The sequence below is a fragment of the Protopterus annectens genome, chromosome 4.part0 (assembly GCF_019279795.1).
Source record: "Protopterus annectens isolate FY-2018-M chromosome 4.part0, PAN1.0, whole genome shotgun sequence".
Classification (NCBI taxonomy): domain Eukaryota; kingdom Metazoa; phylum Chordata; order Ceratodontiformes; family Protopteridae; genus Protopterus; species Protopterus annectens.
The window spans coordinates 1,565,173,088-1,565,317,266 of record NC_056733.1 but is presented as its reverse complement, the minus strand read 5'-3'; positions in this window follow the sequence as shown (position 1 = coordinate 1,565,317,266).

The following is a 144,179-nucleotide window of genomic DNA, read 5'->3' as shown; positions in this document are numbered from 1 at the left end:
TTGGCCATTTTGGAATTGTATCATCTTCAGTAAACCTGCATTGTCATGCTCCAGTTTGTATTCATTCCTATATATTAGCTATTATTGCATTTATAGGTACTGCTGTCATGGCTTAGTGGTTCAGTACCTTGACTATGGTGTATAGTATCCTGGGTTCAAACCTGGCCACTACTTTTTATGACTGTCTAGACAAGCTGAGGGGTGTGTCTGTGTAAAGGCAGTTTTGATACGGCTTGCTCAACGTTGCCCATCAGTTAACTTGTTTGCGTGGTGCGCAGCTCCGTGCAAACGGGGTACGCTGGTTTAAGCCTCATTTGGCTATCAGCACGCATATTATGCTCAGCTCATTTATGGGCACATAGATTTAGCGTGTTAAACCACTGCTCATCTACGGGCACTCATTTTGCACCAGTTAAACCACTGCTCACCTACGGGCAGATGCACTCACCCTGTTAAACTGTAGCTCAGCTATGGGCACATCTGGCATTTTTTATTGTTTTGTTACCTCACATTTCTTCAGTATAAATGGGCTATTTCATTGCATTTTACATAAAATGTGATTTTATGTGTACATATTTGTCAGGGACTTGTTTCGTGCTTATTTTGCTAAAAATAAAAATTGGTGTTGTGGGGGCTCGAACCATGAATGCCTGCTCTTCAGCCAACATCTCTACCGCTATGCTATTGCTTCTTGGCTTACTTTGCATATTTAGTTCTTATATTCTTTCCCACTGACTGCTAACTGTAGCTGCGCTACGGGCACGCCCGCGCAAACGAGCGCACTCACGGTTAAACATCTTTACAATTTAAAAAAAAATATGAGATGTTCATTTGTACATTTTATGTTCGTAGTCTGTGGGGACATGTGTTGTGTTGTGTTGTGTTTATTCACATTTCCATGGACTCTGTCGTGGGTGTTTACTTTGGGCACTTTTACTCTTCTGGGGGCGTGTCCGCTTACAGGGCTCGGCCTACGGACATGCCCCCTACTGTCTTTCACGGACCATGTTAGCCTTAGGTGTGATTCAGCATGCTCTCATGAATATGCAGAGCATGCTGACATCACTCCGTTTAACTGCAGCCTCCGTGTATGAGTTATAACTCTTACACGGAGGCTTCGTGAATCCTGCCCTATATGCCTGTACAAAAGTATGTTTCCATAGTAGAACTTGAAACATACAGAGTTAACTTGCAAACTCTGAGAAAATAAGTGAATAGTTTTATGATTGTGTTTATCTCACCTAGGAGATGGGATGTCTACAGCTAGAAGTTATTTCTATTGTCTAGAAACAGAAATAATTACAGGTTTCAAATGTAAAAGTGTTTACCTGTTTATGACTTCCAGTTCTAGGCAAACTTCTGAGAGATAAGTATTGTTGACACAGAGGTGCTAAATTTAAATTTCTAGTAGCCTAAGAACTGAAGGCAGATGAAAAAATTGATGTCATCCAGCTGACACAGCAGTGGAATTTTGATACTAATTTAAGAACTCTCTCTCAGAGAAAGTCTATGCATTTTGTAGTTGTCTTTGGACCTGAAAACATCCTCTCATCAGCACTTCTGCCTTGCTAATAGTAAGTACTAGATTACAGTAATCTCTCTTAGAGATAGATAGTAATATAATACGATTAGTTTAAATGTTTACTGCATTTATGTGAGATTGTCCTGCAATGTAGTTTTAAAATATTTCTTGTGATTCTGAACTCTGTTGTCACTGTGTTGTGTTATTGAGTATTGCCGTGTGCTTTTTTATTTATTATTAAATATATTTATACCTTGTAATTGTGGCTGGTTTGTTTAGAGATATTTAAGCTCTTAGGGTACTTGCATATGTATTTGGTGACACTGTATAGGCCATGCCAATAGCCTTGCTGTTGATCACACTTACCATTTGGATAACAGTAACATACACAGTAAGACTGGGCACCCTTTGCTAAGGGCCTTTATAGTAGCTGATAAGTAGTGGTTGGTGGCAGTGATAACTACCTTATAGTCTGGGCAGAACGGGACATAGGCAGTAAACCTGTGTCAGCCTTCCCCAGGAGTGTCTGTGTGTTAGTATATTCATTTATTTTATTTTACATTTGTTGATCGGGAGTAGTTCGACTGAGCTAAAATAGCCCTTTTTCAATGGAGGCTCAGGAGAAAAGCCCCCCAAAACAAAAATTATTACACAATACAATATAAAGAATAACAGAAGCATATTACAAAAAGGATGACAGAGTCAGTTATTAAACAAGTGTTGACAACATTAATAACAAGTAAGCAAATATATTACAAGTCATCATTAAAATATAAATCAAATCTTAAAGTGTGTGTGTGTGTGTGTGTGTGTGTGTGTGTGTGTGTGTGTGTGTGTGTGTGTGTGTGTGTGTGTGTGTGTGTGTGTGTGTGTTTGTGTGCGCTAGATACTTGGACAGGGACACAAAACACTGATTAGGCAGAGAGGGTGGTGGAAGTCTTGTGTTGACCACTCTGCGGAGATCTTAACCCTATAGCTTTGCCAGTGGGGAGATTTATTGGGGATCTGGTGAGAGAGGGACAAACCAACCCCAAACTGACTGTGATCTCTGTGTGCTTATAAAGGAAATTGTACTTTACTGTGTGTGTACTTGTCATCCTTCCAATGTGCACATCACTCACTGGTGCTAGTGGTGAGGATTGAAGCTCCTTGATTACTGGGCCAATGCAGGGACATCACAGGTTATTTGGTCAGATTTAACATCCACATGAGATAACTGATACCCAGTCCAATAGTATGCGTTCCTTAATATTCACTAGGCATCATGGTTGGAATATTCACAACATCTGGCAAGGGAGATGTTAAACAGTGGGCACACATGATATTTGGACTACTGTCTACCCAAGCTGATCATGTGCTGTTGTTCCCCCACCCCAAACATAGCAGTGTACCCATATTACCACTTTAACAAAAAATCAGCTATGGTATATCAGTGGACCAGGCAATCTCAGGGCAGTAACATAGAAAGCACTCACACATTGTATATCTCTCTTCACACAGGATAACAATGTGCATATGTATGCTGTTGATTTTGTGATGAAAGACCTCTCTCTCTAGTGACCTGTGTGGCTGAGTAGACTAGGGAAGCTAGCATGGGTGATGGTGTTGATGGTTCTAATCTGGAATTACTCACATCTTTTGCATGTGAGGTAGCAGTATGTTGGTGTTTTCACAGAATATCATACCCCCCCCCCCAACCTATTAGTGCAAGACATCTGGATAAAGCCAGAAAGATTGGGTAGAGAACGGCCCAAACATAGTGACAGATTTTAAATACCGGTCACATAAACCTAGACAGTTGCTGGAATTAAAGGTGTTGCAGTGGTACATATTTTCTGATTGATATAAAGTCTGACGCACAATTGTTTGTCTGTAGTTAGTAGAATGTATTGATGTCGACATTCAATAAAGCACCAGAAGACCACAAATGTGTGAGGAACAGACAAAACATATGAGATAAACCTCTGGACATTCTGTGAAAATCAGGACAGTTGAGATGTATGCAGACTGTCAGGCTGCTGGCGGTGTAACATTACCAACCTCAGTTACATGTTAAGTACTGCAGACAGCTGAAGATAGTTGTGGATAATTTGAGTGAACTGCAGTACTGCAGAAACAGGAGGGGATGTTAATGCCTGTAACATACAAAATCCCTGATTGGAATACAGGTAGATGTGGCCTGGAGTCACATTATAAGTACTGACAGTGCCACTACGCATGACTGTACACTTACTAAAAATGAGCCCACTTCTGTTGGCTCTTCATTGAAATTACCTGTTAGGTCTAAATGTCTATACATACCGACAAATACGTATACATATCCGTCTTTCAGTATTTCTCTCCCACATGCATAGTATATCTTTTGCTATGTAGTGTCATATAGATATATACTGATATATATATATATATATATATATATATATATATATATATATATATATATATATATATATATATATATATATATATAGCTATATATATTAAAATGGTACATAGACTCACCCCATGTATCTACATAATAGACTCCTTGATATATCTACATAACACATATACATATCATACACACACACGGCTACATTTATATATACATCCCTGTTATATAGAAATATGTGTGTGGATGTCTACATTGTCCAACGTACCCTAATAATGGTGAGTAAACTGCACTATCACACAGCCATAATGTTGCTCAAAGGATCCAAACTAAGGGTGCAACAGTACATAATCCACTTACCTACAGACCTGCTGGATGTCACCACATAGAAAGACACAGGTGACCAGGTGGTGTAATGTATAATGGTGTCAACACACGTATGGACAGTGCACATTTTCCCTGCCCAAAGTGTTGCCTATCTAAGTGCAAGCAGCCACATATGGCGATACAGGTAACTGTACACACATAACTAGGATAACAACAGTTATCTCACTGATTGGACACTAGATGCAGATAACAGTATGAACCAATATCACTCTGCAGGCCACAGATGCTGTTCAACACAAGCCTAGTTTGTGTAATGCACAAGTACTGCACCTGCAATCACATAAACAACAGATGTAACCTGTGGTGCTTGCAATAAGTACTGTGATCTATAGTGTATAAACTTAGATAGGTAAAGCCTGTAATCTAATCTAACAAGTAAAATAGTAAAATAGAGGTCACTGGAACCACAAGCAGGTGGAAATTAAGAGGTTTATTAGACTCAAACAACTTTTACAACTGCTAGTAAAAAGTTTCGCCTTAAACAAGGCTTCTTCGGGTATATCAAACAGAAAATACCATCTACTATTTATATAATATCAAAGTGGGTCACATGATAACAATTAGGCTCATTTGTGTTTCTTTCTCAACAAAGGCTTTAAAGATACATAGCCATTCCAACCAGGTAAAATATGTGACCATAAGCGTAAAATCCAATTAAATTCTTCCTTTTCAGAAAAATCATTAATATTACCTCCATGTATACTATTGTCAACTACTTTTAAAATTGAAAAGTTAAAACTATGTCCAGAATCAGTCCCCAGGATTCTGCAATCCTTGCATGGCATGTAGGATTTGTGCAGGAGCTCCAGCAGGCAAAATATCTGCCGTGCGATCCAGGAATAACTTGTAGGGGTATGCACGAGTGCTCCTGCACTAGTCTTGCATGGACTCAGCCCCTGTATGCAAACTACCCCATTTGTAGGGAAAATCCATGCAAATGAGGTGAATTTGCAATCCAGGAAGCTAGAAACCGGCTGTGCAGGACTAGTGTAATCTGCAAAAATGTACTCCACTAGTAACGGAGTACATTTCTGTAAATTACTAAACGGAGCCATGACAGCTCCAAATAAAGGGTGGATATCATGTAGAAAGCATACCAATGGCCAGGTATAAGGCCACTGGCATGGAGAACACTTGAAAAAAAAAAAAAACTTTTATTTTTTTTTAGTCGATCTCGGCTGTTTAAGCATAGGGCAGCAGCACGCAAATGGGATCGGGGAAAATAAACCTACAATAAGCATTCTAACTAAAATCACTATTCTGCCATTATACCCAATGGCAGGCAGAAGACAACATGGCCAGTGAATAGTGGTTCCTAAGAGGGGAGGCTCAGTGTGGGATATGTAACTATGCATTAGCAGGCAATCCTATGCAAATGAGGGGAATGATAGTGAATCCCAGATTTCCCCTGCATACTAGTCAGCTCCCAACGGTGTAAGAGCAGGAATAGCTTGGTGCAAGCCTAGGAGTTAGCTGACATCATAGGGATGTGTGTTAGGCATTCTGTAAGTGGACTGGAGCCCTGTGGCTCAGGTTTGCTCCTAGCTTAGCACAACTAAGCAAGGGGGTGTGTCTGAGGCTGCCTAGCACTCTTTATATTGCCTGAGTGGGTATGCATGCTGTGCATTGGGTTTTAAAGAAAAAAGAGTAAACCAGGAAATAGCAGCTCCATGCACATTTGAGCACTCTGTTTGCACGGCGCATCCCCAGGTTTACACAGGAAGGCAATGGGAAGGGTAACCAGCAGTTGGAAGGTAATCTAGGAGAACTAGCATAGCTGGCAGGTGAAATGTATCAGAATCAGCCAAGTACACAGGCAACAGACCAGCCCAGCCCAGAACACTTCTATAAACTAGGCAAACACCTTCCCCTCTGGTTTTTCCCATACCCTACACTACCGGTGTATACAAGCGGGGAACTTTTAACAAACAAAACAACAAAATGATAGGGGCTGCAGCAGGCATCATACAACAACATGTGGAAGTGGCTGAGGGTGGTCAGGATGTGAATGCTGTCGACCAACCCACAGTGAGGAGACGGAAAAGAGTGTACAGTCCCAGGGTAACCTACCAGGGGCTACATGAGCTGGAGATAGTGGAGCGCTATAGGGTGGAGAGAGACCTCCTACAGCAAATTGTTGAGTTGTGCTGGCCACACCTGACACACCGAAATAACAGAGGGGAACCCATCCCAGTGGATACCATGGTACATGTAGGCCTAGTAATACTAGCCACAGGTACCTCCCAAAGCTCAACTGTGGATATCAGGGGATCTCACAGGCATCAGCATCCAGACTATTCCACCAGTTCCTGGATGTCATGTCAACACATGCCAGTGAGCACGTATATCTCCTCAACACCTGTGAGGTGTTGGCCAGCAATAGGCGTCTCTTCCACCAAATAGCAGAATACCCTCTGGTACTGGGGGATATAGACTGCACGCATATATGCATCAAAGCACCATCCAGTGATCAGAGTGGGTCTACATCAACTGCAAGGACTTCCCCTCCATCAACTGCCAGGTCGTGTGTGAGCATTACAATGAATGTGTGTGCTGGCTGCCCTGGAAGCTGTCATGATTCCCACATCTGGCATCTGACACAGCTGTACCAGAGAGTTACCAATGGGGACATCCGTTATGGCCACCTAGTGGGGGATGCTGGTTATGCACTGGAGCTGTGGCTGATGACACCCATCAGAAATGCACACACACCCAAACAAGAATGCCATAATGAGGCACACGCACAGACCAGACTTATAATAGAGCATGTGTTTGGGATGCTCAAGTCACAGTTATGGTGCTAGGACACATCCAGTAGAGCCTTGCAGTACTCACCAGCTATATGTACTCAAATTGTTATGGTATGTGTCACGCTACACAATATGATCCTGCAGAAACAGCTGCAGCAGGAACAGCATGGGGCTGGGCCATACAGCCCCCCACCAATACCAAGGCCTGCACAGGCACAGTGTGACTCAGAGGAGGAACAACCTGAGACAGCCCCAGTAGGCAGATGGAGGCGTGCCCAGTATGCCATGGCCTTAGCAAAGAGGCAACGCGTAGCACATACACTGACACAGTAGGGACCCCGGGAATGACACCTCTCTCTGACTCCCACATACAGTAAAAGGGATGCCAAACATGACACTACATGTGCTCAACCATATATAGGGAGTGTACTATGTGCATCCGACATAGGCAGCCCTCCAGCACCATCCTCAATACTGGCACACCCACAAGGTAAGTCAATCAACCTACCAATTGCCGAATGGAGTAGAATGTGTCATTACCTGTATATATGATATGGATGTGAGCATGCAAGGGAATCAAGTGGTTGAATGGTATGCCAGCAGATAGTAGACACCCATAGTGGAACCATGAGATCTGTAACATATACTGGAGTCACCATAGTAGCCAGTACTACACAGGGCGACAAAACCCACTGCAGAAAATGTGCTGAGCAACATATGTGTCCATATGACTCACACATGCCAGTCTGGGAGGTTCACATGCCTAGCAACAGTCTCAGCCAGCAAGACAGGTGTAGACAAACTCAAACAGAGGCTGTGCTATGGCCTCTGAATGATGCCTATGGGTAACCCCCCCAAGCTTACACAGACAGACTACAGCAGGTCAGGCAGTGGGATGTTAGTTCTGAAGGGTAAGAAGTCAGACACTAATATACAGGTTAACCAAAGCTAAGACCTGTAGTACACTGATATGCCTCTAGTCAGCATGATAGGTTAGAATACAGAATGAAATGGATTACCTGCCATACCAGTACAGTCATAGCAAATGGGTACAAGTGCCAAGTGTACCCCCTAAATGTAGAAACAGTCAGATGTGCCCCCCAATCCTTTGTTGAAATATAGAAACAGTCAGATGTGCCCCCCACTCCTATGTAGATATGTAGAAGCAGTCAGGTGTGCCCCTTTCCACCAATCCAGTGTACAAATGTAGTAACAGTCAGGTGTGCCCCCCCCAATCCTGTGTAGAAATGTAGAAACAGTCAGGTGTCCCTCCACAATCCTCTGTAGAAATGTAGTAACAGTCAGGTGTGCCCCCCAATCCTATGTAGACATGTAGAAACTGTCAGGTGTGCCCCTTTTCACCAATCCAGTGTACAAATGTAGTAACAGTCAGGTGTGCCCCCCCACAATCCTGTGTAGAAATGTAGAAACAGTCAGGTGTGTCCCTCACAATCCTTTGTAGAAATGTAGTAGCAGTCAGGTGTGCCCCCCATTCCTATGTAGACATGTAGAAACAGTCATGTGTGCCCCTTCCCCCAATCCAGCATACAAATGTAGTAACAGTCAGGTGTGCCCTCTCCCAACCACTGTGTAGAAATGTAGAAACAGACAGGTGTCCCCCAATCCTGCGTAGACATGTAGTAACAGTCAGGTGTGCCCCCCTCCCCCAATCCTGTATAGGAATGCACACACAGTCAGGTGTGCCCCCCAAACCTATTTAAAAATGTAGTAATGATCTGGTGTGCCCCCCCAATCCGATGTACACAGGTCGTAACAGTCATGTTTGCCCCCCCACAAGCCTATATAGAAATATAGTAACATGTATGTGTAGGTATAATACCAGTGGAGCACAGATGCCCAGAGATGGCCAAGGTAGCAGGATAGGTTGTAGCATTTGCACAATATGCAGGTCAGTGTGTGTTAGGTTGGTGTGTGTTTCATATTGTGTGAGAGTGGTCAGTATGTATGCATGTTGAGGTAAGACCTGGTGGCCATTGCCCACTACTGCTGATGATAGGGACAAGCCCTCACAACTGCAGTGCCAAAGACAATTCCCACCAGTATAACACATGCTAGCAGTAAGCTATTATAAATGTATGGTGGTAATATGTGTCACCATCTGAAAGACTGACATGGCATGGTTGTTGAGCTAGATATACAAGCAGTACACAGGGGAAAGTACCGCAGACCTACAGTATATATTGTGCCACTGTGAAACGGAGACACCCTTGGAATTATGCATACAGGTATGCATCACATTAACTGGTCTTGTAGTAGGGGATACCAGTGATGTCTGCCCGAACACTTGCAGATCACAAAGGAGGTAGGAATGATGTATTGAGAAACAGCTAATGTACCTGCACATGCCAGCATAACTGGAATGCCCCATGCATATCTATGTGTCAGATGGAAGTAGTGTCCATAGTACACATGCACCCAGTTCACACAAACACCACGCATAGGTACATCTCTGGTCATATCCTTGCTGTGGGGAATGGGTACTATATGACTCCACCTGTATATGACAATAGCGGAAGAAAGCAGCATGCAGTGCAGGTGTCCCATGCTGGTGTGTCCCTAGCTGTAGGTAGCACCCTGACAGCATCCACACCACTTGATCAAGACTGATAGAAGGTATTGGCATGAACACCTATCACACTTACCCTGTCACCCGAGGGGAATATACTGTATGGTGGTTGTAGACTGTAGGACTGACAGAATTCAATGGTCTACCACATCTGGTCCTCAGCAACACATAATGGCCCACAGGCCCCTGCCAATGGTCTATGTCTCACACCTACTGCCAATGCATGTTATGTCATGGACACCCAAATAACAACATAACACACTCCACACAATCCATATGCATGGCCATGTGGACAAACCACAGTAACATGTCCACCATATACCACTGCATGAACTGTGGACCAATGCAAACACACACCTGTGATGGGATGATACCCTTAGGGAAAGTATTAGAGAATGTATGCACAATGTATGGAAGAGGTTAGAATAACAGATGGGGGTGTGGGAGCATCGGCAGCATAGAATGTGCAGTGTCTGACACCAAGCTGTGTGCACACACTATCCCTGGCTGTAAACACATAAATGGCTGGCTACACACCTGCCCATATACCACAATAGGGGTAATGTCCTGAACCATGGCCCCTGGCTCTGGGTAACCTGTGCAAATTTGCACAGCTATGAGGCATTTCCACAGCAGGATAAGGCCATACTGTCATGTCAATGGATGTACAAATATGGGATCCTCTGCCAGCACTGTACCAAGGCAGTGGGATGCTGTACATATGTATGTCAATAACTAGTGGGTGGTATGTGGCTATGGCATCTCTGTACCAGTGGTTATTATGTGTCAGGACAGAAAGGGGTGTATGAATGCATAACCTATGGAGGCAAATGTATACCAGTAGTTATGTGTTATACCCATCTACATGGCTGTTAACATCCACATTGTCAGGCTTGGCCCACATGTCTTGAACTAATGGGTTCTGTGTATACCTCTGGACTGTCCAGAGTGTGTCAGACTGTCCACATATTTTGGTCATATCTCTGCTGTAGTCAACAGGAATATTATTGAGCTAGCAGTGGTACTGTACTGTGATGTCCTTAGGATGTCTGTCAGTAGCCAGTAGTGCACATGTTAAAAGCAGATGTGACCTCCTACACACACCATGTCTGTGAAGACAATCCAGATTACAGTAGCAATAGTCTACAAATATGCTTGCAATACATACCTGACATCCCTTTGCACTATGAAGTTGGGACAATAGGGGCTGAGGTAGTGCTCCACTCAATGTTCAGGACATATGGTGAACATATATGTATATATAATTATCCAGATATCTATATAAATATATACACATATACATATCGACATACATAGATGGATTTGTATATGTACTTAGATATACATATAAACACTCAGATATATACATATACAGAGCAATATATGTCTACACATATACAGATAGAGATACATATGCACATATATGTATGAATATCTACATATATATTGACAGTAGGTATATCAGAATAGATATGTATGCACATATAGTTATTGATATCTACATATATACCAACATAACTAGGCATATCTGTACACATAGGATGTGCATACACATATAGCTATATATACATATATCTATATATACATATATGTATATATATATATATATATATATATATATATATATATATATATATATATATATGTATATATATATATATATATATATATATATATATATATATATATATATATATATATATATATATATATATATATATATGGATTTACTTTATAGCCTTGAAATACTGAAATGTCAAAATTCAGTATTTCAAAGCTATAAAGTCGAAAATTTAAAACCATGAAAACTCAGAAACGCAAAATTCAAAATCTCGCACAACAGAGATTTTGAATTTTGCGCTTCTACTCCACATACACATACCTTCCTCCACACACACAAACACAAGCTCTCTACTACATAAAAGGAGGGGGGGGCTAGCCCCCTGCAACCCCCTACTTAAATATTCTCACTCCGAGGTCGCACTACATACAAACACACACAAAACACCACCACACAAGCTACATTCTCCTCACACACACACACACATCACAGCAACAAAACACACTGACACACACCACAGCTGCTACCCAAAACCTTTAACAGACACACACACTTACCTGAATCCATAACCACAGTGAAACTTCAGAAGTGCAAAATTCAAAACCTCCAGTATACAAGGTTTTGAATTTCGCACTTCTGAGCTTTTGCTCTTCTCAGAATTCCACTTTATGGGCTCAAAATGCTGAATTTCAACATTTCAGTATATTGAGCTTCTAAAGTGAATCCATATATACATATATCTATATATACATAAATGTATATATGTATTATATATATATATATATATATATATATATATATATATATATATATATATATATATAGATTTACACACACATACAAAGAGATGTACACATGGCCATATATATGTTGCACTATACAGATGTGTATACAGACATATGTATGGGTATACATGTGTATGTACATGTAGACATATATTAACCTATTATATGTATATAACCATATTCTTGTCATGTGTAAACCTCACAGTTGTGTATACCCTCCCAAATGTATCTCACCGTATGTATCTGATATGTTTACATTATGATAAAACAACATAGGTTCATAGGTTCATACTAGGATATCTGCCCTGAGGCATTTATAAGCCTAGCCCAATTGTGTTTGGCTTATGCCACCCCTTGATTTGAGTATACTGTGCCCTTTTTAAAGTTTAGTTTACTGTGCCACTGTCTAATAGTGACACGGAAGTAATCCCCGTGACAAACCTATGATCCCCCATCCACTCATCAAGATTCTTCTTGAAGAGAGTCAGTGAGGTGCTCTGCCTAACATGAATTGAAATTCTATTCCAGAGCGAAGGGAGCCTCTGGGTTATGAATCTGTCCCTCCAGCATGTTCTATTTATTTCTGTGCTGAGGTTCAAGTCCTTCGAGCGCGTGGCTCTAAGCGATTTAGATTTACTGAGGTGGAGCATGTCCATTAATTCTGGGTTGAACATAGCTTTATATGTCAGGCATAGATCGCCTCAAAGTAGGCGGTATGCAACTGAGTAGAGCTGGAGTTTTTTTAACCGAGCAGCATATGGCATCTGTTTGAGTCCCTTGATCCTCCTGGTGAGGTACTTTTGGGGTCTTTCTAATTGCTGCAGGTGTCGGGTAAGGTACATCCCAAAGGGGGCATTATATTCTATGATGGGCCTGATGAGGGATGAATAAAGGGGCACGATTACCTCTCTTGATCTAGATGTGAATCCTTTCATGATGAGGTGGGCTATGTAGAAGGTCTTTCTAACCACTTTGGCAATGTGGCTGTCAAAGGAGAGATTGCTGTCAACTTAGGTCCCCAGATCCCTAATTACTTTCTCTGTACTTAATGGGTTACCACCTATGTGGTAATTTGTGGGCACATTGTTTTTTCCAAAGGGTATGACTATACACTTTTTGGCATTTAGCTTTAGACCATGGCTCTGGCACCAGTTATCCGTCTCTGCGAGACCTTTTTGAAGGATGTTTGTGTCAGCTGGAGAGTCGATTATGGCGCCCAGTTTGCAGTCATCTGCGAACTTGGTGAGCCATAGTCCTCCCATGTTGGCCTGCACCTCAGAAAAGTAAATACCGAACAAGAGAGGTCCCAGGATAGAACCTTGTGGGACGACACTTGTGACTGGTTTCGAGTCTGACATGGTTCCAGGAACTCTGACTCTGTGGGTTCTGTCTTTGAGCCAGTTTGCAACCCATCTTGTGACATAGGGGTTTATATTTAGGCTGGATAGCTTATCTATGATGCCAGAGTGGGGTATTGTGTCAAATGCCTTTGTGAGGTCCAGATAGGCTGTATGGACTACCTTCCCTTCATCTATGGCCTTGGTGACTGTTTCGAAGAAGTCAACCAGGTTCAAAAAGCAGGATCTTCCCCTGACAAAGCCATATTGGGTAGGATCTAGTGTCTGTAGGTCCCCAATGTCTTTGTTTATGAGTTCCATGATGATCCTCTCCATAGCCTTGCAGACTAGGCTAGTCAGCCTTATGGGACGATAGTTGCCAGGGTCCACAGAGGCACCACCTTTGTGGAGTGGGACCACTGTTGCTGTACACCATTCTTTGGGCACATATCCTGTAGTGAGGCTGAGATTGTACAGCAGTTTTACTTGAGGGATTAGTTCTTCTTGGAGTTCGTGTAGGACGCAACCTGGGATGCCATCTGGTCCCATGGAAGCAGTGTTTTTTGCTTTGGAGAGGGCGGCCTTCACCTGAGCATCAGAGATGTTTGGGAGGCTGCACTCTGCCGGGATAGATACTTGCTCTGTTGGGGGGGGGGGAGTTTGCACTGAACCTGTCTGCCAGGATATTGGCAACGTCTTTGGGTTCAGTGCATTTTTTGTCATTTAGAATCAACTCAGAACAAGTCTGGGAGTTGCATCCCAGGTTCCTAACATAACTGAAAAACTGAAATGTGATGCAACAGTCATATTAATAACAAGGATTACACAATTTATGAAGTAAAGGCAATTGTTCAATACTACTCAATATGTGTATTGACAGATATATTGGTTAAACAATAGCTGTCTTCACAGTGGTCATGGTGTAGTGGTTAAGTGTTGTGATTTTAGTGTACAGGGTCCTGGGTTCAAGGGCTGTTCATTTTTTTGCTGGGCAGAACAAGCGCTGTCGGATACAGAGTGGTTAAGGCAGTTTTGAGAAGCTTAAGTGGGTTTGCATGGGTTTGCACAAAACTAAGCGATGCTAAGCTATGTGTAAACGTGCAGGCACTTACTCTGTGTAGGCTTCACTTACTAGTGTGCAAATCAGCTCAGCTGTTATAGTGCAGCAATGCTGATACTTGCTAAGCATGGCTTAGCCCTGGTAAACAGGTCACATCACCCAGTCTGATAACATAGCAGGGTACTAACATCTTTAATATGGGTATGCAATGCCATGTACAATACATGTGGCTATGTGCTATCATTACATTAGCAAGCGGTGTTAGTGTCGTGTGTGGGACATAGATGTATATGAGGCCATTACAGCACTGTTATCCATGTGATTGTGTTACATACAGGGGTATTAGGCCAGGGTACATGCTGTCACACTGGCATGTAGCGTATCATGTCAGAACTACTGTTGACAGTGTTTACCTAGGCAAGAGCAGAGAGCTAAATGCACTGACAACAGGTGCATCTGCAGGCATAGCAGGACATTGAGGCCTCCCTGTTGTATCCCTGGTGTGTGAGCAGTGTCACAGTATATACCCCTTACTGGGTAATAATCCAACATGTGGAATGTAACTGTAAACTACCGTCTGTACAGCACATGTTAGTGAGGGCTTCTGACATGTAGTTATGGCATACATATTGTTGTCAGATGTCTTTCAACACACTCATCCTACTGCATAGCTACTTGCCAAGCTGATGATTATCAGTCCCTGAACAGATGTGCAGATGGCAGGTATCCAGCTGGGATATGTACAGGCAACCTAAGCTTGATTGACACTGACATGTCTGCCCAGCTTTGTAAGAACTTGCACATATAGGTGATGTCACCCTGTATGCACCACATTGCCACGGGTACCTCCACTACACTACCATAGTCAGCAGAACATGCTTGGGTACAGGTCTCCATCACAGACAATAACCATGTGTTGTAATGCATGTTGCATACATGTCAACTTAACCACCTCAGTGGCCATGTGCAGGAGGCATATGGAGGATTGGCTAATGCATGTCATTCTCACCCTGTGAGTCACCACAGTAGTGTCTGTCGATAGATTGCCTTCTGCCACCTGGCAGGTGGCAAGATACCACTGTACACACAACCCTTACACAACCCATCTTTCCTTGGACAATAGCTAGGTACGCAGCTATGACCACCTGCAGCGATGCACCAATGTACTGACACTTGTGTACATGTGCATGACTGAGTATAGCAGTGTCTGTGTGTTAGTACACCTGTACTTGGGAATTCCATGAGGGCCTTCACAACCAATGCAACACCCATTGCCATAGTCAGTTGTGGCTGCTGCAGTATGGGACATTGCATGTACCCTGTTAAGCTCCTCCCCATACCGGCTACACAAGCCTTGCAGTAGCAGCTAAATAGTGGTTTACAAATAGGTTGATAGGCATGCGATACCCATTGTGTTCTGGCATGCGTGTGTAGTTGTGCATGTCCATATATATGTAGGGTACAGCATTCCGAGGCTACATACTCCTATTACAATACCCATTGTCACACAGTAGTACAAATAGTGCTGTTGCTGCCATAGTTGAGGCATGACAATGCAACAACCTACTACGCATGTGGCATGTGCATTAGATGCATATCCCTGTGGTACCACTGTTGGGGTATACTATGCATTGTATTGCAGTCGCAGCCAATGTGTGATGGTGGGTATGGCAGAGTGTCATCATGGGTTTCAGGGAGTACAATATCCACAGGGGAATGTGGGTGCTGTGTACACTGTCATTACACCAAGGTACGCCCAGTATATGTCCCATGTACCATGTTATAAACCTCCAAAGTGAACAATGTAGCCACTAATAACAAAAAACAGAACCACTGTATGCTAGCACTCCTCTGTGTCTTGGGAATTCCACACAATACTTCAAAACCACAATCCCTCCTGTAGAGTCATGCAGCATAAAAACGTTGTGTCACAAACTGAAATTTCGGATAAAAATAAAGCTATCCAGTATATTTATCCAATAATGATTTATTATTTGTGACCATTGATGTTATTGATTTATTTACATGCATTAATAAGGAAGAAGGATTAGATGCATTTGCATGTAGCATCAGAAAACATGCAGATATACAGTGAGACACTACCTGTCTCCTTACTGACATGATGTCGCTGGTCCTCGATTACAACTATATATTTTTTGAGGGAGAATTTTTCAGACAAATCAAGGGCGTAGCTATGGGAGCAGCTTGCGCTCCCATATACGCCAACTTGGTTATGCTGGAATGGGAGGAGAGCAAAATATTTGATAGTCATTATATGAAACACATCAAATATTATTCTAGGTATTTGGATGACATCTATTTAATATGGGATGGAGGAGACCAGTTGTTGGAACAATTTTTGCAATATATTAACAATTGCAATAGTTTTTTTAAATTTACGTCTTCCAAAAGCAACAAGGGCTTGGCATATTTAGATACTTTAGTTTCTAGAGCAGACAATCAGTTTAGTTCTAGGATATATAGGAAAAGCACATTTTCAAACAACTATCTAGAATACTCTAGTAATCACCTGAAGAAGCAATTTATGAACATCTATAAAGGACAACTTATTAGAGCAGTCAGGATGACATCGTTATATACGGACATGTTGGATGAAGTTACATACATTACCTCATTATTTAAGGACAGAGGATATGATGTTAAAGCCATGTCTAATGTTAGGAAATATGTAACTAATGAGTGGGGGAAAAATATACACCCCTATTGGGAGAAAGGTATAACATTAGTAAAGCAAAGGTGGCACAAAATTTAGTTGTTAAGAAGACAGATGATATAAGTTTTGATAGGACATGTATTTTGGAAGATGGAGTACATACAGGCAAGGTAAAAAAAATTCTGACCGATAATTGGCGTATTATTTCTGTAGACTAAGATATTGCCCCTATTTTGGGTCACAGCCCTAGGTTTGTTAATAAAATTGGCAATAATATCAAATTCATACTAGAGAGGGGTTCCTTTACTAAGATACCCACACACAGAAGTACAACCAAATGTGGGGCTTGCAAACAATGTTACACTATATTTCAGGGTGACAGTGTGACATTGGACAATTACAACCACAATTGTATTAGTTTTCGTGGTGGCAATTGCCTAACAAAAATGGTTGTATATCTTGCTGTATGTAAGACCTGCCCCGGGTTTTACATAGGCAAGACACAAAGGAGTCTTAACAAACGCATTTATTCTCATTTGTACAGTATTAAAAGAAAAGATGATAAAAATGCGTTGTATAGACATATTAAGGAATATGGTGAAAACCATTATTTTAATTTTGGTATAGTAGATACAGTGCAGGTTAATCAAAGAGGGGGCAATTTTAATGGTTTACTTTTATATAAGGAATTATGGTGGCAAATTTACACTGATGCCTCTGTTACACCAGGTTTAAATGACACAATATCCATTAAACCATTATTGGCTATTAAATGATGCCTACATTTATTAGTTGTATATTTTCATTTTTGGCACGTGGGTAGTTAATGCACTTGATAGTCTAATGAATTTTCTTTTATATATATTTTTTATTAATTTTCATTATTTTATAAGGTATATATATTTTATATTAAGACCTGTTTTATATACACTATTGACATATTTTTTAAAGTCATGTATTACACTATGATGATTTGAAGGGATTTTAACAAGTTGTTGTACTCATGTTTGCAACAATATATGCAATATTAGTATGCTGGTATCTCTTTAAATTACTGAGACTGATTTTAAAGGAATTGGCGCCAAAAAAGCTATTTAATGATCTGGTAACTTTGTATTGGTGTTCTGAAAAAGCTTGTATCCACACAAGTGAAAGCGCTTAACATTCTTTGGAGATTTGGATTTAATAAATGGTTTATTTTTATCAGAAATTTCAGTTTGTGACACAACGTTTTTATGCTGCATGACTCTACAGGTGGGATTGTGGTTTTGAAGTATTGTGTGGAATTCCCAAGACACAGAGGAGTGCTAGCGTACAGTGGTTCTGTTTTTTGTTATTAATGTACCATGTTATGGTTACCAGTGTCACCATCAACCATACAGGTAACTGATGCCGCAATCCAGGCCAGTTATTCATGTGCTGTGTGCAGCCTACATGTAACACATTGGACACACAGTCAAGTTAGTTAGCAGTGTTAGGCTCTGGTATCTCAGATGTGTGTCTGCCTGTTAATGTGTATATAAAGGTATGTCACTCTACATATTGCCCACTTACACCCATTACATCCCCATTAGCATACTGTATATGTTCTGGGGATGTTCTGCATGTAACATAACCTGGGACACACCTCACCCTAAACACTGTGTGGTGTGTGCGATGTAAGCCACACACTTCAGTATCAATACATAGCTAGGTATGGGTCTAGTCCCAGTGTTGCCAAGTAACAGTGTGCATGTATGTGGATGGGTCTACATAAGGTTGCAGGGTATACATGCCTCAACGGGTCACCTGTCCATGTGGCACAGGCAATAACCATTTTAGTAATCTGTGACATGTGTACAACTGTACCCCAGATATGTCACAGCCATGGTGTCACCACAGTGCCATACCCAATTGTGGAATATGACTGCAGACCATCCTTGTGCTGACACATGTGCACCTACAGCACAAATGGATAACATTATGAAGATTACAACCAACCAGTGTTACTAACAGCTATAATGCATCATTGCTGGATGGCTATACTACCTGCCATATATTCATTACACTTTATTCCTTACACCCTGTTACACTGCAGTACTGCGGTGCACTGTAGTACAGTCACCATGTGCATCAGACCCATATTAGCCTGTCCCTGCATTGATGGTATGGATGACAGGGATGTGACAGAGGTATCATCATATGCTCAGAGCATCCTTGTGCTGATGCATGTACACCTACAGCACAAATAGATAACATTATAGAGACCACAGCCAACCAGTGTTACTAACAGCTATAATGCATCATTGCTGGATGGCTACACTACCTGCCATATATGCATTACACTTTACTCCTTACAACATGTTACACTGCAGTACTGTGGTACACTGTAGTACAGTCACAGTGTGCATCAGAACCATATTAGCCTCTCCATGCATTGATGGTATGGATGACAGGGATGTGGCACAGGTATCATCATATGCACCAGGTGTGATGTTGGTTTGCCAGAGGCCGAGGGTGGGACATACATTTGACACCATGTTTGTGGGTGAGGGGTGTACTGCATTGAGGTGGGCATGGTTCTGTGGTGTGTGTAGGTATGGGGTTGCCCTAGGTGTGTTTGTATAATGTGTGGGTATGCATGCACACCGTTTTGTCATGTGGCTGCCCTACACAGGTGTTTATGGACAGCTGCATACCATACCTGGCATGGTGTGCAGTTCACTGCCTTCAGCCATGGACACGCAGACTGTGCCTGCTAGGGGTTCCATAGACACATCCAGTTACAGGCCTCAATGTGCTACTCTCACCTGCTGATGGCAAATGTTTGCTGGTACCAGGACACTCATGGGTCTGGCCAGGACCACATGCATGTGGCCTGCTGTGGTGTGGTGTGGACAGCACCCCCCCACACTGCTGGGGCTGGTACTGCAACTACGGGAGCCCCTTGGTGTCCTAGCATGTCCACATTAACTGCCAGCTGTTGGTGGCCTACATTCACGCAGCCATCGCCGCACTCCCACCACACGTTCAAGCACAGACAGACCACAGTCGATGAGGGCCATCATCTCACCTAACTGTCTATCCATGAACTCAGTTAACGCACAGATGGCACCTGCCAGTTCGCGGGAGTTGTCACTTGCAGATGTGAGACCAGCCCTCTGCAGCCTCAGGCCATGTCTGGTGTAATGTTCTGTACATGCCTGCACCTCCATGACAGCCTGAAGCATGCACCTGCTGGTACCAGTTATGTTGCCTCTGCCAGGGGCATGATGTCCAGTGACCCTACCACGAGCACCCTGGGGCATCTATGCCTATGTGGTGGCCTGCCAGATATCTGGCTATGCCAGCTGCAACCAGACACAGTAGGAATGGTTACCACTCTTCCCTGTGCACAGCCACCAAACGCCAGCTGTCCCTCCACTATGGCCACTGGTGATGGGGTATGTATAGGCACTGAAACTGTGTGCGGATGCAGAGTGGTTAAAACGGGGATTTCAAATGATGGTGCTGTTTCAGCCCCTGACAACCCCACCTGTGCCTCAACAGTACTATCATCATCTTTGGTGTCAGTGTGGCTACCAACATCAGATTGCATGCAGGAGGGACCCTGACCCACCTAGCCACATGTGGGGGAAAACAGTAAACACACTTTAAAACCTGTACAGCACTGCCTAACAGTACACACACACACACACACACACACACACACACACACACACACACACACACACACACACACACACCACCGTAATACCTTCCTGCCCATGACTTTACAGACAGTCCCACATATATTTCCATGTGTTCCCCATCCTGCATCACATTTGGTAACATACACACTTTGATACCACTCATTAACATATCAGACCTCTAAATGCCTAGTCAAGTGAGCACAACACAAGACCTGTTATTACATTACCTGCCTGACCTGTGTGTAGTGGTGTTAGATGGCCTCACTGCTGTCATTCAGTGTTCACCCTGCATATGTCCGGACATCTTGAGCATGGTCCCTGTATGTGTGGGCTACTATGTTCACTCCATAATATCACACACTGGTGTGTCTTATGTATGTATTGCTCAGTACATGCCAGATATGCTGCTCAATCAGCCTATCATGTGACAACTGTAATTTATAGATACACTCCCTGATGTTGACTAGTACTTCCCCAATGCATCTGTAGTTCTGCATATGTGGGTTGTAGGTCATCTCTCTGCTGAATGTGATATTAATAGTATACCTGGTGTCTACCTTCCCTTTCAATGCCTGTTCCATGCTACAGACCTTATTATATTATCAGCTGTCCTGTGATTACATACATGAAAAGTATTCCTGGTGTGTAATGTGGCAGTCCATGTACATGTACTGCATGGTCCCAAAGGGAGGTACTGCTGTATGAACACCCCACAATCGCATATGTGCATAGATGGCCACCCACACAAACACACATACTTGCACATGGAGTCACTTCAGAAGCTCAAAATACTGAAATTTTGAATTTCAGTATCTCAAGCCCAAGAAGTTGAATCCACAAAACAACAAAAACTAAAAACTACAAAATTCAAAACCTTGAATACCGGAGGTTTCGAATTTTGTGGTTTTAGTACACACACACACACACACACACACACACACACACACACACACACACACACACACACACACACACAAACACATACAATCACTCTACTACAACCCCCCACTTAAATATTCTCACTCCAAGGTTGCACTACATATAAACACACACAAAACAGCACCACACAAGCTACATTCTCCTCGCACACACACATCACAGCAACAAAACACACTAACACACAGCACAGCCCCGACCCAAACCCCTTAACACACACACACACGTACCTGAATACATGACCACAGCGGAACTTTAGAAGCGTGAAATTCAAAACCTCTGGTATTCGAAGTTTTGAATTTCGCACTTCTAAACTTTCGCTATTATATGGATTCGGCTTCTTGAGCTCGAAATACTGAAATTCATGATTTCAGTACTTCGAGCTTCTGAAGGGAACTCATGCACACACGCATCCTACATGCATCAACCTCCCTCCAATTCACCAGAGTGACCCTACAGACAAATTAACTAATCACCAGGATGCACACATACACACACACACACACACACACACACACACACACACACACACACACACACACACACACACACACACACATACAGGTGAGGTTGCACAATGATAGTACACACAGTCCTCCTATTACCCATCTGTCAACATGCAGAGCATATGGTACACAACAGCATGCAGTGCAGCTAAAGCCAATCCATGCTAGTAACAGTATACATGTGTGTGATGCATGTGCTATGTCACTAGGTGATGCTCCTTCCCCTGGATACAACTGCAACCATGTACACAGTATTGATGTGCACCTGTTCTGCACCATGCCATGTACTGTGCACCACACCTCAGAGGTGTATAACCCATTGCGGAATGTGTAGTACTGTGTCAGTTATGTCAGCTTTAATGCTCACAGCCCCTATGTTTTTCAGCAACACACACCTGGGATGATATGTGGACAGATGTCATTTGTGAATGCCTGATGTCTGATTTACAACTCTCAACAGCAGTGGACAATGTATGACCAATCCAATACTCTTACACTAACAACTATCACAGCATACCATGGCTATGTGGGGTGTACACACCCTTCTTGATATGACGCACCCATCTGTGATCAGCATTGGGACCACATCACTGCATATCTTAACAGTACATGAGCCCAATATGTGACATATGTCCTGTACTTTCACATGCAGTGTCTATGGAATGTGTTAGGTGTGTGGATGCTGACTGTGATGCATATACTCTGGGTGGGCATATGTGTGCTATGACAGTTTGTTGCACATTTTGTTGTGTGTACTGCAGCAGTCACTTCTCCTGGTGGGGGTATACCAGCATGGGCCATCTGCAATTGCCAGTGTACATTCAGTCTGCCCTACACATGTCCCCCTAATCTGCATGATTGCAAGGTCTACTCATGTGCAAATCCCTTGGTGTTCACACACTGCCGTCACTAGTGCTGTGGGGGTAAGGTTACATTTGCCACAGGTCCTGAACTTGACTATGTGCAGATACAGCCATTCTTAGCATCCTTAGGATTCCTACTGCAGTGCACTGGTGTGTCATGCTGATCCCCCCTCCTTTAGCCTTTTTGCAGATGCATGACAAGTAAGCCCTACACATGTGTCACTTTGCAGTGTCCCATACACTGAACACCAAATGTTACAGCCTAGTCCCATCTGATAATGTGGACTACTGCAATGCCTTATGCATAGTGTATCTCTGCAGCAGTTGCCATTGTCCTACAGGTATATACACTGGTGTTGCACTGTATATGGGTGATGTTCCAAACATGTCCCTACTGTAGGCCATGTCTCCAACCATTATGTTACCCCCTGTGGACACATTCCACAATGATAGAATGTTAGTTATCATGCAGGTGTCTGACATACCCTTCTAATACTCCATCATGGTCACCCCTGTGATGTTGTGCATTTCACAGCAACAATATGTGTACATGTACAGCATGCAGTCTGGGTAGGTGTGTTAGATGTGTGCATGAAATATACCATCACCATTACATGCCTGGTGTGTTGGCAAGCATCTACATAAACTATACTCACCAGCTACAGGCTGCTGCCTTGGTGGTATCCCGGAGGGACCTACATAAGAAGGTGAGAGATGCAATGTCAGTGGCCACACCTGTGGCATTGCTACAGGGTGGGTGCAGTATTACAATACATCAATGGTACATTTCCACAATACTACCACATATGGACATCTGTTTATCACTACTATGCAGCAACACAATATATCTATGACATGTCAGATATGCATGATCTACCTGTACTGATGCAGATGTATACGCAACAGTGGTCTACTGATGTGCCTGTGGCCTTACCTGCATGCTCCTTGGCCAGTGTGTGGGTGGCACCCACCTCCACAAAGGTGTCTGGCGGTTGGTGGCTGGCCAGACAGGCAGGTGCGACGAGGCTGGCCAGGAGCTCCTCGTCACATGTTGGGGGGATGGAAGGCATGGCCCCCCCCTGTGGTGAGGTGATCCCTCCAGACTGCAGTAGTACACCAATGGGCATTGTGAAGCAGGTCAGAACAATGATGCCAGATCTGCTCATAACTGAGGTTGTGCAGTCCGACATTTTTGACCCTGTGGACTAGGTCATTCCACAGGCAGGTCCGCTCCTGCTGCTCATGGTCAGCTTGGCCAAACAGAACAGGGTAGTGCTGGATTAAATAGGTGAGGAGTACTTCATTTTTGGCCGCTGAATAAGATGGTAGCCATGCATGTGACATCTTGGCTGAAAGACATAAAGATGGAGACAGGTCTGAGCAACTCATATAGCAAGCTTACCACAGTTCTTAATACACATCTCTGTCACCCCCCACCACATCAACAACAACAAACTGCACACACAACTCATTAGGTATGGCTACAGCTTACCTACCAGTGGGACAAATATTGTATTGTACCACACTTTGTGCTATGTGCTTGTAGCCATGTTCCCTGTGTGGGCACTATAATTTCTGGCCTGTTACAGACTATTCACCTGCATGCCATTGTCAGGGCCACTATGGTTCCATATATGCCTGTGGTATGGCTGCTTTGTGATTGCTGCACATCTGACATTCTGTGTTATTGGGGATATCTATGCATGCAGCTGTACATGTTCCAGGATTGTGTAGACTATTACTGCCAACATATGTTCTATAACAGTGACAGAATAGCATGTATATGTACTATTGCCCAGCAGAACCACCTCTCCAAACCCATCTGCCCATGTTACCTGGCCACATCACATGTGTGCCCCACCCTGGGGCCTCCTCATGTACTGGTCTAGCAATACTGTAAGGTGGAACCAACCCAGGGGCACGCACAGACATGTTCCTATCCCCTGAGGTTATGTCCAGGGTCTGTTCCATAAAGGGCTCCACAGACACATGTGGGATGTGCTACATCACTCTGAGGCACCCACTACACTTTCACAGGGCCGACATGCTCCTCCTGCTCAGCCTCCAAGACAGGCACCTTCAGGACATGGACTGCTGTTGTGAGTAGCAGTGGGTGCAAGGCTTGTTCCCATTGTGTCCATATTGGGGCCCATGAGGCATCCACATCACAGACTACACACACCATCCAGGGTGTTTACCCACCACATGTGTCACATACCACCCCTGTAGACTGTCCTCTATATCTACCAGCCCTGACCACCTCCACAACTATACCTGCCATACTTCCCCATATGCCCATTCCATACTTCACAGACAAGGGCAATGTATTCCCAACAAGAGGTTCACATGTGACATACCCGTCCATGTTGCACACACTGCCAGCTGTAGATATCTGTGTGTATTGCTATTTGAGTTGTTTCCTCGCACATAGCATGCAGCACTGTAGTAGTAATATAGGGGACATGTATTTACATACATATATGTTTGTGTGTGTGTTTGTATATATGTAGACATGCATATAGGTATATATCTATATATGTGTAGATATATGTGATGTATATATGTGCTCATATATATGTCTACACATGGGTATCTGTATATGTGTGGACATACATGTATATATATATATATATATATATATATATATATATATATATATATATATATATATATATAGTTTTATATATTATATATGTATACATATGTGCACATATGCATACCTATATGTGGGGTACATTAAGACATCAGGACCACAATCTCACAACACCTTCCTGCACAGCTGCACTGTTCTGCCTTGCTACAACACATGCATGTGCCACATATGGACACAGCCTGACATTAGGGGGATATATGTAGGACCAGATTGTAGGTAACCCTATTACACACCTATGGCATTCCTGCATGCTACATTACAGATTAACCTGAGTATCCTGCAAGGGGTGGGCTGTGGTCCCCACGTGCCCATCATAATGGCATTACTTCCACCACCAGCTATTGGCCACATAATATACATACTTCCCATTACACAACATACACTATGATGGCTTACATCTTGTCAGTCAGTGCTGATCTGCACAGTTGATGGGTATAGCCCAATACTCACAGGGACAGACACTATTGTCCATAACAGTTGTTCAGTTGAATATCATTACAACAACATCTGATGGCACATATAAATCATTCCACATCATCTATTCCATTATTATATTATTATGGACCAAGTACTACATTCAGTTACATGTATATATACTTCACATACCTGTTGTGGGAATGATGTCTGTTCTGGATAGATTTCTGGATGTAATTATTTATTTATTATATATATCTATCTCTCTCGCTCTCTATACATATATATATATATATATATATATATATATATATATATATATATATATATACACATTATATATATATATATATATATATATATATATATATATATATACATTTGATATATATATATATATATATATATATATATATATATATATATATATATATATATATATATATATATATATATATATATAAGTCTATCTCCAGTAAATGGATTGAACTGTTTTGAATAGATCAGGTAATGGCCTCTGCACTAATTAGTGTCCTCCACTTGCTACCTGCATGCAACATGCTGTGTAGTACTTCCAATTACCACTGTCATGGCAACCACCTACTATAAATCCCTACATCATGTGGGCATGGTCCCTTTACCTTTCCTGTATGATGGACATCCTTCCGGTGTGGGGGCATCAGTGCTACATACAGCAGGTAGAAATATCTCTTACAGGAGAACCTGCACTCTCAGGCCAGCTACATATTTGTAGGAGGTTCCAGAACTACAGACAGAGTGTGAGTAGAGTTGTTGCATGCATTGTATAGCACTGGTGTTACAGGGTTTGTGTGTACATACTAGTTTAACTTGGAATGCAGTCTGCCTGCATAGCATTAAACTGTCGGCCTATCCTCTTGATGGCCAGAGGTATGCCTGTTATGTTTTGTCTGTCCACCACACAGGTCTTGGGTCAGATATATCACTGGCAGTGTGTGTGTGTGTGTTGAGTGCTATCAGTACATGGCTACATCCATTTCCATTCCTGACTAAGGGTATGTTGTGAACTATCCTGTAACACCAGCAACTTGCTTAGTGCATGACAATAGATTTACACATATGGGCCTGTGCTCCAACGTCTGTCCTCCACCTACATACCAGGCTTTGCACATATGACATGCTGTTAGGGGTTGTTCTGTAGTGGGCTGTGAGTATGTCTTGCTGTCATTCCTGCCATCAGTCCACTTCTGTTGCATCTTCTATGCATACTGTGGGGTTGGGGCTATATAGGTTCATAGGTTTATAGGTAGGTACTAGCCTATCTGCCCAAAGGCATTTGAAAGCCTAGCCAGAATTTGTTGGCTTTCATTGCCCCCTTAGATTAGTTCCCATCCAGCAGAGCAATTGATGTGAGCCCCGGGATAAACTTTCTGTTTCCCATTTACTCGTCAAGGTTTCTTTTGAAGAGTGTTAGTGAGGAGCTCTGCCTAATGTAGATTGGAATCTTGTTCCAAAGCATGGGAAGTCTCTGGGACATGAATCTTTCCCTCCAGCATGTCCTATTTATTGTTGTGGTGAGGTTTAGATCCCTAGAGCATGTGGCTCAAGGGGATAAGGTTTTCTTTAGGTGTAGCATGTCCATCAATTCTGGGTTGGACATGGCCTTGTATGTCAGGCAGAGATCACCTCTGAGTAGGTGGTATGCAACCGAGTACAGCTGGAGTTTCTTCAGTCGATCTGCATAGGGCATCTGTTTGAGGCCAGTGATCCTCTTGGTGAGGTACTTCTGTGGTCTTTCCACCTGTTGCAGTTGTCTTGTAAGGTACATCCCAAATGGGGCATTTTACTCTATGATGGGTCTGATGAGTGGTGAGTAGAGGGGCACAATGACCTCTTTTGATCTGGATGTGAACCCTTTTGTGATTAGCTGGGTCATGTAGAAGGAATTTCTAAACACTTTGGCAATGTGATTATCAAAGGTGAGATTACTATCTACTTGGGTCCCCAGATCCCTTATTAAGTCTTCCATATTTAGGGGACTACCACCTATGTGGTAGTTTATGGGTACTTCATTTTTTGATTTTCATTCCAAAATCTCAATTCATCAGAATTAGACGTAATTGTTCTGATGATACTAGCTTTGCTCATCATGCTCAAGATTTACACAATAGATTTATTGATAGGGGCTATAACTCAGGGTATGTTACAATGGCTCAAAATTTTGCCTCGGGCCTACACAGATCAAATCTTTTAATGTATAAAAAGAAACCTATGACCAAAAACATTTTACGCTTTACAACTACATTTGGCAGAAACACTAATAAATTGATGAAGATCATTAATGATAATTGGAATATATTGGAAGCGGATGTCAAAATCCAAACTATTATTCCTAATAAATGTTCCTTTTCTTTCCTTAAAGGAAAGAATTTAGCAGGATACTTTAATCACTATAAACATCACTCTGAATCCACATTGCCCCAGGTGTATCAAACAACTATTTTGGGGGATAAACTCATTGGCTGTTTTCCATGTGGCCATTGTGTCAATTGCAAATATATCCTGAAATCAAAGGAATTTACTAGTAGAAATAGTAACAGAGTTTTTGATATTCAATTCTTTGCCAACTGTAATACTGATTGGGCCATTTATATGGCCTGTTGTACTTGTCACTCATTCTATATTGGGCAAACCTCCTGACCCTTTAGGTTACATGTATCCGAACATCTGAGTGATATTAGATGTAAAAGAACATCCAATGCTTTATATAAACATACACTCATACACAATACAGCTCAATTTCACTTTGTAATTATTGATAAACTTATTGGTGATAGAACTAATAAATGTGGCTGGCATAAAAAACTTGATGTTAAAGAAAAGAAATGGATCACCAAACTTGGCGCTCTTTTTAGCCCAGGGCTTAATGAATATTTATGAAAAATCTTGTTAGTATATATTCAATGAATATTCATGAGTATAGCAAATTTTGTCAACCAATCAACCATTTTTGATGAATGTATAAAATCACATGATGATTGGCTTTTTTGTAAAACACTGAAGAAGGCTAGGTTAAATCTGGGCCGAAACCGGTTTGTTTATGAGCTTTTCATGTTGCTATAGTAGTTTTTAAATAAACTACTTATTATCTGACGGCTCACTTGTTGCTGGCTTGTGTTTCTCTACTTCATTTTTTCCAAAGGGGATGACTATGCACTTTGGCATTTAGCTTGAGGCCATGATTTTGACACCAGGTATCCGTCTCAGTGAGACCCATTTGGAGGATGTTTGTATCAGCTGGAGAGTCAATTATAGCCCCTAGTTTGCAGTCATCTGTGAACTCGGTCAGCCATAGTCCTCCTATGCTTGCCTGTACCTCGGAGAAGTATATGCCGAACAGGAGGGATCCTAGGAGTTTGAACAGTGTGTTTAGGTGAGGGGTTAGTTTGTCTTTGAACTCATGTAGGACACAGCCTGGGACACAGTCTGGTCCCATTGATGCTGTGTTTTTGGATTTGGAGAGGGCTGTTTAACCTGAGTGCCTGTGATTTCATGGACTCTACATTATTCTGGTATGGTTATGGGCCCTTTTGGGGGTGAGAGCGGGGTGAAGTTTGCACTGAACCTGTCTGCCAGGATGTTGGAAATATCGGTCGGTTCAATGTATTTTGTGTCATTCTACACTAACTCCGAGCAGATCTGAGTATTGCCACTTAGATTCTTGACATAGCTAAGGAATGCCTTGTGGTTATTTTTGGAGTCCTTGGCAATTTTTCTTTCAAAGCTCACCTTGGATGATTTTATGAGGGATCGTAGTTTCTTGCTGATACTGATCAGGGATGTCTTCCCTTCTTGGGATTTTATTCTTTTCTGTACTAGTTTCCTGCTTCTATTGTATATCTTGTTTATGGCAGGGGTCCACCAGACTGGTTTCCTTTTCTTGGAGGAGTGAGTCTTGGTTTTGCATGGGATGGCACGGTCCATGCATTCTTGTAGGTGCCCGTAGAATGCATTAGTAAAGGATTTTGCAGCTTGGACAGCATTATCCTTCAGCATGGGGGCTTTGAAACTTTCCACCTTGGTCTTAAGTAACGTGAAGTTTGCTTTTGAAAAGTTTTTCATGGTGGTTTCCTTGTCCGGGGGTGGGGACAGAATGTGGATATCCAAAGTGATTTATTTATGGTCAGATCTAACCAGCAAGGGGTTGATTTCCAGTGTGGAGCACTGGTCGCCCATGTTGTTGATGACCAGGTCCAATATGTTGTCACCTCTGGTGGGAGTGTTGACCAGTTGAACCAGGGCATTTGAGTTTATAAATTCTAGGAAATTTTGGGCATGGGAGTTAGTACTTGAGTAGTTCTTCCAGTTAATATTTGGATAATTGAAATCACCCAATATTAGGGTGTTAGGTAGGACCTTTATGTTTCCCAGTGTTTCCAGAAACATGGAATGGGGGTCCTGGGACATGGTGGGTGATCTGTAGCAAGCTACAATTTGAATTGCAGTTTTTCCCATTGTTAGTTGCATGTGGATGATCTCTGAAGCATCATGCTGTGCCACTAACCTGAAGGTGTGGGTATCTTGATGAATATGGATACGCCTCCACCTTTTGTATTTCGGTTTGGGTTCTGTGGCCAAAATGTATGGTATGAGTTGTAGCCTGGTAGTGCTGCTGTGCCCTCTGGAGCCTTAAACCAGGTTTCTGTTACTGTACATATATCGATTTTCTCCATAATGAGGAGTGCCTTGAGTGCATGCATTTTGAGGTTTAGACTTCTGGCATCGAGTAGCATTACCCTCAGTTTTTTGTTACTTGTGCTATTTAGTGGTAGGTTTGTCTTTTGAGTCTTGCCTAAAAAAGGCACTATGGGGGTGGCAAGAACCTTGGCCAGTATTCAAAAGCCTAAGGGTGACAGGTGCAAGCCGTCTCTAGCAAATTAGCGTGGCTTGTTGAGCATTTCATCCCAGGTGGACAGACACTGGATCCCCTTTGAATGACGCCAGAAACTTAGCCAATTGTTGAAATTGAGAATTTTTTCTTTATACCGTGGTTTTATTCTTGGTGAGGGCAGGATGCTACTCAGGGTCAGTGTCATACTGTCCTGGGCTACGTGATCAGAGAGCTCTTCCATGTCTCTTTTCATGTAGTCCAGGGAGGCATGGCTCAGGTCATTCATACCAATATGGACAATAACAGAGTCATATTTGAACTTGTTCTGGAGTGACCTGAGTGCTTGTGTTATGTGGCGGATCCTGGCACCTGACAGGCAGCTAACAGTAATCTTCTCCTTATACAGCCTAGTGAGCGGGACGTCAGTGTGCCTGACTATAGACTCACCTATTACTAGTATGTTGGGTATGTTATTTTGCCTTAAGGGCTGTGATTGCATGGCACACTGGTTTTGTGAAGTGGAAGTTGCTTGGCTGTTTGCTTTGGAGGTCTCTATTGGTTTTGAAGATTTTTATTTAGAGCCTCTGAGTATGTTTTCATGTATTTATGTGTGTTTTTTGTTGGTGCTGGTTTAATGGGTCTATGTGAGACTGGTGGTGTGATGCAAGTATTTCCCTTCTCTGCTTGACTGTCTGATCCAGTCGTGGGTTGAGAGAGCTTAGCCTCCAGTTTGGCTGTATAATTGCATCTCTCGTATGTATTAGTGTTTGGTGGTAGGAGGAGAGGGTTGTCTTTGTACATGAGACAGTTGTAACATTGCCTCAAAATACCCTGATTCACCAGTTGGACTGGAGAGTACACCTGAACCTGCCCTTTGGACATGCCTGGATAGGTACAGTGAACTGTTTTACTGGATGGCTGGTAAGGTCAAATAGAGAGCCTTGTCCTTCTGTACAGTACAGGAGGGTCTAGTGCTAGGGTTTATAAGTGCTTGCTATACGTTTTGAGCAAGTGCAAGGCTGAGAAATGAATGACTTGAGTGCTTAAGTTGAAAGTTTGTCTAGTTCCATGGGAAAAATTGAAGAGGAGTCTTTGTAGAGCTGGGAATAGTTATACCCTAGCTAACTGGTGCTGCCCAGTGTGCAAAACCAGGCAAATGTTGTATTTATAGTAGTTGAATGAAAGATGTAGAAATTAGCCCAAAATGGCTAAAAAACTACTAATTTCTGGGCTGAAACCATTCCTCCAGGGACAGATAGGCTGTTCAAAGCTCCCTTCTCTCACAGATGAACAGAGAAACTCCCTTCTATTCATGTAAGGTATGGACAAACACAGAGATTTGTAACACAGCCCTGAATTCAGCACTAACCTGAAAACTGGATTATACTAGCTTAGAAAAGAGGGAAACAAGTATACATATATATATATATATATATATATATATATATATATATATATATATATAAAAGTAGTGAAGGTAAATTGGTGCGCCAATAAAAATATCAAATATAACAGGAACCAAAGGAGCCACCAAACCACGGCAAATAAAATCATATAATGTTAATGCAAGAACAAGTGAGTGCTTTTGCAACAAAGCTGCTTCATCAGACAGTACAAACAGGAAATGCATCATCATTTTTAAATATATATATATTTTTTCAGAAAATAAAGCGGATCCAATTAAAAAACACTTTAAATGCACAGAAAAAGATACTTATTGTTAGATATCACAGATCATAGTTGCAGTCAATACCCCTAATAATAAAGTAGGAAAAAACACAAATATAGTAAAAGCAGATAAATAAAATGCAATTTATATATATATATATATATATATATATATATATATATATATATATATATATATATATATATATATGTATAAAACAATAGAAAACGAACAAACTGATTTAAACAAGTTACCCAATTAACCAGAAAAAAGCTGCGGTGGTACAGCAGTAGCATTGTTACCTCACAGCAAGAGGTTCTCCTATTCGATTCTCGGCTGGAGTGCCTTCTGTGTGGAGTCTGCATGTCCTCCCTGTGGTCGAGTGACCTCTGAAAGACATGTGTGAATGAGTGTGATTTGCTGAAGGTTGGGCATCGGGCTGGCAACTTGGCAGCATAAAAATCGACTGCCAATCATTAGCAGACCAGAGTTCCGCTGTGGCAACCCCTAACTGGGAAAAGCTGAAAAGACAAACAAGCAAACCCAATTAACCAGAAAAAAGTTCAAAACTGAGCCCTGTTTCAGCAGTCTTCAATCAGACAAGTTCTAACTGCCCACTCCTGCTATTTGTGTGCAGGGGAACCTTCTCCAAAAAAAGATGGCCTGGATCAGTGCTCAAGTTATACAAACAAAGCTACATTCAGCAGACCTGAATCTGGTCTATGCTACAGCAACAAGATGCACCAATTTCAGAAAGAAACAGTTCAAATAAGGAGGCACAATGAGCCTGTGACCAGAAATTCCCAGCTCTGAAGGGCAGAATTCACCCTCTCCTCCCACAAGAGTGCAGACCACAACCCTCTTAATGCAGAATAACCGGCCTGAAGCCCAAGTGCTTAAGCCAGAACTAATACACTTTTAGAATCTTACTCCTTTAATAGTCACCAGCCTCAGTCACAACAATCATGTCCATCCAAATACTTAACTATTTACTCATTGAATATTCAGAGTCTAGCAAATAGTCACTGAGCTGCACTCAAGGATAGATCTCAATACCCCTCACATCCTCTCCCTATCAGAAACCTGGCTCAAGCCACACATCTCAAATAGTAAAATAACTCCCACCAGGTTACAATATCTTCCGATCTGATAGACCTGTAAAAAAAGGTGGTGGCGTGGCCATCCTCTACTCAAACATTCTTAACCTCTCACCATACCCTTCCCCAATTCCTGACTTCCTCCCAGCTGAAATAATCATCCTTAACTGCCATCTGAATCCCCACAAAAAACTTGCAATTGCCTCTATCTACCTTCCTCCTGGTAACAATCTGCCCATTCTTGAAAACATCCTATCCTGGTTCTCCCACAACATACCATATGAGACACTTATCCTTGGTGATGTCAACATTGATTGGTCCAAACTCACAACTGACTCCCCCCAACTCAGTATCCACCTACACGGCTTCCACCAACTTATAACATTTCCCACTCGCTTCCATAAAAATTCCTCTTCCAGCTCCATCATAGACTGGATCCTTACCAATTCCCCCCACCAATACCACAATCCCACCACCTTACCTGACTCCTCAGTGATCATCTCCCTACCACCATCTTAAGACACTACTCCCATATTCCTAAACCCCACCTTATCAAAGACTGTCGAAAACTATCAACATTCAATTCATCCCAATTTAACTCCATTCTCCACAACATAGATTGGTCCATTCTAAAACACCTCCCCCTAAATGATGCTGTAAGCACTTTCAAAAGCATCTTCATGAATACTCTAAACTCCTTAGCTCCCTCTAGGAAGATCAGAGTAAAATCAAACCATGCTCCCTGGCTCTCCAAAGAGACTAGGTCCCTTATGAAACAAAGAGATCATTCTTGGAAAACCTGGACTAAAACTAAACAACCACCTTTTCTTCAAAAATACAGGCAACTGAGGAACCTTGCAAAAAACATACAACTAATGACAAAAAGTTATACTACAGCTCTGCTCAGCTTAACAACAAATCCAATCCTCAAAAATTTTGGTCAACTCTCAACAGCATCCTCAATCCTGGAAAGCCCTCTAATCCCTCCCCATACCCTAACTCTTCCTCTCAGGAAACAGCTACCCTCCTGAATAAACACTTTATCTCCTCCATCCAAAATCTGGTAACCTGTAAGCCAAACTCTACTTCGACACCCACCTCTCCAAGTCCCACTAACACAACTTTGTTTTCTTTTGAGCCAGTTCCCATTACTTACATCAAATCTCTACTACTCAAGCTAAAACCTTGCTCTCCTTCCACTGACAATCTATCTCCTACATTCCTCAAACTTGCTGCTGACTCAATTGCCTATCCTGTATCGATACTAATTAATCAATCTATTCTCGAATCAACTGTCCCCCTCCTTTGGAAATCTTTCTTCACTATCCCTCTTTATAAAGTTGGAAACTCCAGTGACCCATCAAACTACCGACCCATTGCCATTCTGTCTCCCTTCTCCAAGATATTAAAAAAATGTTTCACTCACAGCTTCTCAATCACCTCCTCACACACCACTTACTTACCCCTACCCAACATGGATTTCATCCTCACCACAGCACCACCACTGCCCTCCTCTCCTTCACTCATATCATTGCAGAGGCCCTAGACAACAATAAACTCATTTCCTGTCTCTTCCTAGATCTCTCCAAAGCCTTTGATACTGTCTCTCATCCTCTACTACTATCCAAACTCACAAATCTCCACCTATCCCCCTCTGCACTTGCCTGGTTTAATAGTTACCTATCTGGCAGGGAACAATTTGTCAAATGGCTCTCATCCTCCTCACCTTTCCTTCCCATCTCCACTGGTGTTCCCCAAGGCTCCATCTTGGGACCCCTTTTGTTTAACATCTTCACCAATGATCTTTACACCTCATGCAAAGAATCCTCCCTTATTCAGCATGCCGACGACTCCACACTTATATCCATCTCAAATAACATTCCCGAACTACACTCCCTGACCCAACAGACCCTACTATCCACTAAACAATGGCTCTCTCACAACCTATTGATCCTAAATCCCAAAAAGACCAAACTCCTACTTTCCCTTCCTCGTTCTCTTTCTCATCACAAAACCTCCTTTTTTATTACATCTTCTAACAATACAAATATCCAACCTGACACCCACACAAAACTCCTAGGGGTCAATATCGATGACGAACTCAAGTTCAACCTACACATACTCCAATGTATAAAAAAACAAACCAGAAACTAGGTCTGCTATATCGAACAAAATTCCTAACCCCTGAATCTAGACTTACCTGGGCCAGGCACTCCTCCTCCCCCCCCTTATATGCCACCCCAGTTCTTACCAATATCCAGGCCTCCACTCTAAACAAACTGCAACAGACTTACCATAAAATAGCCAGATTCATTACTAACTCTCCATACAACTCACACCACTGCATTTCTTTAAACTCTCTTCAATGGCTTGAACTTCCCCAGTTTCTGCTATCTTATTAATTTCATATGCTACACTCTATTCTTTATAAACCCTCCTTCTGTCCATCTCTATCTTCCTTAGTCTACATCTACATCCAATCTTGGAACCAGTACTTCTAACCAACAATTACTTGATATCTACCTCCCAAAAAGGTCAGTAGGCAAACTACTCTACAAACACTCCCTTGCCCATGCTTGGAACAAACTTCACCTTGACTTACATTCAATCTCTCACACCTCACACTTTAAAAATGAACTAAAAGCTTATTTTCTCAATTCCAGAACCTGCCCTTGCCATGGCCCTACCTAGTCTTCCTTCCCTTTATGTATCCTCAAAAGGACCATACTTAGTACCTCATTACACCTCTCTCTCCAATGTGTCTACTATGCATTTGCACAATTTTATACAAGCAAAAAATGTTCATTGTTGACCTGTTGAACTATATCAATGTAAAATTGTTACTTAGCTTATTTTTAATGCAACTTTAACTTTATGCATGTATCCCAACATATGTGAATTGTTTTGCTATAACTGCTATTATATCAATATTGCTTAAAATTGTACTTGTTTTAAAATGTATTACTGCAGCTTTTCTCCTCGGATCTCCACTGAAAATGGGCCACAAGCCCAGTTGGACAAACCCGGTTAACAAAAGTCAATAAATAAATAAATAAATAAATAAATTGCAGACACCGGGCCTTCAATCAGCAATTCCCAGCTTAGAAGGATATACGCAACCTGTCCTGCCACAACAGTGCAGACCACAAAACTTCTTAATGTAAAACAACTGGTATGAAACATGTGTGGGCTTCACCTACACAGTGCATGGGTGCCCTTATGCACTCCCGAGGCCAGTGTATGTAACAGTGGTATATGACCCTATATTATTGAGTCTGGAGGGGGATGCACCATAACTAACCTAGGCTGTTACAACATGTGTGGGTATCAGGAGTAAGCTGCCTTAAGGTATCTGGAAGCACATTACCATACAATCCACCTTGGGTAAATGCAGGCCTGCTGCCTCCTGCCATACAGACTGTTGTGTTTGTCAGTGTGATTGTGATGGTGTCAGTTATGCCTTGTTATGTAACAGTTACATCCCATTGTGTCAGCTAAGGTCTTTACCCCCCTAGGGATTGTGTACAGAGTGTAGCTAGAGGCTGCTGACCTATACATCTGCATTACTTCCTGGTGATTGTTTGGTATCCTGTGTCCCAGTCTGTCTTTACTATTGTACTACTTGAAGGCCTCGGCCTGGACAGCAACATATGTAAACCTTTCCAGACCACTGTATTAGTTTAACTATTTCACAGTTGCATTACTCTGTTTATATTTATGTCAGTGTCTAAACAGCTATATGACATAGCATATATAACTGTAATAGTACACAAATAAAGCTTTCCCATGTACACAAACCTGTGTGTGGTGTTATATCCTTAGACCTCTCTGTGGGTGTATGTTGCAGGCAACAATTTTCATTTGTATGGGTGGCTCATACAGTGTCCAGTTTGTAAGGTGGTAACTGTAGGCATAGTGGCTGTTCCATATTGTGTGCACCTTCTACAGATGTATCTTTCTATACATATCTCTCTATGTGTATGTATAGTTACATATATATCTATATTCTTTCTTCTTCTTTTGTCTTTTTGATGGTTAGGGGTTGCCACAGTGGATCACCTATCCACTCATGATTGGCAGTGGAGTTTTACGGTGTCGAGCTGCCAGCCCAGTGCCCAACCTTCCACAGAAGGCACACACATGCACACAATCACACGTAGGGCCAATTTAGAGTGTCCAATCCACCTACAGCATGTCTTTGGGATGTGGGAGGAAACCCACGTGACCACAGGGAGGACATGCAGACTCCGCACAGAAGGCACCCTGCCAAGAATCAACACTAACCGCTGCACCACCATGGCTGCCCTATATATATATATATATATATATATATATATATATATATATATATATATATATATATATATATATATATATATATATATATATATATGTATATATTTATGTATATCTGTATCTGCATATATGTGTCTGTGTATATGTATCCTAGTGATGTTGATTGCTTCCACATTGTACATTCCCCATGGGAGCCAGACTGTACTGCATGATATGTTGCTGATACCAGCCTGACATCATACAGGTGGGTGGAGTACTGTTAACATCTTGTGCTCATGTTGTGTCAAGTCCTGGTTATGGGATCTGCAACAGTTGGTAGTGTATTGCAGGGCAGACGTTTTTGGATGTGGGGGGTACCTATTCATACAAGACGTATGTTGTTTGGGGCCTCTCAACCCCTTTAACAGTGCATGTGGACATATATGTTTTTGTTATGTTCCCATTTGTATCTACAGATGTATGTCCGTATATACCTAGATATATATAAATCGAGCATTGGTATGTTTCAAAGTGTGTCTATAGAGAGCATTAGTCTATTTTTTGTTTTTGATGTCACTTTTATGTTCATTCATTCTTATTCTAAGTGATCTTGATGTTTGCCCTACATAGAATGCTGAACATTGACAAGTGGCTAAATAGACAACCCAGCTACTGCTGCAGTTACCGAAGACTCGATTTATGTTCATGATTACTGATAAAATTACTGGCAACAGGAGCAATCAACAGGGCTGGCATAGTATTTTGAACCATAAAGAAAAATATTGGATAATTCACCTTGGAGCTTTATTTCCCCCGAGTCTTAATGACCACCTATAACATATGAAAGGTAAATGGTATAAAACATGCTATAACCACAACACATGCAGGATATGTTTAAAATCTAGGAAAAAAATATATATATTTATTTTCCTATATACATGATATAGTTAAGAATCATATCAATAAAACTATGATATGGGTCATTCATCTATGTGGTTTATTATACAACTAACATCGTTTATGACCTATATATGCATGTTGGAACATTTTAAATAAAAATTATTTGTACATATGTGCAAAATAACAATGAGGGCCATATATATGTATGCTGCCATTGTCAAAGCCTACTGGTGTATGGCAACAGAATCTAGTTATAAGGCTATTATATTTTGCCATACACTTATGTATTATCATATCATATTATCTTTTGATATCTAAAAATGTTTTTGTAAGATTATCAAGTGGGTCTCAATATTATGCACCATTGTTAAACCCTACTGGCTAACTTAAAAAAGGGGTTTTTGTGTTGAGACTATCTATTTTGTATGGTTATGTCTCTGTTAATGAATATTGAATGCTTTAATAATACATTATATACCTTTGTGACACAATTATATCATATATTCATACTTCAGTATTATTTTGTTAATAGACTGTATACTAACAAACCCCATGTTGATTTGATCTTATATTCTACTGATAATACATGATAACACTCTGTATGTAAATTTAAAGATTTTCTCATCAGGAGTAGTTTATGTATAACAAGAAATATTATTATATGCTGCATTTTTGATATAATCTGTATCAGATATTCATATAGTATCACTATGTTTATAATGCCTCTATTATACTAAGAGTAAACAGTGATTTAAATGTGACAGTCATTTTGAGTTTGGGATGGACTAAACCATGTTTCCATTGGTTGGTGGTTTCTATAAATATTCATGAATCATTTTGAACCACAAATGCTTTTTCACTGATGAAGGCTGGATAGCAGAAACTGTTTTGAATTGATATCAGTGCACTTTGTTGCATTTATGCTTAAATAAATATTTATTTTATTATTTTTGGTTTGGAGGTGTTTATATGCTGCAAATGCTGGCCACTGGTGTCTTACTATGTTATGGTATGGCCGAGCACACCGTACTTGCAAGGCGTTTTAGTTTTTATTAATAGTCAGCACATTCCTGGGTTAGGTATAACAGCATGCATAGATATTCCCATTAACCCAGACACCAGATACGGAACAGTTGCATATCAAATGGAACACATGCATATATGGGACCACAGTGGGTAATAACAACAGCATGCAGGTACACTGATGGAACCATGCCACCAATGTTGGAATATTTCAATATAGCACATGCATGGAAACAGATTTAAATAATTGTCAACCAATAGGACATAATCAGAACAGTGAAGTCATTACACACCACTTGAGGTGGGTATGTAATTTATTGTTGGAGATATGGTGGGGGGAGATGTCAATTAACAACTAATATATTCCTGTAGTCCACATTACTTTCCTAGTCAATGCTGTTATCTGTACCTTACAAGTATTACTACAGTACCATATAGCTTTAGTTTGGACAGTGATATGGTTGTTGTCATTGTTATACAAGAACTGGTTTTACCTGCAGTATACACCTCTTACCTGGTATACCTGTGGAGGAAATGTTTGTTAACACTAACTGTTTCTACACTTACTCACAGATTCCAGGTTGATGTTGTACACATAGCTGTCCATCTCTTTCTGCATAGACTCTGGACATGTCTTGACTAATTGCAGGTGAACCGGGACATATCTAGACTATTGCCCTTTTCAACCTTTAGTGACTTACCACACTCTTATATAGGCTTTCCTACACAGTTATATTATGTAGCACAGTGTGGGTGACAGTGATCAGTGATACCTTATTATTCAGAGCAACTGCAACACTCACAATTCCATACAATACCAGAGTAAACAGTACCAGTACAGTGTATCAAGCTTTTTTTTTTTATCAGCACAGTGTTAGTATCCGACATACCTGTGGGAGCAATGTTTGTTAGCACTACCTGAATGTTGACACACAAAGTGCCAGATTACAATTAGTATTATGCACATACATCTCACTCTGTTACTGTACACACTCTGGTCACAGCTTGACAACATGGGGGTGTAGATAGGACATACTTGGCTTATTACTCTCATAACAGTTTCGGGAGTTGCTAGAGTGACAGGTTTGTTCTCATAGATGTGTGGCAATCAGTTGTATTCCCTGTTTGCTGCCTAGACATCCCAGGGGGACAGGCAGCAGATATGGGCCCATATACTGGACATTCTGGTCTCATCTGTACAGTTGTGGGGTATGATTCTGTATGCAGCCTACTTCCACTCCCAGGATTTAGACCATGGCTGTGTCTGCTACAACCTAAACACTGTCCATCAGAGTTGTGTGTGCTGTATAGATATTGCTGTATATCTCCTATCTGCTTTCTGTCTTATAATTCTCCTGTGGCTTTGCATTCTGATCTTGTATTACAACACTTTTATACAGGATTTCATAGGCAGTTATATTTTGTAGGACAGTGTGGGCGACAGTGATGAGTAATACCTTATTATTCAGAGCAACTGCATCAGCCACAATGCCATACAATTCCAAAGTAAACAGTACCAGTATAGGGTATTATTTTTGTATTTCTGGACACAGTCTTGGTATCTGACAGACCTGTGGGAGAAATGTTTGCTAGCACTGCCTGGATGTTGCCACACACAGTACCAGATTCCACATTACTATTATGCACATACATCTCACTCTGTTACTGTACACACTCTGGCTACAGCTTGACAGCATGGGGGTGTAAATGGGACATACATGACTTCTTACTCTCATAAGGATTTGGGGAGTTGCTAGTGTGCCAGCTTTGTTCTCATAGATGTGCATCAATCAGTTGTATTTCCTGTTTGCTGCCTATACGTCTGGGATCATCCCACTGATTTCCCAGGTGGACAGGTTGACAGACAGCTGATATGGGCCACTTTACTGGACATTTTGGACATATCTGTACAGTTGTGGGGTATGATTTTGTATACAGACAACTACCACTGCCAAGATTTGAACCATGGCTGTGTGTGCTAAAAATTCAGCAGTTCACTTCTCAGTTGCATGTGCTATTCGGATTTTGTTGTTTGCCTTTTCACTGTTTTCTGTCTATGTGTCTCTCAGTTGTAGTAATTGGCCTCTGGGGAGGCATTCTTACACATTCTATTTATGGTGCACAGTGTGGATAACAGTGCTTAATACAACAGTACTATTACGTGATTGCAAATCTACATTACCATATGATACCAGAGTATACACATGCTGTCCATCAGTTAGACTTTTATTGTCAGGCTATTATGCTTTTATTTACATTGAAACTATATGAGACTCTTCTGCCATATTTTCCAGTGTATGCAGTACTTGCCTTAAACAATACAGGTTTTATACAGGCAATTAATTTACTAATACTTTTAGATTTATTTCCTATGACAGTACATGCAAGAGTACTACTGACCGGCCTTGCATGGCAACCTCTCCAGGCGACTTCCGTAGGCCTCCTGGTTCATGGCCTGCTCACTTGCAGCAGTGGAGGACATAAGAGGAATATTTAGCCATACCTATCCATGATATACATGAGCTGGCAATTATTACACACATAGTGGAGTGATACTTACACACAGCTGGGACAGCCCCTGCCATTCTAGCCTCTTGGATCCACTGCCCCAAGAGGTCGCCCTTATGCTGCTTCAAGTCGGCATAGAGATGCCTGACCTGCTCACCAGTTTGGGGTATGCCAGTGGCACTGGTGAGGTTACAGGCAAGATGGTCCAAGGCTTCCGCCTTGTATTGGGAACCCTGTGCAGCAGTCTCTGCCCGTGGTCTTTGACAAGGAGTCCTGCCATGACTCTGGAATCCTGGATGCACCAGCACTGCGCCCGAAGTGCACACCTTCTCCCCTTTCTGCCATAGTGCCTGTAAGGGGAAGCTACAACCAGTTATGAGATGTATTCCTGCCTGTTGGTTTTAAGTAGGGATGATTTCCTGCATTTTTCCATGATTGGCCAGTTTTGAAAAGGCTAGGCTATGGGCAAACCTGCTTACCTAAGGTTGAGATTGTTTAAAGGGGTTTAACACTGGGCACATTGAGTTAGCTGACCTGTGCAATGCTTAGCATTGCTTACATTAGACTTTGCATTATATTTTTTTTTGCATTGATTTCTTTTTCATTGCATCTTATATATCTGCCTGGTATCCATGATTCATGTGTACATACAATGTATGGTGTCCTTGTGTTTTATTGGGGACTTCAACACTCTATTACAATTGTACCTCACGTCTGGGCTTACTGCTGTACTCCAGTTTACATATTTATGTTATGTAGTGGGTTATAGAACATATAACTGTATACTGATTCCTTTCACAGATTCAGTTTGATTTTACTATAGTGAGGACTTGTTTTGTGATACCTCATTTGTCTGTACTGCAGTGATGGCTTGGTGGTTAACTACTGTGACTATAGTGTATAGGGTCCTGGGTTCAAGACCTCCAAGGTTGCTTATTTTGTTGCTGGGCAGAACAAGGGATTTTGGATACAGAGTGTTTAAGGCAGTTTTGAGCAGTTGTAAGTGGGTTTGCGTGAGGGTAAGCAATGCTAACCTCTGGTTAAATATGCTTACAGAGAGTTAGCTTCAAAATTGCTTAACCTGTGTGCACATTGCTTACCCCTGTGCAAACGGGCTTAAACTCACTTACTAGTGCTTAAATATGTTTACTGCTGCTTATTTGTGCTTACACTTGCTTACTTGTGCTTATTCCTGCTTAGAATTGCACTGATTTAGACAGCAATATCTAATGGTTCTTGGGAAGGTGGGGGATTTGAAATATGTATGGAGTTGTCATTCATTACACATTTTACCTTCCATTTCTATCCATGATTCCTGTGTACATATACTGTATGGGGCACATGTGCTTATCTGGACTGACAACTCACTTGTGCATTTGATGCAGCACTCCAGTTCACAAATATATGTTAATTAGTGGGTTATGCAGCTAAAATATTGGTCATAACATGATTTGCCATGGAAAATGGTATGTGCTGTAGTGGGACTCGAACCAGAATGCCTGCTCGTAAGGCGAATGTGCTGCCCACTACACTACTGCTATACTGCTTCATTTGTATATATATATATATTTCTTGTTATTTTCTTCAGCCATTTAAGCTACATTAACCGTAGCTAAGCGATGGGCACACCTGCGCACCTACAGTTAGTTTTAATCGGATTCTTAATAAAAAAATGTTTGTTTATTTGATTTGTACTTACTATTGCTGTTGTACATGTGGGGGAATGTTGCTGGGAATATGCAGACATCTATGAGCAGTCTCACTTATTCCTTTGGCCTTTCTGCAGCTCTTCATTGCAGGGGGGGTGTATATTCTGGGAGATCTGCTCTCAGACATGCTCCCTGCACTCTTACACGCTCCATGTAAGATTAGGAGCTCAGGCAGTGCGCCTTCATTAATATGCATGGCATGCTGCCGTCCTGCTCCTAAACAGTCGCTTCCATGCAGGAATAAGCTAGCCCTGCATGGAAGAATAGTAAATCTGGAGGATTGACTTTAATGTGTTTATATAGAGCATTTTCAACTAGTTTTCTTTTAATATCAGATGTGTTTGCAGATACAATCTTTAAACCTCTGGTTCATTTTACCCACATAAAATGCTTCAAATGCAACACATCAAGCCAGATAGACAATATTGTTAGTTTCACAATTACCATATGCATTAAGTCTAAAGGTCTTGTTAGAAACTGGATGAGTAAACTATTTTATCACAACAAATGAAATTACAGTAAATACATCTGCCTCATTCAGATGTACCATTCTTAAATGGTCGTGCCTACCTAGATATATGTGTCTGGTCTTTATAACATAACTACTGCTTCAAACTTCGATTATTCTTTATTCATATAACTGAAGCATGGTCTCTCATCAGCTGCCATCTGTAGTTTTGGTATATCATGCAGGATGTGCCAGTATACTTCAATGATTTTCTTAACACTGGGAGTATTTTGATTATTTGTTAACCTACATTAAACTTTAACCTGTGGACATTTATTCTCTAGTATCTCTTCCCTAGCTTCTGAGAACAATGGCTTAGCTGTGTAGATCTACAGCTCTTAACATTCTCACAAATGTTTAGCACTTTCCACTTATTATAACTTCTATTAACAAACTCTACAGTAGTGTTATGTAGTTGCAACTGCGTGTTCAGCCTTGCAACTCTACAAAGTTGATTCCTAACTATGTTGTCAAACATAAACTGTGGGTACATACTATCATGATGCAAATATGCATTTCTCTTAGCTGCTTTTCTATATAAATAAGTATTTAAAATATTGTTGATGTCTCTAAACACTGTTGTGTCCAAAAAGTCAATATTCTCAGTTGATATTGTTATTTTAAAATGTAAAAAGGAACATGTAAAGGATAAATATTCATAAAACATATGAAGGATAAATATTCCTAAAACATATTAAAACTATCAGCACTACCTCTCCATATGAAAAAGAAATCATCCACAAATCTACTGTAAAAAATAACATTCCTCGCTAATGCATTATCTGTGGATAGAATAAAATTCCATTCCCATATAAACTTAATAATATTTGCAGAACTGGTAGCAAGTGGGTGCCCATTGCTACTCCTCTTTTTTGGACATAAAATTGTTTTTGAAATAAAATCACATTATTTGACAAAATCATATGTAATAAGTCACATAGCAGATTAATATACTGTTGAGGGTATTCAGTAAAATCTAACATATATTTTTTCACATAAGAAACTCCAGTATCTTTAGGTATTACAGTGAATTGTTTGCAAGCTTAACAATTGTCTCAATCTTTTCAAAGCCCACTCTTATTTGGCTTTCTAAAAATGTTGATGTTGGTTCAGTTACCCCACCCCCTAGCAGATACAACATGTCTTGAGTGGAGGCTTAATCATAGATTTATGCAGGTTAGGAAGCCCATAAATAAATGGAATGATGGGTTTGTTCACCATTAAACAATCAAATGTATCCTTATCTATTGTGCTTTGCTCAAAAATTCTCCTTATACTGTATAACACATTAGTTATAATGACTTTACATTCATGCTTTGTAATTTTTAGTATAGTTAGCACTATTTAACAGCATATTCATATATTCAATATAAAAACTACCCTTCCACCTATATCAGTATGTTTATAACATATTTTTCATTAATAATTAATTTATTAATGTCACTTTGCTCACTTCTAGTTAAATTAAAAAAAACTTCTCCACATTTTGATTGTTGTATAACTTATAAATCTTTTTCCACAGCCCTTTCAAACACTTGGTTTAAATTATTACTTTATTACTTTGTGAGTAAATAGGCTAGACCTCTCACATTTGTTAAGACAGTTCATTATGCTATTCCCATATAAAACTTTTAAATTTAATGTCCTTGTAAAATATTTTACCTTTGCTAACGTCTTAGTGATGTCTGCCACTGCAGAAGGCACAAAACTCAGACCCTTTCATAGCACAGATAATTTGTTTGCATCCAGGATGTGTTTAGATAGATTAAACTCTAGGCCGCTCATCTCCTTGCTGTTCACCTTCTAGTTATAGGCCTCTAAAAAGACTGTTTCCTTTATCTTGCTGAATATTCCTTCTGAGGCTTTGTTACTTCCATTGGGAATGGTTCCTCCAATAAAAAAGAAAGTGAACAGTCAATGGGATCCAGGGCTCTCACAGAGTTAGCATTCATAGTAGTTTGTTCCTGCTCCTGTTCATCAGTTTGTGTATCGGCTAACTCATGTCTATTTCGACCATTGATAATGATATCATCATTCTGCTGCGCTCCTGTTAAAACCTCATTGGGATGGTGTTAGCTGATATGCTCAACCCGATTGGTTGAGGAGATTAATACTGCTTCACTGAATGGTGCAGCATTAGAAAAGGAGGTTCTTTGATTTGCATTGACCATGTGAGATAAATTATTGTGATTTCCATCATTCTCAATCACAAAATTCTTTTTAGGAGCTCTATTCCCTTCCCGAGGCCACAGAAATATATTGTCCCTTTTAAAATCATTTAGGTCTCTTAGCAGCCTCCTAATTTGTTTCTAAAAGCCATTTCTCATACACCTGTAAACATTCCTGCATTTCATGCAGTAAATTAAAGTGCACATTCAGTTCATCCATAGAGATCACTTCTGCATATTTTAGCTCAATGTCCATGCGTAAATCTTGCTCAGTTGGTAGGAGAAAGGCATTCTTAAGCTCTATGTACTTCATTGAGCAACTCAGATTAATAAGCTGCCACCTCCTCAAAAAGTCAGGATATTTGGTGTGATATGTAGGTTTTTTTAATATCCTAAGACCACGAGGGACAGCTTTACATTTCAGATATGCTGAAAAACTAAGTCTCTGCCATTGAAAACATTTAAAGTGGCACACAGTCTCTTCAAATTGTTAATTTTAAATAATTCAAAAGTGTCCTCTTGTATATGTTCATTGGTAGTATGATGATACCAGCTTAATTCTTCATCAATAAGAGGATTATTAGGAACATCCATAAACTCATTCAAAGTAAAATGGCTATGACATACTGCCATAGTGGTAGAGGGAACAACCACATGCTGACTCATGCCTATGAAATATGCTATAAAAAGGTAAATTAACAGAGGCATAATAATACAGCCAGTATGCAAGTAAATCCAGTTACTACAAGAATAAAAACAAATAAGTAAAATAGAAGTCACTGAAACCATGAGCAGCTGGTAAAGTAATGTCTTTTGGCTTTTCTCGGTTAGGGGTCGCCACAGCAGAACTCTGGTCTGCTAATGATTGACAGTGGATTTTTACAGTGCCGAGTTGCCAGCTCAATGCCCAACCTTCAAGGAAGGCACAGACATTCACACACACACCTACCTGCATGTCTTTTACATCACTCGACCATGGGGAGGACATGCAGACTCCACACAGAAGTCACTCCAGCCGAGAATTGAACGGGAGAACCTCTTGCTGTGAGGTGACAACGCTAACCACTGCACCACCATGGCCTAGGTTTATTAGACTCAAACAACTTTTAAAACCGCTTGTAAAAACTTTCACCTTAAACAAGGCATATCAAAGAAAAAATACCAAACATACCATCTACCAGTTATATAATATCAAAGTGGGTCACATGGTAACAATTAGGCTTGTTTGTGTTTCTTTTACAATAAAGGCTTTAAAGATACATAGCCATTCAAACCAGGCAAAATATGTGCCCCTAAGTGTAAAATCCAATTAAATTCTTCCTTCTAAATAAATCCTGGATGCAGACAAATTATCTGTGCTATCAGATGGTCTGAGTTTTGTGGCTTCTGCAGTGGCAGACATTGCAAAGACTTTATCAGAGGTAAAATATTTTACAAGGACATTAAATTTAAAAGATTTATATGGTAATAGCACAATGAACTGTGTTAACAAATGTAAGAGGTCTAGCCTATTTATTCCACAAAGTAATACTTTAATTCAAGTGTTTGAAAGGGCTGTGGAAAAAGATATTTATAACTTAAACAACAAATCAAAATGTGGAGAAGTTTTTTAATTGAACTAGAAGTGAGCAAAGTGCCATTAGTAAATTAATTAGTAATGAAGAAATTGTTATAAAAAATGCTGATAAAGGTGGAGGGGTAGTTGTATTAGACACTATTTTTTATATTGAATCTATGATTATGCTGTTAAACAGTGCTGACTATATTAAAATTTACAAAGCATGAATGTAATGTCATTATAACTAATGTGTTACACCGTATACAGAGAATTTTTGAGCAAAACAGAATAGATAAGGATACATTTGATTATTTAATGGTGAACAAACCTATCATTACATTTGTTTATGTGATTACTAAGCTGCATAAATCTATGAGTAAGCCTCCACTCAGACTTATAGTGTCTGCTAGAGGTGGGTAACTGAACCCACATTAAATTTTTAGAAAGCTAAATAAGAGTGGGCTTTGAAAAGACTGGGACAATCATTAAGGATACATATGATTTTTTGAAGCAACTGTATGATTGGTCTAAGAATGTGAATTTTGCTGATTGTATTTTTGTAACTTTAGATGTGGGTTCACTATTCACTGTAATACCTAATGACACTGAAGTTTCTTACGTGAAAGAATATTTGTTAGATTTTACTGAATACCCTCAACAGTATATTAATCTGTTATGTGACTTATTAGATATGGTTTTGTCAAATAATGTGTTTTTATTTCAAAAACAACTTTATGTCCAAAAAAAGGAGTAGTAATGGGCACCCACATTGCTAACAGTTATGTAAATATTGTTATGTTTATATGGGAACGGAATTTTATTCTATCCACAGATAATGTTTAGTGAGGAATGTTGTTTTTTATCATAGATTCATGTATGATTTGTTTTTAATATGGAGAGGTAGTGTTGATAGTTTTAATATATTTTATGAATATTTATGCTGCAGGCACAGTGGTGCAGTGGTAGCATTGTCACCTCACAGCAAGAGGTTCTCCGGTTCGATTCTCAGCTGGGGTGCCTTCTGTGTGGAGTCTGCATGTCCTACCTGTGGTCACGTGGGTTTCCTCTAGGTGGTCCAGTTTCCTCCCATATCCCAAATACATGCTGTAGGTAGATTGGACACTAAATTGGCCCTAGGTGTGAGTGTGTGCATGTGTGTGCCTTCTGTGGAAGGTTGGGTGCCAGGCTGGCAACTCAATACTGTAAGACTCCACTGCCAATCATGAGCGGACAGGTGGTCTGCTGTGGTGACCCCTAACTGGGAAAAAGTCAGAAGAAGTGTTGATAATTTTAATATGTTTTATGAATATTTATGCTGCAGGCACAGTGGTGCAGTGGTAGCATTGTCGTCTCACAGCAAGAGGTTCCCTGGTTTGGTTCTCAGATGGGGTGCCTTCTGTGTGGAGTCTGCATGTCTTCCCTGCATTCATGTGGGTTTCTTCTGGGTGCTCAGGTTTCTTTCCACATTACAAAAACAAGCATTTGGTGCATTTCTCCCTGGGCCTCCACTGAAAATTGGCCCGTTCCAAGTCAGACTTTACTGGTTAAAAAATGTAAAAATAAATATGTTCATTTTTACATTTAATAAAAAACAGTATCAACTGAGAGTATTGGCTTTTTGGACATAGCAGTGTTTAGAGACATCAACAATATTTTAAATACTCATTTATATAGAAAACTAGATAAGAGAAATGCATATTTACATCGTGACAGTATGCACCCTCAGTTTATGTTTGACAATATAGCTTGGAATCAACTTTAAAGAGTTGCAAGGCTAAACAAGACTGATGAGAATATGCAGTTGCAACTACATAACACTGCTGTAGTGTTTCTTAATAGAGGTTATAATAAGCAGAAGTACTAGAGATTTGTGAGGATGTCAAGAGCTGTAGATCTATCATAGCTAAGCCATTGTTCTCAGAAGCTAGACAAGAGTTACTAGGGAATAACTCTTCACAGGGTAAAGTTAATGCATGTTAACATATAATCAAAATATTGCCAGTGTTAAGAAAATCATTAAGAAATATTGGCACATCCTTCATGATATACCAGAAATACACATGGCAGCTGATGAGAGACCATGCTTCGGTTATAAGAATAATCAAAGTCTGAAGCAGTTGTTATGTTATAAAGAGCAGACACATATATCTAGGAAGACACAAGCAATTAAGAATGATACCCCTGAATGTGGCAGATGTACTTTCTATAATTTCATTTGTTGTGATAAATACTTTACTCATCCAGTTTCTAACAAGACCTTTAGACTTAATGCATATGGTAATTGTGAAACTGGAAATGTTGTCTATCTGGCTAGATGTGTTGCATGTCAAGCATTTTATGTGGGTAAAATGAACCAAAGCTTAAAAGATCATATCTGCAACCATCTGTCTGATACTAAAAGAGAAACATTTACAAATGCTCTATATAAACACATTAGAGACAATGTCTTTGGACATAGTTTTAAATTTTCAATTTTAAGAGTAGTTGACAATATACATGGGGGTAATGTTAATGATTTTACCGAAAAGGACGGATTTAATTGAATTTTATGCTTACGGGCACATATTTGCCTGGTTTGAATGGCTATGTATCTTTAAAGCCTTTATTGAAAGAGAAACACAAATGAGCCTAACTGTTATCATGTGACCCACTTTGATATTATATAAATGGGAGATGGTACTTTTTGTATTTTTTGTTTGATATGCCTGAGGAAGCCTTTTTTAAGGTGAACATTTTTACTAGCAGTTTTAAAAGTTGTATGAGTCTAACTCTTCATTACCAGATGCTCCTAGTTCCAGTGACTTATGTTTTACTTGTTTGTATTTATTTTTGTAGTCTATGGATTTACTTGCATACTGGCTGTATTTTTCTGCCTCTTATTCTAATCTAATGGCTTCCAAGTTGCCCTCTTCTTCCAGGCGTGATGATGTCAGTCATCTTAAGACTACTAGCTGACAGTATAGTATCAGATGTAAGCAATGGCACATGCAATAAGTATTGTTGTGATCTATAGTGAATAAACCTTTATAGGTAGGGGTTTTAATCTCACAGCAGTCTACTTGGTGTATGTCAGTGTGTTTGTCTGTGTACACATATATATATATATATATATATATATATATATATATATATATATATATATATATATATATTTATATGTATGTATAAATATATATATATATGTATATATATATATATATATATATATATATATATATGTATATACAGATAGATATACCTCTGCAAAGCAAAGGACATGCCTCATTTGCTATCCAGCAGCAATGGTTATGCAGTTTTTGGGCCCGTAACTTGCTGCTGGCTTCCAAACTGACCTCTTCTACAAGGCCTGATGATGTCAGCCATCAAAACATTACTAGCTGATAATTTTGTGTCAGATGAAAGCCATGGTGCATGTGATAAGTACTGTGATCTATAGTGTATAACCCTATATAGGTAGTGTAGATCAGAGTGTAAAGTGTGCTATATCTTTAAGAAGCATGCAAGGTCGTACGTACACATATAAATTCCAGACACGTACAATCCCTAGTGCCAATTTGTAGAAACAGCCAGAGAGTGCATGATCTTAGTTAGTTTGTATATACGTTTCTTAAGTTATAGTCATTAAGCGTCTATTGTGATGTGTTTGTATAAAATAAATCTGCTTGAATAGAACCCACAGAGACTCATTTATTCATGTCCTAACATGAAAGTGACATGGTGTCAGAACTTGGATCAAAGAGAAAGATGTCGGGCATATTTAGAGTAAAACTAGTACAAGAAAAGTACATCAGGCATGAAAAGAGCTTAAATGAGCTAAACAAATATAATAAGAAAAGGACACACTAAGCAAAAAATAATGCAAGGCAACTGTATGCGTTTTGGGCAAAGTGCTGTGTTTGGGCATAACTACGACTTTATATTGTATCAAGGGCATAACTAAAGTTATTCAAAGTATTTCAGAGTATGTAAAAGTGTTTACAGTGTGTGCTTATTGCTGTGCATGTATTTCAGAGTCCATTTTGTGCAAAATGCAATTATTACGTGCAATCCAGTCAAAGTATAGCTATTTCAAAAAAGTTCTTGTGCTGGGTGTGTCTATTCGTAAAGTGCCATCATTACAGAGCGCTTCTTGTACTGTAAAGAGTTGGTAACAAGGTACCATCATTTTGGGGACATTTCAGTGTGTTGTGAGCAATTATTTGTGAAGTGCATTTACTTTGAAAGTTATTAAGTTTTGGGCAACAGATGTTAGATTTATTTGCACTGTGCAGTTGCTTGACATATTTCTTACACAGATAAGAGGTGTTTTCTTGCAAAAGATGATATTACAAAAATATTACAGTGCTCATGAATTACTCAGTCACATTGTAAAGTTCTCAAATGTTTCTTAAAGTGATGAATTTAACAAGTGATGGTGCATGACATTAGCATTTCTGCCTTTACTGGTAAAATTCCAAAAATATAGCAATGGTGTATTACTGTAGCATTTCTGCCTTTATAGATAAAATTCCAAAAGCATCAAAAAGCCCGAGAAGTTTATTTCACAAAGTCTAGTAAAGAATTTAAAAGGCCAAGAAGTTTATTTCACAAAGTCCAGGCATTCGGAAGTACGAGTCCATTCATTCACATAATTCCAATAAGCCCAATGAAAGTATAAGTTCAGAGCATGAAGGCATTAGAAAAGTACTGTTTATGCCAGAAATTTATGTATATGTGCATGTGTGTATATTCATGCTTATTCACAAAACCCTTCACTGGTATATGTTAATATAGTAGAGGGATTTCAAAATCCCCTACCAGTTGTGTTTGATCAGAATAGTGCAGAGAACTGGAGAATATTTGAGTAAGAGTACAATATTTTAATTTAAGCAGCTTATGCAGCTTAAGATGCACACACCAGGGCATTCATTCTGCTAAACCTAGCAGGGTCTTACACCATAGAAAGAGAGGTTTCATTTGTGTATGCACCAGCAGTGTATGAAGGAGAATGGGTGGACTGCCATATTGTTGTATAAGATGAATAAAGGGAAGACTGTGTGTGTGTTTGAAGCACTAGTTTGTCAAAATGTGCAACCCCCAGATGAATTTTACATTATAGAGGCATTTGTTTTATGCAAGAGATCAGAAACCAGGGGAAACATTTTCAGCTTATACAACTGACTTGAGAAACAGAGCTAAGATGTGTCGGTTTTGTGATCTAAAAGATGAGCTAATAAAGGACAGGCTTGTATGTGGCATTAATAGTGCGCTGTGAGAAAGCTTTTACTTTGTGATAGTGATTTAATGTTGAGCAAAGCAATAGAAATTTGTCAGGATTTCCAAAGAAGCCACAACATTTTCTAGCAAGTTCCAGGAAAGGTGCAAGCTCCAGCTCAATGCAACACAAACATGAATCAGCAAAACCCAAATCTAGGTTTATTGTTAACTGTTGCAATTGTGGTGTGAATCATGAGTCTAAACGAGAGAAGTGTTTAGCATTTGGTCAGCAATGTCACAAGTGCAAAAAATAGAAGCATTTCCAAAAATTTTGTAAATCAGGTAAGCCTCACACAGTTGTAAAGAAAGGTCACACAAAAAACAAGTTGATCATGTAGATCCAAAACAGTCAGCTTTCTATGTAAATGGTGTATCAGTGCTTGGTGAAAGAGTTGATCCAGTAAACTTATTAACAAGAAGTGAAGTGTTTTGTACTGCCCATATGAATGGAAAATCCAGAGATCTCAAAGTAGATACTGGGTCAAAGTGTAATGTTATATCAGCAGACACATTTGCAAGAGTGGAACTAACGAAGAACTCAATGTAACTAGCAGTGCAAGACTTGTTGCTTATGGAGGTGAAGAAATTCAAACCGAATGTTATCTGACCGCAAACTATTACAACTTTTTATTCTATGAGGTCTGAAGACCAGTGCAATCTTTACTGGGTCTCAAAGATAGTTTAAGAATGAATATGCTTTCTTTTGCTAAAGAAGTTCATCATGTGAGTGCAGTTCTAAGTTCTAGTTTCTCCGTAGCCATTTTCCTCAGAGTATGCTGATGTTTTTGATGACAAATTGGGCAAACTTCCAGTTGTATATTCCATGAAGTTAGACCCAGAGGTCACTCCAGTAGTCAGACCAGCAAGAAGACTTCCAATAGCTATGCAAGATAAAGTTAAAGCTCAGTTGGATAAAATGGTGCAGCAAGGTGAGATTTGCCCAGTCACAGAACCAACTAAATGGGTGTTGTCCATGTTAGTCACTCACAAAAAAGGCTTAGATGAAATCAGAATATGCATTGACCCAAGAGATTTGAATAAAGCATTAAAGAGTTTTGGATGCAAAGAGTTCATTTTGGGAAGTAAGTGTTGCTTGATCATAAATCCTCATTTCTAACTATTTTTGGTACTCAGTTTGGCAGATACAGATTCCTAAGGATGCCATTTGGAATGAATTCTGCAAGGGAAGTTTTTCATCATGCAATGGAGCAAATTTTTTCGTGTTATCCTTGTGCCATAATAGTAGATGATCTATTGGTTGGAGGCAGTGGTGAAACAGAGCATGACAAAAACCTCAAGAAAGTTCTAGACAGAGCACATGAAGTGAACTTAATGCACAATCCTCTGAAGTGCAAATTCAGACTTCCAGAAGTTACGTATGTAGTACATTTGTTTAAAAGTGCATGCTTGAGACCTGACCCGACCAAGCAAGCAGCTATTCTAGAAATGTCAGTACCAGACAATGTACAAGGTCTCCAGTGTTTTCTGGGTAAGGTCAACTATTTAGGCAAATTTATGCCAGACCTCAGTGAGTTGACAGCACCTTTAAGAGAGTTAACATGCAAAAATGTCGCATGGTCATGTTTGGAACATCACCAGAAGGCATTTGAAGACCTGAAGCAGAAAATTGCCACTCCACCTATGTTAAGATTCTATGATGTGAACAAAACAGTTATTCTTTCCTGTGATGCTTCAAAATTTGTACTAGGTGCAGTTATACTTCAAGAGGACAGACCAGTAGCCTAGGCATCTAGAACACTAACCCAGCTTGAGATGCAGTATGCTCAAATTGAGAAAGAGCTTTTGGCTATAGTGTTTGCATGTTCCAAGACTCATGATTATATTTATGGTTGAGCTATTCAGATTGAAATTGATCATCAACCTTTAGTAACTATTCTAAAGAAGCCTATGTATTCTGCTCCAGCGAGATTACAAAGAATGATGCCCAAATTACAAAAGTACAATTTCAAATTGGTCTGACTAAAGGCAAATTGCTCTCTCTTTCTTATCCGGATCACCCAGAAATACAACAGAACAGCTTGATGCAGAGACTTTTTACTTTAATGTGATGTTAGTGTATAATTTTTCCACCACTAGACTTGATGAGTTAAGAGATTACACTCAGACTGATCCAATTTCACAGAAGCTCAGTCACTATATTAATGTCAGATGGCCATCAAAGCAATCTAGTGTATCACCTGAGGTGCAAGCACATTTTCCTTACAGAGATGAATTGTTGATGGAAGATGGCATTATTTTCAGAGGTCCTAAAACTGTTGTTCCTACTTTGTTACAGCAAGAATATATATAGATTTTGCATCATGGTCACCCAGGATCTGCATCCACTAAGAGAAAAGCAAGAGAATTAGTATTTTGGCCTTCATTATCTAGAACTATTGACAGAGTTCTTTCTTCTTGTTCAGCATGCAATAGTAATAGACCACATTTGCAAAGAGAATCACTTCAGCTAAGTCCAATTCCTGAACTACCTTGGTCTACTGTAGAAACTGTTATTTTTGAGTGGAACAGTCAACACTACTTAGTTTTGATAGACTCTTATTCAAATTGGTTTGAGATTGATCTACTACCAAACCTATTCTCAATTGCTGTTATTATTTTATTTATTTTTATTTTACATTTGTTAACTGGGGGTGTTTGACTGAGCCAAAAAGGCCCTTTTTCAGCAGAGGCCTGGAGAGAAAAGCTCCACACAGAAAAATAATTACAGATAAATTTAAATATTTAGATATGATCAGTATACACAAAGATTACAATAGACATGTTTTTACAGTAGTATGCAGCACATCAACAGTTACAACGGAGAGAAGAAACAAGAAAGCATTAATTTAAAAATAAAGGTAATTGTTAGATTTGTGGTGTACAGCTGAAATGTGGAACATAGGTAGAATATATACATAGTACTTAGGTATAGTACATACATTGTACATTAGCCAGTGTTTGTGAGTAAGAGTAAAAACTATTATCAAGCACGCTAGGCTTTGGATGTGTACCTTATCCATTTTCACTAGCCTGGGGAGCAGTCATTGCACTGCCAACCTCACTTGAGATGTTGACTAATGAGGTTTATAAAGGAGGTTATGGATGATATGTTTTGTATGCTAGTGGGGAGAGAGTTGCTAAGTTGAAATGTAATTTCTCAGTTCATGGCAGTCCACACAAACTTTTTTCTGACAATGGTACTCAGTTCACTAGCTAGTTGTGTTAAGGGACTTTGTACATGTCACTAGTAGTCCTGAATAACCTCAGTCCAATGGTCTAGCTGAACGTACAGTACAGAGTGCAAAGCAATTACTTGAGAAGTCAAAGCATGACAATACTGATGTATTCTTGAATTTGCTTAATCTCAGAAGCACACCCTGTGATAATATTCTTGGCTCACCTGCTCAAAGACTACTTTCCAGGCAAACTAGAAGTATGCTACCCATTTCTTCAAGTTTGTTGCAGCCTAAGCCTAAAAACAATAAAACCATCAAGGCTCAATTGTTTAAGAAGCATAATATCCAGAAATCTAGTTATGACAGATCAAGCAGATTACTTCGTCCATTGAGAAAAGGCAAGATGGTACGAATCCAGATGACAAAAGGTTTTGATCATAAAAGAAATATTACAGCCATCTGTGCTAAGCCAAGATCCTATTTGGTAGATTCCGAGGGTGTGGAGTATAGCCAGAATCACAGACATCTTCTTTCTGTACCAGAATCATCATCATTGCAGTCACAACATTGTATCTGTGATACAAACTCTAAATCAAAGAATGAGTCAGACACTGTTTCCAGACCAGAATGTGTTCAAGTCTGATTCTGTTCCAGAAAGTGATTTGAACATTCCACAGATCAACCATTTTGTGGAAACTGTCCCAGTTGCTAAATTTAATTCCCAGTTTTATATCACATGATATGGATGAGTTTATGAGCCTATTGTGAAATACACAGCAATGTGGACTTGATTGTATATACATGTGCATTTAGTATTGCATAATGCATGTCAGTAGATTACCTGTGATTTCTGCATGCCAGATGATCTCATGACAAATTGCATGATCTATTTTTCAAAGCTGGAGGATGAAGATCAGAGTATAAAGTGTGTGTGCTACATTTTTAAGAAGCATGTGAGGCTGTACGTACCATTATAAATTCCAGACACATGCATTCTCAAGTGCCATTTTGTAAAAGCAGCCAGAGAGTGAGCATGCCTGATCACATTTTTTAGTTTGTATATAAGTTACTTAAGTTATAGTCAGTAAACCTCTATAATGATGTGTTTGTATAAAATAAAGCTGCTTGAACAGAACCCATGAAGACACGTTTATTCATGTCCTAACAAGAATGTGACAGGTAGGGATTTTAATCTCACTGCAGCCCACTTGCTACGTGTCTGTGTGTGTATAGACCCTTCCAAAGCAATGGACATGCCCTCATGGGCTATCCAGTAGTGATGGTTATACACATTTTGGGCCCGTAACTTGCTGCTGGCTTCCAAACTGCCCTCTTCCACAAGGCCTGATGATGTCAGCCACCTTAAGACTACCAGCTGACAGTGTAGTATCAGATGTAAGCCATGGTGCATGTAATAAGTACTTGATCTACAGTGTATACGCCTAGATAGGTAGGGGTTCTAATCTCACTCTGCCAAACATGGTGCATGTGTATATCCATATAGCATATGTATCATAACCTTTGAAACATAGACATAGTTAGCATTTTGTATAATTTTATTTGTAGCAGGTGATGTGGCCCCTCAAATGACTGACCACAACAAGGCTTGCTGATATCAACAAGCATTATATGTTCTAAACTGATAGTACTAGCACACATGAGTTGTGCTGCACACATCGGGTACTGTGATCTGTAGTGTGCACCAGTACATACGTAAGTGTTGTAATCTACATACAGCCAACTTGCAGTAAGTGTGTGCCTTGGCATGTCCTGTATGCAGTGAGTGGAAGTGGTGCTAGCCTGAATGTGGCCATGTTTGTGTTTGAGGCTGTTACAGCACTATACATCATGTTATGGACCATAGGACATGTGACCTTAACTAGCATAATGGCCATACAGCTCTCACAATCAGAGACATGTGTATACCGCTCGGTAGAGGACCAGCATATATTGCCCCAGTCCAAAAGGGACTCAGGCAGACACCATGTATTAAGATGATGGTTGCTCAGCCAATCAAACAGATGGCATGTGCTGAGGTGCACTGAAGTGTTCTGTGTACCATTAGGTAGGGTTGGTTTCAAGGATGTGTTTATGTCTGCTAGACAAATAAGCATGTAGTACTAATATCACATAGTAGGTTAATGTCGTTACAGTGCGTCATCCATCTATTATGCTCCCTACAGATAGACAGCATATGTTCTCCAGCAAGGTCACACCTTGCCCTGTAGCAGACCTTATCACAAATTATGAATGCATGCATACACTGAACACAGCCATTGTTCTTGGTAGACTGTCATTCAGATGTGAACCTAAAGAGCCATGCATATATACTGCTGTACCTTGCTGAAGTAATATTTCTGCTATGCTGCCATGCCATGCTGTGCCACTTCACTCTTGCTGTGTGTCCATAAGTTATTCCCTCAGACTCCTTGAACAGAAATATACACAGGTCCATGACATACCTGTCATTGTGTAACAATACTGTCAGTACAAGATCATGCAACATAAGGTCCACAAAAGTATGTTGCGTACTCATGACACATGCCAGCATACAGTGTATGTTGGTGACCACTACAAGTGGCATGGCAAAACAATACTGTATTACACAAGTGCATGTCAAGTAATATAGTCACCCTGTGCATAAGACACATAGCTTCATTTCCCTGCATTAATGGGAAGGATGACAGGGATGTGGCACAGGTATCATCACTTGCATAGGGTGATGTGTGGGGTGCTGGAGGCCTAGGCTGTCCCAAACAGTTAACAGCATGTGTGTGAGTCAAGAATGGGAGCAGGTTAGATGGACCATGGAGAGGTGGCATGTGTGTCTGTAGGTGACCTGCATTTGACAGTGGTGTGTGAATGTGCATGTGTACACAGTCAAGATCAGTGTTTGCCCCACATGTGTGTATGTTGGACAACTTTGGACTGCACATGCTAGAGCTGACAGTTCACTGTCTCTGGCTCTGAACATGGGAACTGGCTCTGCCAGGAGTTGCACTGGCACCACCATGCCCAACATCAGACTCGGTGCTAGTACCTGATGGTGACTGCTATCTGCTGGGACTGTGTCACCCTTGGGACTGCCTGAGACCACATGCTCATGGCCTACAACATCATGGTGTGGACAGCACACTCCCCTCTGTAGTGCTGGAGGTATTGCCACTACAGGAGTATAACTGTGCACATGCATGTGGACTCTCAGCAGATGGTGCTGCTGACCTATACCCATGGGTCTGATGCCCCAGTCCAACCACACGTTCCACCACAGACAATGTGCCATCAAGACAGACACTGTCTCAGCCCACTGTCTGTTCACTGCATCCAGTGAACCAAACCAGAGTGTCCCCAATGCAGTGGAGGCAGTCATGGATGTCAGACCATGCTGGATCCATAACCCTAAGCATACGTCTGGTGTTCTATTCATAACATGCCTGTGCCTCCATGATGGCCTGAAACATGTAGCAAGTGACCCATGATGTGACATCTGCAACAGGTAGTGGATGAAAAGCAGCCCTCCCATGAGCACCCCTGTCAATCCACCTGTGTGGGACCTTGCCAGCTCTCTGGCTATGGCCAGTGTCTGCACTCATTGAAGCCATGGTTGCCACACTGGCCTGTTCAATGTCTCCACCCTCTACCTGTCCAATATTTGAGGGTTGTTGGGACTGGGTATGGGTGGGCATACTGACTGTGTGCAGTGACAATAGGGACAGTAGAGGGATGTCAACGTCTGGGACAGATTCAGCCCCTGACAACCCCACCTGTGCCTCACTGTGGCTACCATCATCATCAGAGTCCGAAGAGACACTGACATCAGGTTGTGTGGGAGAGAGACCCCAACCCCTCCCAGTAACTTTTGAAAACCAAGACAAAAGCAATACATTATTACCTGCACTATTATGAATGGAAAATCCATAAAGAGTCATAATAATGAGGATCTACAACTGTTTTACCAGTCTCACATCTTCGCATATCCATTTCCATGCACAACAGACTTCCTCACAACAAAATACACGTTTGACTCAAGGCCTTTATAACAATCACATCAGGTAAATCGTGTGACATTTGACCAGTACAATGTACCTTTTAGGTATGCAATATTACACTATACCTGATAAAACAAAACATAAAACTCAATACACCTATCTTAACAAATATATACAAATACAAGTTTCAATGCCTAAGGTATGTCCCATCAACCTTTCGGATTTTACAAGGCATGTTAGATTAATTACCTCATGTACACCAGGAGGCTTATTCACTCTGAACTATAACTGCAAAAGTGTTTCTGCTCATTCAACTACACTCCTGTGATTACCCACTCAAGGAAACTTAGGTAACTGTTCCAGACTGGAACATACAAACATTTTACGCTGGTTACACACAACAATAAGTGTATGTAAGGAATAATCCTGGCCCTCAACCTTTATAGCATATATATGTTCCATAACAAAACAGTATCAAGCTACCAGGAGCAGGGCCATGGCCTTGAACAACTCCTGACTGACCTGTAAAAAGGTAAGGGTGAGGTAATTTCAGTAGCACTGCATGCTGCAGCACAACAACATAATACTTGCATATATCTCACATGTACAGTATCTCCTGTGTTACTTAATGTATTGCTGACATTCTGAGTATAAGTGTACAATTGAGTTTAAACCCTCCCTACAGCACATAGACCTGACACCCACATAAAGGTATGTACAGCCTGACAGAATTACTACTACAGTATTACAATGGTGATCACAGTAAGCTTGCCTGCACGCTCCTCCTCTGTGGACATTGTGGCACCCACCTCCATGATATATGGAGTGATGGATGCCTAGGAGCTGTTGTGTGTCCCTAGGTTCATCAGGAATTCCTCAGTGGTTGTGAGTGGTTCTTCCATTGCAGGCCTTCCACTGGTGACTGCATAATCCCTGGCTACATTAGCTGCTCTTTGACATCTAAAATTCACCATGTCTGTAGTGCAGTGTCAAACCTGCTCATATGTCTTTTCCTGGTGGCCACTGTCATTCACATCGCGGACAAGGTCTGCACACAGTGCAGCCTGCTGTTCCCTGTTATGCCTTCCCATGGATAGGAGGATGTGATATGCCGTAGTCCTGGAAGTATTAGTTCATTCTACACATCTGAGAAGGGGGATGGCATCTAGGATACATTAGTCCTGAAAGACACCAAAAGGGAAACATATTACAGGATCAAATACATGGATGTCCACTATGTACAGATACAGCAAGAACAAAATGGCCAGCACTATTCACTGCTTTCTCACACATGTTATACCCTACAGTGTGATAACATACTACTAGTGTGGATACAACCAAGATAGTATCATTACTGAAGTAGTTCCCTGTGTGCCATGAGATATACTGCTGTATGATCATACACCCAACACTCTGGTCCACTGTGGTGTGTTCTCTAAGGCCAGCCACTCAATAATATGTCATAAGACCAGTGCCAGACAAATAGCAGTTTGCTATTATAACCACTATATAGGGGAGAGTCCAACAACACCAGTGCATCACAATTACAAAAGACAATGCAACCCTGATAAATATAGCATCCCCTGTATGTGTAAGACAGAAGGCTATCAATGACATGTCATTACCACAGGTCTAAGACAAGCTTACTGCTGTAATCCCTACTCACTATACCTCTATCCTCCCATCTTCATCCTGTTTGTTATACACAAAAAACAGTTACATACCTGGTGGAGTACAGTACTCCTCTGTTGAAATGTGCTACTAGTAATGTTTCACAGAGGTGTACTCTGTGTGAGGAAAGTCTCTTACAGAATGTTTCCCCATAACCAGCTGCTTGCATTTTAATGTGCTTCACATTAGCAGGTAATTGCCTCTAAAGCAATCTGTGACTCTGATATGCTAATTGCAGCCAAAACAGCTGAATTGGACTATCACAGTACAACTAGTTTGCAGAGACAAGCACTGTCCACATAGTTGCAAACTGGATACTCCCCACAGTGATTCATATTCTCACTCCAACTGTCTAATCAATAAAAATGGGTCTGTTGCCATGGATATGAACTGTCCTACTGTCTCCATTACTTGGTTGGTAGATATGGGCATCCTGAGGCAATGTAGAAATTGCCTCATGTTTACTGGCAACCAGTTAATTCTCAAACAAACTGACATGGTATGTGAGAGATGTATTTACACAATGCCACTTGGATGCAAAGCTCTCAAATAAAAATTCTGCTAATGTCAATAAGGTTGTCAGTAGCATACATGCTGCAACCCTCACGGACAACTCAAAGCAGACATATCGACCCACATATGCTGAGGCACTGAAATGTAACATTTCTAAACCTCAAAGGCCTCCGAGATGAAGTACAAATAACAAATACTCTCAGCAGCCTCAAATGCACTCTTTCAAAAACAACACCCACATCAACACATAGAGCTACATCTCATGGAGCCTGTACCTTTAAGCCCATAAGGCAAGCCAACACACAATCCAACATTCTAGTCATTGGAGACTCCATCATGAGACACACTGATGTCCCTTTCATCAGGCTGAATAAGGAGAAAGTTATGGTCAGTTGCTTATCAGGAGCTAGGATCCACCACATTACGCATGCACTCAGGTCATTGGACCACCATTACCAATATGACTCAGTCATAGTTCCTGTGGGAGTAAATAACCTGAGACATACCTCCCTAGACTATATGAAGAGAGACATCATGGAGCTCTTGGAATATGTGTCTGAGGCTGGTATGAGCCTAGCACTAAGCAGCATTTTACCTTCTCTAAGGATGATGCCACAGTACAAACAAAAGATAATTCATAGGTTCATAGGTGTGTACTAGGCTAATGGGCCTGAAGCCTTTACAAGCCTATCCCCAAAATATTACCCAGGCACCGTGCCACCCAATGTTAGTTCACAGTGCCCCTATCCAGTAGGGCAACTGGAGTGATCCCTGGGCTGAAATTTCTGTTACCTATCCACTCGTCAAGATTTCTCCTGAAGAGGGCCAGTGAGGTGCTCTGTTTGACATGAATGGGAAGTTTATTCCAGAGTATGGGCAGTGTTTGGGAGATAAACCTGTCCTTCCAGCATGTTCTGTTAATTGTGGTAATGAGGTTGTGATCTCTGGAGCATGTGGCATGGGAGGATTGAGATTTCTTTAGGTGTATCATTTCAAGGAGGGCTGGCTCTGACATGGCTTTGTAAGTCAAGCAGATATCACATTTAAGTAGACAATAAGAGATTGAGAACAGCTGAAGTTTCTTGAGTCTGTCCATGTAGGACATGTGTTTATGGCCTAGGATCCTTTTTGTGAGGTACTTTTGTGGCCTCTCCAGCTGTTGTTGGTGTCTGGTCAGATACATGCCAAATGGGGCATTATATTCAATGACTGGTCTAATGAAGGATGAGTAGAGAGGGATGATGACCTCTTTCTTCCTGGATGCAAAACCTTTGGTTATAAGATGTGACATGTAGAAAGGCTTTCTGACCACAGTGGCAATGTGGTGGTAGAAGGTGAGGTGGTTGTCGACCCGGGTGCCCAGATCTCTTATGGCCCCTACAGTGTTCAGTGGGCACTCATCAATGCGGTAATTCATGGGAACTGAGTTTTTTCCAAAGGGGATGATAATGCTTTTTTTGGCGTTAAGCTTCAGGCCATGGTTCCCACACCAGTCATTGGTCTCAGAGTGGCCCTTTTGTAGGATGTCTGCATCACCTGGGGGGGATTGATAATGACTCCTAGCTTGCAGTCATCAGCAAATGTGGTCATCCAGAGTCCTTCTTTGTTGGCCTGGACTTCTGAGAAGTAGATGCAAAACAGGAGAGGGCCCAGGACTGAGCCCTGTGGGAGTCCACTAGTGATTGGTCAACAGTCTGACTTGGAATCTGCAACTTTGGAATCTGCAACTTTCACTCTGTGGTTACTGTCTGTGAGCCAGTTTGCAACCCACCTAGTGATGTAAGGATTGATGCCTAGTTTGGTGAGTTTATCAATGATAACTGTATTGGGAAATGTATCAAAGGCCTTGACAATGTCGAGTTAGGCTGTATGCACTGCCTTACCCTTATCCACAGCCTTGGTGACTGCCTTGAAAAAGTCAGTCAGGTTCAGCAGGCAGGATCTCCCCTTAACAAAGCCAAACTGTGTGGGATCAAGAGTTTGGAGATTGCTTATATTTTTGTCAAGCAGGTCCATGATGATGCACTTCATAGCTTTGAATAGCAGAGTCATCAGGCTAATGGGGTGATAGTTCCCAGGGTCTGTAGTTGCTCACCCTTTATGGAGTGGGATGATTGCAGCAGTGCACCATTTATTTTGGACATAGTCTGAAGTAAGGGCTGTGATTTAACAGGGCACACAGATGTGGTGCCAGTTTATTTTGTAGCTCATGTAGGATGCAGCTGGGGATATTATCAGGTCCCATGGATGCTGTATTTTTGGCTTTGGACAATGCAGCTTTTATCTGTGCCATAGAAATGGGGAGTGCCAGGCTTTCTTCTGGTATTGTGATAGGGCCCTTGTGGGGAGGGGTAAAGTTGGCAGTGAATCTGTTGGCCAGTATGTTGGCTATATCTGTTGACTCAGTATAGGAGGTGCCATTGTGCAATAACTCAGAGCAAATCTGGGTATTGGCTTGGAGGTTTTTGATATAGCTATAGAAGGTTCTATGGTTGTTTTTAGTGTCAGCCACAATTCTGCCTTCATAGCTGGCTTTAGAGGATTTAATAAGGGATCTCAGCTTTTTGTTGAGACTGGGAGGTTTCCCAGTCTTGTGACTTAATTTTTTTCTGCAACAGTTTTTTCCTTCTGTTGTAGATTTTTATTGATGGCTGAGGCCCACCAGATTGGCTTCTTTTTTTGGAGGAGAGCATCTTAGTTCTATTTGGTATGGCACAATCCATGCATTTGTGTATGTGCTCGTACAGTGCATTGGTGTATGATTCGGCAATCATGCAGCTATTTTCCATTGACATGGGTGTCGAGAAGTTAGCCACCTCTGTTTTTAGGAGCCTAAAGTCAGTTTTAGATAAGTTTTTTAGGGTGGTCACCTTAGTGGAGGGTGTAGGTGAGATGGAGATTTCCATGGTAATCAGTTTGTGGTCGGATTTAACCAGGGAGGAATTGACTATAAGTGTGGAGCAATGGACCTCCATGTTGGTAATAACCAGATCGAGGATGTTGCTTCCTCTAGTGGGGGTCAGAATGAGCTGGTCCAGGGCATTGAAACTGATAAATTTCAGAAAGCATTGGGCCTGTACATTGGTACTTGAATAGTTTTCCCAGTTAATGGAAGGGTAGTTGAAGTCACCCAGTATGAGAGTATTGGGTTGGACCTTGATAGAGTCCACGGTGCTTAGGAACATGGAATGAGAGTCTAGGGACATGTTTGGGGTTCTGTAGCAGGCTATGACGTGTATCACCATCTTACCCAGTGTTAGTTGCACCTGAAGTATCTTGGATGCATTATATTGAGCTACCAGTCTAGAGTTGTGCGTTTCCTTTAAGAATATGGAGACACCACTTTGACTTTAATAATTGACTTTAATAATTGACTTAGTTTCTGGTGACATTCTAAGGGGGTGCAATATTTGTCAGCATGGAAGGAGATGGTCAACAGACCATGTTGCTTTGCCAGGGATGGTCTGTACCTCTTCCCTCTAGGCTTTAGAATATTACCTAAAACATTCCCTGGGATTCATGAAGCTTGCGCCAGGTGCAGGCATAGCGTCGATTTTCTAACACCAAATATGGCCATCGAGCGATTCAGGTATGAGTTGTTTCCACATGGACTACCAACATACGCTACGCCTGCACAACTCCTGAGCCTTGTAGGCTAATTACCCCATATGAAGCAGTGTAGCATGCAAATGAAGGTATGTAGCGATTCAGGAAGTGATGCAGGTGTAGTGTAAGCAAGCAGAAATGTAAACCATAGAAAACATAAAATCGGAGCCGTGACAGCCAACCAAACACATATATTATAATGTTAATATATACCAATGGCTAAATATATAGCCATTGGCATAAAAAATGTACATAATATAACATTTACATTTAATATATATATAGTCACACTATCACAACGTGGAAGTGCAGGGCAGTGGTGCGCAAAGGGGATCACAAGGAATATATAAAAATATAGAATAAAACTGCAATGAAACACAACACGATTCCCCCATAATAGTCAATGGCAGACATGCTACACGATACTCATGGCGCAAGGGTTGCTAAGGGGCAGTGACAGTGTTATGCACATTAGCTAGGAATTAGTAGGCAATGCCATGCAAATGAGAGGAGTAATAGTGAATCGTAGATTTCCCGCTGGTGTAAGGATGCACATCACAGCGTAGCGTTATAACACCGAGGTGAGCCCTTGAGAGAAATATGACATCAAGAGAGGGGTGTGTCGCCATTGCTGTAAACACATTGGAGTATTGCTAAACCAGTCTGCCCCTAGCTAGGCAAAGCTGCAGGATAGGGATGTGTCAAATTGCCCATAGCTATGCTTAGCTGAGAGTATACAAGGTAACTGAGTATGCATGTGAACGGAGATAAAAACACGAGTAAACCCGGTAAACGGGTATGAGCATCACGCACTGCAGCTGAAACAGGAAGGCTATAGGAAAGAAATAAGGAAATGCTACAGCAGTGAAATTGGAGTGCAAATGACTAAATAACACCTAGGAGCCTACAGTGGGCCATTGACAACAGCTAACAAGGCTGCAAGCAACTACCTGCAGAACAGGGAAGGGGAGGAGCTGTACAGCAAAGAAAACAGCAAAGTGTCAAAGCAGAACAAAGGTGATATGCAGCATATCAGCTACAAGGCACAATTCGCCATGACTGGATAGAGAAAGTACAAAACAAGAAAGACGGCAGGTGGATGCATGTCGGATAACGGGAGGGGATCCAGGTCTAAAAGTGAATTAAAGGGCAACAGAGTAATCAAGGCAGGCAAGCAGATCTCCACAATAAAGGCCCCACACTTGCAGTACTCATTGCAAAACCCATAATTAAGACACACAGCAGCTGGAAAAGTTCATACACACCCACTTACATCAGCAGCATCCATAGCACAATACTATAAAGTGTGAAAGCACCTCACACACATTTGTGTATTCCGATACACTCTGCACCAGTGGTGTATACATACAGGGAACTTTTATTATGTACATGTTAGGGGCTGCCATAGCTTTGATCCACCAGCATATTTTGGAGACTGAAGGTGGTGTGGAGGAGGATGCACATGACCACCGCAGGCACCAGAGGAGGAGGAGAGTGTCCAGACCCAGGCTAACCTATCAGGGGCTACATGATCTGGAAATAGTAGAGCATTACAGGGTGGAGAGGGACACCCTACATCAACTTGTGGAGCTGTGCCAGCCATGCCTCAGAGCCAGAACAAACAGGGGAACCCATCCCAGTTGATACAAAGGCATGTGTAAGCCTGAGAATACTAGCTACAGGTACCTTTCAAAGACCAACTGGGGATATCATGAGTATCTCAAAGGCATCAGCATCCAGGATACTACAGCAGTTCCTGGATGCCATGTTACCACATGCCAATGAGTACATATACTTCCCCCAAATGCAGGAGGAGATGACTAGCAATATGTGTCTCTTCCACCGTGTAGCAGAATACCGGGGGTACTGGGTGCAATAGACTGCACGCACATACACATCAAGTCACCACCCGGTGAGCAGGGAAGGCACTACATAAATCACAAGGGATATCCCTCCATCAACTGCCAGGTTGTGTGCAATGCCCAGGGCATTATCATGGACGTGTGTGCAGGCAGCCCTGAAAGCTATCACTACTCCCACATGTGGCATGCCTCACAGCTGTGTCAGTTATTTGCCAGGGGGGACATCCCAAATGGCCACCTGGTGGGAGATGCTGGCTATGCACTGGAACTGTGGATGATGACTCCCATTAGAAATGCACACACACCCATGCAGGAATGCCATAATGAGGCACACGCACAAACCAGAATCATCATAGAGCATGTGTCTGGGATGCTGAAATCATGGTTCTGTTGCTTGGACATATCTGGTGGAGCCTTGCAGTACTCTCCAGGCACATGTGCCCACATCTTCATAGTGTGTGCCATGCAACACAATATGGTCCTGCGGAAACAGCTGCAGCAAGGACAGAATGGTGAAGGCTCTCACAGCCCACCACCATTGCCAAGGGCCCCACAAGCACATAGGTACTTAGACCATGAACACCCTGAACCAACCCCAGTAGGCAGATGGAGGCATGCCCAGTATGCCCATGCCTTGGCAAAGAAAGAATGTATAGCACACACACTGACAGTGTAGGCACCTAGGGACAGACACCTTTCTCCACCTGCACACACAGTAAAAATGGATGGCACACACACAAGACTACCTGTAAATTGTCATGTATAGGCAATCTACAGTGTGCATCCAAAACAGGCAGCCCTCAACTATTGCACACACAACAGCCAGTGGCACAAGGAAAGTCGACACCTGAACAGTAAACTAAGCTATCAGCATATGCAGATACTGTATGTCTAGAGTCATAGGTAGGTACTTGGCCAACTGCCAGAGGCCATTCATAAGGCCAGCCAAAATGTGTAAGCATTTGCCACCCCATTGTGTCATTAACCATTCCTCTATGGAGCAGAGCCAATGATGGAATCCCTGGAGTGCATCTACTGTTCCCCATCCACCCTTCAAGGTTTTTCTTGCAGAGTGTTAGTGAGGGGCTCTGAAAAATGTAGTTAGGGATGTTATTCCAAAGTATGGGGAGTGTGTGACAGGAAGCTGTCCCTCCAGCATCTTCTGGTTATTGTTGTGGCAAGGTCAGCTCACTACAGTGTGTGGCTCACTGTGACATGGATTCCCATAGGTGGAGCACATCCACCAAGCCTGAGTTCGACATGGCTGCATTGGTCAGTGGAGATCATCTCTGGGTAAATGAGATGCCACTGAGTAAAGCAGGAGTTTATTCAGTCTGGCTGCATAGGCCATATAAATAAATCCAAACCAGCCCAGAAGTTGAAAATGTTGAAACACAGGTGCCCAGTACCTTCCTACTGGGCACCTGTGTTTCAACATTTGTATAGGCCATATGTTGGAGGCCAGTATTCCCCTTGGTGAGGTACATTCATGGACCCCCCCACCCAGCTGTTGGATGTGTCCTCTGAGGTACATCCCACATGGATTATTATACCCTATGATGGGACTGATGAGTAATGAGTAAAGGGGCACTATAACCCCAGTATGTCTAGATGGAAAACCTTTAGTAGTCAGATGGCCTACATAGAAGGATGTCCTAACTACTGTGGAGATATGATTGTCACAGGGGAGATCACTATCTATCTTAGTCCCCAGATACCCAATTACCTCATCTGTATTAAAGTGGCTGCCACTCATGTGTTAATATGTGGGTGCCAATTCCACAATGGAATGGCCATGCAGTTAGTGGCACTTGGCTGGAGGTCGTATCGTTGGCACCCTGTGACGTTCTCTGTGAGGCCCCCTGAGGGATGTTCATGTCAGCTGGACTATCATTCATGGCTCCCAGTTTGCAGTCATTGCCCAAACATGGTCTGCTGTAGTCCACCTGTGTTTGCCTGTATATCTGAGATGTATATGCCAATTAGTAGGGCTCCCAGGACAGAGTCCTGGGAGATATCAGTCGTGACTGTTCAAGAGTTGGACCTGGAGACTGCTAGTCGTACCATGTGGGTTGTGTGTGTAAGCCCGTTGGCAACCCAACCTGTGATGTATGGGTGAATGTACAGGCTGGTGTGTTTATCAATAATAACTGAGTGGGGCATGGTGTCAAAAGCCTTGGTGAGGTCCAGGTAATATGTGTGAACCATCTCCCCTGTCATCTAATGTCTTGGTGACTGTATGTAAGACGTCAAATAGGTTCAGTAGGTATGAACTGCAGTCAGCCAAGCTGACCTGGATTGGGTCAATTGTCCGAAGGTTACCACTGTCATTGTTAATGAGTGCCATGAGGATGTGAATCATACCATTGCAGACCAGGCTAGTCAGGCTTATGGGGTGATAGTTACCATGATCAGTTGTGATTTCCCCATGATGGAGTGGAATAACTGTTGCCATGCACCATTGTATGGGCATGTAGCCTGTGGAGAAGCAGAGGTAGGAATGCATAATTAGGTGGGGGCAGGTTGTCTTGTACAGTTTGCAAAATGCAGTCTGGGTCAATATCTGCCTCCATTGATGCTGTGTTCTGCTGTTAGAGAGGGCCATTTCCACCTGTGCGTCTCTGATGGTTGGGATACTGTACCTTTCGGGTAGTATTGTGGGCTCTTTAGGGGGTGAAGTATGCACCAAATGTATCTGCAAGGATGTTGACGATATCAGTAGGGTCAGCATATTTTGCACTATATTTCACTGGCACAGTGCAAATCTGTGTGTTAGCACGTAGATCCTTGACATAGCCAAAGAAGGCTTTGTGGTTAACTTTCGAATCCTTGCAAATTCTCCTGCTGATGTTAGCCTTGGATGATATCATGAGGGACCTACATGTCATACTAATAGTGGTCATGGATGTCTGCCCTTCGTGGGATTTGCTGTGTGTCTGGAACACTGTCCTACATCTGTAGTATAGCCTGTTTATTGCAGAGGTCCACCAGACTGGTGTCCTTGTCTAGGAGGAGTGAGTCTTGGTTTACCAGAGATAGCACGATCCATACATCCATGTAGGTGCATATAGACTGCGTTTGTAAATCTGTCTGTATCTGGAGCAGTGTTTTCCTTTAGCATGTGGGCTGTGAAACTCCCCACCCCTGTCACTAGTAGTGTAAACGTAGCTGTAGGAAAGGTATACGCTGTGGTATCCATGGGTGGGGGAGATGCTAGGGTGTGGAAACAGTGAATAGTTCATGGTCAGATCTAAGCAGTGACCGGTTAACCTCCACTATGGTGCACCTGTTGTCCATGATGGTGATGACCACATCTAGCATCTTCCACCCCACATTAGGGAGGTTACCACCTGATACAGGGCATATGAGGTGATACATTCCAGGAAGTGCTGGTCCTGGAAGAGAGTACTGGAGTATATTTCCCAGTTAATGGTATGGTAGTTGACATCGACCAATGCCAGGGGGTGTGTGTTAGGACTGTCATGTTCTCCACTGTCTCCAGGTAGGTGGAGTGGAGGTGCTGGGTCATGAAGGATGATCTGTAGCAGGCCACATTCCACATTGCTGTTGTGGCTGATATTAGCTGCACATGGATGATCACAGTGGTATCATGCTGCCCCACTAACTCGGAGGTGTAGGTATCCCTAATGAATCTGGATACAGCCCCTCCATGTCTGTCAGTCCATGTTCCGTGGCTGAAATGTGTGGTATGGGTTGTAGTCTGGTAGTGCTGGTGTGCTCTCAGGAGCCTTAAGACAGATTGCAGTTAATGCACAGATGTTGATGTTGTCCATCCTGAGGAGTGCTGTGAGTGCATGCATGTTGTGATCACAACCCCTGGTGTTGAGTAGCATAAATGTCATTGAATCTGCTACTGTGCTGTTTACGGAGCTGGTATTCACCTTCGGACTCTCCTAAATAAGGCACCATGGGGTTGTGAATAGCCTTGGCCAGTATTCCAAAATGTAAGGCAGACACATAGGACAGTATGGTATCTCTGCATGCATGTTCCCCATCTGTGCTTATTTTTCATCTCCCCTGTAGGTAACCTAGTGGTAAGCAATAGAAAGCCTTAACCTTATGCAAGTCTTCTAGCTTCCAAGATAGGCATTTGGAGTGTCTAAGTATCAGTGTTCTGTATGTACTTGCTGTACTCAATTGTTTTCTGACTACATGGTGAGTTCATACAGTATATTGTGATCTGAAGGTCTGTTTATACGCATATTATGGCTGTGATGGCCTGCACATTAGAGGTGCACAGATAGCCTACTATCTATCTTCCCAAGGGCAATTAGAAGCATAGCAACAGTGTGTTAGCCTTCCCCACACCACAGATGAAGTAACTGAGCCTCTGTCAAGCATAGCCAATGAAGCAATTCCAGGCAGAGTTGCAAGAAGCTGTTGAAGACTGGGGTTGTGGAGGGTGATAGGGGCACTTAGTGATCTAAAGATGGCATGTTAATGTGGCAATTCAACACCATTCAATTCCCCCAACAAGTCTTGCAGCTATCAAACTGGACAGGCTCCCCCACCCCCTAACTGTATGGTTCTGGGACACATGATCCCAGGGGTATATAATCTGTTACCCATTCACACAACAAGGTTTCCCTTGAAGTGTGTCAGTGAGGGACTATGCCTAATGTAGTTAGGAATGTAATGTATTGTCTCACAGTACATTTGTTATATGTTGTTATGTCAAGAGTACGTAAAGCTCAGTGAGTTTGGGGGCTTCCGCTCATTGCTAAGCCTAGCTTACACATAAAAATCACCTAAATAGGAAATAGGCGGAAGCAACATTAATGTCAACAGTGTAATGGTTACAGCATCTGCATAGTATCTGTGCATTCGAGGTTACAATCCTGATAAAGGCAGGGATGTTTATCATGTGCAAAAGTATACCTTAACCACAGCTTGCATATACAGGTAGTAATCGTCTGTATAATAAACATTCAAATCACCCATATAAACCTATGTGTGCAGGAGAGTACAGTCAACAGAGAATGTAATGTCATGACACCACATAGTGAGATGTTACGTCACTGACAGTTATATATCCGGAGTAGTTAGCGGAGGTGGACGTGTTTTCACTCACAAGTTATATGTCACAATGTTTGTTTAACTCTGTTTAACCTCTGCTATAATGTCACACAAAAACTTTTAAACATGCTTACAACTGCTTAAATGAGCCTTATTCTGCAGTTAAAAACATTTGTAAAGCATCGCAGGTGTCGAACACTGGACCATGCACACTATAATCATGGGACGTACCACTAAGCCATTCGAAGTGTACACATGTTTCATGGTCCTGAGACTACACCTTATACCATATGCATTTCACTGTAATGATCACAGATGGGACAGTGGCATTGTGTCAACCAACACATTCCCGTCTACAGATGTATTACTGTTACAAACTAATATGAAATATATATATATATATATATATATATATATATATATATATATATATATATATATATATATATATATATGTATATATTATACAGTTACAGCAATAGCCATATATATAAGCATCTATGAACACACTTCATGACACAGAAGCACTCCAAAGGAATTGGAGTGTACACAAAACACATGCAGCTCTGGTATCATAACAATTAATATTAACCTAAGTCACCATAGAAGGGGTGGCTGTTGTGTATGTGAATATTGGGGTGGGGGAGGAATGATGGGTAATGCAATCATGCATCAAGGAGAGCCAGGGCTGGATGTCCAATAAGTGAACTGCAGGGGCATACATGGAGTATGGGGACAATATAAAAAGGACACAAAGCAAGAACCATACTCATTCATAATACACCCTGTCATGTTGCATTGCAACACCTATTTTCACAAACGTATGAACATTAACATCTATCAGACATATGTACACCAACTGATTGTTGCATATGTTTTCAGTAGTGAGGGATGTCTGTAGTACAATGTATATTCTAAACACCATAACAGTCATGCATATCTCAGATACCTTAGTGGTAAGGTCAATGAATATGGTGTTCATGGTCCCGGGTTCAAGAGCTGTTAGGTTATTTTGAGGGCCAGAATAAGGGCTTTTGGATGCAGGTGGATTAAAGCACTATTAAGCAGTTGTAAGCAGGTTTCCATATGTTTGCGATGGTAAGCAGCACTGCAACACGGTAAACGGAGAAGCGCTTCACACGTTTAACCTTTGCTTAACATTGCGCAGACCATGGGCAAACCTGCTCACAACCACGTAAATGTGCATTATTCACACTTTCCCTACCAGTGCCTATTCTGAGAGGTAAAATAATAACACCTTCCAGGAGTAGAACCCGCAACCATGTACTCCATCCTCCGATTAACCTAACACTAAGCTACCTGGGATGTACCTATCCTAGTTGTGTATGCAGACAGGTTAAAACACAAAAGGGAGGAATGTGTTGAAATAGGACAACCTGTCATGTACCCAACTAAAGGTGTACACTCATATATATATATATATATATATATAGAGAGAGAGAGAGATATGTAGCTATATAGATAGGTTAGAAACATCTACACATCTGTGGAGGTACAGATAAACATATGCAGTAATGTATATATCTATATACATATACACACACACACACACACATATATATATATATATATATATATATATATATATATATATATAGACACATACATACATGTTTGTAGACAGCATCCGAAGTGGTCATATCTGAGTATAACATGGACCATAGCAATCACACATTCCACCACCCCAAACAATATGAACATAACATATGAAGAGTATATGCCAATACACTATTACAAATATGTTCTATGGACACAGTCACCAACACAACTGCATTGACTGCAAATATCCATGACAGAATTACACAGACAGCTTTCATTTTGCAAATCTTTATTACATTCTGATGTATTGCCAAAAGGATTCAAGGACTAACAGTACCTGCATGCTATACAGGAAGTATTTAATAGTGCCTTAATGAAACAGCCTGCATTTACCATAGTATTAGTCAACTAAGGGATAGGTGTTCACATAGGGAAAGAACACCCACACACATATATACCCTGTAAAAAAGGGGTTCCTACACATCTGCATGTGCAATGTACACCCACCAACATCTACACCACAACCGAAATAATCACATCAATACATACTGTCATACCATAACCAATTATGCAACTGCTGTACAACATCTGCTGAAACCTTAATATACCTGGACACACTAACATGGCCCTATGTGAAATAGTTGCCATTATACAATTGAGCAGCTGCTGATGTAACAGGGTTTGTATGAACTAATCCCGTTTCAGATGGTTGAAAGGTTCGTACACCAGGAAGTTTTACTGAGTACTGATTATTAGCACAGTATGATACACAGTAACACCAAACTAAATATGTCTGGTAAGCACAATGTAAACCCCCTAACATTATATGCATAGCTATGCAGCCTTGAGCTGGTTAGAAAACTTGGCCAGACTGACACATATGCAGAAGAATTAGGTACAGACAAACCCTACACAAGTAGCAATGTTCAGAAATATAACAGCAGTACTCACATTTACAGCAACTCCTCTAGGCATTACATACAATATATTACTGTTCATCTCAATACAGCTGTTGCAATAGATTCCAAACAAAACCTCCATGCTGTCTTCTTCACAAGTAAGGCAAAGGGACAATGCCCAAGTAGAGTACTCAATTATACTCCACAGTAGCCATGGCATTGGCTAAGGCAGTAGCAGCGCAGCTGATGTGCATGTAATTAGCTACTTAGGAACACCAATTGGCCATCGGGATAGCACATGTTACTGATCTGTGACTATAAAAGGTTGCCTTGTCACAAATTCAAACCATCTCTATCTACCTGTAGGATAGTAAAAAACACAGAAAGACGAACCAAAAATTAATTGTACACTAGTTAATAACACCTCCGATTACTAAGAAGGTATGTATAACATGTAGTATGTCTGTGTATGTAGTATCTGTACTGTAAGAATTACAGTGTAATAAATGCATATAGTGGAAATAGCTATCTTGCAGCAATGTAATGTTGAGCAGTAGTAATGCTTGTAGTAATCTATGTGTGTACTGCTGTAGGTGACACAGCACATTTCACATACACCACAAGGGATGCTACGGGCTTGGAAACCACCATTTCGCTTCCAGCCACTGTCAGTGTCAGGATTGGTCCAACAAGTATGTGCTGTAACAGGGGATAGTATATGTTGTTATATTGTAACAGTCAACATGTGTATGGGTGTATAAGTAAGAAGAACATGTTAAAGGTGGGTTTACCGTGCAAATATGGTGTGCATTGTGGGATATTGTGCCAATAACTTTGTAATGTACAGTATTCTAGGCAGATCTGTATTCTATTCTACATAGCAGTTCTGTTATGTTATGCAAACAGTAGTTATATCTATTGGCAATTACAATACTCAATGACAGGATACACAGCATTAGTATTCATCTGACAGGTTAGCAGCATGATAGCAAAGATAATTGGAAAAGCCAGGTAATTATCCATGCACATAACACATGTAATATCCACCTTTCTGCTATTGTTTGCAAGCAATAACAGCTGTGCATGTGTACGTGTTATGCAAATGTTTCGTGACCCTTGTTACAGGGCTGGGCCAAATGCTTATGTACACACCTACATAGAGTGGATATTGAGAGTACAGCACCCGTCTGGCTAATACATGGGAACTGACACTCTTCAATACGAACAAGTAATTGGGTTTTGGGATCCACATCCTTCAGCCGAGTCATGCTACTGCATACCTAATATTCTATCATCTTTCTAAGGTTGTCAGTGGAACATGTACTTTCTGTCCCTATCAGACCTCTCCTATGATTGGGGAAATATACAAACCAAATCAGGGACACATCATAACAACATTAGGGACACATTTAAATTATTGGCGCTATTAACCTGACACATTGACAGACTCAGAGCATATCTATTCATACACATTGTCTGAGGTAAATGATGTTTATAACTCTTAATTGTTGTTGTTATTCATTACATGTAATTGTAGTATCGGGCAAGTAATGTTGTTATTGTACTGTAGGGGCGCTATGGGGAATTAGCAACATGTAGTGTTGGTTCTGTATTCTCTGGTAACTTGTTGTTTCCAGTGTATGTATGGCTATGGAGAAGTTGTGAACATGTAGCATGGGTGAGCACCTGGAGGCTCTTAATAAAGAAAGGCCTTACAACTCCAGAACCGTGTGGTCTCCTTATTTCCCAGGATATAACATATTGGCGACGAGGATGGGACGCCTCCGAGTCCGCTGCGAGTGAAAACGGCGGGGTGCAGTTGATGTCAGACGACGAAGAGACTGGGCCTGCCGGAGTTATGTCTGGTTCCATGTTGGGGTCGCTGGTTGCATACGACTGTCAGACCCAGACCTGGGAGGAGTATTGTGAAGTGTTGGAGCATTTTTTTGAAGCAAACCAGATAATGGATGCGGGCCGGAAGCGAGCCATATTGCTGAGCTCGGTGGGCAGCAAGACGTACAGTCTGATGAGGAACTTATTGAGTCCTGATAAACCGGGGGATAAATCGTTCACGGAGTTGACGAGCTTGCTTCAGTCACATTATAACCCGCCGAGTGCAATAGTCCAAAGGTTCAAGTTAAATTCAAGGACTAGAATGGCCAATGAAACGGTAACGGAGTATGTCGCAGTGCTGAGGGAACTGGCGCAACACTGTAATTATGGGGACAGACTGACAGAAATGCTACGAGATAGGCTCGTATGTGGCATTGCAGATGACCGCATACAACGCAGATTGTTAGCTGAGCCTGAGTTGTCGTTTGAAAAGGCCTTGAAGTTGGCACAGGCCATTGAGACGGCGAATAAAGACATTCGTGATTTACAACCAAGAACCATCGGAGGGGTGGGGAGCAAGGGTGCTACCCCACTGCCAGTGCATAAAGTGGTCGTGGAGCATAAATCACAAGGGAAGTCTGGTCAGTATGCCTGTTACAGGTGTGGCGGGGAACATCTGTCAAGGAACTGTTGTTTCTTAAATGAAAAATTTCATGCTTGCGGGAAAAAGGGCCATGTGAAGAAAATGTGCCGATCAATGCCCTCTAGGGACCAGCCGAGAAAGGGGGAGGAAAAGAGCAGTATGATGGACAGAAAGGGAAACTGGAAAACAAAACGGCAGTATGCACACCACATGCGTGAAGGTACAAATCAACACACCAGGGAAGAAGAGGAAGTGTTTACTATGTTTAACATGAAAGAGGCAAGGTGGGAAAGAGTCGATCCCATCACAACTCAGTTGGACTTAAATGGTAAAATGGTGCAGTTTGAAGTGGATACGGGATGTAGTGTGACAGTTCTGTCCAAGGCTGAGTATGGAAAGTTATGGCTAAAAGAAGCTCAGGAGCTGCGGGACTGTTCAGTGACTTTGAAAACATATACAGGTGAAACCGTTCCCACACTGGGGATGGCCAAAGTAACTGTAAAACACAAAGATAAAGTCAAACAGTTGCCAGTCATGGTGGTAGCAGGTAACAGACCAAACCTGTTAGGCCGGGCGTGGCTAAAGGAGCTGGAAATGGGTTGTCTACGGCTCCATAAAGTAGAACAGCAGGGGCTGGCCTTGCAAGAGGTGCTGGAGAACAACGAAGAAGTGTTCAAGAGGAACTGGGGACCTGGAGGTCCACCAGCAAAGATACACGTTAAAGAAAATGCAACGCCAAGATTTTACAAACCCGACCCGCACCATACGCAATGAAGAAGAAAGTGGAGACTGAGTTGGAGCGACTCACCAAGCAAGGTATAATTGAACCGGTGAAGTTTTGAATGGGCACCAATTGTTCCAGTATTAAAGCCAGATAATACGGTACGCATATGTGGTGACTACAAGCTAACAGTGAACCAAGTTTCGAAACTGGAGCAGTATCCATTACCCAGGGTGGAGGATGTATTTGAAAAGCTGTCGGGAGGTGAAAAGTTTAGTAAACTGGACCTCAGTCATGCATATCAACAAGTAGTTCTGGAAGAAGGGTCAAAGGCATATGTCACCCTTAACACACACAAAGGGCTGTTCCAAGTCAATCGTTTACCCTTTGGTGTTTCCTCTAGTCCAGCTATTTTCCAGAGAATAATGGAGGGACTGGTGGCAGGAATTCCGAAGGTGGCTGTGTATCTGGACGACATCCTGTTGACGGGTAGGAACAATTGCGAGCATCTGGAGACTCTGAATGAGGTGCTAAGGTGACTGCGAGAGGCTGGTTTATGGGTGAAGAGGAGTAAATGTGCTTTCATGGCAAAGGAAGCAGAGTTCCTGGGTTACAAGGTGGATGCATCGGGCCTACACCCCCTGCCAGACAAGGTAAAAGCCATCCAAGAGGCACCTGCACCCACAAATGTTACAGAGCTGAAGGCCTATTTAGGCTTACTCAACTATTATAACAGGTTCCTACCAAATCTGTCAACGCTGTTAGCTCCTTTACATAAACTATTAAGGAAGGAGACCCTGTGGACGTGGCAGGAGGAACAAGACAAAGCGTTTGAGCAGTCCAAGGAACTAATGCAGTCCTCAGAGGTTTTGGTGCACTACGATAGTCACAAGGACTTAATTTTGTCATGTGATGCCTCACCTTATGGGTTAGGGGCCATGTTGGCACACCGTATGCCAGATGGACAAGAAAGACCCATTGGGTTCATGTCACGAACCTTAACACCAGTGGAGTCAAACTATTCCCAGCTAGACAAAGAGGGGTTGGCTGTAATTTTTGGAATTAAGAGGTTCCACAAGTACCTCTATGGCAGGAAGTTTACTGTGTGCACCGATCATAAGCCTTTGTTGTCACTGTTCAACGAGATGAAGGCTGTGCCTCAGATGGTTTCGCCCCGCATTCAGAGATGGGCTGTAACATTGAGAGCTTATGAATATGAGATTGTTTATAAGCCCGGGAAACACCATAGCAATGCGGACGCGCTGAGCCGTCTACCGCTACCGGGGCCTCTCCAGCGAGAGGAAACGGAGGACCGAGTGTTGATGATGGAGGACATCACGTTGGTGTCAGCGAAGGAACTGAGCGAATGGACACGAAAAGACCCGGTGTTGGCTCGAGTGTTTCAGTGGGTCCAGCAAGGCTGGACAACACAACAACCTGATCCAGTTTTCCGGCCTTATGAGGTGAGGAAAACAGAGCTGAGTGTGCAAGATGGATGCGTGTTGTGGGGGCACGAGTGATAATTCCGCCCCAGGAAGACGTGCACTTTTACAACAGCTGCACCAGGGTCATGTGGGCATCACCCGAATGAAGGCCTTAGCACGAAGCTATTTCTGGTGGCCAAAGTTGGACCACGACATTGAAGTCGCTGTGAAAGAGTGTAAAACCTGTCAGCAACATCGCAACTTACCTGTGGCGGCACCACTACACCCATGGGAGTGGCCGAGTAGACCTTGGCAGAGACTTCATATAGACTATGCCGGGCCTTTTATGGGGGCAATGTTTTTGATAATAATGGATGCTCATTCTAAATGGATGGATGCCTACCCAGTCAAAACACCCACTGCCACCACTACCATTGAATGCCTGAGGAAGAGTTTCAGTAGCCAAGGATTACCAGAGACTATTGTATCAGATAATGCTTCATGTTTCATGAGTGAAGAGTTCAAGGGTTTCCTGGAAAAAAATGGCATTGTACACGTCACATCAGCACCATACCATGCGGCTTCAAATGGCTGTGCTGAAAGGGCTGTCCCGACCTTTAAAGCGATGATGAAAAAGGCCGGAGACGGAAGTATGGCAGCCAAAGTATTCAGGGTGTTATTCAACTACCGCATTACACCCCAGTCTACCACGGGATTGTCCCCTGCCGAAATGTTGCAAGGACGGAGATTAAGATCAACATTGGATCTGGTGCATCCAAACATCCGAGCTAAGGTAGAGAGGATACAATGGAGGCAAAAAGAACATCATGATCGACGACGGAGAGAGAGAAGTTTCCTGGAGGGAGATGCAGTGATGACGCGAAACTTCAGTTAAGGACCTAAATGGATTCCAGGGTTCATTGTCAAGAGCACGGGTCCCCTGTCATACCAGGTGAGGTTGAATGGAGGTTTAGTGGTGAGGAGACATGTGGACCAGATTCTGCGGAGTGCGCAGGAGAAGGACTCCATGGAACTGCAAGCCCCGGAAATACCGTTAGTTTCGGGAGAAGGGCTCGCAGCGGCAGGAGGATCTCCGATCTTGGGGGCCGAGGGAGACCGCTGGGACTCGGAAGGGGAGGTTCCCGAGGACCCATCTTTTCCAGGGATGGACACACCGGTACCAGAGGTGGTAACTGTGACACCGGAGTCACCTAGGGTGGTACCATTGGGCTGTTCTAAGCGGGCACTGGTTAAACCTAGTTACTTGAAGGACTATCAGTGTTACAATTGCATGTCTAGCTTAAAAGAGCAACCTAACTCGATAGTAGGGTAACCGTTTAATACTAGCCGGGTATTTAGAAATTAAGGTTTTGGCTTGCTCCCTTGTTTTTTCTTATGTAAGGAAGCGTATTCAGCGCTTAAGAGGGGAGGAATGTAGTATCGGGCAAGTAATGTTGTTATTGTACTGTAGGGGCGCTATGGGGAATTAGCAACATGTAGTGTTGGTTCTGTATTCTCTGGTAACTTGTTGTTTCCAGTGTATGTATGGCTATGGAGAAGTTGTGAACATGTAGCATGGGTGAGCACCTGGAGGCTCTTAATAAAGAAAGGCCTTACAACTCCAGAACCATGTGGTCTCCTTATTTCCCAGGATATAACAGTAATTCACCACCTTTACTCCATATGTCACTAGTTTTAGGAGGGATTACATGGGGCAGTTAGAAACCGAGTCAAAATCTGGGACGTCCCTGGAAATTGGGGACAGTTCAGAGGTATGGTCCCTATTTGTTCCCCCAGTGGTTTATGTCCTGTCCAGTGGATGTGCTCTTAGGGGTTGATAGGTATGGGCTCAGCTATGCCCATTTTGGAATATTACTTACATTCCCGGGGTGGTCCTAATATGACATTGCCAGTCAACACCTGCATGCCTAGGCCCATAATTGCATACCCATAGTTCCCCCACCTGCCACTCCTCTACAGCACTCATCCTTACTGTGGGTGCAGGTGGGGTATAAACACACCACTGCCCACTGTCCCCGTGTCAGGATACATTTTGTACATTGTGTCGACCCATGGGTTATCAGGCTTGCACAACCTACTGGTCCATGTACATCTACAGGCTGGTTTGATAAGTCATTACTGGGACTGCCTCCAATCATTAATTTTTGGTGTTCCACCAGGGGCATCGATATCTATGTTTCAGGATTAGACCTGGCAGGTCTGTCCCACTGGTAGTATCCTGCCAGTGGTCTGGGAAGCAGTGGTGTGTTTACCTTTATTGTGTGTATGTATGTCTCACCGGTCTAGCTGGGGGGTGGGGGTTGATGCTACGTGTTACACATTTGTTTATTGAACCCCTCACCCCCATATGCACGGCCTGTGAACATATGTTACTCATAACTGCTGTATCATATCCTAGCTATATACATGTGTATATTTACAGTCACACACACACATATATATATATATATATATATATATATATATATATATGTATATATATATATATATATAATATATATATTTACATTACTATATATAGATATATCTGTATATATATATATATATATATATATATATATATATATATATATATATATATGCATACATGTATATTTATATTTTGCTGTCTATCAATACCAACATATGTTACTCATAACTGCTATATCATATCCTAGCTATATACATGTGTATATTTACAGTCACACATAGATATATATATATATATATATATATATATATATATATATATATATATATATATATATATGTATATATTTACATTATATACATACATGTATATTTATATTTTGTTGCATATATATATATATATATATATATATATATATATATATATATATATATATTTATATGTGGTTATGTATCTGTGTTCTGTCTCTGTATGTATACATTTGTACTACGGAGAGGGAGAGGTCTATCTCTATATCGCTATGGGCAGATATCCACACATATAGCGCTACATATGTATGTCTACATCTGGTTATTCCGTTCCTTGCCATAGACATTACACTTTGCTGCAGTGGGACTCATAGTGGTTGTGGCTGCTCGTTACATGACGCATCTGCCCAATGAACACATTTGCTTACATCTCTAGGGCTGTCCATATAGGCCCACATCAGCCAGCGCCTGCACATCTAGACCCATAAGTAGCTACCCATAGTTCCCCCACCCGTGCCTCCTCAACAGCAACCATCCTTACTCTGGGTCCTGGTCTGTTCTGGACACACTAATACATGCTGCCCACTCTCCACTTTACTGGACCTATGTCATACAATTGTCTCAGCCCATGGGTCATCAGGGTTTCCCACCCTTATATTCCGAGTATGTATACACCATGGCCAGAATGGCCGGTCTATCACCATCTTTTGGTCTTGGCAATTTTTGGGGTGTCCCGCAAGAGACGTTCCAGTCTGTGTTCCAAGATTAGAATTCACAGGTGCACTGTGTACCCCCCCCCAGTTGTATCTTACTTGTGGTCTGGGGAGCAGTGGACTCTTTACATTGTTTGTGTGTATGTTTCCCATGTCCTGCTGGGGGGGGGTTGGAAGGGCATGCTACTTGTTTCATGTTTCTTGCTTGGGCTAGTCACTTCCATTGGCATAGCCTGTGAACATATGTCATTCTTGTGTACTGTTTCCTATCTTAGCTGTATATCTGTGTACATCTACGCAGACACACACACACACACAGACATACACACACACATACACACACACACACACATATATATATATATATATATATATATATATATATATATATATATGTATATATATATATATATATATATATATATATATATATATATATATATATATGTGTGTGTGTGTGTGTGTGTGTGTGTGTGTGTGTGTGTGTGTGTGTGTGTGTGTGTGTGTGTGTGTGTGTGTGTGTGTGTGTGTGTGTGTGTATGTGTGTGCATCTGTAAAGCAATACATACCCCGTGCAAATGCACTTACACATGCGTACTGGTGTTTATATATGCTTGACCTGCTTACTAGTGCCTTATTCATTATGACACTGACACTTCACTCCAGTTATCTTTTAATTGATATTTTGCAGGTTATACAGCAGACAGATGTCACAATATGTTCATGTACGGATTACCAGTGGTAAGTGGTATGTGATACAGTGGGATTCGGTACAGGAATTTCTGTTCGTTAGGGGGTTTCTCTAAAGAATGCACTATTGCTGTGCTGCTTCATTTGCTTATATACCCATATACCCATGGCTTCTGGTTCACCAAACACACACCCCAACACCTCCCTAACAATGCTGTCATCCATTCTCCAGTCAGATTCTCGGTGTATCCACACCACTACACATTCGCCACTCCCTACTCCTATAGACCTATCCCATCGGTTGACTCATTCCATGTATACTCAGAACTCCCAAACATTTAGTCCACAAACATTGGTTATGTGAGCAATCAAAAGAATACTATTCACAATTTTTGGGTTGTCCTACATGGGACACGCATGTGTTTATGTCAAGATTAGACTCTATACTTCATTACATCCTTACTCCCGTTAACATGACACTACAATTAATTAATACGTATGACTATGTGGTAACAAACACGTTACACATGAGAGCCTAATTATGTATGTGTTCGGCATATTTCTTTTACAAATAGACCGGTTTAGTAATTGACATTGCCATAGCAGGCAGATCACAGGAATGATTCCATGTGTGAGGAAGTCCTCACATTTCATTATTGTCAGCACAGCACTGACTTTGGGCATTGTACACACTTCTGCATTTTAGCAGTTTCGTCCATCCCTCTTCTGCACAGCCTATTATTCTATCTACTGTCGAGGTTTGTAAGTTCACATTCATGTTATTTATTTCTGCAGATGGAATGCATGTGTTACAGAGAATGTATTCTACATATTGATGTCTGCATGTGTGTATGCATATATACCTATAACGAACTCGCTGACCTCCACAGGGTGGTCCAATTAGTACCAGGCCATCCAACCCTGGCACGCCTGGCTCCATAATTTCATATCCATAGTTCTTCCATCCCACCTGTGTTCAAAATACATGCATACCTTCCATTGTCCACTTGTTATCGCAGCCATGACACACCTCCACACATTGCTCTCTCCAGAGCATTAGGGGCCCTACATGTATGTTGTCCCAACCCATGTATTCCCAGGCTCTCTCACCATCTAGTCCTTGAACATACCTGCCCTTGCTTGTGTAATGGTTGGAAGGCCAAATGGTCTATATAATTTTTGGGTAGTCCCGCCAGGGACTACCCTCTGTGTGTAAAGTAGACTTAGCAAATCAACAATGTTACTCCCACTGGTAATATCCTGCCTGTGGTGTGAGTAGCAATGCTTTGCTCACCCAACCCCAGCTGGATATGACATATGCTGACAGCGCTATATAATACTGAGGTTGTTGTTGATGCTTTATTGTTACGTCGTTCTTTCTTCAGAAATATATATATATATATATATATATATATATATATATATATATATATATATATATATATATATATACATATATATATATATATATATATATATATAGATAGATAGATATATGTGTATGTATAGTGCAACCGTTACTTGAGAGCTTACTGGATGGGGTATCAGCGTTTGAGCGCAAGTTACTCCAACAAAAAAGAAATAAAATTATAAGGGACAATAACGACTTCAGGCTAGGCCATGTCTTTGTATGGCCTAGATATGGACAAAATGTTAATGAAATTGTGGATGTTGATTCAAATGTATGTAGAAATACTGATGTAGTAAGAGATGTCAGTAGGAAAAATGTGACCTCCAATGGTTTTAGGAAAAATGTAGATGTTGTTAATGCTAATGTAGTTAACACTCCACTAGGGAGAGGTGTAAGAACTCTTTATTCAGAGGCTGAGAATGATTTATTAAATGTGCAAAGGGATACTATGATAGGAGAACCTGCATTAGAAGACACTTTATTAAATGTGGACTCTAATATTGATGCCAATACACAAAATAGTCAGGTGTTGGAACGAGGTGAAACACATGGCCAAAACTTATATCCAGAAATTCAAGTGGTAAGGAATAAACCAGTTATTATACCACAACCAGGAGAACCAGTAGTTAGACCTAAAAGTTTAAATAAGACAATGAATCCACCACATGGAACAAGTAAAGAAATTCCTTTTCCCCTCCCTGTTTGCAAAGACAAGGTAAAGAGAAGGGCGAGGACCATGAGCAGGGGTCGACAGAAAAGGAAATATTCAGAGGAGTCTGTACCACATCAGACAATCAAGAAAATGTGGATAAACAAATGTTAGTATGTAATATATCTAGTTATGATTTAACATTAGAAGAAGAAGAATTATTAAATAAAGGTTTGAATTTCATTCCAGGAAGTAGTAGTAATCTAACAGATATAACAGTTGATATGAAGCTATTTTGCAGAAATGTTATGCTTAAGTTATGGTTTACTTATCGGGAGATGGGGACATCAAATGGAATAGAAAGTTCTAGTGAACTTCCAAGATTTAAGAATTTAAGTAACTTTGTACCTCAACATCATCCTTTAGTGGAAGCTTATTTAAAACTGACAGAGGATGAGCTTTTTGAATACTATAGAGGTAATAGACAGAGAAGGAAGGACAACCTTAGTTATAAGCAAAGACAGAGTCTGAAACAATTGCAAGCCCTAAGTTCTATTATAATAAGACCAGCCGATAAGGGTGGACGCATAGTCATTATGGATATGGACCATTACTCTAATTCTATGAATGAATTATTGATGGATAAGTATTATAAAGTTATTAATAAAAAAGACATGCACGACATTATTAGTTACGTTTCATATAACCTTCTAGATATGTTTAAAGGTAACATCATTAACCAAGATTTATTCGAATATTTGTCCATTAAATCACCATTGGTTCCAGTAATACATGGACTCCCGAAAATTCATAAAGATGCTAGAAACCCCCCAATGTGACCAATAGTCTCAGGACAAGGGTGGGTTACAGAACATATGTCAGTTTATGTTGAGAAGCATCTTTGACCTGTTCTTAACAAGAATAGTTTTGTGTTAAAGGACTCTAAACAGTTTTTACTTGAGTTCTCTGAGTGCTTGAAATTATGTGATAATATAGGTGGAAGTTTACTGGTCACACTGGATGTACAATCCCTATTTACAGTACTACCAAATGAGCTGGGAATCCAGTACGTTTCCAATTATTTAGTCAAACATAGTGATTATTCACCTGTAGAAATTGATTTGATAGCACATTTTTTAGAATTAACATTGGAAAATAACATCTTTATGTTTCAGGATATCATTTATAGGCAGCAGGATGGTGTAGCAATGGGGACCCCATGCGCCAATAGCTATGCCAACATGTTTTTGGCCCACTGGTAGGAAAAAGTTTTATTTAAAAAAGATGAATTCAAACAACATGTGATCTTCTATCATCGTTTTGTAGATGACCTTTTTATCCTTTGGAGTGGAGGTGAAGGGCTCCTTGACCCACTGCTCAGTATGATGAATAATTTAACAGATTTTCTTAAATTTACAATGAACTACTCTCAGTATAGGATAGAATTTCTGGATTTATACATAGAGAAGTTAGAGTGTGGTCTTATAAATACAGGAGTATATCGTAAATCCTGTTATCGTAATATCTTTTTGATGCGGTCAAGTATGCATCCACCACACATTTTCAGGAATATCATTAGAGGTCAATGGATGAGGGCCTCTAGATTAAATGCCACAGAGATAGGGTTTGAAACAGAGCTAGACAATTTGAAGTATATATATATATATATATATATATATATATATATATATATATATATATATATATATATATATATATATATATATATATATAGATAGATAGATAGATAGATAGATATATGTGTATGTATAGTGCAACCGTTAGAGCGCAAGTTACTCCAACAAAAAAGAAATAAAATTATAAGGGACAATAACGACTTCAGGCTAGGCCATGTCTTTGTATGGCCTAGATATGGACAAAATGTTAATGAAATTGTGGATGTTGATTCAAATGTATGTAGAAATACTGATGTAGTAAGAGATGTCAGTAGGAAAAATGTGACCTCCAATGGTTTTAGGAAAAATGTAGATGTTGTTAATGCTAATGTAGTTAACACTCCACTAGGGAGAGGTGTAAGAACTCTTTATTCAGAGGCTGAGAATGATTTATTAAATGTACAAAGGGATACTATGATAGGAGAACCTGCATTAGAAGACACTTTATTAAATGTGGACTCTAATATTGATGCCAATACACAAAATAGTCAGGTGTTGGAACGAGGTGAAACACATGGCCAAAACTTATATCCAGAAATTCAAGTGGTAAGGAATAAACCAGTTATTATACCACAACCAGGAGAACCAGTAGTTAGACCTAAAAGTTTAAATAAGACAGTGAATCCACCACATGGAACAAGTAAAGAAATTCCTTTTCCCCTCCCTGTTTGAAAAGACAAGGTAAAGAGAAGGGTGAGGTCCATGAGCAGGGGTCGACAGAAAAGGAAATATTCAGAGGAGTCTGTACCACATCAGACAATCAAGAAAATGTGGATAAACAAATGTTAGTATGTAATATATCTAGTTATGATTTAGCATTAGAAGAAGAAGAATTGTTAAATAAAGGTTTGAATTTCATTCCAGGAAGTAGTAGTAATCTAACAGATATAACAGTTGATATGAAGCTATTTTGCAGAAATGTTATGCTTAAGTTATGATTTACTAATCGGGAGATGGGGACATCAAATGGAATAGAAAGTTCTAGTGAACTTCCAAGATTTAAGAATTTAAGTAACTTTGTACCTCAACATCATCCTTTAGTGGAAGCTTATTTAAAACTGACAGAGGATGAGCTTTTTGAATACTATAGAGGTAATAGACAGAGAAGGAAGGACAACCTTAGTTATAAGCAAAGACAGAGTCTGAAACAATTGCAAGCCCTAAGTTCTATTATAATAAGACCAGCCGATAAGGGTGGACGCATAGTCATTATGGATATGGACCATTACTCTAATTCTATGAATGAATTATTGATGGATAAGTATTATAAAGTTATTAATAAAAAAGACATGCACGACATTATTAGTTACGTTTCATATAACCTTCTAGATATGTTTAAAGGTAACATCATTAACCAAGATTTATTCGAATATTTGTCCATTAAATCACCATTGGTTCCAGTAATACATGGACTCCCGAAAATTCATAAAGATGCTAGAAACCCCCCAATGTGACCAATAGTCTCAGGACAAGGGTGGGTTACAGAACATATGTCAGTTTATGTTGAGAAGCATCTTCGACCTGTTCTTAACAAGAATAGTTTCGTGTTAAAGGACTCTAAACAGTTTTTACTTGAGTTCTATGAGTGCTTGAAATTATGTGATAATATAGGTGGAAGTTTACTGGTCACACTGGATGTACAATCCCTATTTACAGTACTACCAAATGAGCTGGGAATCCAGTACGTTTCCAATTATTTAGTCAAACATAGTGATTATTCACCTGTAGAAATTGATTTGATAGCACATTTTTTAGAATTAACATTGGAAAATAACATCTTTATGTTTCAGGATATCATTTATAGGCAGCAGGATGGTGTAGCAATGGGGACCCCATGCGCCAATAGCTATGCCAACATGTTTTTGGCCCACTGGGAGGAAAAAGTTTTATTTAAAAAAGATGAATTCAAACAACATGTGATCTTCTATCGTCGTTTTGTAGATGACCTTTTTATCCTTTGGAGTGGAGGTGAAGGGCTCCTTGACCCACTGCTCAGTATGATGAATAATTTAACAGATTTTCTTAAATTTACAATGAACTACTCTCAGTATAGGATAGAATTTCTGGATTTATACATAGAGAAGTTAGAGTGTGGTCTTATAAATACAGGAGTATATCGTAAATCCTGTTATCGTAATACCTTTTTGATGCGGTCAAGTATGCATCCACCACACATTTTCAGGAATATCATTAGAGGTCAATGGATGAGGGCCTCTAGATTAAATGCCACAGAGATAGGGTTTGAAACAGAGATAGACAATTTGAAGTTAAGATTCTTAGAAAGAGGCTATAGCCAACAGGAAGTTGAGGTAAATTTTATGGATGTGCCAAGTTTGAGATTGAATGTAGCTGCCCCATATTTTGGACCCTCCAAGACATATGATAAAAAAGGGTTTGGTAAGGAGCCATCGAATGTTAGGATCTCCACCCTTTATACATCAGACCATTCAGCTATCAGGGATATAATTATTAAGCATTGGTCTATCTTATGTGTTGATAATGACATTAAACAGGTAGTAGGTGAGAAACCTCAACTTTTATTTAGGAATAAATATAACTTAAGAAGGATGTTATGTTACCACAGACATATGTCTCAAGAAATCTGTGATGGACATACCAAACCCTGTGGGCAATGTCGTTATTGTTGCTACATAGACACTAGCACAGAGTTCTTTCATCCAGACTTGCATAGAGTATTTAACACACAAGTTGATGCAGACTATAAGATGTCGAATCTAGTGTATTTGGCTGTCTGTCAGGTTTGTAATTGTTTTTATGTTGGAAAAACTAATCGTTTGTTTAAGGAGAGAATCAGAGAACATGTATATCACATGAGAAAGAAATCTATGCACAATGCTTTAGCGAAACATGTTATCCAACAAGGGGATCAACACACTTTTTTATTTAAAGCTTTTGAGGTCATTAGATCCAATATACGGGGTGGTGACATCAGGAACCATACAGAGAGTAAAGAGAGTAATTGGATAATTAGGTTGAGGGCAGATAGAGGCTCAGGACTAAACAAAAGAGCCTCAATAAAACCTGCCCTTAGGAAACGTAGAAATATTAAATGAATGATGGATAGGGTATGTAAAATAGAAGAATACTCAAACAGAGGTCATACCATTACACTCTGATACTACCCCTTTATTTCAACTCATACATATACACATACACTTTTTAGTTATTTTAGATGTCCACATAGTTATTTTCCTTAAGACTCTCAGAATAGGTTTAATAGTACTTCATATGTCTATATATGTTTTTATATGCATTTTTATGTATGTTTTACTATGTATATGAGCGAATGAGATACTCATGTAGATAGTAGATTAGGAAATGTAGAAACATGAAATGATAACAGAGGTTATAACATTGTTATTCTGTCATTATTATATACATATATATATACATTTTTTAGTTATTTCAGTTGCTTAGTAGTACTTTATATGTCTATACATGTTCTTTATATATATGTATTAATGTATTTTCTATGTACATGAGAGAATGAGTTATTTATATAGACAGTAGATTTTGAAGGAGCTTTTTAGTTAGTTTTTAATGCAATATAGGTATCTATACATATCTTTTACTTTAAGGCTTGATTAGGAAATGAATGTGATAGGCTCATAGGTTGAATAGGGTAGCATATATATATTTTGTAAAGTATTTGGTCTGTGTATTTATGATCTGAGGAAGCTCTATGAGTGAAAGCGCTAATCTGACCGGAGAATATATATATTGTCTGTCTTTGACAATATATACAGTTTTGTACAGATACCTGCTTCGTTTTGAATCCATCTACTTTGCGACTGTTTTACTTTATATATCTGTATATACTTATATACATTTCCTATGCTGAGCACTGCTTAGACCAATGCATGTGCACTCAGACTTGCTTACTGGTACCTACATGTGTTTACTGCTGCTTATTTGTGCTTACACCTACTTACTAGTACCTTATTAATTATGAAAGCGCCACTTTGCTTAAATGATATTAAAGTTTAAATATCTCATGTGATACTCTTATGTCACTTTTACAGCAAAATGACATTCATTCCACATGGAAAATGATATGTACTATTGCTGGGCTCGAACTGTGAATGCCTGTTTGTTAGGCGGATGCTCTAAACAGTACACTATTGACACTTACGTTGATTCCGCATGTTTTTCTCTATTTGAATGAGTATGATGTGTAAGCTATGCTCGGTTGAGGGCAGTGATGTGCAGACATGATGCGCTTTGCTTACACCTTTGATATTGCAGCATTCGAATGTATAATAGGGACAGAGGGACAGGGAATCTAATTGTGAAAGTTCTAGGGACAGGGTTTATCATTCTACTGCGTGCTTGTGTGTTTACTACTTCGAGTGTATTTCACTGTTTGTGGACACTGTTGTATGCTTAACATACATTTCGGTATCCACGGACACTGAATTACTGACTTACTATTAGGGGCGGGCTCTACTAGTAGGCATAGTAAGCTTTGCAAGTGTTGGGGCATGTTTACACCTCTGTTGAGCACTTGTACATGCCCCCTGCACTCGCACACATTTCCTGTGCACGTTGTGGTTGCGGCAGCGCACCCTCATACATATTCATATGGCACTGCTGCACCATTTGTAGTGAGGTCATTCAGCGCAAGGCTAAAACCGTCCTTGCTCCGAGCTTCTTGAATCTTGGGGCTTGTCTTCCCCATAGTGCCTTTTTTAAGCAATGCCAAACTGAAAGTACTTCTGACTTAGCAAATTAAAACCAAGAAAATCTAAAGGTATTACTGTTCGATGCTAGTAATTTAAACAAATAACTGCACTCATTAGAAGCTCTCTTTACCATAGAGAATGCTGACATCTGTGCAGTCACTGGGACATGGTTTAAAGCCATGGAGAGCACACCAACAGTGGAAGGTTATACTGCCTTCCACACATTTAGGCCAGCTACTTCACAGCCAGGGACTAAAGGTGGAGGTGTCTCCATTGACATCAAAAATAAATATACTTAAAGCCTGGTCAAACAGTAGAATGTGCTTGAGCTGCTCTATGTTCAAATCACCATAGGTAAAATCCAATACGATTTCCTTTCAAGCTATAGGTCCCCCTCTGTGACCCAGGAAACCCATACAATGTATTTAAACTTATTAGAAACATTAACCATCCAACCCAATACCATATTCATGGGTGACTTTAATTATCCCACTATTAATTGGGAATCCTATACGACACCAAATGTACATGCACAGAGATTCCTGGATTTTGTAAACACAAACTCCCTGGACTAGATAGTCAATACGTCAAACAGGGGTGCAACCATGCTGGATCTGGCTCTCATCAATATGGGAGACTGCTGTGCACTCCCTACTGTAATGCCTTCCATGGAAGGTCAGATCACAAAATGCTCTCCTTTGAAGTAAAAATAAAACATGGACCCCCCAGCTAAACCTGGAATATTGAGGAACTATTCTAAGGCTAACCTCCTGCTATTAAGTGAGAACCTGGCAAAAGTTCAAGCCCACATAAACCCTGAGAACACTGCTGCCTATGCAGAACTGTTTACAGAAACTCTGTACACACATGTTAATAGCTGAATACAGGCAGCTGTACCCACCAGGAAGAAGTAGAGAACTAACTCAAAAAACAAGCCACCCTGGTGGGATCACAAAATCAATCAGCTGTATAACAGGAGGAAGAAGATCATGGCAAAAATTAAGAGGTGCAGCATCAAATAAACAAACAACTCAAAGGACAAATAAAGTCTACCAAAGCCAAATTTGAGATAAGTTGGGTCTTTCAGGGCAAGGACAACCACAAAGCATTCCTTAGCTATGCCTGCAACCTCAAAGGCAATACACAATTGTGTGCAGAGCTCATAGTAAATTGATCCACTTATAGTGAGCCAGAAGATATAGCAAACCTACTGGCTGATAAATTCAGCTCCAACATTACCCCTCTCTCCCCCTCAACCTTCCCTCAGGAAATATCATCAAATAAAACTCCCCCTACTATCACTAGTGAGCAGGTCTTCAATGCTCTCTCTAAGACCAAGAACACTTCATCAGTGGATCCAGACAATATCCCAGGATGCTTTCTAAATAGCAAGAAACATGACCTATCAGGGTCTCTGGAATTACTATTTAACTGTAGCCTCCAAATAGGCTTTATGCCTCATGAATGGAGAAAGACAACAGTCATCCCTCTGCACAAAGGTGGGCCGTCTACAGACCCAAAATCACACTAGTCCTACATGTAAAGCCATGGAAAGAATTATCATGGAAATGATTAATTGAGATATAGTAAACCTTCAGACACTGGACCCAACCCAGTTTGGTTTTGTCAAGGGCAGATCATGCCTATTCAGTTTGGTGGACTTCTTTGAGAGGGTCACCAAAGCAATGGATGAGGGCAGTATCAGTCATACAGCCTACCTTGACCTGGCCAAGGTATTTGACACAATACCCCACTCGGACATAATTGACAAACTCAAGAGGTTAGGTACAAACCCATATGTCACCTAGTGGATAGCCAGCTGACTCACAGACAGGACCCAGGAAGTTAGAATTGGGGAGTCCACTTCTACAAAGAAGCCAGTCACAAGTGGAGTCTCTCAGGGAACAGTCCTTGGACCACTCCTTTTTGGCATTTACTTCTCAGAAGTCAAGGCCAATGTCAGTGGTCTCTGGCTGACTAAATTTGCAGATGATTGCAAATTAGGAGTTGTCATTGAATATCACAATGACACAGATGTTCTCAAGGAGGGAGTGACACAGACAAGCAACTGGTCTCAGTGCCATGAACTAAAACTAAATGCCAAGAAATGCATAATAGTATTCTTTGGGAAGTCATCCATCCCTGGTAATTAAGGAGATCAATTTGCAGACTAGCATATCATGCATGCAGTTATTGTTGGATTATTTCCAACCAGAGGAACAAAAAATCTTTAATGAAGTACGAGCTATGCAACAAGACATAGAACAACATTTTACAGAAGAGTACCATGCTGAAAGAATGAATAATGTGCTTTACGCTGCAGCTTCTTATGACACCAAGCTACAACAAATTAAGATTAAAAAGCTGGGTCGTGACATTAAAGACTTTGCCCAAAGTAATATCTTTAGCTGGCCAAGGGCTAGACTTGAGACTGCTAATAGAGTGGATACAACGTATACTAGGGAACCAGGCCCCAATCAACAGATGGAGAAAGAACTTGCTGTCAATGTAAACGCTGTATCTAGGGCCGAGGGTGCTTCCACTTTCATATCCAGCTCCCTTGCTGTATTGACCAATGAGGATAGTGTGTAGTCATTACACTCTACAATGGAGGTAAGCCAGCCAGGACATGAACACTCCACAGTGAATACGGAGGATGCTTTTGTACTGTTGGGGGCAAAACCTAAAACTTCACCCCCTGTTTTTAGCAAAATTTTCCAATGTTACCAGTGCCCATTCACAAAAAGAATCCACGCAAATGGAGCATGCCACAATATCATGAACAGAAGAGACAGAGAGTCTCGGGATGACTGTGGGTGACTCTAATATTGTTTACAATTTATCTGATATTGAGCTCAGTGTCGAACAAATGCATGTATTGAACAAAGGCTTGACCTTTGTTCCAGATGCTATGTCTGATCATAGTCGTTATTTTAGATATTTTAAGTTTTGCTAGGAATGCCATGCTAAAACAAATGTTTGCGGATAATGTTATGCCTGATGAGATTAAGAATTTATGGCAACCAAGTGATTATATGCCAATGTTTAGTCCTGCCATGTCAATTTTTATTAAATTATGTGAACAGGAAGTAGAGGAATATTTTAAAAATGATCGGAAGAAGAAGTTTTATAATCTATCTAGATCACAGAGAATGGCACTTGATAGACTGATAGAGGATGATAGGATTATTATAAAACCAACGAACAAAGGGGGTCTCTGTTGTTGTCATGAATAGAGGGTTTTATTGTGCAAAATTGAAAATGTTATTGGAAGATGCCCGTACATTTGTTAAACTTTCTCCTGTTATGGTAAAAACTCTGGCAGATAAGGTGAAGAATATTATTATGAACTTACATAAGGTAGGTTTATTGGATGAAGAACTAAAGACATTTTTATGGTTCAACACCCGATAACACCTGAGTTCAAAGTGTTACCTAAAATTCACAAGAGTATTACTGACCCACCCCTAAGACCTATTGTTTCTGGAAAGGGGTGGGTCACTGAAAATGTTTCAATCTGGGTTGAATGTGCCCTAAAACCCATATTAAGCTTATATCCCAGAATATTGAAGGATACAGCACAATTTGTTACAGCTTTATCAGAGTATTTAACTATGGTGAATAATAAGAAATATATGTTTGTCACATTGGATGTGAATAACCTTTTTACAGTAATTGATAATCAGTATGGTATCCAAGCGGTAGAGAATTTTCTACTTAATAAAACACAATTCAGTGCGGACATTATTCAAAGGATTAGCAAGCTTCTGAGTATAGTCCTGGAATATAATATTTTCATATGCCAAGGAGACTGTTATAGACAACAACAGGGTGTTGCCATGGGCATACCCTGTGCAAACTCATATGCCAACCTTGTGTTGGCATATTGGGAAGATAACACCATATTTGATGTCATACATGCATGGACTAATAATGTATGTTTTATGTTCGTTTTGTTGATGATAATTTCTTTTTGTGGGATGGCACGGAACAAGAATTTAAAACCTTTATAGATTATTTAGAAGGGAGCATTAAGTTCTTCAGATTTTCTGTTAATTATTCTGAATTAACTTTAGATTTTTTAGACGTACATCTAACTAGCAGAGAAGATGGTGGTCTGATGACATCTTTATATAGAAAAACATGCTGGCGTAATAGTTTGCTCCCTTTTGATAGCATGCACCCACATCATACCTTTGACAATATAGTCAATGGGCAAGTATGTAGGATTTCAAGGTTATGCAGTGAGGATGATAAATTTCATGAAGAGGTGAATAGTTTTCGGAACAACTTAATAATGAGGGGTTATAAACATGATAGGTTAGAATCTCTAATAGGAAGAACTAAAATCAAACGTTATAATACCACCAGACCGTGGCTTAATAGAGTGAATGAAACAGCTGTTAATAATATACAACAGATGGTACCCCTTGAGGGTAAAGGCAAAGTTAATATGGTGCTTACATATAGTAGTGATGTGGGTAACATTTGTGAAATAATTAAACATCACTGGCAGGTACTACATACAGATCCGAAGTTGAAGGGAATATTAGGCATTACACCAAACTGTATTCAGGAGGAATAAGAATTTGAATGACATACTTTGTAAAGAACCTAAGAATTATGCCAAGGGTAGTTCAATTATAAGGAAAGTGGGTACACATCCATGTTACCAATGTAAAGCATGTCGACATATTTTGCAGGAACATATGTTTACACATCCAAGGACGGGCAGACAATATATGTACAAGGGATATGCATGCTGTAGAACTAAGAATTTAGTTTATATAGCTGTGTGCCAGAATTGTGAATCATACTATGTAGGCAAGACCCACACCATGTTTAAAACAAGGATATTTCAGCATATGTCAGATATCAAGCACTTTAATGAGCATAATGCACTAACCCAGCATGTGAGGATGAATTTGGGTCACAAATTTTTGTTTATGGCAATACAAATGATTACACCCAATGCCAGAGGAGGAGATTTATTTAATGATACGGAATGTGCAGAAACTAGATGGATTATAAGACTTGGGGCTGACAAGCCACCAGGCATTAATGCTGTTGTACCTTTAAAACCTATTCTTAAGAAAAGGAGGGTAAAATATTGAAATTTGATTGGTTGATTTGTATTTTAAATAATGGCTTTTGTACTGTTTTTTGTTATCTGATGAAGGGCATGTCAGCCTGAAAGCGCTTATACAAGGTTTTACTCTTGATTTTATTGAATAAAATAATTTGATCAGCTCTACGTGGAGTCCTCTGCCTTATAGTGTTTTTAGACTTTCATTTATGGTAGGCAGAGTGACTTTGGTGCAATAGACTTTGTTGATCAACAATCCCTGGTAATTATCATATTGACACACACCCCTTAAAGTTGACCCAGTAGTCAGGGACATAGGGACGCACATTTTAATCTAGCCTTTGATCATCACATGTCGACAGTGGTGAGGAAATCATTCTATGTTGCACAACTTATAAAGAAAGGGATGGCATCTAAATCCAAGGAACTCATTGTTCCACTGTATGCAGCATTCATCAGACCTATCATTGAGTGCAATGCCCCCTATGGTATGTGCCTAACCAGGCATATCCAACAACTGGAACATCCGCAGAGGTTCATCACAAAAAGAGTACAGGGCATAAATATGTCCTGTGCAGACCACCTCAAGGCCATATCCCTGTATTCTGTCTCGTATAGGCTTTTGAGGGAAGATCTATGCCTGGTATACAGAGCATTGTGAGTTCCCACATTGATGGACCTTGTGCATATCCACAAAACAAGCAACACCAAAATTACCCATTCTAAACACTTTAACCTTGCCTGTGATATAAATAGGGCCTGCTGGAGACATAGGTCTGTATTCCAGAGACTACCATGTCTAAGGAACAGGCTCCCCATCCATGTGAAGCAGAGTTCTTCCCTAACCCATTCATCCCTGGTTTGGCATCTACATCTCTAATGGACACAGGTAACCTGTAAATGGTTCATCTCCCAAGCCCATGCTTACACTTATCAAGGGTATCAGCACTTGTCAGACATTTGGGATGTATGGCTAAGCTAGAAAAGACCCTTGTGGTCATTAGCCTAGTAAACAGCTATGAATCTATGAACCTATTAGCCAATGACATGCAACCACTATGCAATATAGAAGGGCTTCATGTAGAAGAGGGTTCCTTTCTTAGCTGTTGAGATGGACATCACTGGGTGAAGAGACTACATCATCACAGGGGGTAGATCTGTAGCAGAAATCTTTACATAGAGCTGTGTGTAACAAAGGCTGCAGCTGCTGCTGCAGGTAATAGATATAAGGAGAGAGTGAGAACACTTTGGAGGAAAACAAGCTGTAGATGTATCTGTGTCAGCTGTGTTTGCCTTTTTGTGGAGGCAGAGCCAGGTGGGGGTACCCTTTACAGTCCAATTACAGCATGTGTTTAAGGTACGTATGTTAGGCAACTGTGTCAATAACAGAGTACTAGGTGACATATAGTAATGCTATACAAATGTGAAGTGTGTTCCTATCTGCAAGCCTGTGACTTCCAGCACTGAAAAGCAGTTATTTAATTTGCAATGGTTTGTGTGGATAATGAGTGCATGAGTCATTCATTAATTTCTGTCTTCACAATAATGTAATTGAAGTGCAACACAACACTAGATATGAACCCAGGACTGTGTGTGGCAAAATGTACTGTGTGCAAGGCATTTAACAAACTAATTTACTGAGTCACTGGTTTTGCATGTGTATTTGCAAGATATATGTGCACACATAGAGCCTGTGACAAACATTTTGTACATCCCTCAGTGTGTGTATGGCTTTTTATGGATGTATTTCTGCACCAGAGTTCCAGTTGAATATGTATTTTGCCATGAATGCCTTAGCAGATGACTTTCTACATACTGCTGATAAAATGGCACATTTACCTGCTATCAAAGGCCTCAGTTATATCCATTATCATGTCTTCGGCTGTCTAGTTGTGTACTATTGCACCAGAGTCCAAGGTACACTCTCATTTTTTTCCATTACTTTTTATTCCAGTTTGCACAGTGCGGTGCAGAGCACAGCACCACTAAAACTTGCCTAATTACTGTAATTGGCAATTGCTATGTTTTGTTTAAACCACCTGCTTTACTTAAGAGTTGCTTGGTGTGGTGGGTTAATGCAGTGTGCTGCAAGTGTGATGGGCTCAGGTTTGAAACATGGCAGAGGTGTTTATTTTGTACATGTGTCTTACAATGTTAGAAACACACATAGTCATTGTAGCTCTATTTAGCTGAGCTGAGCAAAGCTGCATGATGTGCAATGTCATGCAGTGCCATGCTAAAACAATAAAAAGAAAAGAAAAAAGGGAGAAAGGAAAGTAGTGAAATGGAGGCAAGCAGTGGGGAAAAACAAAGTGAAAGCCAGGGAGGGATGTGCAGGAAGGGTGTAGGAAAGAACTGTAGCTATCTATTTCTTGTACAGCAACAACTGTGCACTTTGACAGAATTTGTACATGGCTTTGAACTCTCAACCCCAAAGAGAGAGGGATGAGGACAACATAACTGTGTTCTCAAGAAAATTGGACTGAATTATGTGTGTCCAGTGGACACTTGTATGAAATGAAGAGCTATGTATGGGACAATATTTTTTGGGAGAAATGTGCCCTTTTTTTTAAGGTGAGAGTGGAATGTTGGGGAAGAGACATAGGTATGTGTGGGGGAGGTGAGTTGGATAGGTGAGGATGCATTTGCAAACAGACAAGACAGACAAAACAGCAGACAGGGGCAGTGTGTGACATATGAGGGGGTGAACACCTTGGATAGCAAGGGTGTTGTGGAATCCAGTTCCTAAGTGTCTCCAGACAGCAGCAGCATGACTCATGTCCCCACTCATGGGACAGTTGCTACTGCTCCATTACAGCCCTGAAGGTGGCTGTGCTGAAGGATGGGTACCAGGGCAAGGCTGCCTCACCAGGTTGACCATCATGCCCTCAATCCTGTGCAGGTTTTGGTCATAGCCATGGTACACTATCCTGTTTACCAAGACTGGCAGCTCCACCAGGGGACATCTGCAAATAATGTAATAATTGGCTGCAGCAACTTAGTACATACATATGAGGGATACAGCCATAATGGGATTACACAGCTTTATGTATGTAGCAACAATGCTGATGAGCACATTATTGGTACTGATGTTAACATTCTGTGAAAAATAAACACAATATCTTCTCATAATATGAGCTACCTCACCCATATATTTGTTGTGTTCCAAGTGAGAGAGAAGATGTGAGTATTACACGACTGATACTGAAAGTTTAGCTCTACAAACCACTGGACTTGAAGCCAGGACTGTGTGTGGCAAAATGTAGTGTGTACAAAGCATTTAACAGACTGAACTACTGAGTCACTGCAAATGACTGAGTGACTGATACTTGCCTGGAGATCACCTGGAATTATATATGAATTGAGCAATACAAGTTATAGGACATTCCTCTGGCATTCTAGTACTGTTAAAGTGTTATACTAGACTGCAGTAACAGTAGAACACACATACATGGAACACAACCATACTGCATATATTACAAAAAGCTGTATTTTAGAATCAACAATACTAGTGAACACATTTTATTGTTATTGGTTTGAAATATCTGTGAAGTCCACACAAAATATCTGCCCATGGACTGGGCTACCTCACCCATATACCTTTATTACCTGAATAGGAAGAGAGAGCATTATGTCACTGATAGTGGCCTGGCAACAGCCTTGGACAGTAGTATGAGTTAAGCAGTTCAGTTTGCAGGCAATTAGATTTGCTGGCTACAGCTATTACAGTTTTACACTTGACTGCAGCAACCTTACCATAGACAATCAATGCATACTGCTCTACTGCAATGGCTTTGACAACACAATCCTGTTGAACAACATTTTGCTTACTGGTATTGGTATTGGTATTGTTATTGTTTTATTGAAATACAGTTCTTATTGTTCATTTATTACACTATAGCTCTGCAGCTCTAATTGCTATTTATTGCACAACAGTTCTACTTGTCCATTTATTGCACTACACTTTTTCTTGCATATACTTTATTGCAGTAAATGCTTTACTGTTTCTTGCTTATTGCACTACAAATAGCATACTAAATCTGTACTTACCACAGCCATGATGCACCCTGGACAGGCTCCTGGCATTGGATTTGACATTGTAGGCTGTCTCAGCTGCAGCTGTTGGGAGAGAAGCACACCATCATGCAAACCAGTTTTGCAGACATTCAACTTACATTTTGGTAAGACAGAGAAAGACATGCTTGCATACTTGTGGGGCATTCCCATCTTAAGCTTCCTGGATCCAGGTGTCCAGGGTTTCTTTCTTTCTCCTTTTCATGTCATCATAATGATGGCAACACTGCTCATATGTGTGGGGGATACCAGTAACACTGGTGAGTTCCCTGGCAAAATGATCCCAGGTCTCTGCCTTATACTCTAAACCCTGAAATCCACCCTGCACCAGCTGGGGTTCATGGCTTTTAACAAGGAGCCTGACCATGACCTTGGACTCCTGAATACCCCACCTCTGTGCCCGAAAGAGCACACCTTCACCAACACCACCAGCTATACCAACAGTTGATTGAGCTACAATGACTATTGCAGAATTCCTGTCTATTGGGCTTAATACAGGCTGTCTTCCCGCCTTAACATGTCATTTAGCAACATTCAAAAAAGCACTGTATTGCTTAGCAGAGCACAAACCAGCTAAGCAAAGCCAAGTAGTATGAAAACTAACAGAACCATGGTTTTAATGAGGCTTAGCACCATGCAAACATTGGTAGCCATTGGTATATTTATAAACTGCTTAGCATGAATGAGCAGTGCTTAGCAGGGTGCAACAGTGACAAAATTCACAATAGTTTTATAAAATTAAAAAAATATATTGCGTTAATTTACAGTCATACTCTGCCTGTTATGGACACAAACTCAGGGCCTATTACACATAAGACCATACCCTACCCATGTAGCTAGTTGGATGTTATAAAAACTAGTATACCTTCACATATACTACTAGGCTACCTGTTAACATTGCTGAGCACTGCACCACACCACTTAAACATGCTTAAACACACCTATAAATAAATAATTACATCCAGTTTCTATTTTAGATGTCTGACAGGTGTTGGTCATGTATGCATGAGCTCTGCTTGGCTCTGCTGCACTCCATGCCGAGCCAAAGAAAATTAAAAAAAAAAAGAAAAATTAAAAAATTTAATTATGATAATTAATTACATCTGGTTTCATTTCTAGATGTCTGCCAGGTGTCAGCTGTGTATATGTGTGAACAGCTTGGCATTGCTGCACTCCATGTTATGCAAACATGCAGTAAAAAAGAAATAATTAAAAAGAAACATAACACATCGTAAAAATGACATATTATGCAGTTGACACACTTCACAACATTACAATAGTGGCAGAAAGCATTACAGGGAGCCTCACACTCACCTGCAGCCATGGGTAGCTGCTATACCTCTACCTACACTGATTTAATATCCATGTTTAAGTGGTGTGGTGCAGTGCTCAGCAACACTAACAGGTAGCCTAGTAGTATATGTGAAGGTATACTAGTTTTTATAACATTCAACTCTCCCTCGGCGGTGCACCATCATTAATATGCATGGTACACTGCCAAAGGAGAGCCATGGTTGTGTACACAGATACATTCTGTATAGGCACTACACTTTGCCTACATGGATTTTCTTAAATCGTGGGTTATGCTATTTATATTACATTATGTTTATTTATTTCATGATTACAGCCCTGGTAAGGTTCTTTATTCTACCTTTATATGTTTTCTTGTGGATAGTCTGTTTCATTTTGATAACATTTTTCTACAATAGATGCACTTCGTAAATGACTTTTCAACATAAATGTATAAAGTTATCAAAGCACTGTATATTTGGCTAATACTTCTAATGCATGTCTGAGCTAGTGTGAACTAAATTAATATTGCTCCTTCTGTTGACTATGACTGCTTTCAGAATGACATGTTCATTTCCATAATGTACATTTCCATTCATTTATATCATTCTATGTTTACTATGTCCACTGTACCAATTCATCCACCTAGTACTGTCTGTGAAAACCACATTTGCATGAAATGGTGTCTCCTGATGTCTTCCTTCAAACAAACCTTCTGTCTTTTGCCTGAGACTGCAGGTTCAGTGTCTGAAGTCTTCAGTGATGGATAATTCATGTAAAAATTGAAATCCACTGATTGCCTGATCACATCTGGCTGCAGTGGTATGATAAGTTTCTCACTATTAGAGATAGTTGCTGTAATAATACATCCAAGGATCCTGCTTATTATTCCTATGACTTACTTAATTACATGAAACAAAATGATGTACTGATTATCATTTTCAAATCTTCATAGAGTGAAGATAGTAATTAAGAAGAGTGCCACTTCAAAACACAGCAGCAGCAATAGTAGGTCTTATTTGCCAACAAATCTCCATCCTAATGCAACCAAGAAATAAGTAGTTCTGTTTCTGCTTTTGCTTTCTAAAATGTCCTAACATGTTGTGGTAGACAGTCCTTATGCTTTTTAGTCTGTAAAGGCATAACTTTGACACTATTTGGCCTTGAATTCCATACTCTGGACATAGTTTCTAAGGCTCCTTTTATGTTTTAAATTGTGCGTCCTCTTCCACATATTTATCAGTTCTCAGTAACTGTGGCTCACGAATTTGTCTTTAAAGAGAAGACATTATGTATGCATGGGATGTCTCCCTGGCCCTAACAATGCTTTTACACCTAAACTAAATGTTACCTGTTGGAGCTGTCTGACACATAACCCTTCAATAACTCTGATACCAAGTTTGTTATGTTATTCTCTTACCAAAGTTGCCATTTTTCCTGGCTAGCTTAAGTGACACATTATATTTGCTGACTGCATGCATCTTCTTCTTCTTTCAGCAGCTCCCGTTAGGGGTCACCACAGCGAATCAAATGTTTCCATTTCTTCCTGTCCTCTGCATCTGGCTCTGTCACAACAACCACCAGCATGTCCTCTCTCACCACATCCATAAACCTTATCTTAGGCCTTCCTCTTTTCCTGTTAGTTGGCAGCTTCATCCTTAGCATCTTTTTCCCAATATACTCTGCATCCCTCCTCAGCACATGTCCAAACCAATGTAATCCTGCCTCTTTGGCTTTGTCTCCAAACCTTCCAACCTGGGCTGACCCTCTAATATACTTATTCCTAATCCTGTCCACCCTTGTCACACCCAGTGCAAATCTTAACATCTTTAAATCTGCCATGTCCAGCTCTGACTCCTGCCTTCTTGTCAATGCCACTGTCTCCAACCCATATAACATAGCTGGTCTTATTACCCTCTTGTAGACCTTCCCTTTCACTCTTACTGGTACTGACTGCATGCATCAGCCCAGTCTGTTTCATCTGCAGCTCCACTGTCCTATTCCAAATGGCATGACTTCTCCACTGACATATCTAAAGGTTCAATGCACAATGGTACACTGACTTTAGGTACTGCATTACCTTTTCCTTCACTTCATGATCACTCCCTATGATTTGTTATTTATACACAAAATATAAGGGATAGAAACTACCATGGTAAAGGACGGCTAGGCTTCTTATGTTCCTCATGGATCATAACATAGTACATAGCTTTAAACCCATGAACCTAAGCAGAACAGTGATGTCCTGTGTACATTCTGTGCATATTTAACCTTGAGGGGTATCTTTCACCTAAAACTTTGTTTAGATAGGACTATCACATACATGCTGTAGCTGTTTTTGTTTTTATACATTTTACAGCTGGGGAAAGTATATAGTTGGGTCAATTTGATATCATGCTGATAACATATTGTTGATAACTACTATACAGCTGAAAGCCTTTTCACTGGAAGATCAACTTGCCCCATGCAAAAATCTGTATCATGTTTTATTTATTTTATTTATGTATGTATTTTATTTTATTTTATTTTATTTTATTTAACATTTGTTTACTGGGAAAGTCTGACTGAGACAGAGCCCATTTTCAGCAGACGCCCTGGGAGAAAAGCTCCAGATGCATGTCTTTGGAACTCTATTAATTTTATTTTATTTTGTTTTAATTTTCTTTCTTTTTTTTTTGTCCTTGGTGCTCTAGCATGCTATTCACATTCCTAAGATTGTTCATTTGTGATTATTGATCATTTGTAAGTCAATCGCAAGTGATCTTATATCTTGTCCAAGAGCTTGATATGTGTACATCTGATAGTTTAAAATGAGGAAAAGCAGCAAGAATAGTCTGTGTGATTTTGGTATGTACAGCTTAAAAATAAATATGTGAAACATGATAACAAGAAACCAAAAGCTTAAGCTACACAGTGGAAGGGTTAAGAAGCTAGAATGAAAGATATTTTCATGAAAAAGGTAGTGAGAGATAGAAGCATTTTTCCTGATGGGGAAGCAGTGTTAAAAAACAGCAACGCATTCCTGAAATGAATCGGAGAGAAGTATGGCACTTAGCATGCTTTGTAGTAATAAAAAGAAGTCCACTTTTTGCTGAGTGGCAACTTATCTAGAAGTTGGGAAAGGGCATATTATGGCCGGGTTGTCCTTATTTGCCAACAAGAACTCAATTTCTAAGATATCTGGGTAATATGGAACAATACCTTTTTTAATTTGGAAGATAATAGGTATTTGCATGATAAGGGTTCGCAGATTGGTACTAGGCTAATTGACCATGCAGGCCATTTTAAGCCTATGCATTTACCCCATGTGAGAATCAAATGCTGCACCTTGTGCTTAGGTGGTAAACACCTCAACCATTATGCCAACCTCCCATCCCTGATTTATTAATATTTTATGTCTACTGTTACACAGAGGTCTCTCACCACTAGATCACAAAATCTGAGCTGCAAAAGATCATGTTTCAGATGCTTCCATTCTTTATATGGTTCATCACTTTCTATTCAATTCTAGCTTTTCTCACTCTCTCTGCCACTTCATTCCTCATTGTTAACATAGAAGTGGGCAACTTGGTAATGCATGTCTCTTGTTACTGTGATGTGTGTATTTCAACATAATCTAGTCTACTGATGAGCCTGTCAGTTTCCTTTTCTCTGATCAATAGTCTGTATACCATAGCCATGACAATATCCCAAGACTCCCACTACACATTCCTAAACACTCTGGAAAGCATTAAGGTTCAACCCAATACCCTTATGCTGGGAGACTTTAACTACCCCTCCATTAGCTGGGAAAACTACTCCTGCTCCAACTCATTTGCCCAACGATTTCTGGAATTCATTAACTCCAATGCCCTGGACCAACTCAATCTCACCTCCACCAGAGGTAAAAACATTCTTGATCTGGTCATTACAAACATGGGGGAACCACTGCTCTACACCACTGATCAACTCCTCCCTGGTCAGATCTGACCATAAATTAATCACAGTCAATATCCAAATCCCACTCTCACCCCCCTTGAAGGAAGCCACAGTGAAAAACTTCTCCAAAGCCAATTTTGTGCTTCTAAAGACAGAAGTGTCAAACTTCATGTCACCCACGCAGACAGAGAAAGGATGTATGGTCACTGAATCATACACCAAGGCGTTGTATGAGCATTTTCACAAGTGCATGGATTAGGCCATACCTAACAGAACCAAGATCATGTCCTCCAAAAAAAAGTAAGCCAATCTGATGGTCCCCTGCCATTAACAAACTCTACAACAGAAGAAAAAAACTGTTGCAGAAAAGGGCAAAGTCCCAAGACTGGAAAAATTCCCTTGTAAGTCTCAGCAAAAAACTGAGATCCCTAATTATAGCCTCCAAAGCTAGTTATGAAAATAAAATTGTAACAGATGCTAAAGATAACCACAAGACATTATTTAGTTACATCAAAAACCTGCATAACAATACGCAGGGGTGCTCTGAGCTTCTGCACAATGGCACCACTTATATTGAACTAACATATATTGCCAACATCTTGGCAGATAGGTTTAGTGCAAACATTACCTCCCACCCACCCAAAAAAGGGTCCATCCCAATACCCAAAGAATGCTGAATCCCCAATATCATGGCTGCTCAAGTAGAAGCCACACTTTACAAAGCCAAAAATACAGCTTCAATGGGACCTGATAATATACCTGGCTGCATGCTACATGAATTACAAAGGGAACTGGCACCTCACCTGAGTGCCGTGTTCAACCACAGCCTCACTTCAGGCTTTGTTCCCACTTAATGGTGTACCACTACAGTCATTCCTGTCCACAACGGGGGAGTGACTACTGACCCAGGAAACTACTGCCCCATCGGCCTGATGTGCCTAATCTGTAAGGCCATGGAGTGCAAACCCTGGATCCCTCACAGTTTGGGTTTGTGAAGGGCAGATCATGTCGGTGCAACCTGATAGACTTCTTCAAATCTGTCACCAGAGCAGTCAATGAAGGCAAGGTAATCCATACAGCCTGCCTCGATCTGGAAAAGGCCTTTGTTACCATCCCCCATTCAGGGATCATTGACAGGTTCACCAACCTAGACATCAACCCCTACATCATAAAATGGGTTGTCAACTGGTTCATGGACAAAACCCACATGGTGAAAGTAGCGGACTTCAAATCTGACTACCGGGAAGTCACAAGTGGAGTCCCACAAGGATCGGTCCTGGGTCCTCTCCTGTTTGGTATATACTTTTCTGAAGTTCAGTACAACACCAAAGGTCTCTGGTTGACCAAGTTCACAGATGACTGCAAACAGGGAGCCATCATTGACTCTCAAGCTGATGTCGACATCCTACAAAAAGGCCTCGCAGACACCAACAACTGATGCCAGAACCATGGTCTTAAGCTCAATGCCAAAAAGTGTATCATCATCCCCTTCGGAAAAAACTCAGTGCCCATGAACTACCACATTGATGGTAGTCCTCTGAACTCCCAAGGTGTGATAAGAGATCTAGAGACACAACTGGATAGCAACCTCTCTTTTGACAACCATGTGGCCACTGTAGTTAGAAAGTCTTTCTATGTGGCACACCTTATTAAAAAGGGTTTCTCATCCAGGAAGAAAGAAGTCATAATCCCTCTCTACTCATCCTTCATTAGACCCATTAGAGAGTACAATGCCTCATTTGGCATGTATATGACTAGACACCTGCAATAACTGGAGAGGCCACAGAAATTCCTCACAAAGAGGATCCTAGGATTCAAACGCATGCCCTATATGGACAGACTCAAAAAACTACAGCTATACTCCATCTCATATTGCCTACTTAGAGGCAATCTCTGCTTAGTATACAAAGCCATGTTGGTCCTAGTGTTACTAGACATGCTTCATGTGAAAAAGACCCCATCCCTTCGTACCCCATGGTCCAAGGACCTCAACCTCATCACCACAATAAACAGAACCTGCTAGAGGGACAGGTTCCTAACCCAGAGACTACCCACACTGTGGAATAAACTCCCTATTCAAGTCAAGTAGAACACCTCACTGGCCCTCTTCAAGAAAAATCTTGATGAGTGGATGGATAACAGGAAATTCACCCCGGGGATCATTTCAACAGCCTTGCTCGATAGGGGTACAAGGAACTAATGTCTGGCAACAGGACGACTGGGTATGTTCTTGAGCTAGGCTTGTGCTGGCTCCAGGGTCATTAGCCTAGTACTAACCAATGAACCTGTAAAGCTCAATTCTTCTTAAGAACCAGCATTCTCCACTTATGCGACTCTGTCTGCTTCACCATATACTTTTTCCAGTTATGACTATATCTGAATATATAACTGACATTATAATATTTTACTTTTTTTGCATATCTGTGTAACCTGATCCCACATAGCAAAAAATCCTAATCGCTCTTTATGGTATCTTATTTAAGTATTATGTTTATTATGGCACAAGTCCTGATGCCCTGTTTAGTTACTATGGCAGAAACATAACTCATGGTATTACCTAGGTGCTTTGTACTGTAGAGCATCAGATTGTATTCATCACATTTTCCCATTGTTGCATCCTTTTCTTTAGTTCCTCATAGTTATGCATTTTGCTTCTCCTGTATTCCCCAACCCTCTTGAAACTAATTTTGCTTTAACATAGGCTTCATGATTACTACTGTAAAAGCAAGGACTAACAACACAACTCAGCATTTAATTGCTTGGACAAAATTGTCTAATCTGTTAGATAAATATTAAGTGTTCTGCTATGTATATTGCTTTTTTAATTGTTATGGACATTGTATATAGTTTGTTTGTTTTTTCTTGTTACTATACTGTTAAGTTATTGTGTTATAAAATGAATAAAAACATTTTTGAAAAACAAATTATTTTCCTTTCATAGATGAGTGCAGCCAGTCTATGACTGGTAGGCCCTGCCCCTGCAGTTTACATTACCAGCTATTTTTTATTAGTGATTGTTACACCAACTCTTCATTTATTCATTAAATGCTGTGATTGTTTTCTCCTTTTACTTTTTCTTTTTGTTTTTTTCTTATCTGCTCTTTGCTTCACTGCATCACTGCCACATCTGTCAGTTAACACATCTAACCTTATTTCTATTCTCACCTAATTTTTTAAGTGTTAGAATATTCCATTAGTAGTAAAATTCCTGACCCAACACAATTTATCTTTCTCTTCTAACCTTTTACCTTTGTCTTTCAGCAGCACACCTACTTTCTACTCTTGAATTATTTACATTAGCTTCTCTTGGTTCCTCCATGCAGCTTCTTCTTCTTCTTCTTCTTTCGGCTTTTTCCCGGTTAGGGGTCGCCACAGCAGATCAACTGTCCGCTCATGACTGGCAGTGGAGTTTTACAGTGTCAAGTTGCCAGCCCGGCGCCCAACCTTCCACAGAAGGCACACACACACACACACACACACACACACACAAATTTATTAATATGTTGTGTTGTTCGCTCATGGTTCCTACTAATTGCCAGCAGTGATATCCTTATCAGACTCTGTTGTATGAATTTGGTACTTCTCTGCTATACAACCTGCTTTTTTATCTTGTCTTCTTTCTCTCACATACGCCCTCCTCTTACTTTGTACCGCTGTAATGCTTGTCCCTGCTGTATGATTATCTACCTTTTCCTATCACCACTGTCTCTTTGTCATAGCTCATATCCTCATCATCCTGTTTGTGTTCCTACTAACAGTTCTCTCTTCAAGATTTCCCCCACTATACCAATTCCAATATTTCACTTCTTACAGACTCCCCTATATTTCCTTGAGGTTTCATTTATTTACAGAATTTCTCCCATATTTCCTCAGCAAGCACTTTTAGCATACAATAGCTTAAAATGATGCTCTTCCTTAAAATCCCTTTAGACATACTGCAGCTCTACACACTGATATGGCAATAAATTCACTTCTTGACTGGTCTTTTCCTCTCATCCATTCAGGATTCATCTTTTATAATCAGGCATCTGCTGTGTAATTACCTTTCTACCCTGAATTTCTGCCATCAGTCCTTTCTTCACACTCTTTCGGACTAGGGTGGTCTTTTTCACTACTGTAGCTTAAACAAAGGCACATAAATATGGGCTACCACGTCTGTTTCAGCTCTTTTTCACCTCAAACAAATGCCAGATCAGCAGGAAACAATATCCTAAATTTATTTTATTTTTATTCACACTTGCATATGCTAGGTAACAAAGACCCTCATCTGTCACCTACTCTATTGATAATTTTTACCCTTTTACATGGTCTCAGATATAAATAATAGGTCCTGGTTATAACTTGCAGTTTTTTTGTATGTCCTACTCTGTATCGCCCCCCCTCCCCCAAGCTCCCACCACCACTGTATAGGTATGCTATAGCTTAAATAAAAGCTGTCACAAATGCTGGTTTTGTTAGAAGTAGCTCACCATACATAGTACCTATTGTCCCAACATGCATGCTCTCTTAAGGTTGCCAGAAGAGTAAGATACCTTTCCCGCAGGAAAAGCTGGTCAGTATTCTAATTTGCATTCTGAAAATCAGTTGTATGGTACCCTGACTACTAAATGAGCATGGGCCACAAGTTGGAAAGCAAACACTGGACATACTTCCATTGTAATGTCAAAGTGGAAATTAATAGACAATGTTATCTAATCTAAGCTGATTTTTTGCCCCTTTTCCTTTCTATTTCTTCTATAACTTACAAGATTACAACATGATTTTAATCTGTTTGGGAATGCTAAGAAGGTATTCTGTAAGATAAGGTGTGATGTGGCCCACCTTCACTGTAGCCTGCACTGGTTTTTCATAGCAGAAGTCCACAACAGTTGACATTTTCTGTCAGGATAATTTTACAAAGTGATAAAAATGAGCGTACTGAATTCTACATTAAGCTTGCAAATAAGTAAATATAGCAAGAGCCATGACCCTTACCTTATGTCCTGTTTAAATTGAGATTTCCTGATTGACACTCCTTACCATCTTCTAAACTTCTATTAATCACTAATGTCCTAACATTTAAAGGATGTGGCTATTTTGTAACATTTCTTTGGCTTGATAGAATTTTTCCAGGAAGGCATTAAAGAAAGAGCTGCTATTCATGGTTTCTTGAAATGTTCATTCTGCAAAGGTGATATTAAACACTGTTGCATTCTACCAACATAGGAAATCATAGAGAACTGCTTAAAGCACATGCATATCTCACGTCCTCTGCTTGTCTTATGACCTCTTCATTAGTACCATCATATTCAATACTAATGTGAAAGAGGGTTTGATAAGTAAAGCACATTTTCACCATATTATCTTTGTATATAACAACCTACTGTCTCTTTTCATTTGATCTTGACAGTGTCACATATTCTAGAAGAAACACATCTAATGCATAAAAAAAGATGAAAACACTATTTATTTTTATTGAGTAGAATAAATTACAGCAAGCATTTAAGTAAAATGTCACTTCTGGCAAAATTCTCAAGGCGGCATGCAGGGCTCATGATTGACTGGAGATAACAGATGACAGATAATGATTCCTTCACGAGGTAAATATCAAGTTCTGATGCATCTGGGGTGTGGATATCAAAATTCTTTACATCTTAGTACTGTCATGCTTTATATATCCTTTTATCTTACAAAAATGATTTTAACTCCTCTGTGCTGTGCTGCTGATAGATTTGCTTCTTCCAGCATTTCTGCGAGTTGTTTTCATCTCTGTGTGTTCAGTCTCACAGATTAAACATTATTTATGTCTAAATACTAGTTTCCTAATCTCACTCATAATTCACTGCAGAACTATCGTGCTATGATTTTATAGACTTCACTGTTATTTTCTAGTTATGCATTTCAGGAAATCCCTGAGAAGCCGTAACATTTACTTTATTCTTTCCTTTAAACTATAGACATCTCACTATTTCATTTTATATTTGTGCTTTATCAAAATATTTGCACTTTTTATTTTTCATAAATATATCTCTAATTTCTTCGGCAATGTTCTTCAGCATACTAGGTTGAATTCAAAAAATCTTATCTCATTTTAAATTATAATTTGGTTATGGCCACCACTGTTACATTCTTCTGGTTGTCCTGGTTTGATCATATCTGGTGCTAACAGTTCATAATTGTTTTCATTGTGCCATAATAACAAACCTCTGGATTACGCCTTCAAAAATACATGTGTGTTTATATTTCATTTGGATAAGCCGCATAAATTCTTTTATATATGGTGTATATTCTAATCAATATAGCCACTGTATTCAATATATCGAATCATTATTGTTATTATTATTATTATTATTATTGTTGTTTTTCCTTTACAGCTTCAAATTCCAGTTCTGCAAGATGCAGAAAATACTTTACGTTCAGATCTTCTGGAGTAGACTGCAGCTGTATAAAGATATAAAAAGTACAAAAAAAGGCAATATTGGTAGTATTAAGGGATGCTTTCTACTATTGTCATTAAATTACTTTTTATGTTATCAAAAATGAGCTGCCATATATGACGTGAGAACAGAAGACACAGTGAGAGCGTTTTTGTAATGAACAAGTGATTTGGTTTTCAACTAGGAATATAAAGAAGTCCAGGAAAACCCTTAACAGCATAGAAAAATGCAAACATCGTAATTATAATAATAATGGCATGTACAGCCAGGTTAATAGCATAATATATATTATCTGAAATAATAGTATGACCAACATCCATGTACAGATATGTGTGTGTGTGTGTGTGTGTGTGTGTGTGTGTGTGTGTGTGTGTGTGTGTGTGTGTGTGTGTGTGTGTGTGTGTGTGTGTATAGAGCGCTTCATCATTTCATCAAAGATATCTTTGACTAAACCATAAAAAGTTAAAAAATGATTGAAATTGTATTTGACTGAAAAGCCTTATTGTTGAAAATTGTAGAAATCTATAGATGGTATTTCTAGTGCTGTTTTTGATTATAAGCATTATTATGGACATGCTTTAGAAGATTTTGTGTGGATTGACAAAGCTACCATCATGTTTTACCCACAGAGTTGTAAATATTTGTGAATGAGCACCAGCACAGTTTCACTGTGTGTGATGTTTTTTCTTTTCTCCACTGCTGAGTGACTGTGGAGTTAAAATTCATTGATGAATGCAGCTTTTTATAGTATATAACGTTTTTGATGAAACTTTTCAGTCAAATATTCTTTCAGCAATTTTTATCTGCTATTTTTCTTTCAGTCAATGCCACCCTCAACAAAATGATACATAGTCTCTCTCTCTCTCTCTATATATATATATATATATATATATGCACGTATATAATTTGAAGAAACATAAATCACTGAAAATATTGATTCAAAAATATATCATTAAATAACATTGTCATAAATATTTGATACACATCAAATATAACATTTGCTCTCAATAGCACATTTCTTGAATTGCATAGCACTTCCTAAAAACATGTATCACTGAAATGCATTTCACAGAAAATTTCATATACAACAAATATAATTCCAAAAGTTATTTTGCAGGGGGTAAGCCCCACAGCACTCTTACGTGGAAGGCTTTGCCCACAAATGCTCATTACGTGAATGCATTAACTCCACAGTTGCATAACTGTGACAAGCAGTGAAAACACCACACAAAGTAAATAACAGTTAGTGCACAAACACAAATGTCTAGGCATGGCAGCACTAAATAATAGTAGGCACTACTAGCAAGTTACAAAAAGTGTTTTATACAAATTTGCCATAAAATTCTATGATCCAAGATCCTAAACTATGCCAGGAATGATCATCTCTAGCCATTGACACAGGGTATACATTTTGATTCAACTAAGTAAGCTTTCAGTAAAATGGGCAGCCAATTCAATTTTTAAAGATTTGTCCTTCAGTGAAATGTAATTAAATGAAAGGAAAAATGAATTGTACCCCTGTATGTGTGTATATGGGTTCACTTCAAAATCCTGAACCTCAAAATCCCAAACTCAGAATCCTGAAAGCTCAAAATACTGAAAACTCATAATACTGAATCCCATAATACCGAAAAACATACAGGGCACCAACACTGATGTGTGGTTGTGTGGACGTTCGGGTTAGGGCGCAGGTCAGGTAAGTGTGCGATTGTGACGGACGTTAGGGTTAGGGGTGGGTTAAGTGAGTTAGGGTTAGGGCACGGGTGAGGTGAGTGTGCAATAGTGATGGACCATAGGGTTAGGGTCTGGGTTAAGATAAGTGGATAGATAGTAGTGTATGTGCAGTGTAGTGTAGCTGCAATAGAGTCAGTGTTGGTGTCCTGTATGTTTTTCGGTATTATGAGATTCAGTATTATGAGTTTTCAGTATTTTGAGCTTTCAGGATTTTGAGTTCGGGATTTTGAGATTCAGGATTTGGAGCTTTCAGGATTTTGAAGTGAACCCATATATATATGGGTCTACTTCATAAGATCGACAGACTATTTGATCGACATTCATTTGGTCGACAACCAGTATTTAAGGCACAAACCTGGGATTTGCCCCCCTCCCCAATGTTGTGCGACCCTGGAGTTGATATATATATAGTTAGGGGGGTGTGGGAGGCACAGCCCTCCACATTGGGGGGTGTGGGGTCGAAGCCCCCCACCTATTTTTGTTTAAAATGTGTAGTTTTTGTTGTATTTTCACACACCCCCTAACTATATATATCAACTCCAGGGTTGCACAACATTGGGGAGGGGGGCAAATCCCTGTTAAGTGCCTTGAATACTGGTTGTCGACCAAATGAATGTCGATCTTATGAAGTAGACTCATATATATATATATATATATATATATATATATATATATATATACACACACACACACACACACACACACACACACACACACACACACACACAGACACACACGTGCGTGCGCACACACACACAATCACACACATGCATATCTGGATGTGTGTGAGTGTGTGTGCGAGTGTGTGTGTGTGTGTGTGTGTGTGTGTGTGTGTGTGTGTGTGTGTGTGTGTGTGTGTTTCTACTTGTATACATATATGTGTGAGTTAAAATAAATTGACAGGTGAAGTATCTTCAAGTTTGTGATCACTGAGACTTGTAAAGTGAAACCTGGCTAAGAAAAATCTTAGTAATGAGCTTTAATACATAGGGGTAGCAAGTCCAGATCTCTCTGCTCATTTTAGCCAAAAAGCCAGATTTCTACGGATCGGGCTAGTCATTTTGGGACTCTGTAGTACTCAATATCAACTATACAGACACATACACACACACACACACACACACACACACACACACACACACACACACACACACACACACACACACACACACACACACACACACACACATATATATAGTTACACTTCATAATCTTGAATTACTGAAATCTTGAATTTCAGTAACCTGAGACCATGAAGACGAAAACCAAAATGCCGAAAGTGCATAAGAGTGAATTTGAATATCTCAAATCCATGCTTATGCATTTCCGGTATGTTGCGTGCAGTGTTATGGTGCCTGAAATTGCAGGTGAGTGAGTGTTTGTGCGTGTTTTTGTACATTTTATGCATGGGTAAGGGTAGGGAGGTGTAAGTGTGAGTGTGAGCGTTGGACGTGTTGGTGTTTGTGTATGTGTGATGTGTATTTTGTGCAAGCGAGTGGAGGATGCCGTGGCGTGAGGTTTTTTTTTTTTTTTATGTCATGTGCGATCTCAGAGTTGGTAGATATAAGTAGAGGGTGTGTGGGGTGGGGTGCAGAGGGGCTTGCCCCCCTGCTTATATGTAATGTAGGGTTGTGTGGTTTTTGTGCTTTGGGTGGAATGGTGTGTGTGTTATGTGGCGTATAGTGTATGTATGTTTGTGATTGTGTGGCTCGTGATTGTGGGTTTCGGTATTGTGAATGGTTCGACTTTATAGTCGTGGGTTACTGAAATTCAGGATTTCAGTAATTTGAGATTATGAAGTGAAACCATTGATATATAATTCCCTCACATTTGACTTAATGTATGTTTGACAATTGCAACTGTATAGATGGCAAAACGGTGGACATGTAAATGGTACGCAATGTTGATACAGGCAAATGGGGTTGGTGTGTGTGTGTGTGTGTGTGTGTGTATGTGTGTGTGTGTGTGTGTGTGTGTGTGTGTGTGTGTGTGTGTGTGTGTGTGTGTGTGTGTGTGTGTGTGTGCGTGTGTGTGCGTGTGTGTGTGTGTGTGTGTATTTGAGTAAGGGTTATGGTTGGGGATGAGTGAAGGATAGGTGTTGCATGTTTGTGTATGAACTTGTGTATTTTATGGTCCCCCTGTCCTCTTTAGTAATTGGTGCTAAACCTAACCCCAATGTTGCCCCTTCCCCCAACCCTAACCCTACATCTTGCCTTTATTAAAACTTTCCTGTAAGACAGCCACTATTCAGACAAATTTGACTGAGAAATAGTTTTCCTCTCTCAAGGTGTTCTTTTTTATATTTTGTTTTGCACTGTTGTGTATAATCCAATTTATTTTGTTACTGTTTTACATTTAAAGTTATGGCAGTCCAGCACATACACAACAAACACACACTTATATATATCTATATATAGCTATATCTATATCTATATATCTATTTATCTGTATGTATGTATAGATAAATATATATATATATATATATATATATATATATATATATATATACATATATATATATAGATCTAGATATAGATGTACGTGTATGTATCTATATGGGAGTTTTGATGTCATCCCTGGTTTTGTTGACATACTTTGGTTGACAAAGGGATGGGCAACAATTGTGCAAGATCAAAAATCCCTGGGGGTTTCGGAATATGCCCATTTCCCTTGGGATTACGTGATATCAGATTTTCTATACATGTAATTAGCAGTGAGTGTGGTAGTTGCACAGAGGCTTTCCCACTGCAGAAAAGTATGTTTTAAAATGTGCATAAAAATAAATTATTCTAACAAGCGGTGATCGAGTGAGATATGCTGTTTTAAAATGTGTTTGCTCCTCAGAGCATAAGCAAAAGGATAATGATGTTTGTCGACATTAATGTGTCTATGTTAGTGCTGCCATTTGATCATTCTACCTAAGACAATGTATCTATATTTGTAGCTATCCATCCATCTTTAAATGGATATATATATATATATATTTATATATACATACATATATATATATATATATATATATATATATATATATATATATGTGCTTGTGTGTGTGTGTATATATATATAGATATATATATATATATATATATATATATATATATATATATATATATATATATGGGTTTATACTATATTATATATTCGAAATTTCAAAACTTCGAACCTCATATGTTCGACAACGTATGAGCGAAGTTTGAAACATCGAAAATATAATAAAAACTTTAAAAAAAATTACCTCAGCACTCTCAGCAGGGCGGCAAGCCTCCCTGCACCCCCACACACCCAAGTTAAATATACCAACCCCGGGATCACACTTCAGTGCAGAAACGGGAAATGTTCTCATTCTGCGCTGTTCAGAGCCATTGCTTTTCACCTTCTAACTTTTTAAAGTTTGATCGTATGGTGTCGACCATATGACATTCGAACTTTAAAATGTTTGAAGATTAATAGTGACCCATATATATATATATATATATATATATATATATATATATATATATATATATATATATATATATATACAGATCTAGGTATATAGATATACATATGCATAAAATGTAATGCCTCCAATTCAGTTATGTATTCATGTGGACTAGGAGTTTCCATGGCAGCAATTTACCATGAATAACATGACAGAAACACATCTTGAATGACTGACAACTCTCCAGATTTCTGAGTTCTGAAAGTAGAAATAGTTTGTGATCATTTACCTTGATTAAACCTATTAGAATTCGGGTGCTCTGGACATCAATTGTACACTTCAGGTTGATTGTAAGGAACCTACTGAGTAACATATCAATAATATGGATCTCAATGGTTTGACAAACTGAACACAAACTCAAAGATTTGATAGTTTTTAATGTTCGTCTTCAGTGTTTTCAATGGACATTTTATGCACTGATTCTTCATGAAAATTAGTAAAACAATGCATGTGGCAATGGATGTGATTTTGCATTGTAAATGTGGCAACTGACATTTTTTATAAGCATGTTGTGAAAGAAACATGGCTTTTATAGTTTTATTCAGGCTATTAAAAAAATCTCAAGTCTGCACAGACATTTCAATGCTGACTAAAAATCCAATACCACAATACCTGAAAATGCATGACTGTACATAGGTTCATAGGTTGGTACTAGGCTATCTGCCCGAAGGCATTTATAAGCCTAGCCAGAATGTGTTGGCTTTTGATGCCCCCTTGGATTAGTTCCCTGTGCCGCTGTCCAGCAGAGCCACTGAAGTGATCCCCGAGGTAAACTTTCTGTTTCCCATCCACTCGTCAAGGTTTCTTTTGAAGAGTGTTAGCGAGGAGCTCTGCCTAATGTAGACCGGGATCTTGTTCAAATATATGGGATGTCTCTGGGACAGGAATCTATCCCTCCAGCACGTCCTATTTATTGTTGTGGTGAGGTTTAGATCCCTAGAGTGTGTGGCTCGAGAGGATAAGTTTTTTTTTAGGTGGAGCATGTCCATCAATTCTGGGTTGGACATGGCCTTGTATGTCAGGCAGAGATCACCTCCGAGTAGGTGGTATGCAACTGAGTATAACTGGAGTTTCTTCAGTCGAGCTGCATAGGGCATCTGGTTGAGGCCAATGATCCTCTTGGAGAGGTACTTCTGTGATCTTTCCAGCTGTTGCAGATGTATTGTAAGGTACATCCCAAATGGGGCATTGTACTCTATGATGCGTCTGATGAGTGATGAGTAGAGGGGCATAATGACCTCTTTTGATCTGGATGCGAACCCTTTTGTGATTAGGTGGGCCATGCAGAAGGATTTTCTAACCACTTTGGCAATGTGATTATCAAAGGTGAGATTACTATCTACTTGGGTCCCCTGATCCTGTATTACTTCTTCCATATTTAGGGGGCTACCAGCTTTGTGGTAGTTTGTGTGTACTTTGTTTTTTTCAAAGGGGATGACTATGCACTTTTTGGCATTTAGCTTGAGGCCATGATTTTGACGCCAGGTATCCATCTCAGTGAGACCCATTTGGAGGATGTCTGTGTCAGCCAGAGAGTAAATTATAGCCCTAGTTTGCAGTTGTCTGTGAACTTGGTCAGCCATAGTCCTCCTGTGCTTGCCTGAACCTCTGAGATTCATATGCTAAACAGGAGGGGTCCTAAGACTGAGTCCTGGGAATGCCACTTGTAACCAGTTTAGAGTCGGACCTAGCTCCCACAACTCTCACCATGTGGGCTCTGTCCGTGAGCCAGTTGGCAACCCATCTTGTGATGTAGGGGTTTATGTTCAGGCTGGTGAGCTTGTCTATAATACCAGAATGGGGAATAGTGTCGAAGGCCTTAGTGAGGTCTAGGTAGGATGTGTATACCACCTTTCCCTTGTCTATAGCCTTGGTAACTGTCTCAAAGAAGTCCACCAGGTTTAGGAGGTATGATCTGCCCTTAACAAAGCCAAACAGGGTTAGGTCCAGTGTTTGGAGGTTCCCAATGTCTCTGTTAATGAGTTCCATGATGATGCGCTCCATAGCCTTGCAGACCATGCTAGTCAGGCTTATATGGCGATAGTTCCTGGGGTCTGTTGTGGCTCCACCTTTATGGAGCAGAATAACTGTTGCTGTGTGCCACTCTATGGGTATGTAGTCTGTGGAGAGGCTGAGTGTGAACAGTGTGTTTAGGTGAGGGGTTAGTTTGTCTTTGAGCTCATGTAGGATGCAGACTGGGACACCATTCGGTCACATTGATGCTGTGTTTTTGGCTTTGGAGTGGGCTGTTTTAACCTGAGTGTCTGTGATTTCAGGGACTCTACATTCTTTTGGTATGGTTATGGGCCCTTTTGCGGGTGAGAGGGGGGTTGAAGTTTGCACTGAATCTGTCTGCCAGGATATTGGTGATATCGGTTGGTTCAGTGTATTTTGTGCCATTTTGCATGAACTCTGAGCAGATCTGAGCATTGCCACTTAGATTCTAGACATAGCTAAAGAATGCCTTGTGGTTATCTTTGGAGTCCTTGGCAATTTTTCTTTCAAAGCTCGCCTTGGATGATTTTATGACAGGATCGCAGTTTCTTGCTGATACTGATCAGAGATGTCTTCCCTTCTTGGGATTTTACTCTTTTCTGTACTAGTTTCCTCCTTCTATTGTATAGCTTGTTTATGGCAGGAGTCCACCAGACTGGTTTCCTTTTCTTGGAGGGGTGAGTCTTGGTTTTGCTTGGGATGGCACGATCCATGCATTCTTGTAGCTGCCCGTAGAATGCATTAGTAAAGGATTTTGCAGCTTGGACAGTGTTATCCTTCAGCATGGGGGCTTTGAAACTTTCCACCTTGGTTTTAAGTAAAGCGAAGTTTGCTTTTGAAAAGTTTTTCATGGTGGTTTTCTTGTCCAGGGGTGGTGGCGGAATATGGATATCCAAAGTGATTTGTTTATGGTCAGATCTAACCAGCGAGGGGTTGACCTCTGGTGTGGAACACCAGTCGCCGATGTTGGTGATGACCAGGTCCAATATGTTGTCACCTCTGGTGTGAGTGTTGACCAGTTGAACCAGGGTCTTTGAGTTTATAAATTCTTGGAAAAGTTGGGCAAGGGAGTTAGTACTTGAGTAGTTCTCCCAGTTAATATTTGGGTAATTGAAATCACCCAGTATTAGTGTGTTTGGTAGGACCTTTATGTTTCCTAGTGTTTCCAGAAATGCGGAATGGGGGTCCTGGGACATGGTGGGTGATCTGTAGCAAGCTACAATTTGAATTGCAGTTTTTCCCATTGTTAGTTGCACATGGATGATCTCTGAAGCATCGTGCTGTGCCACTAACCTGGAGGTGTGGGTATCCTTGATGAATATGGATACTCCCCTGCCCTTTGTATTTTGGTCTGGGTTTTGTGGCAGAAATGTATGGTATGAGTTGTAGCCTGGTAGTGCTGGGGTGCTCTCTGGAGCCTTAAACCAGGTTTCTGTTACTGCACATATATTGATTTTCTCCATATTGAGGAGTGCCTCGAGTGTGTGCATTTTGAGGTTTAGACTTCTGGCATTGAGTAGCATTACCCTCAGTTTTTTGTTACTTGTGCTATTTATGGCAGTGGGTTTGTCTTTTGAGCCTTGCCTGTGGCCCAACATCTTGAATTAGACTAGTAATGGAATGAGGGACTAGTAAAAATCAATAATATTGCTGAATTCTATTTGACATTTGGTTGTAAAGGTAAGAGAACTGGACAAATGGTCATGCTTCAGGGGTGAGTCAGGAAGAATGACTGGTTAATTGACTTCCTCAGAATCACCCATTATGGAATGAAGCTGGAAGGAAGCAAACCCTTACCCTCGGCACAGGACATGACTAATTAACAGTGCAGTGCATTAATCCTGTGTGTCATCTGGCAAGCAGAATTCCCATTTGATTATAAATACAAAATGAAAGTAATATACATGATGACCTATTGATCCAGAAATTTCATACAGAAAAGTTTGCTTACAAATACCAAAAACTATTACATTTATTTGTAAATATTTTGCCAAGCAAAACACAAACTTATGACTTTTATGAATAATTCTCCATCAACCTTTTGAGATTGCTTGACATCTTTTGGAAGCAGATTCTACTGATTATTGATTTATCAAACAAATCGAATAAAAGTAACCTTGTTCACAGAGGATGTCTACTACAATAAAATGCATTCCAGTTTTGTGGGGTTAGAATTTCCATAACTTAAAGTCTGAGATGGTGTCATCTCAGCAAAAATAACAGCTCCCGTGTGCATTGAGATTTTGGTAGTCTACTACTGTCTAGGTCATGCTAACATAGATTATTTCAGTGTATAAAACAGTAACTTTGTTGTCTTTTACATTAATTTTCACAGAGAATATCATAGATTGCAACCATTAAGTGAGTGCTGTTTTGATTTGCCTTTTTGAACTTCTTTCTTAGTTCAACAAAAAGCCTATCTATTCAAAAGTAGAAAATGTACCTGGCTATTGAAAAACAGAATCATTTGAGTGCACTTTTTTTTGAAGAATTTTGACTTCTATTCCTCCCTATTGAAATGTTGGCACTTGAAATGCTGAGTGCTGAGAATCTGAAAAAAAAAGCCCAAAAGCCTGGAGAAGTGCAAATCTCAAAAATTGCTCTTCTCCTAAAAACTTCTGTTTGCAGGGGCGGCATACACCCTTTGCACCCCCCCATCACTTATATATATACTAACTCTGAGATTGCAATACCTCAAAGAAAAAGGAATTTTCTCAGAAATGGCATCTTGGACTTAGTATATATAAGTCCGCTCTTTTGGCCATTCAGTCTCCATACTTCAGAACTCCCTCTAGCAGGGCCCGGCATTTCAAGATGTTATCGACTTCTAGCCCACAAGTTCACTACACTTAATAAATGTACTTAACGGCAATGCTATAGTTCATTAGATGAATTTGCATCAATGGCATCTTGAAAATGTAGTCTTAGTTTTAAAAAATATCCATTCATTGTGCTATCCAGTAAACTAAACGATGCATTAAGAGAAATAAAGAATAAATGAACAAAAGCACAAACAAAAAAAGAAAGAAAAATGAAAATGTAAGCTGAATATCTCAAGAAAGATATATGGAAGCATTTTTGCCCTTAAGCATTGGTAAATTATCAGAGGGTATAAAACAGTAATAGAACGCAACAGTTTTTTTTGTTTGTTTTATTTTTAAAAGTGGAAAGAGGAATTTGCATTTTATGCTTTGTATTTGCTGCTAACCAGATTTTATTGGATCCAGTGTATGCTTATTTTACCTGTTTTGTTGGACTATATTGTGGATCTACTACTAGACTGGACTACAATTTTAATAAAATATAAATGTAATCACTGACTTCTTTCCTTTTGTGGTGGTGAGCTGTTCTGTTCCCAGTTCGTGCTGAAGTGGAAAAGGAAGTTGTTTGCCAGGTAGTATTAGTAACTTTGGAATATATAGTTTCATAGATATATACCAGGCTAACAACCACCAGGGCCTTTAAAAGCCTAGCTGTGCAAACCTTCCCAAGCATGTCTATATATACCATAAGCATTTATTAGAAGGGGGCATTTTAGTTAGGACGTTTCTAGAGGTTATGTGGGGGGGTGTTACTTTGGTCATTACTGCCTGCCTCTTTCTATCAGAGACATGGGGGCCAGGCCTGGGATGCATTTTGACTTCTCATTCATTGGTGAAGGTTACAATTAAAGAGGGTTTGAGATAAACTCTGCTTCACATGGATGAATAGCCTTTTCCAGACCCTGGTGATCCCCTGATACACATATTTCTCTCACCAACATGTATTATTTATATCACAAGTAAAATTTAAGTTCTTGCATCTAGTAGTTCTGATATGGTTTGTTCTGCAGATGTGCAAAAGTTCTATCAGAGCTGGATAAGAGAATGCTTTGCATGCCAGGCATAGGTCACCTCTCAGTAAACTGTTCTTAAACAGAATATGGAGATAGGACTTTAAGGTGATCTGCAAAAGACAATATCCCCTGGATTTACTGTTCCTCTGTGCAGGACTAGCTTAGTCCTGCATGGAGGCGGCCATTTAGGAGCAGGACAGCAGCAATCCATGCATAATAATGAGGCGTGCTGCCTGAGCTCCTAGGCTTACACGGAGCATGTAAGAGTGCAGCTCTTAGAATAAACATGCCCCCACAAGGAAGAAGAGCAGAAAGAGGTATGAAATGAGCGAGACCACTCACAGGTGAACACATATCCCCACCAGCAGTCCCCCTTGTGTACAACAGCAACAGTATACATAAATAAAATGAAGACACCCTTAATTTAAAAAAAAAAAATCCAATTAAAGCTAATCGTAGGTGCACGAGTGTGCCCATCGCTTAGCTGCGGTTAATACAGCTTAAATGGCTGAAGAGGATAACAAGGAAGATATATGCAAATGAAACAGCATAGTGATAGTGTAGTGGGAAGATCATTTGCCTTACAAGCAGGCATTCCTTGTTTGAGTCCCACTGCAGCATATTCCATTTTCCATGGCAAAGCACGTTATGAGTAATATTTATGTTGCATAACCCACTAAATAACATATTTACATGAATTGGAGTACTGCAATAAATGCACATGTGAGGTGTCAGTGTCATAATGAATAAGGCACTAGTAAGCATGTTTAAGCACAGATAAGCAGTAGTAAGCATATTTAAGCACTAACAAGCGGGCTTAAGCCCGTTTGTGTGGCGGTAAGCAATGCCTGCACTGGGTAAGCAATTTATAAGCTAACTCTCTATAAACAGATGTAATAGCAGGTTAGCAATGTTTACCGTCGTGCAAACCCTCTTACAACTCCTCAAAAGTGCCTTAATCACTCTGTATCCAACAGCCCTTGTTCTGGCCATCAACAAATTAAACAACCATGCAGGTCCCAAACCCAGGACCTTATACACCATAGTCACAATAGTTAACCACCCAGCCATCACAGAAGTACAAAAGAATGAGGTATCAGCAAACAAGTCCTCACCATAGTAAGTCCAAACTGAACCTGTGACAGGAATCAGTATACAGTCATATGTTCCATAACCCACTAGATAACATAAATATGTGAATTGGAGTACAGCAGTATGCCCAGAAGTGAGGTGTAATTGTAATAGAGTGTTGAAGTCCCCAATAAAACACAAGGACCCCATAGAGTGTACATACACATTACTCAAGGATACCAGGCAGATATATAAGATGTAATGAATAAGAAATCAATGCCAAAAAGAAAAAAAAATGCAAAGTCTAATGTAAGCAATGCTAATCACTGCACAGGCCAGCTTAGGAGGTGTAAGCAATGTGTAGGCCAGCTAACTCAATGTGCCCAGTGTTATACCCCTTTAAACAATGCCAACCTTCATTAAGCAGGTTTGCCCATAGCTTAGCCTTTTCAAAACTGGCCAATCATGGAAAAGTGCAGGAAATCGGCCTTACTTAAACCCAAGAGGCGGGAATACATCTCATAACTGGTTGTAGCTTCCCCTTGCAGGAACTATGGCAGTAAGGGGAGAAGGTGTGCACTTCCAGCTGCAGCGCTGGTGCATCCATGAGTCCAAGGTCATGGCAGGACAACTAGTTAAAGACCATGCTCAGAGACTGCTGCAGGGCCAGTACCAGGGCTCCCAATATAAGGTGGAGGCCTGGGACTGTCTCACTCGTGACCTCATCAGTGTCACTGACATACCCCGAACTGGTGAGTAGGTCAGGCACCACTATGTCGACCTGAAATGGCATAAGGGGGACCTCTTGGAGGAATGGCTCCAGGAGGCAAGAGTAGCAGGGGATGTTCCAGTTGTTTGTAAGTATCACCCCAGTATGTGTGTAATAATTGCCAGCTCAGGTATATCATGGATAGGTATGGCTAAATATTCAACTTATGTCCCCCACAGCTGCAATGGAGTGGGCTGCAAACCAGGAGGCCCACATTAGTCGCTGGCAAGGTTGTGATGCAAGGCAGTTCAGTAATACTCAAGCATTTACTGTCATAGTAAATAAAAAAAAAAGTAGTAGTAAATGAATTGCTTATATAAAACCTGTATTGTTCAAGACAAGTACTGCATACACTAGAGATTATGGCAGGAAGAGTCTCATATTGTTTGTAAGTCAATAAAAGTGTAATAGTCTGACAAAACAGGTCTAACTGCTGGAATGCATGTGTATATCCTAGTATCATATGGTAATGTAGATATGCAATCATGTAATAGTACTGTAATATTAAGCACTGTTACCTACACTGTGCACCATACATTGAATGTGTAGGAATGCCTGTATATAACAGGTGTAATCCCCAAAGGCCATTTAGTACAACTGAGAGACACATAGACAGTAAACAGGGAACATGCAGCCAACAAAAATGAATAGCACATGCAAATGAGATGTAAACTCTTGTTTTTTTTAGCACAAACAGCCATGGTTCGAATCCTGCCAGTGGTAGTAGTCTGCATACAGAATTATACCCCACAACTGTACAGATATGTCCAGAATGTCTAGTATAGTGGCCCATATCTGTGCCTATCAATCTTTCCCCCTGAGAAATTAGTGGGATGATCCCAGACATATAGGCAGCAAACAGAAAATACAACTGATTGACACACATCTATGAGAACAAAGCTGGCACACTAGCAACTCCTCAATACCTTATGTGATTAAGAAGCCACGTATGTCCCATTTACACTCCAACTTGTCAAGCTGTGGTCAGAGTGTGTACAGTAACAGAGTGAGATGCATGTGCATAATAGTAATGTGGAACCTGGAACTGTGTGTGGGAACATTCAGGTAGTGCTAATAAACATTCCTCCACAGGTCTGTCAGATACCAACACTGTGCCCAGAAATACAAGAATGATATGCAATTGCTCTCGCCCACACTGTCCAACAACATATAACTGTCTACGAAATCTGTATATGAGCGTTGTAATGCAAGGTCAGAATGCAGAAGCACAGGGGATTAATAAGACAGAAGGCAGATAGGAAATATACAGCAATATCTATATAGCAGACACAACTGTAACGGACAGTGTTTAAGTTTTAGCAGACACAGCCATGGTCTGAATCCTGGGAGAGGAATTAGGCTGAAGACAGATTCATACCCCACAACTGTACAGATGAGGCCAGAATGTGCAGTATATGTGCCCATATCTGCTGCCTGTCCCCCTGGTAAGTCTGTGGGATGATCCCAGATGTTTAGCCAGCAAACAAGGACTGCAAGCAATTGTCAAACATCATGAGAACACACCTGTCACTGTAGCAACCCCCTAAACTGTTAGGAGTGCAATATTTCAAGTATGTCCTATCTACACTCCCATGTTGTCAAGCTGTGACCAGAGTGTGTACGGTAACAGAGTGAGAGGTATGTGCATAACACTAATGTATAATCTAGAACTTTGTGTGGCAACAGTCAGCAAGTGCTAACAAACATTGCTCCCATAAGTACATTGGATACGAACACTGTGCTGAGAAATACAGACCATTATAACCTGTACTGGTACTGTTTAATCTGTTATTGTAGGGAACTGTGAGTGCTGCAGTTTTTCTGAATAATAAAGTATCACTGGTCACTGTTACCCACACTGTGCTTCATAATATAACTGTGTACGAAAGCATGTATATGTGTGTGTCAGGTCACTAAAGGTGGAAGAGGGCAATTATCTAGATATGTCCCAGCACACCAGCATGTGGTCAACACATGGCCAGAGTCTGTGCAGAAAGAGTTGGATAGCTATTTGCAAAACAACAACCCGGAATCTAGGAGTATGTGTACAAACAGTTAGTGTTAACAAACATTGCCTCCACAGGTATATCAGGTAAGAGGTGTATACTGCATGTAAAACAGGTTCATGTGTAATGATGATGACAGCCATATCACTGTCCAAACTAAGGCGATAGGGTAGTGTAGTAAGACTTGTAAGGTACAGATAACAGCACTGACTTGGAAAGTAATGTGGACTACAGGAATATACTATTTGCTAATTGACATCTTTCTCCCCCACCACCATATCTCCAACAATAATCAACATACCCACCCCAAATGGTATGTAATGACACCTATGTTCTGATAATGTCCAATTGTTTGATAAATAATTTGATGGTTCCCATGCATGTGATATATTGAATTATTCCAACATTGGTGGCATGGTGCCATCAATGTACCTGCATGCTGTTCTTATTATCACTGTGGTCCCATATATGCATGTGTTCTGTTGGCTATGCAACTGTTCTGTATCTGGTGTCTGGGTTAATGGGAATATCTATTCATGCTGTTATACACAACCCTGGAATGTGTTGACTATTCCTAACCCACAAATAATGAAATCTAAACACTATAGCATGCTCGGGAAGGTCGGTCGCAGTGGACACACCTGTCCCACCTCAGCTGTCCGTGGCACCAGGCACTAGCATATCTGGGGCCCAACACAGGACCACCCTGTCCATTGGTCCTGCATCACCTTTGGGTGGAACCACCTCAGGGGGTGGGGCTCACCCCCCCGGGAGTGGCCGAGGACAGGCACCTGTCACCCACCACCAGGTCGGGGTTGTGGTGTGTAGAGAGATCAATCAGCAGTTTGGTGATCTTCTACGCCAGCTCGAGGGCCACATGTCACGATTAGAGAGTCAGCCTGACTCTGCGACTCAGCCCCCAGCACAGCCACCTTTGGGGCTGTGAAGGTGCAGTGGTCACTGCCCATGGGTGGGGCTCTCAGTCCCACTGTTACCACTAGGGGGCATTTAGGCTTCCAATATCCCAACACCCATCGCCATCAAGGTGTTTACCCCCCATTTGTGTTATATACCACCCCTGTATGTGACTTGTTTGTCTTGTCTGTTAACCTACCCAACCTACCTCCCCAAATATACCTACTACCCCTCCCCAACATCCCACTCTCACCTGAAAAAAAAGGGCAATCTGTTCCCACAAAAAAATCTCGCCCCATACATAGCTATCCATTTTGCACACATGTCCACTGGACACATGTAATCCGGTCTAATTGGCATCACAACTTATTATTGTTGTCCTCACCCCTCTCCCAGGGGTTTGAGTGTCTAAATCTATCTCCAAATTCAGTATATATGCACAGCTGTTGCTGTAGAAGAAATGGGCAGCTATGGACCTTCCCTAAACCCTTCCTGCACATCCCTGGCTATTTTCCCTACTGTCTTTCCCTCTTTGGGCCCCTTTTTCACCACATTCCTATCAACCCCTTTTTCTTTTCTTTTAAAGAAATTAGCGCGGGGGTAAGTGGGAGTAAGCACTTTTAAGCAGCAGTAAGTGGGTTTATGCCTGTTTGCATGGGGGTAAGCAATGCCTACACAGGTTAAGCAATGCAGAAGCTAACAGAGTATAAGAAACTGTAACCGGAAGTTAGCGGTGCTTATCTCCACACAAACCCACTTACAACTGCTTAAAAGTGCCTTAATCACTCTGTATCTAATGGCCTGTGTTCTGGCCAGAAACAAAATAAACAGCCTTTGCAAGGCTGAAGCCGAGGACCCTGCACACCATAGACAAAGTGATTTACCACTAAGCCATACCACATGCACATAACTCTGATGTTTTCAAATACATGTCATTCAGCCCAGTCATGCAACAGTACAGAGAATGTATTCCAGCATTTAGATGTATGTGTGTGTAAATATATTATCTAAACAGATACAACATATCTATATATGTAGATATATATATATATATATATATATATATATATATATATATATATATATATATAAATATATACTTATATAGAAATATATATGAACATATATACATGCAAATGCCTACATCGACACATATATATGTCTACACCTATATGTCTACATATACACAGCAAGTTACATATATGTAAGCAGATATAAGTCTATGAAGGTATATACGAATATAGTTATATATATGTAAGCAAATATATATATCTATATAAGTATATATGGCCATACATCTGTAGATAGCAATGGTAGATTAACTAAAACATATATGTCCACATGCACCGTTAATGAGGCTGAGAGGCTCCAAACAATATATGTCTTGTATGTATAGGTATACCCCCACAGCCAAATACGTCCACCCTGCAATACACTACCAAGTGTTGCAGATCCCATAACCAGGACCTGACATGACATGGGCACAAGATGTTAACAGTACACATCCCACCTGTATGATGTCAGGCTGGTATTGGTAACATATCATGCAGTATAGTCTGGCTCCCATAGGGAATGTAAAATATGGAAGCTATCAACATCCCAAGGATACATATACACAGACACATATATGCAGATACAGATATATATATATATATATATATATATATATATATATATATATATATATATATATATATATATATATATATATATATATATAGATATATATATACATGTGACTACACATACACACACAGAGATATGTACAGTAAGATACATATGCAGAAGGTGCACACAATATGGAACAGCCACTATGCCTACAGTTAACACCTGAACACTGTATGGGCCACCCATACAAATGACAATCGTTGACTGCAACATATACCCACAGAGTGGCCATAGTATAAAACACTACACACAGGTTTGCAGAAATGGAAAACCTTTATTTGTGTACTATTACAGTTTGATATGCCATGTAATATAGCTGTTGAGACACTGACATCCATATACACAGAGTAATGCAACTGTGAAACAGTTATACTAATACAGTAGTTTGGAAAGGTTCACAACTGTTGCTGTCTAGGCCAAGCCCTTCAAATTGTATAATAGTAAAGACAGACTGGGCCACAAGATACCAAACAATCAACAGTAAGTAATGCAGGTGTATAGTTCAGCAGCCTCTATCTACACTCTGTACAAAATCACTAGGTGGTAAAGACTTCAGTTGACCAAATGGGATGTAACTGTCACATAACAAGGCATAACTGACACCATCACAAGCACGCTGACAGCAGAACAGTCTGGCAGGAGGCAATAGGCCTGCATTAACCCAATCTATGTAAGTAATGCAAATATAGGTGAATTGTATGGTACTGTACATCCAGATACCTTAAGGCAGCTCACCCCTGATACGCCCGTATTTTGCTACAGCCTAGGTTATATTTGGTGCATCCCCCACCTAGACTCAATAATACCGGGCCATATACCACTGTTACATACACTGGTCTGTAGTGTATAAGGGTACACATGTTTTGTTTAGTTGAAGCCCACACATATATGGCCCCAGCTCCACCATATGTCTGGGGGATGCAACAGCAGTGGACTGATGGCAGCAATGGCAGCGTGATATGCTCACAGCCCACTACAGAACAACCCCTAACAGCATGTCATATGTGCAAAGCTTGGTATGTAGGTTGAGGACAGAGGCTGGAACACAGGCCCATATGTGGAAAACTGTTGCCATACACTAAGCAAGTCGCTGGTGTTACAGAATAGTCTGCAAAATACCCTTAGTCAGGGAAATGAGGTTAGAAACATAAATGGATGTAGCCATGTACTGATAGCACTCAACACACACACTGCTAGTGAAATATTTGACACAGGACCTGTGTGGTGGACAGACAAAACATGATAGGCACACCTCTGGTCACCAAGATGATAGGCCCACAGTTGAGAGTGATGCAGATAGACTACATTCCAAGGTAAACTTGTATGTACACACACAACCTGTAACACCAGTACTATACAAATCAAAATGCAACTCTAGTCACACTCTGTCTGTAGTTCTGGAACCTCCTACAAATATGTAGCTGCTCTGAGTGTGCCAGTTCTCCTGTAAGAGGTATTTCTACCTGCTGTCTGTAACACTGATGCCCACACACAGGAAGGATGTCCATCACACAGGAAATGTAGAGGGACCACTCCCACATGATGTAGGGATTTATAGTAGGTGGTTGCCATGACAGTGGTAATTGGAAGTATTACACAGCAAGCTGCATACAGTTAGCAAGTGGAGGACACTGACTGGAACAGAGACCATCACCTGATCATGTGCATCACCTAATAAAGCCAGGCTGCAATCTATGCAAGGCAGCTCAATGCATTTACTAGAGAGAGAGAGAGAGGGAGAGAGAGAGGAGAGAGAGAAGAGAGAGAGAAAATAAAATAAATACAATTCTCTGCAAAATTAAAGTCTACTTCAAAGGCATTTTGCCAGATGTCATTCAGCAAGACATCATTCCCACAACAGGTCTGTGAAGTACATATACATGTAATAGAATGTAGTACCTGGTCCATCATAATGGGATAGATGATGTGGAATGATTTATATGTGTCATCAGGTGTTGTTGTGATGATGTTCAACTGTACAACTGCTATGGACAATAGTGTCTGTCCCTATGGGTAGTGAGCCATAGCCATCAACTGTGCAGGTCAGCACTGACAGACAAGATGTAAGCCATCATAATGTGTGTTGTGTAATGGCAAGTATGTTTATTACATGGCCAATAACTGGTGGAGGGAGTAATGCCATTATAATGGACATGTGGGAGCCACGTCCCACCACTGGCAGGATACTCAGGTGAACCTGTAATGTAGCATGCCAGAATGCCATAGGTGTGTAATAGGTTTATCTGCAATCAGGTCCTACATATTCCCCCCTAATGTCAGGCCATGTCCATATGTGGCACCTGTCTGTGTTGTAGCAAGGCAGAACAGTGCAGCTGTGCAGGAAGGTGTTGCAAGATTGTGGAGCTGATGTCTGAATGTACCCCACATATAGGTATGCATATGTGTACATATGTGTAGATATGTCACATATACAATATATAAAGATATATATGTATATCAGCATGTGTGTCCAGAAATATACATATACCCTTGCGTAGACATATATATGTGCACATATATACATCACACACACACACACATATATATATATATATATATATATATATATATATATATATACACACATAATGGATATATATCTATATGCACATGTCTCCATATATACAAACACACACACAAACATTTATGTATGTAAAGACAGGTCCCCCATATTACTGCCATAGTGATGCATGCTATGTGTGAGGCACCACCACACATAGCAATACACTTATTATTATTATTATTATTTATTTTACATTTGTTAACTGGGCTAGTCTAGCTGGATATATATCCATTTTCAGTAGAGCCCCGGGGAGAAAAGCTCCACACAAATACAAACAAAAACGTATACAAAAAAATATCATTACATGGTAAAAAAAAAGGATTAAAAACCCTATGATACAGTATAACATTTCAGAGATCAAAGACACTTCAGAAAGTTAACATAGAACATAATCTTGCTTAAAAAGGTGAAATAGATGCACTCCAGTAAGAGTTAAGTACAATAATTTACATCAGAATTGAGGGATTTAAGCAATACATTGAATATAGTTTGGTTTAGTGATAGTCTTAGTTACAAGACTAATTACTACACACAGATATCTACAGCTGGCAGTGTGTCCAACATGGACAGGTATGTCACATGTTAGTCCCTTGTTGGGACCACATTGCCCCCATCTGTGAAGTATGCAATGGGAATACAGGGAAGTGTGGCAGGTACACATGTGTAGGTGGTCAGGATTGGTAGATATAGAGGACAGTCTACAGGGGTGGTATATGACACATGTGGTGGGTAAACACCGTGGATGGTGTGTGTGGTCTGTGATGTGGGCATCATATGGGCCCCAATATGGGCACAATGGGAACAAACCTCCCACCCACTGATACTCACAACAGCAGTCCACATCCTGAAGGTGCCTGGTCTGGAGGCTGAGCATGAGGAGAAGTTGGCCCTGTGAATGTATATTGGGTGCCTCAGACTGATGTAGCACATCCCTCATGTGTCTGTGGAGCCCGGTATGGAATAGACGATAGGCCTGAACTCAGGGGACAGGAACATGTTTGTGTGTGCCCTGACAGGGGGGGGGGCAACATCCCCTGGGAGGTTCCACCCGATGGTATTGCTGGAACAGTACATGAGGAGACCCCAGGTTGAGACACACATGTGTTGTGGCCAGGTATCATGGGCAGATGGGTTTGAAGAGGTGGATCTGCTGGCCAATTGAACATATACATGTTATTTTGTCACTGTTATAGAACATATGTTGGTAGTAATAGTCTACACAATCCCATTACATGTCCAAGAGCATGCATAGATATTCCCAATAACACAGACTGTCAGATGTGCAGCAATCTCAGAGCAACCATACCACTGGCATATATGTAACCATAGTGACCCTGCAATGGCATGCAGGGGAATAGTCTGTAACAGGCCAACAATGATAGTGTCCACACAGGGGACATGGCTACAATCACATAGCAGAAGGTTGTAGTACAATATAAAATCTGTCCAACTGGTAGTTAAGCTGTAGCCATACCTAATGAGTTGTGTGTACAGTTTGTTGAGGCTGATATGGTGGGGGGGTGACAGAGATGTGTACTACGAACTGCGGTAACCTTGCTGTATGAGTTGCTTAGACCTGTTTCCACCTTTATGTCTTTCAGCCAAGATGGCACATGCACAGTTGCCCACCTATTCCCATGGGGAGAATGAAGTGTTGATAGCACACATGATCCAGCACTATCCAGTGCAGTTTGGCAGGCACGCACATGAACATCAGGAGCAGACCGTCCTGTGTAACAAACTAGTCCACAGGGTCAATAATGTCGGACTGCAGAACCACAGTTATGAGCAGGTCCGGCATCATTGCACTGACCTGCTTTGCAATGCCCGTCAGCGTGCTGTTGCAGTCTGTGGGGATCACCTCGCAACAGGGGAGGCCATGCCATCCATCACCCCCGACACGTGTGAAGGAGCTCCTCGCCAGCTTTGAGGCACCCGCACACCGACCGAGGAGTGTGCAGGTAAGGACACAGGGCACATCACTAGACCACTGTTGTGTAAACATCTGCATTGGTACAGGTAGATCATGCATATCTGACATGTAATAGATATATTGTGTTGCTGCATTGTAGTGATAAAAAGATGTCCAGATGTGATAGTATCGTGGGAATGTACCGTTGATGTAGGGTAATACTGCACCCACCCTGTAGCACTGCCACAGGTGTGGCCACTGACATTGCATCTCTCCCCCCTCTTATGTAGGTCCCTCCGGGATACCAACAAGGCAGCAGCCTGTAGCTGATGAGTATGTTTAATGTAGATGATTGCCAACACACTGGGCATGTAATGGTGATGGTTTATTCCATGCACACATCTAACAAACCTACCCTGAATGCATGCTGTTCATGTGTATGTATTGTTGCTGTGAAATGCATGGTCTCACAGCGGTGACCATGATGGGGTAGTGGAAGGGTATGTCAGAGACCTGCATGATAACTAACATCCTGTCATTACAGAATGTGTCCACAGGGAGTAACATACTGGTGGTAGACATGGGCTACAGTAGTGACATGTTCAAAACAACACCCATATACAGTGCAACACCAGTGTATATACCTGTAGGACAATGACAACTGATGCAGAGATACACTATGGCATAAGGCATTACAGTAGTCTACATTATCAGCTGGGTCTAGGATGCAACATGTGGTGTTCATTGTATGGGACACTGCAAAGTGACACCACAAGTGCAGGGCTTACTTGTCATGCATCTGCATAAAAGCTGAAGGGGGGTCTCAGCATGACACACCAGTGCACTGCAGCAGGGATCCTAAGGATGGTAGGAATGGCTCTATCTGCACATAGTCAGGTTCAGGACCTGTGGCAGCCATAACCCTACCCACACAGCAATAGTGATAGCAGGGTGTGAACACTATGGGATGTGCACATGAGTAAACCTTGCAATCATGCAGAATAGGGGGACATGCATAGGGAGACTGAACATACACTGGAAAATGCAGATGGACCACACTGGTATACCTGATGAAGTTAAACTCCATTTGATGAAAGCGCTTAACACGTTGGTTTTATTGTTGAATAAAAGTTCTTCAAGGGGTCCGAGTCCAGTGTCTTCATTTTGGTGCTGTTTTTTCTGGTTAATAGTTTTGGTCTACAGCAACTGCCACTTTTTCTTCCCACGCTGGTATACCCCTGCTAGGAGCAGTGACTGCTGTAGTACACACAGCAAGAGGTGCAAGAAATCATCATGATAAGGGTGTGCACACATATACCCACATGGTGTGTATACATTGTGATCAGCAGCCGCACACCTAACACAATCTGTAGACACTGCATGTGAAAGTACAGGACATATGTCACATATTGGGCTCATGTACTGATAAGATATGTGGTGATGTGGTCCCATGGCAGATCAAGGATGTGTATGTGTAAAGTCAATGAAGGTGTGTACACCCCCCATAGCCATGGTATGCTCTGACGGTTATCAGTGTAAGAGTATTGCAGTGGTCATACATGGTTTGTTGATGTTGACAGCTGTAAATCAGGCATCAGGTATTCAGCAATGACAAATGTCCACATATCAGCAAAGGTATGTGTTGCTGAAAAACATAGGGGCTGTGGGAAGTAAAGATGACATAACTGACACAGTACTACACATTCTGAAATGGGTTGTACACCTGTGAGTTGTGGTGCACAGTACATGGCAGGGTGCAGAACAGGTGTACAGCAATACTGTGTACATGGGTTCAATGGTATTCAGGGGAAGGGGCATCACCTAGTGACAAGGCACATGCATCACACACATGTATACTGTTGCTAGCATGGATTGACTATAGCTGAACTGCATGTTGTTCTGTACCATATGTTCTGCATGTTGGCAAATGGGTAATAGGAGGACTGTGTGTACTATCATTGTGCAACCTCACCTATATGTTTGTGTGTGTGTCTGTGTGTGTGCATCCTGGTGGTTATTTAGTTTGCCTGCAGCGTCACTCTGGTGAAGTGGAGGGAGGTAGATGCATGTAGGATGCATGTGTGCATGTGTGTGGCCATATATGCACGTGTGATTGTGGAGTGTTCATACGGCTGTACCTCCCTTTGGGACCATGCAGTACATGGACATGGAATGCCACATTACACACCAGGAATACCTATCATTTGTGTAATCCCAGGACAGCAAATAGTATAATATGGTCTGTAGCATGGAACAGGCATCCAGAGGGTAGGTAGACACCAGGTACACACTTAATATCACAATCAACAGAGAGGTCACCTACAACCCACATATGCAGCTCTACAGTTGCATTGGAGAAGTACTAGTCAACAACAGGGAGTGTATCCAAATATTACAGTTGTCACATGATAGGCTGAAGGAGCAACATATCTGGTATGTACTGAGCATTACATACACATGACACACCATTGTGATATATTATGGATACAACATAGTAGCCTACACATATAGGGGCCATGCACATCATTTCCGGGCATACAGAGGGTGCATACTGAATGACAGCAGTGAGTCCATGTTAAACCACTACACACAGGTCAGGCAGGTAAAGTAGCAACAGGCCTTGTGTTGTGGCTGCTTGTGTGGGCATTTAGAGGACTGTGATGTTAATGAGTGGTATTAATGTGTGTGTGTTAACAAGTGTGATGCAGGATGGGGTAACAAATGGACAAATAAGTGGGACTGTCTGTAAAGCTATAGACAGGTATGCATTGTGGAAGTGTGTGAGTGTGTGTGTGTGTGTGTGTGTGTGTGTGTGTGTGTGTGTGTGTGTGTGTGTGTGTGTGTACTGTTAGGCAATGCTGTACAGGTTTTAAAGTGCATTTATTTTTTTCCCCCACAGGTGGTGAGATGGGTCAGGGTCCCTCCTGCATACAATCTGATGTTGGTGTCCATACAGACACCGAAGATGATGATAATAATGTTGAGGCACAGGTGGGGTTGTCAGGGGCTGACACTGCACCAACATTTGGCATCCCCCTTTTAGTCACCCCACCCCCGCACACAGTTTCAGTGCCTATATGCACCCCATCACCAGTGGCCATAGTGGAGGGACAGCTGGCATTCGGTGGCAGTGTACAGGAAAGTGTGGTAACCATGCCTACTGCATCCAGTCACAGCAGGCATAGCTGGATGTCCGGCAGGCCACCACATAGGCAGATGTCCCAGGGTGCTCGTGGTAGGGCTGCTAGACATCATGCCCCTGGCAGAGGCAACATAGCTGGTACCAGCAGAAGCATGTTTCAGGCTGTCATGGTGGCACAGGCACATATAGAATGTTACCACAGATAGGGCCTGAGGCTGCAGAGAGTTGCTCTCACATCTTTAAATGACAATGCCCATGAGCTGGCAGGTGACATCCATGGATTAACTGAGTTCATGGATAGACAATCTGGTGAGATGATGGCCCTCATTGACCATGGTCTGTCTGTGCTTGAACGTATGGTGGGAGTGCAGCGACGGCCATGTGGACGTAGGCCAGCAATGCCAACAGCTGGTAGTCAACATGAATGTGCCAGGACACCTAAGGGCTCCCATGGTGGCAGTAGCAGCCCTGGCAGTGTGGGGGGGATGCTGTCCACAGCAGAGCAGACCACGTGCATGTGGTCCTGGCCAATCCCAGGAGGGACCTGGTACCAGCAGACAAATGTCATCAGCAGGTGAGATTAGCACATCCAGGACTGTACGTGGAAATGCCTGCAGATCCCCTGGCAGGCACAGTCCACAAGTCCATGGCCAGAGGCAGTGAACTGCACACTCTGCCAGATATGGTCTGCAGCTGTCCATAAACACCTGTGGAGGGCAGCCACATGGCAAAACTATGTGCATGCATACCCACACACTATGCAAACACACCTAGGGCAACCCCATAACTACACACACCACATCACCTCACCCAACTCCCCACAGTGCACCCCTCACCCACACACATGGTATCAAATGTATGGCCCACCCTCAGCCTCTGGCAAACCAACACCACACCCTGTGCATATGATGATAGCTGTGCCCCATCCCTGTCATCCATACCATCAATGTAGGGACAGGCTGATATGGTTCTGATGCACATGGTGACTGTACAACAGTGTACCACAGTACTGCAGTGCAACATGTTGTAGGGCATAGAGTGTGAGGCATATTTGGCAGGTAGTGTAGCCATCCAGCAATGATGCCTTATAGCTGTTAGTAACACTGGTTGGTTGTGGTCTCTATAATGTTATTGATTTTTTTTGTAGGTGTACATGTGTGAGCACTTCAGCACTAGGGTACCCTGTACATATGATGATACCTGTGCCACATCCCTGTCATCCATAGCATCAATGCAGGGACAGGCTGATATGGCTCTGATGCACACATTGACTGTACAACAGTGTACCACAGTACTGCAGTGTAACATGTTGTAGGGAGTAGAGTGTGAGGCATATTTGGCAGGTAGTGTAGCCATCCAGCAATGATGCATTATAGCTGTTAGTAACACTGGTTGATTGCAGTTCCTATAATGTTATCCATTTGTGTTGTAGGTGTACATGTGTCAGCATGAGGATGATCTGCAGTCATATTCCACAACAGGGTCTGTCATCTGTGCTGACACCATGGCTGTGACATATCTGGGGTACAGTTGAACACATTTCACAGGTTACTAAACTGGTTATTGCCTGTGCCACCTGGGCAGGTGGCCCGCTGAGGCGTGTACACCCTGCAACCTGATGTAGACCCATCTACATAAACACACACTGTTACTTGGCAACACTGAAACTAGACCCCTACCTAGCTATGTTGTGATACTAACATGTATTGCTTACATTGCACACACCACACAGCATTTAGGGTGAGGTGTGTCCCAGGTTACATGGCACATGCAGAACATCCCCCAACATGTACAGTATGCTAATGGGGGATGTAATGGGAGGATTTGGATGATATGCAGTGTGACATACCATCATATACACATTTACAGACACATAACAGCCAGACACACATCTGAGATATCAGGGCCTATTGCTGCTAACTAACATGACCGTGCCTCCAATGTGTTACAGGTAGGCTGCACACATCACATGCATAACTGGCTTGGATTGCGGTAACAGTTACCTGTATGATTGATGGTGACAGTGATAACCATAACATGGTACATGAGACGTATACCTTGTGTACCTTGATGTAATAACAGTGCACAAGCACCCACATCCCCCGCAGGATATTGTATTCCCTGAAACCCATGATGACACTCTGCCATACCCACCATCAAACGTTGGCCGTGCCTGTGATGCAACCCATAGTATACCCCAACATTGGTACTACTGGGATATGCATCTCATGCACATGCCACACGCGTAGTAGGGTGTCAAACAAGCGTAGGTTGCCTGTACATATTCCAGCTGGATACCTGCCATCTGCAAATCGGTGCAGGGACTGACAGTCATCAGCTTGGCAGGTAGCTATGCAGTAGTATGAGTGGGTTGACAGACCAGTAAGGGGTATATACTGTGACACAGCCCACACACCAGGGATACAACAGGGAGGCCTCAGTGTTCAGCCATGCTCACAGGTGTGCCTGTTGTCAGTACTGCATTAAGCAATCTGTTCTTGCCTGGGTTAGCACTGTCAACAGTAGTACTGCCATGATACACTACATGCCAGTGTGACAGCATGTACCCTGGGCTACTACACCTGTATGTAACACATTCACATGGATAACAGTGCTGTACAGGCCTCATATATGTCTGTGTCCCACACATGACACTCACACCTCTTGCTACTGTAATGACAGCACATAGATGCAAGCATTGAACATGGCATTACATGCACTTATTACAGGTTATCAGACTGGGTTGTGTGTCCTGGTTACCAGGGCTAAGCTATGCTTTGCAAGTATAAACATTGCTGCAATATAACAGCTAAGCTGATTTGTGCACTGGTAAGTGCTGCCTACACTATGTAAGTGCCTGTACGTTTACCCATAGCTTAGCACCGCTTAGCTTCACACAAACCCTTGCAAACCCACATAAAGCTGCTCATAACAGCCTTAACCACTCTGTATCTGACAGCCCTTGTCCTGCCCAGCAACAAAATGAACAGCCTTTGAACCCAGGACCCTTTACACTGAAGTCACAATACTTAACCACTATGCCATAACCACTGTGAAGACTGCTGTTGTTTTACCAATATAGCTGTCAATACACATATTGAGTAGTATTGAACATTTGCTTGTAATTCCTAAATTGTGTAGTCCTTGTTATTAATATGACTGTTGCATCACATATGTTGTTTTATCATAATGTGCACATAGCAGATACATATGGTGAGATACATGTGGGAGGGTATACACAACCGTGATGTTTACTCATGATAGGAATATGGTTGTATACATATAATAGGTCTATACATGTCTACATGTACATACACATATATACTCATACATATGTCTGTATACACATCAGTATAGTGTTACATATATATGGCAATGTGTATATCTCATTGTATGTATATATATATATATATATATATATATATATATATATATATATATATATATATATATATATATATATATATATATATATATATATATACATATTTGTATATATGCATATGTGTATATATAGATATATGTATATGTATATATAGATATATGTGTATATAGTTATATATGTATGCACATCATATGTGTACAGATATGCCTAGTTCTGTTGGTATATATGTAGATATCTATAACTATATGTGCATACATATCTATTCTGATATACCTACTAATGTCAATATATATGTAGATATCCATACGTATATGTGCATATGTATCACTATCTGTGTATGTGTAGACATATATTGTTCTGTATATGTATATATCTGGGTGTGTATATGTATATCTATCTACACATACATACCCATCTGTATCTGTTAATATATATATATGTGTAAGTATCTATATAAATATCTGGATAGTTATATGTACATATATTTTCACCATATGTCCTGAACATGGAGTGTAGCCCTACCTCAGCCCCTATAGTGCCAACTTCATAGTACAAGGTGATGTCAGGTATATATAGAAGGTATATTAGTTGACTATTGCTACTGTAATAAGGATTGTCTTCACAGACACGGTGTGTGTGGGAGGTCACATCTGCTTTTCACATGTGCGCCATTGGTTACTAACAGACATCCTAAGGACATCATAGTACAGTACAGCTGCTAGCACGTAATGCTCCTGTGGACTACAGCAGAGATATTGGCCAATATATGTGGACATTCTGACACACTCTGTACAGTCCAGAGGTATACACAGAACCCCTTAGTGCAAAAGATGTGGACCAAGCCTGACAATATGGATGTTAACAGCCATGTAGATGGGTATAACACATAATGACTGGTATACATCTGCCCCCACAGGTTATGCATTCGCACACCCCTGTCTGTCCTGACACATAATAACTGCTGGTACAGAGGTGTCATGGCCACATACTACCCACTAGTTATTGACATTCATCTGTACAGCATCACACTTCTCTGTCTGACATACATGACTGTTATGGGAGGCCTGGCAGCAGTACATCTGGGAAGTATCTGGACATGACACCTCACTGGGTAAGTACACTAAGCTGCTAGGCATGTAACAAAACACTGTGCAGGCTACAGGCAGACTGGCTCAACACTGGCCTACATCTCCTAAGGGGGGAATGCACATGTACCTGCATATATAGCAGGCTCTACAGGCATGTAATAGCACAGGGTAAGATACACCTATGTGAAAGTGCATAACCGCAAACAATGTGAACACAGCCACAGCCACATATGGTAAACTATCATAATATTACAGTGTATGGACTATCTGTTCAACACCATCCTCATATGTGCCACTCACACACTAACCCTACATATACTGGGCTGCTACACAGTGTAGTCTGATGTCCATCTGTCTTATGGGACATGTGTGTGTATGGCCCTACATACATGTAAGCCAATATGGTAACATACAGTGGAGCATCATGTAACATCGGATAGGACGAGACCTATGACGATGACAACTAGCACAGTCTGTACACAGGCCAAGGTACATATTAACAATACACACACTGTTGACATTCACCATAAGTACACAGACCTTAGTACTGTACAAACAACCACAGTATGTCCAGGTTATGTTATCAGATATAACCCCTACTGTACGTAACATGTGTAGCAGTCTGATATCTCACTGGCTTGTTATTAGATATGATGACACTAATTATGGTGTACAGTACATATGCACCTCTTAATGCATGACATATGTACAAAGGTTGACTGAGTTGTGGCTGGAAGCACATACACAGGGCCAGT